Raw genomic sequence first — 140,934 nt, 5'->3', positions numbered from 1 at the left:
AGCTGGGTAGGAATTGATCCGAGTCGCCGTCTCTCCCGGATAGTGAAAACTTGACTAGGCAGCGGCAACGTAGAGACACTTAATTGAACTTGATGGTTATAATGATGATGATGATGTTACAACATTATACCAGATATGGTTACTAATGTTTGGAGTTTAATCAAGTGGTTGCTCTAGTACAGGTGCTAATCTAGATGATAGGTTAATATTGATAATTTGTTGCTTAACTAATAATTTAAATTATGCTCTTGTATCATTAAAGCTTTTATGCAAAATGGTTGTCAAGCGGGATCCACTGATAAAGCCTTGCATACTCCTTGGTGTCATTTATTTTTGGTTTATGACGGGTAAGTCTAGCTGAGTACATTCTCGTACTCAGGGTTTATTCCCTCTTGTTGCAGATGATGTGCTTTATAACGGCTACTGCAAGTATTGTCTCCACCCTGTGGGGGATGAAGACTAGATCATGAGCATGATCTCCTATGTTATCTTATCATGGTGCTTTTGCTGGATATGACTATGGAACTGGTTTGTATTTGAACTAAGTGTGTGTGTGATGGTCTCAAACTACTTTGCTTCTGCTATTTGTGAACTCGTGTTGTAATAACTATGTGAACTCCGATGTATGAGGTACTTGTGAACTACTTGTGAAATGGATGTAACATGTGGCTTGTTATGTTGAATCACTACGATCTTGGTTGGATGCAAGTTGGTTTGAAATCCTTCGTGGTTCCAGTTGACTACCGGGTTTATATGGGTTCAAGTATGACGGTTTGATCACTCCGGTGATTGCTTTCGTACTTGTGCTCTTATAAATTGGTTGGTTCTGTTACAAGCATCACATGAGCAAGGAAGAGAAGGCTCAATCAAAGAGAAAATGCTACTCATGCCGAAAAAGGGGACACATGGCACATTTATGTCCCCTAGGTAACACTCCTAAGCCTATTTCAATTGATGATGATTCTATGCTTATGAAGGATGATAATGGTACCTCTATGGTTGCTATTGCAAAACATCCCGCTACTCATACTAAGGGTTTGCCTAAGTATGTTGCTCCTAACTTGAGAGGACCCAAACTTGTTTGGGTACCATCAAAAAGTGGATGATTGTTTGTAGGTACCATTGGCATTAGAGGCTTGGTTCAAATGGTATTCATCTTGTTGATTATGTAGTTGAGCTAAGTATTGATAAGTGATGATCATTATCCCAATGCCATGACAAATTGAGTGAAGTCCAAGTGCTATCAACAAACAAGTGCTATAATTCAAGTTGTTGGTGATTCATTGGATATATTTGATGGCTTGCAAATAATTAAGTTGAAGCTTGCTAGTTGGATGATCATGAGCTAACCAAGGTATATCTCTTGTTGATCATTTTATTTGGGTGCATATGAGTTGATTGAATTGGATAAATATGCAATGTTGCTTGTTATAAGATGTTTGAATGGATAAAATGATTAGTAGTCAAGTTTGGATTGATTTGTGTTGGATAAGTTCATAAGATGACATTTAGTAAGTGGATTGAATGGATTTATATCTTGTAAAAGTATTCAAATAAGTTAGTTTCAAGTTTGATTCACATTTGATGAAGTATAGCTCAAGTGATTGAAATCTATTCTATATTGCAAAATCTGAGCTAGCTGTGATCTTGGCCATGTTTGAGTGATCAAAACTTATCGGATTGGCATAAAATTTGGTATATATGCTCTAGCCTTATGGTATAAGATTATGTACAAATTTCATGAGAATTAGATAAGAGATGCTTCGGTTTTGGAGTGGATCTTGTCAGCTATAGTGCAGCAGTTTTCAGCATGTAACAGTGGTAGAAGAATTAAAATCTGGTAGCAATCTAGAAGTCAAATGAAGCTCAAATTTTTGCAGCTGCTATATAACTTAGTTATGCACACCTCCACCAAATTTAGTGGTATTTGGATTTGTACTTTGGGAGATATACATTTTTCTTTAAAGAGTACAAAATCTGCCAGAAAAGTGATAAATGTTGGATTGATCTAGAGTCACTTTGATTGAAAGGTCCTCAAATTGGAAACATGTTTATAAGTAATTGAGGCACCTAAGTTTGGTTTTGAGATGATATAGAAGCATGACAATCAAAGAGTACAAGGCCATTTGATTATGGAAGTGTACTTTGCACACATTTGGTACTCAAATTGGAAGATCAAGATCAAACTCAAGATGAAGATGAAGTTTAAGTTTTAGTGACTATTGGAAATCATTTGATGGAAAGAAAAGGACTTAAACAAGTAGAAAGAAATAGACTTAAAGAAGGAATCAAGGTTACTCATCAAATTAAGTCCATCACTTGGGTCAATCAACAAATTCATTTCAAGTGAGTATCAAGAATGGTTCTTGAAGAGAGGTCACTCTCCCTAGTGTAGGGGATTGCCGCCTATGTGTAGGTAAACTAAGTGTGGTACTTGGAAGGCTAACATGGAGGTGGTGATCCGAGGGACATTTGAGATGCTTAGTTGAAGAAATCAAAAGGATTGATCAAGAAAAGCAAGCAACACACAAAAGAGAGCTAATCATGATATTTAAAGTGGTACTCTCACATTGATGCTCTCATGCAAGCATTGATCAAAAGATGAAGCAAGCCAACCACAACAAGAAAGTGCACTTGATCATAAGTGGTATTCATTTCATATGGGTGAAGAATGGAATTCAAAATGGTATCTATTGGTCTTCACCGAGCTTATAATTGGACTTCACATTGCTATTGGAGTAATGAATTGGAATCTATGTGACTATCCTCTATTCCAATGTAGCAAAGGTATCATTGTAATGTGCACGATCATTTCATCCCTTACTAGTATGCGATTAGTTCATATAGTACATGCTTCATAGGATCATGCATAACAAATGAAAGTTTTAAATTCATAGCCTACCACTATTGCTTGAATGATTAATTGATCTAGTGGTTAGTATATGAATTTGTTCATGAGCTAAGTAAACCCAAGTACTTGATTTAATTTGGATTGCCAACAAGTGACAAGTACAACATTGGCGAGATAACCCTTGCAAGAGGTGTGAAGAAGCTTGTCATTGGTTCAAACCGGACTTGGAAGCTTAGGCAAATCAATTTAGTTCAAGTCAACCATAGAAGCTCATGATAGTGATAAGAGTACAAGCACAAGACAACAATGCAAATGGATATCTAGTTTGTTTGTTTCAAGTGGTATCTAGACTCAAGTATTTCATCAAGAATTCACAAGTGATGTCTAGATCAACTCACAAGTGATATCCTATAAATGGTACTCATGAAGATAGCAAATGTTCAATAAATGGTCAAAATTGACAAATCCAACAAGTGGTTTCATGCTAGAAAATTCTTTCAAGTGGTATCACATCTACACGTGGTATCAATCATGCAAGACGATGGTTCCACAAGTGATCCTCAACTTTAAGTGATCATCAAATGAAGAATGCATCCCTCACTTCCAAGAGTTCAAGTTTAGAAAATGGATGACCCATGCTATGACATAGGGGGAGGTGTACCACAAATTGGTATCAAGATCAAAGATCCTATGTGTGGTATCTCAAGAAGCTCTACAAGTGGTATCTACAAGTGGTGTCATTCCAACAATCAAGTGATGTCCATAAAAAATGCAAGATTCAAGCTTCAACCATCTACCCCAAATGCAAACCATTGCATCAATAAGAAGCACACCTTTTATAGAAATTGATGACAAAGGGGGAGAGATTGTACAAAGATGTGAAAGCTTTGGGAGAGAAGTACAAAGATATGAAAGCTTTGGGAGAGAAGTACAAAGATATGAAAGCTTTGGGAGAGATTGAGATAAAGAAGTAGAGGTTGGACATGGACATGGACAAAGAGGGAGCAACATTGAAGAAAAGAGATGGATCAAAATTCTTGGACAAGAGAAGAACACAAGTAGGGGGAGCAAGCTCATGAACTTTGAATAGTTGCATTTTATATGTGCATAGTCATGTGCTTGCTTGCATTGCATAAGCTTTTAAATTCAATTTGCATGCTTGTGTGGTGTATGCTAGTTGTAGAAGTTGATTGATGAAATAAAAACTAGCATGCATAGGATGATAGCTAGACACTTGGTATGTTTTTCAAGTAATGCTAGTACCTTGCTTTTAATGTTGATCTCATGAGGTATCTAGTGATTTTATTTCCATGTGATGTCTAGCTACTCATGGTGCTAAGGATGGTGTTATAAGTGCAACTTCAATTGGTATCACATTTCAAAGGTTTACTCTATACACCGTAGCATCTTTTAGTAGTATTTACTCTCCCACAATTCCAATCTATGCATATGTGCGAGCTTCAAACCAAACACTCTATGTAAGGGTAGCTAATACTACCATTTCAGGTTTGTGGTACTTGTCCAAAATCATTTACACATGGTAAAATTGCTTGGGCAAGCAACATGAATCCAAAAGAGCTTAATTTCCATATCTTTGTAGAGTTGTCATCAATTACCAAAAAGAGGGAGATTGAAAGGTCCTTGTGTGATTTTGGTAATTGAGTGACAACCTAGGTGGACTAACTGTGTTTATATGAGATACATAGGTGATTAGTCCACAGGTACATGTGTGTGAACAACATATGCCATGAAGGTGAAAATGGCGTGGAGATGTTGCAAAGCTCACACATGTGATGATGAAGGAGCTCATTGCACATGAGACATGACATTGAGTCATGTGATCAAGGTGGAGAAGATCAAGACATGACTTGGCTTGATGGACCGGTTGCAAGCGTGAAGGGCAAGTTGGAGGCTTTGGAGCGATGGACCACGTGGCGGTGAAGCTTGAGCAAGACTTGGCGCCGATGGACGACGGCAACGGTGAAAAGCAAGTGAAGTCAAGATTGATGAACTAATATGATCACATGATGATATGAAGTGGATCATATCATTGTTGATCATGTTGGTGCATGTGTTGCATCGACATTGGAGGAGATGGAATGGAAAGCGCAAGGCAAAGGTATAACCTAGGGCATTTCATTTCACCGGTCATAGGTATGTAGAGAAGTTGATGACCGGGTTTAGGATAGATGGTTGTACTATCAAGAGGGGCAAACTTGTTTTGCATATCGATCATCTAGTGCCAGTCGAGTGATCTAACTTTGTATCGTCGCTAGGATCGAGTGGCGTGGCAAGTTGAGTGGCTAATCCTTTGGAAAATGTTTGTGAAAAGCTAACACACATACACATGGTGGTGTACACTTGGTGGTGTTGGCACATTTGCAAAGGAGAAGGAGTTGGAGTTGAAATAGATCAACTCGGTGAAGAAACAGAGGTAAAAAGAGGTCACTGTGAGTGACTGGACGCTGGCCTCGGCAGGACCGGCGCATTCAGTCAGTGGCAGCAGTGAGCGCATGGTCTCGGTCTTTTGATCGAACGCTGGTGCGAAGAGTGACCGGACGCTCAAGACCTGCATCCGGTCAGTACTGACGTACACTGACGTGGTGGCGTGAGGAACAGTAGTGACGCATGGCACTCGGAGAATGACTGGACTTAGGTGCTGCGCCCGGTCATGCAGGAGTGGACGCGTCCGGTCGCAAAACAGAGGCTCGTGGAGCTCTCTGGAAACAACCGGACTCTGGTTGGTCTGCGTCCGGTCGTGCAGCAGCGGACGCATCCGGTCATGAATGGAACCTCTCTAGAAATGTCCGGACTCGGTAGAGGTGCGTCTGGTCTTGGCACTATGCTACGCCCAATCATCACTTGACCGTTAGCGCGTGGCAGCTGACCATTGAGATCAAACGACTAAGGTTGAACGGAGGCGACATGTGGCGTGCATCCGTTGACCAGACACTGGACCGGGTGCATCCGGTCGATCTGACCGGAGCATCCGGTCACCCTGATCTGTGCCCAGTGAAGGGGTACAATGGCTCTATTTTCGTGGGGGCTATAAATAGAAGGTGGTCTTGGCCATGGCTAGAGCTGAGCAGCTTGGGGGACTTTGCGTCCATGCTTGAGAGTGCTTAGGAGCCCTCCATCTCACATATGCTTGATAGTGATCATCCGATTATGTGAGAGAGTGATTCTAGTGTGATTGCATCATGAGGTTGCATCGAGTGGCACTAGGTGGTCATCTTGCAAGCCGGTGGTGCTTGTTACTCTTGGAGGTTGCCACCTCCTAGATGACTTGGTGGTGGTCTCTGTCGAAGCCCACAAGAAGCTTGTGTGGTGCTCCGGAGAAGAGCTTTGTGAGGGGCATTGTGCTCGCCCCCGTGGGAGCCGCGAAGAGCAACTCTAGTTGAGCATGTCATTGAGCTACCCTCACTTTCGGGGTAGGTTCTTGCGGTGCCCGATGTGCGGGCTTGGCAGGTGATGCCAATTAGCCGCCAAACCACCAAGTGAGCGGTCGACACAACAGGGACGTAGCGTGTTGGCAAGCATGTGAACCTCGGGAGGAAATCACCGTGTCAACATTGTTCTTCCCATTGGTTTGTGTTCCCCTTACACAAGCTTGTAATTATTTTCATATACACTGTGCTTGTGTAGTTGCTCTTGTGATGAGTTAGCTTGTGTAGCTCACTAGTTACCTTCTTGCTTGTGTAGCATAGAAGTAGCTCCCTTGCGTGGCTAATTTGGTTTGTGTAACCTTATTAGTCACATTGCTTAGTTTGTGTAGCTAAGTATTTGTGCTCTCTAATTTGGCATTGGTTGCCTTGTTATTGAGCATTGCTAGTGAGCTTAGTTGGCTTTGTGCTTTTGCTTACTAGCATGTGTAGGAGCTCCCCCGTTGCTTGAAATACTAGTGGCATAGGTTTGTGTGACCTTGCTCCTAGAATTGGATAGGTGAACTCTAGCTAGCCCGGCACCTTTGTCGCCTAACTAGGATCTTTATAAGGTGCTTGTGAACTTTGATAGAAGGGTGTAGTCTTGGCTAGACCGAATTGTTTTAATTCCGTATTTGTTTCGATTAGCCAACGTGATTAAATTTAGTAATGACTATTCACCCCCCTCTAGTCGGCATCTCGACCTTACACTGAGCCTCGGTCTTGAGCTCGGTCCGACGGTCCTGTGGCTGACTTTTTGAGCAACGGCTCTTTAGCCCTTGTGAGTTATAAATAGAGGTGGGTGCTCGGCCGTTGTAGGGTCGAGATGGCAGACTAGAGGGGGATGAATAGTCCTTTCTAAAATTAAACGCGCTAGCTAACCGAAACAAATGTGGAATTAAAACTATTGGTCTAACCAAGACTACACCCCTCTATCTAAGTTCACAAGCACCTTATAAAGATCCTAATTAGGCAACAAAGGTGTTGGGCTAGCTAGAGCTCACCTAATCAATTCTAGAGCAAGGTCACACAAACCTATGCAACTAGTACTTTAAGCACGGGGGAGCTCCTACACAATCTAGTAAGCAAAAGAACAAAGCTCCTAAGCTCACTAGCAATGCTCAATAACAAGGCTACACAATCCAAATTAGAGAGCGCAAATCACTTAGCTACACAAACTAAGCAATTTAACTAACAAGGTTACTAAAACCAAATTAGCTACACAAGCAAGAAGGTAACTAGCAAACTACACAAGTCAACTAATTACAAGAGCAACTAAATAAGCACAAAGTATATGAAAGTAATTACAAGCTTGTGTAAGGGGATTGCAAACCAATAGGAAGACAAGGATGACACAGTGATTTTTATCCCGAGGTTTATGTGCTTGCCAACACGCTAGTCCCCGTTGTATCGACCGTTCACTTGGTGGTTCGGTGGCTAATTGGCACCATACCAAGCCCACACGTTGGGCGCCACAAGAACCCCACGAACCAAGTGAGGGTAGCTCAATGACACGCTCTACTAGATTTACTCTTTGTGGCTCCCGCGGGGTGAGTACAATACCCCTCACAATCTCTACTCTGGAGCACCGCACAATCTTCTTTGTGTGCTACGACGAAGACCACCACCAAGCCATCTAGGAGGTGGAAACCTCCAAGAGTAACAAGCACCATCGGCTTGCAACACAAATGAGTTAGAGGCTCTCCTAGCACTCCCCAAGCATGGACACTAAGTCCCAAGGGTGCCAAGCATGTGCTAAGGCTGGCCACACATTCCTTTTATAGCCCCAAGGGCAAAAATAGCCGTTACCCCCTTCATCCTGATTTCTACACATTGACCAGACTCGCTGACCAGACTCACCCTAGAGTCTGGTCCGGAGTCCAGTCACTAAGATGCAGCCACATAGCCTCGCTGTTCAAAGATGACCATTGCTCGCCAACGGCTAGTTCCTGCGCACGCATACTCCTGACCGAAAGCGCCTAGGTCCAGCGGCCGGACGCGCCGAGGCCGAGTCCGGTCACCAACGCGCCTCTGCACAACTGACCGGACTCCCCTTTCTCCTATGACCGAACTCGACTCTCCCAGGGTCTAGTCACTTCTAGAGATGTTCTAGAGAGCTCTTTTGATGACCGAACTACCAGACTCACTGACACTGACCGGACACATCTGGCTGTAGAGTCCGGTCACAGACCTTTCATCGCTAAAACGGCTATAACTCTTAGCTCCGAAGTCCAATTTCGATGATATTGGATATTTTGGAAATCTTACTCAGAGGGCTACACATCCCACTTGCATATTTGATCCAAAGCATAATGGATAAATGCAGAATTCCAATCCATGAACCATCCTATAGTTCAGAGTACACCGAAAAACCTTTTTCTCTTGTCCAAGTTTATCCAATTCAACCCCAACAACTTCTACTTTGCAAATGTGCCAACACCACCAAGTATACACCACCATGTGCAAGTGTGTTAACATTTCACAAACATTTTTTCAAAGGATTGGTCACTCAATTCATCACGCCACTCGATCCTAGTAACGATGCAAAGTTAGATCACTCGAGTGGCACTAGATGACCGATATGCAAACAAGTTTGCCCCTCTTGATAGTACGGCCATCTATCCTAAACCTAGTCATAAACTTCTCTACACACCTATGACTAGTGAAATGAAATGACCTACAAATATACCTTTGCCTTGCGCATTCCATTCCATCTCCTTTGATATTGATGCAACACATGCACCAACCTTGATCAACAATTGATATGATACACTTCATATCATCACATGACCATATTGGTTCATTGATCTTGACCTTAATGGCTTTTCACCGTTGCCTCGGTCCATCGGTGCCAAGTCCTCGACTTGCCCTTCACTCTTGCAACCGGTCTATCAAGCCAAGCCTTGTCTTGATCTTCTCCACCTTAGTCACATGAGTCCATATCATGTCTCATATGCAGTGAGTTCCTTCATCACATGTGTGAGCCTTGCAACATATCCAAGCCATTTCTACCTCCATGGCATGTGTTGCTCACACAAGTGTTCCTATGGACTAATCACCTATGTATTTCACTTAAACACATATTGGTCCACCTAGGTTGTCACTCAATTACCAAAACCAAACAAGGACCTATCAGCCATGGCTAAGGTTGAGCACCTTGGGGATGTGTTGCCCTTGTGTGTGCTTAACTTTGAGCCCTCTAACTCATTTGTGATCGATATGATTCATCTCCGATAGTGAGTGTGCGATTCCTAGTGCATTGCACTGCGAGGTTGCATCGAGTGGCACTAGGAGATCGAGTTGCAAGCCGGTGGTGCTTGTTACTCTTGGAGGTTGCCACCACCTAGATGGCTTGGTGGCGTGTCTCCGTCGTGAAGCCCGCAAGAAGCTTGTGCGGTGCTCCGGAGAAGTGATTGTGAGGGGTTTTGTGCTCGCCCCGCGGGAGCCGCGAAGAGAAACTCTATAGTAGAGCGAGATGCGAAGGACGACAAGTGGTTCGGCCGTGTCAAAGTGCTAGAGGTTGTGGTAAGCACTCCACGTGGGAGAGTGTGATTTGCAGGTCACCACTAGCAAGAGGACCGGCGGCAACCTTGGAGCTTGTCTCAATAGGGATTAAGTGGTTGGCAAACCACCAAACCTCAGGATAAAAATCACCGTGTCAATATTGTTCATCCCGTTGGTTTGCAATCTCCATACACAAGCTTGTATTTATTCATTGATTTATATTGTGCTAGTGTTGTTGGTCTTGTAACCAGTTTAGCTTGAGTTGCTTGCTAGTTGCCTTCTTTGCTTCTGTAGCTTAGAACTAGCTCCCTTGCGTAACTAGTTGGCTTGAGTAGCCTTGCTAGTTACATTGCCTAGCTTGTGTAGCTAAGTAATTTGAGCTCTCTAATTTGACTTGTGTAGCCTTATTTTTGAGCATTGCTAGTGAGCTTACGCTTTGTGCTTTAGCATGCTAGCATGTGTAGGAGCTCCCCGGTTGTTTGAGTACTAGTTGCATAGGTTTATGTGACCTTGCTAACTAAAATTGTTTAGATGAGCTCTAGCCAGCCCAACACCTTAATTAGTTTCTTAAATTAGGATCTTTGTAAGGTGCTTGAGAATATAGACAGAGGGGGTATAGTCTTGGCTAGGCAATAGTTTTAATTTCCCATTTGTTTCGATTAGCCATCGTAATTAATTTTTAGAAAGGACTATTCACCCACCCTCTAATCCTCCATCTCGACCCTACAGCGGTCGAGGATGATGGTGACACATGTTGAGATCGTGGAGGAGGCGTAGCGAATACGCTTTTCCAGGGGGTTTGGTTGTTTGGGCCTCAAAACCATCGACGGATGGTTTTCCATGTTTGGGCCTCAAAACCCAGTTGGAGATCGGGATGGTTTTGGAGATGGCACGTGACGTCATCACGAAGCTTGCGTCGAGGTGAAGCAAAGGCATGAAGAGTTTGTGGCCGTCGGATGCACTGATCTCAAGTTGGACCATTTTGCCCCTGGGTTAAGTAGTCTAGCCAAAATCTCTAAGGGCTTGTTTGGAATATGTAATAGCTTTATAAATACTCTCAGCCATCTCTCCATCTCTCAATTAATGTCTTAAGATCTAGTTTTCTAGACTAGTTTCCCTAAGTCTGTCTATTGAGATCAGCAGTGTAGAGGATGATACTCTGTTGTGTAATCTTTCCTCTATAAAGAATCAGACCTAGTTGACCTTCAGAAATAAATAAATCATTCTTCGAAAGATCTAAATCTGAGTTCTTGCAGTGTTGGTTTTGAGTTTTCCTTCTTCGGCTCCCTTCCCTTCTTCATTTCTTTAGATTTTGTGTTCTGGCACTTTTGGAGATGGTTTGAGGTGTTGGATTCGTGCAAGGACCTAAGATGAACTAATCTGCCAAAGGAACTGTCCAGATTCATCTCGAGCACAAAGATCCACCTTTGGGAAGGATTTCTAGGAAAAAAACCGTTCTGGACTTTGCTTTTGGGATCGTTTGAGTTTGTTTGAGTTCTGAGCGTTAATGCTCTGAAGATATCCTCTCAACACCCCTAAGAACCCCCTGCAAAGTTTTAGATCGACCGGAGTTGATTTGAACCCTCAGCGAATTTTTCTTGAAAAATTCAGCAGCAGCTCGCGCATACCACACTGTCTAGTGTTAATATCGGACTGGTCTGGTCTCCAAACTTTGGAATTTTGATCTAAAATTTGGTGGGTTGCTTCCTCCAGGTGTTGAGAGGCTACGGTTAAAATTTCATAATTTTTGGACACCGTTTGATAGGGTTTTCACCTTTTATCTCAAAGTGACGCGTGCTGTCAGGTTCGTACCGGACAGGTCCGATATGCACACTGGACCGGTCCGATTTGAACTGTAAAATCAGGATTTTCGCTAATTCTTGCTCGATTTGCTTCCTCACCTTCTTCATTGCATTCTCTGAGGCTTCTTGAGTGCATCTGGTCACCTGTTGGCCTGAGTGAGCTCATTTTGGAGAATTTTGGTTTACGAGCACTTTGGGGTTGATTTGAGACAGTGGCTAAGTTTCTCGCATGAGCGGAGAAATTTTATTTGGCTCCAATTCACCCCATCTGGTCGACTACTCGGTCCTTCATCTTTTCTAAGGCGCTGTAAATCTTGATTTACGCATGCGTTGCAACGGAGGGGGACTGTTTGCCCACCTCCGAAAATCATTTTTGGCGATGTGCACAAACTGTGACTGTAGTAGTGTTTTGTTCCATTTCTTCACTAGTCATTGAGCCAGTGCACTTCTTTTTCTTGCATCCCTGGGATCTTTTATAAATTGTCTAACATATCTTTAATATATATGTTCGTCCTAGGCTTGTGTTGTCATATTAATCGCTGAAACTAAAAGATATAATCATGGGCACATGATCCTTATAACTTTCTCCATCAATATAATGACATAAACTTAGCTTCAATAGTTGACAAAGTAACTATATGCTACAAGTTTTCCCTCTAGGTAACACAAGAACCAAAAAAGCTAAAACACATAGCCGATGAGTGTCTCTCGTCAAGATCCAAAGCACAAACAAAATCAGAATAACCAACAACTTGACCAGAATTTTCTTTCTTTTGTGTCTTAGCTTGAGGATACCTTAAGATCCATTGTACTGCTTTCCAATGTTATTTTCCTGACTTTTATATTAAACGACTCACAACACTAACTACAGATGCAAAAAAATAGGAGACATCAAACTGTCAGCAACACACATAGAGAGGGGATGGGGGGTGGGAGAGTTGTTGGTCTTCTGCCTAGCTGGTAGGTTGGGCTAGGGGCCCAGGATGCAAGGAAGCAGGAGGGGCACAGTGGAAGGTGGGCTCAAGCACTAGTGTTATTAGTGTGATTGTAACTTTAAACCTACCTTTATGTTGGTTATCTTAGGATTATGTTATTAGTGTGTTAAATTTGTATTGTGTTTCTCTTTCGTATGCCGTTATCCATATAGTTGTGTTGGTTCAAAAGAACATCTGTGGTGCCAACTTGTGTGCAGAGGCACGCCCAATCACTAGTGTCTCAAGATCATTTTTTAGCATGCGTGGGAGCACTAGAAAATAAATGAAGAAAGAATACTTACAAGAACTTTTTTTTTTTGCCTATGCACGTTTTAATTAAATGAAAAAAAATACAACACATGATCTTAGTAAAACTAGACTTACCAAGACCGCGATCCTTGCATACGAAATTCAACGCTGCTATTCGTAAAAGAGAGATAAGTCAACATCGTTGACTATTTGGAGCTGCATTTCTTGGGCAGGAAGATAAATGTTAATAAAGAATAGAAAAGAAATCTCATTGATAATTGATTTTTGACTATAAGCTACCAAGTGGATCATACACCCTCCAACCCCCATTAAAAAAGGGTGTATCTCACTTTCTGAGGAGTAACCAATGTATAAATATATATAAAAACATCAATATTTATGATAATGAATAAATATTATTAGGTTAATCATGTAATTTATTTTTATAGTAAATTTGTTTATATTAGAGATATAAATATTACTACTATTTTTTATAAATCTAAAAGAATTAAAATCAATTGGCTTTTTCAAAAAGCGAGATGTGTGTGCACCGCTCTTTTTGGACGGAGGAGAGTACCAACATGACAGTGACAACATGATTAAAAATCAGAGTAGATGTACCCGAAACTGTAAACTAAACTTGACACGCTCCGAGCGTTCAGTCGTCTCCATGACCACAGGCAGCTTCCACGAAACCTGTTGCTGGGAGTTGATGATCACCTCCATAAAGTGATCACCTCCACGGCGAGAACGAAGGCGATCTAGACGAAGCCCCAGCTGGCAGCAAGCAAGGCATATGGCGGGCGGCATCGTGAAGGTGTACGGCTCGGCGGTGTCACCGTACGTGGCGACGGTGCTGGTGTGCCTGGAGGAGGCCGGCGCCGCGTACGAGCTCATCCCCGTCGACATGGCGGCGCGCGAGAACAAGGCGCCGCACCACCTCGCCCGTAACGTACGTACACCGAAACGGAATCATCTCTCTCGCTCATCAAATCATCACCTTTCAAATCTATTTGTTCATCCTCTCTAGCAAATCATATGCAATCCATCTCGCAGCCGTTCGGCAAGATCCCTGCCTTCCAGGACGGAGAACTCATGCTATTTGGTACTCTCCCTCCTCTGTCCACGAGAAATGCAATTCTACATTTAAACCAAGTCAATTTTTTTTAAAACAAATTTGAATTTGAATAAATTTATATAAAGTAGTATATGTACATTTAAACCTAGAACTATTTTGTCTTTTTGCTAGAATCACGTGCGATTTCAAGGCACGTGCTCCGAAAGTACAAGAGCGGCGGCGGCGGCGGCGACCTGCTGAGGGAAGGCGACCCCGAGGCGGCCGCCATGGTGGACGTATGGCTGGAGGTGGAGGCGCACCAGTACGAACCAGCCATTGTGGAGATCGTGCGGCACTGCGTGATCCTGCCGATGATCGGCGCCGGCGGCGCGCGCGACCAGCGCGTGGTCGACGAGAGCGCCGGGAAGCTGCGGGCGGTGCTGGCGGCGTACGAGGCGCGGCTGCGCGAGCACGAGTACCTGGCCGGCGGGGACGCCGGCGTCAGCCTCGCCGACCTTGCGCACTTCGGGTTCACGCACTACCTCATGGCCACCGAGTACGCCGCACTGGTGGAGGAGCGCCCCGCCGTCAGCGCGTGGTGGCGGAGGATCGCGGCTAGGCCGGCGGCCAGGAAGGTCGCCGCGCTCATGTCGTGGCCACCACCGCCTAATTGAGCCCGTGTATGACCGACAAGTGGGCCCATATTTTCAGACACAAATCATTGTAAACCGGACACTTGTTCGGCCTCTCCCTGTTTCATGCAAACTCCTCGCCGTCTTATTTCTTCTCCGTGCAAATTCATCCATTTCTCTCTTAATCTTAATACAAGATTGCAACTTTGACAAGAAAACAAACAAATCAAAGCAACTCAGAGAATAAGGATAGATGAAGAAGGCACCATCCTCTCCTCTGGCCATCGTCACCATGGCGGTGGTGGCCGTCGCGTGGGCCTCCTCCACCGGCCTACGCGCGGCGGAGGCGACAATCGAGAGCACGTGCGCGGCGGCCGCGGCGCGGGACCGGCGCGTGGACACGCTGTTCTGCGCGCAGCAGTTTCTGACGTACCACGGCGCGGCGGAGGCGGACCTGTGGGGGCTGGCGCGGACGGCGGCGCTGATCGGCGTCAGCCTCGGCGACGACGCCGTGTTCGACGTCCACGAGGGCACGATCCATGACCCGCCGGCCGGCGGCGCCATGGGGAAGGCGGCCATGGGCGAGTGCGCGCAGGCCTACGACGCCGTGGGCATGGCCTTCGCCGAGGCCGCCGACGAGCTCGGCGCGCGGCTGTTCGAGCGCGCCCAGGAGAGGTTCGACCGCGTGGCGCCGCTCGTGCGCCGGTGTGACGCCGCGCTCGCGGTGGCCGGTGCCAGGACGCCGCCCGTGCTAGCGAGGTATGGTGCCAACTGCCAGCAGATGGCCGTCATCGGTGCCGCCATCACCAACCTCATCAAGTGATCCAACACCTCCCGTGTCCGTGGCTCTGTACCTTTTCTAGTAGCTGCTAGTTTTGCTTCTCTTGACTAGTTAGAACTTAGAAGTCGATTATTAACGCATTGCTCTTTTGGAACCTGAATAAAGAAAGGGTGCATGTCCATCGATTTTCACCCATAAATATTTGTCCATATACCATGTCGATTGAGCTTGTTTGGCTGCTTGTAGAAACAATTGCAGCTTGCTGTTTGTACAGTGATTTTGTGAGAGACATGACAGCTGCTGTTGCTGCAAAAAAACGGCTACGGCAACTTATGCAGAAAACAGGAGAAGACAGAAACATATGGGGGCATATATATACCATATCATCATTGCACCAATGCAATGGAATTTCATTCAAAATGACTTTTTTTCTCTTTGTTCGTTCGGCAAGTCTCTTGCCAACTTTTTGCAACGGAGATTTACAATTTTGTGGACCATCACCGCCCCAGATCCTTTTTCTTTCTGAAATTGTGTGGTGCGGGCATCCGACGCCGCACGTCCTGTGTCTGCGCGCTACCAGCCTGGCCTGCTCCCCTCTACCTTCCTTCACAGGTTTTCCAAAAAAACAGCAGCATTTCCCAACTCGCATAGCCATCGCGGTGTTCCCCATCGCTCGCCTGCTGCTCGCCTTCTCCAGCGCGGTTGCCGCTAGCTGCGGCCTTCTCCAGCGCGGGGGCGCCTCGCCGTTGTCGCCTTCCTCTGCGGGTGCCGTTCGCCGGGGGCGCCGCTGCTCGCCAGGGGCTGCGCAGCCCCACCATTCCACTGCCATCCTCCTTCACCGTGACCTAGCGTCGGATCTCGATGTGCAGTGCTCCGCCCGTCCGTATGACAGGTTTTGCTAAAAGCGCATGTTGCAAGCGTATGTTTCGAGTATTTCAGATATTTTAGATGTATGTTACAAGTGTTTTGTATGAATGTTGCAAAGTAAATCGGGATGTTGCATATCTTGCAATGGTTGTACACGTTTGTTGTAAACTTCTGTTCCCAATGTTTCATCTATTTTTCAGACGTATTTTGCAATTGCAAGTGTGTTTATCTAGATGTTGTATATGTTTCACACATATGTTGAAAGTATTTTATCTGGATGTTGCCTATGTTTTTAGGTGTTTTTGCAAGTGCTTCAGACACATGTCTTAAGTGTTTCACCTGTCTCCAGACGTATGTTGCAAGTATTGCGTCTGGATGTTTCAAAAGTAGATCAGGTGTCCCACCTGCTGCAGCCACCTGTTCCTGCTGAGGCGCCGCCGTGGGTCACCGTGCGGGTGCCTGAGGCAAGCAGACGCCTCCGCGGCGCGCATCTGCAGACGGGGTGAGGCGGGCACGCTCCTGTCTGTTTCGGCGCTGCGGGGTTACCGGGACCGGCAGGGCGCGCTTCTGTTACGTGAAGACGGGACTGGAGGGGACGCAATGGATGCGCTCGAACGGGAGGAGTGTCCGAAGACCTCGTGCGGCTAGACGTCCGGACGCTGGCCCTTTCATTTTTCTTTTGATTACCTCTAACAACATCCAGCACAACGTCATTTTGTACCTACGACGGCAGTGGTGGGGTGTGAGTTGAATTGTCTACGGCGTGTGCTGATGTCCTATTCCAGTTCGTGTTTGTTGGTTGTTTTCGTTTTTATTGGTTTGTTTGCTTCAGTTGTGTTGTCGCTGGACCCTTTGACGTCTTCGTGTTTCGTTGTATTATTATTCAGTTTGAATTTCTTCTTTTAATATAACCGATAGCTCTTCGTTTCCTTGCGGACATATTTTTTACAAGAAAATGAACAGATTGAACTCATTCTGACACAAGACACAACACAAGAAGCCCCATTCGCTTGGGCTTATTTGGCTGTCTGAAAGTACCGTTGGTTGATTTGCAGCCTGTTCATTTGGTCGTATTTAGCTTATAAGATATGGCTTATCAACCAACGATCACGCTAAACCCGTTAATAGTATTTTCAGTCATGGCTTATAAGCCAAACCAGCCTAAATGAACAGGGCGTTGATGTGAGAGAAAAATATTATTCGTTGGCTAAAAAAATACGACTTATAAGCTAAACAAGTTCAAGTGAACATGATAGTCCATGAAAAGTCATCCCGCTTTAACACACACGTTAGTTGCAGAGCGTCAACATTGCGGACTTGAAGTTCATGTTCGCTAAAGTACAAAATTATCCCGGATTAGGTACCTAGGATGTTGTGTTAGGTAATTAACGAGATAAAGTGCGCTCCTTGGATGCATCCACGCACAATCAGAATGCAGCACAGCCATGCAAAGAGGTGCAGGGACGAAGCCAGAAAAAAATTAGGAGCGGCTGAATAAAAGAATAGAGATTTTTTTTTTATTTTCTCTTAACTTTAGCCCCTCCTACCTAATATATATATATATGCATAAAATTTTAAGGGGGCCTTAGGGGGCCTCTACGTGCCTAGGATCGATAGGGAGGGCTAGAGCCCCCCCCCCCCCCCACCCAGCCTCACCGCTGCCTCCGTCGCTGACGAGGTGGCGCCCGCCGCCGCGCGTTTCATTCTAGTCAGTTATTGAGCGACGACGACGGCACAGAATCAGAAGCCCATGCCGTCCATGAACCCGTCGTCGTACGCCGCGTCCACCTCAGCATCGGCGATCATGCCCTGTTCGCTTGGGCTTGTTTAGCTGATAAGCCATGGCTGAGAGTACTGTTGGCTAATTTGGTGAGAGAGAAAAATATTGTTCGTTGGCTGAAAAAGTACGGCTTATAAGCCAAACAAGCCAAGCGAACAGGGTGCATGTCGCTGATCATCAACCCGCCGAGGAGCCCGAGCCCGAGCCCCGCCGTCGTGCCCATCCCTGCTCCGCCGCCTGATCTCCCGGCCGGTGTGACGCCGTGACCCCGTACCTGTACGGCGTGGCATCGTAGTCGTACGCCACCGTAGGGAGCACGACCGTACGGCTGGTGGTACGGCGGGTACTTGTCGACGAAATTTGGTCGGCAGTCTACCGAGGAGTATACCTACGGTAGTAGATGAATCAGTGGAGGTGCCGTGATACGAACCAGATGGTAACAGAGACACAATACTCATGTGGAGCTTGGACATGCACCTGGTATTGAACAAGGCTTGCTTTATTTGTGCAGGTCCAAAACGAGCACCTTCATCGTAAGGTTCGTCATCACCTATGAAGTTCTTAGTTTGGTTATGTGTACACATATTTGAATGTTCTCGGTGGGAGCATGCTAGTTAGCATCAAGTCATGTTTTCACTGTGTTTTGACTTTTGAATTGAATGGCTTGACAACATTATATTCTATTAGGACTTATACAAGGACGGCGGGAGTATATGCACAGCTCGTTTTAAAAAAATCCCATTAAGGGGGAACCCCTCCTGTTTTATGCAGAAAAAAAGCAAGGCTCATATTGCTCATGAAGTACCAGCGCCTGAGGGTGTCTACCCATCGTCCCCTTCCTCGTACATCAACCTTGGGGGAATCGACGGAGTCATCCATCTGCGTATTTTCGTAGCTAAGACAATTACTCTGTTATATATAGTACAATCTTATAGCCTGAGTATTTTATCTATATGTGCACGAGCAAGCTCCCACCGAGAGTAACACAACCACATCAGATAGGCCACCTAGGCGCCAGGCTAGGCAAGGGCGGAGCAAGTTGCGCACCTATAAATAGTTTATCACCGAGTTGGATCCGGTCAGAGAACCCGTGGTGCCATTTGGTGTCATGGCGCCTTACAAGACAGCCATCGGGGTGTTAGTGAAGGACAACATACCCATAAAATACAGGTACCGGAAACAACTAAGCAGCGAATGGGCGGTTCCATCCAATCTGAAGAATCTTTGCTGGGAGAAGCCGAAGGACCTGTTTGTTTTTCGTGATGGGTTTGATGAAGAGGTGGTAAAGGATCGGTGAAAGCTCTAGTTTGGTTTTGGTTAATTGATGAAACCCTAAGTGCTAACCTAGTTTATCAAGATGATTATGAGATAGGTAGCACTACTCCGAGTGATGAAGCAATGGCGAAGATCATGACAATGGTGATGGTCAAATGCTTAAACTTGGAAAAGAAGAAAGAGAAAAACAAAAGGCTCAAGGCAAAGGTATAAAATGTAGGAGCCATTTTGTTTTAGTGATCAAGACACTTAGTGAGTGTGATCACATTTAAGATAGATAGCCGTACTATTAAGAGGAGTGAAACTCGTATCGAAATGCGGTTATCAAAGTGCCACTAGATGCTCTAACTCATTGCATATGCATTTAGGATCTAGTGGAGTGCTAACACCCTTAAAAATGTTTGTGAAAATATGCTAACACTTGTGCACAAGGTGATACACTTGGTGGTGTTGGCACATCTACAAAGGGGGTGGTGTTTGCAGGGTTGAGATGGGTCGAGATGGGTATTCGGCGCTTTCGAGAAAATGAAATGCCTATTTTCTATTGCGCCGGATGCAAATTCTTGTGGTTGGCACATTGGATCAAGGGTGAAGAAGTTAGAAGTGAAAATGAGTTGATCGCGAAGACGTTGGCGTCGGTCAACTGACCGGACGCTGGTTTCTACGTCCGGTCAAACTGACGGGTCTGCACAGTACCGAGGGTATTGCACCGGACGCTGGTCTGTGTCCGGTCAAGGTGGACCGGACGCGTCCGGTCGAAAAAATATGCCTCGGGAGCTTACTGGAAACGACCGGACGCTGGGGCTTCAGCGTCCGGTCAGCTTCGTAGCCGTTGAAATCTGACGAATAGCGTTTGAAGCTGGTGACGCGTGGCGTCCATCGGGCGACCGGACGCTGAGGGACAGCGTCCGGTCAGTATGACCGGAGCGTCCGGTCAGAGCGCGTTTTGCCCAGTGAAGGGGTATAACGGCTCTATTTGATTGGGGCTCTATTTATAGCCCCATGGCCGGCTCAAGGGTGCACTTTTGCACATTTTCATTGACATAACAACCTTGTGAGCTTAGCCAAAGTCCTCCCACTCATCTCCATCATTGATCCATCATCTTTGTGAGATTGGGAGAGAATCCAAGTGCATTGCTTGAGTGATTGCATATAGTGGCACTTGGTATTCGTGTTGCGCTGCGGATTTCGCTTGTTTCTCTTGGTGGTTGCCACCACCTAGACGGTTGGAGCAGCGGTGGAGGATCGGCACGAGTTGGTGATTGTTCGTGGCCATCTCCGATGATTGTGAGGGGAGTTGTACCTTCCCCGGCGGAGCGCCGAAAGGTAACTCTAGTAAATTGCTCGTGTCATTGAGTTACCTCACTTGTGGGTCGGTTCTTGCGGTGTCCAATCGTGTGGACGAGATTTGTGAAACACCTCTTAGCCGCCGAACCACCAAGTGTTGGTCGACACAATGGGGACGTAGCGTGTTGGCAAACACGTGAACCTCAGGAGAAAATCGATTGTCTCTTGTCTTTGGCATTCTCCCGGTGATTGGCTATATATTCATCTTGTGATTGGTTCATCCCCTACACGTTGGTATAATTACCTTACTCACTTATTTACATTCTTGCAAACTAGTTGACACAAGCTCTTTAGTGTAATTAGAATTGAGAGCTTGCTTTAGTATTTATATTCATCTAGTTGAGCTCTTTAGAGTAGCAAGGTTGAGAGCTCTTAGTGAGTAATTACATAGCAAGTTTATGTGCCTAAGTAATCATTGCAACTAGAATTGTTGAATAGGTGGCTTGCAACCCTTGTAGAGCTAGAGCAAGTTTGCTTACGCTATTTGTTATACTAATCAAATTGCTCTAGTTGATTTGTAGATTTTTAAATAGGCTATTCACCCCCCCTCTAGCCATATTAGGACCTTTCAATCGGGCATTCTTTATCATGGGCAACTCATTCAAGTATTTAAGTACTACCTGAACTCCTAATATGTAAGGAAGGGCATCGAGCCAGAATGGAGTGAATACCCACATCAGCAAGAGTATTGGAGTGATTTCGTGAGTGGGATGAATTTGATGCACATGCATCCTCATCTATGATCTCTCCTTCGGCTCAGAGGTTGGCCCCTGAAGCCCTCCAGTCAATTGATAACCTAGCGACCTACTTAGACTGTGCAACAAAGCTTGTCTTATCTGTGTTTCACTTTTTTCTTGTGTTGTAGACAATAGTGTCATCTTTAGTGGAGCTGACCAATTTAGAGATATCTGGGCTACAAGAAGATCTTGGCGGTTGGGTTCTGGAGACCATCACCTTATCTAATCAAGGTGCTACAGTTCCTAACCTTGGAATGTCGGTTTTATTTTGGACGTCTGTTTGTGTTTTGAAAACTATATATTCGTTGTGGTTGGATTTGGACGTTATGTCCCTGTGGTTGAAAACATGTATGTTGCTGTTGTTTTGTATGGATATTTGTGCTAGTGGTGTTCTAAAAAATATATATGTTGCTGGCGATGCGTAAGCCATGAAATTTTGGTATTATTGGTGCTATAATGTATTGCGAACAATAATGATACACAGTGGTAATGCCGGCGGTAATGGACAAAACATTACTGCCGGAACAAACACAATGGCGGCAGTGATGCTTCCCCTCATTAACGTAGGAGGGGACACCAGCCGCGTGGGATGACACCTACATCACCACCGGATGGTACGTCGGACCGGCGTTGGTGTTCGCGCCATCACAGACGGATGGTGCGCTGGCTCGGCGTCAATAGGTCCATCATCACCGCCGGTTGGTACGCTGGCCTGGCGATGATAGGTACACCATCACCGCCGGATGGCGCGCTGGCCCGGCGTCGATGGTTGCATCATCACCGCCGGATGGTACGCCGGCCCGGCTTCGATGGTTGCATCATCACCGCCGGATGGTACACCGGGACGGTGTTGATGGTTACATCACCACCATCGGTTCGTACGCCGTGCCGGCGTCGATGGAAGCATCATCATCGCCGGATGGTACGCCGGACCGAAGTCAAAGGACGCATTCTCACTGCCGGATTATACGCCGGACCGGCGGTGGTAAGACACAGTCACCGCCGTATGATACGCCAGACCGACGGTGATAAAATGCCGTCATCGCGGGGGCGCAACCGGGGGAGATAAAGGTCGCCAATCACCGCCGACATACGCCAACAAGGCCCAAAACCGTCGGTAATGGGGGTTCTGGGGCCGGCAGTGTTTTGCTCTCTGTACTCCTTTAGCTGTCCACTCGATGACTCCCCTCTCTGCTTTCTAGCTGCCTGAAGTGCTCGGTCATGTAAATTATGGTAGGCTGATTTCACCGAAAAAACTCCTTTCTTGTCAAAATGCCAAGCAATTACATCTTCTCGGCATCAGCTTCCCAAAAAATGTCTCTGATCAATTCACTGACTCGGGTAACCAAAGTTTGGCTCCTCGGGGTAATCGGCTGTCTCGTGACACCCCTCGGAATCCAAGGATCGAGCCAAATATTGATAGAAGTTCCAGTCACCAACTCGCCAAATTAATCTTCTTTTAAAGCTTTGATTCCCCGTAAAATACTCCTCCACGCATATGAGATTCCACGCAAAAATAATAAAAATTACGAACAATGGCCCTCCTTCCTCCGATCCCCTAGTCACCCTCCTCCGGAGCCCAAACCCAAACCCAGGCCCAGACTGATCAACCCTGCATCCAAATCTAGGTTTTCGATTCCCCTCCACAGGATGTCCGACCCCGCTGCCGGAGGCGGCGGCGCGTGGGCGAACGGCGGCCCCCGCTTCGGCGACATGGTCTGGGCCAAGGTGAAGTCCCACCCGTGGTGGCCGGGCCACATCTACAGCGTCAGCCTCACCGACGACGAGGAGGTACACCGCGGCTACCGCGACGGGCTCGTCCTCGTCGCCTTCTTCGGCGACTCGAGCTACGGGTGGTTCGAGCCCAGCGAGCTCGTCCCCTTCGAGGACCACTTCACCGAGAAGGCGGCCCAGGGCGGCAGCTCCCGCAGCAGCTTCGCCGCCGCCGTGGCCGAGGCCGTCGACGAGGTAGCCCGCCGCAGCGCGCTGGCGCTGCTCTGCCCGTGCAACAACCCCGACGCCTTCCGCCCCCACCCCATCGACGGCAACTTCTTCCTGGTCGATGTCCCGGCATTCGACACCGACGCCGACTACCACCGCGACCAGATTCGTGCCGCGCGGCAGCGATTCGTGCCGCGGAAGGCGCTCGACTACTTGCTGGACGCCGCCGTGACTCAGCAGGACGCGGCAGAAAAAGCCGCGCGCACCGTGCCTGGGATGGAGATGGCCGGACTGTTCACGGCGTACCGCCGCGCAGTGTTTTCGCCGATAGACAACACCTACGCTCAAGCGTTCGGGGTGGATCCCGAGCTGGCCCTTGCTGCCGAGCAGAAAGCCGCGGCAGAGCGAGCTCAACGAGGTATCAACACTCACGTGCCCAATTCTAGCTGTACTATTGACTGCGCTGTTGTTCTTGTTGCTGTGTACTTGAAATTGATGGCTAAACAATGTTACTAGTGCCGTTATAGATCAAGCAACAATTATTTTGATGTGAATAGCGGAGTGGATCTGATTCAAATAGTTTCTATTTCTCTCATGTTGAACTGCTTGTTGCATGAAGGATGTTGCATCTTTTTAACAGGGAGAGTGATTATTAAATTCGGGGTGATACTAGTCATGCAGAAATTTGTTGATTAAATGGTAACTTGTACTGCTTCACGGGATTCAATCCAACCTAGTAAAATATGAGACATGCATATCCACAGATCTCGATCTGTATTTGTTCTAGAAATTGGATGCCTGTATGATATTATATCATATAGTGTCTATATGATACTATCCTAATTTGTATGTGAGTTAGGTTCTAGCTGTGTCCTAGAAAAAAATCATCCATGATCTTGTGGGCATGAAGTGTATGAAGCTGTGACTAATTTGCATCATGTAGTTTTAAAGCTGTGACTAGTTAGCATCATGGTGTTATTGGAATCTTGAGATGTTTTACTTCTATGTCCATACACTGCATGTCTAGGAAGTTTTGTTCTGTAGTATATTTAGTTCTTTTGCATTACAACAAGTCAACGACAATTATCATATATTTGAAATCTGTGGTTCCTTCCTATTCTAGTTTTTGTTGTTGCACTTCAGTTTTCTGTTCATTCCATCCATTGAAGTCAGATCATATTAAATTGTGGGTTCACATATAAAAGCTGCATGTTTGATCAAATTGTTAATTTTGCTTGTCAAGGAGGATGCACCTAGATTAGACAAATTGATTCTTATGCATATAGTCAGTACAGAGCAATGAAATTCATGTTTTGTAAAAGAACTGCAATAAAGTGTGAAACTGATTCTGAATGAACACCCATGTGACTGATTAAATATGGTTGGTGACTCATTGAGATGTGATGATTGATAACTTGGGGGTATTCCTTTCCTGATCATAACATCTTCTGTTCTGGATGCATCATTTGCCTGTTCATCATGGGCAGGAGGCATCGAGGTAAGCTGGTTGAGTCCACATGTACATGGTGAAGGAAGGCACTGCGCTCCACATTGCTCTATTGTGGTGCTTAGTAGCTTTTTTATTTATAAGCATGTATATATATACATATATATACAATATGTCGAATAGATATGTTAATCTGAGCATTCAGAGTAACTGATTTGATTAGACTGTGCTGGTTAAGTAAAATCCTAACATTTGCAAACGAGGTATCACTTCACAGGCTTTAAGTGAAAGTCCCCGGGGAGAGAGTTTTGCCAAAGTAAAGCAAGTCCTATCAGACTTGCATCCTACGTTGAGACTAAACCCATTACAACTGCGAGAGCCCACCCTCAGCAAGCATATTGCTATAGATGCCATGAGTAACTTGGTGTGCCCAGTCCCGCACATGCCATCTTGGCATAATCTTCCTTTGACCTCTCCTTGATCTTCCATTATGTTACCACACTGTGCGGTTTTGTACATGGCCGGTCATTGTAGTGTTGTTGGAGCGAGAATACTTGCCTCTGAAACCAGAAACAATTGCACACCCATACCCACAACTCCAGCCTGTTTGGTGTGAGGACCCATTGACAATTGGCTTGCTGTTAACGAAGTGTATTGCTTGTGCCTTCCAGGGATCTAACATTGACATGGAAGATTCCGATGACACTGATTGACCAAGTTTCTGAGCTGCATGAGTTGAGCTTGAGCCTGTTGGACTAGCTACTGGCGTGCGTGCCCCGATGGTGCGATGAGAGGCTCTCTGAGCCATATCTTACAGTGTCAGCGTTGTGTTGACGAAGCCACGCTGGGGGAAAAGACTGATTGATGGCCATATATATTATACGCTGGGGAAGGACTGTAGGTTTAGCCTAACTTAATTGCTCTTGGGACCTGCTTTGCACAGGACCTGGAGCAGATAACAGGCTCCTTTTTGCAAGCCTATAGATTATACACAGGCAAGCACTAGATTATTTAGAAGGAAACACTAATCCTTGAGCTTAGCCCCGTGGTGGCATCGGAAACAGGAAGCATGATATAGGAGTATTCCCCTCGATGCTGGTGGTCAGCGTAGTAGCTTTTCTGTTCCTTGCCTCCTGCTGCTAGCCGGGCCAGCCACCATGGAGCCAGCCTGTTCGGTTGGCTGGTTCATATTGTTGCGGGTTCATGAAGAAGTACTACTGGCTGATTTGTGTGAGAGAAAAATACTGTTTCGGCTGAAAATTTAGGATCGTTTACGACAAGCCACAGCTAAACGAACGCCCAGGAGAGCAGCGTGGTTCAGCCCGTTCTGGCCTGGGACCAAACCAAACCAACCATCCCAAATATTAGTAGCTGCTCCCTCTCATAAAAAAATTAGGAGTTGTTGCAATTTCAATTCTATTTTTATATAAAAATATTATATATAAATAAATAGACAAAGAATAGGAGGAAGAAAAAGTCATGGCACCTGATTCATGAATAGAAGTCGTCTTAGTGAGGGGTGGCTGTGACCGTATGTGAGGTGCCTAATCCATGCATCAGAGGCGTGTCTGGTGCTGGTGCTGGTGCTGGTGCATGTGCACGTTTCTTCACTGGAATGGAAGACGAAGCTAGTGCCAGGGCAAGGCAGTTTTTCCTTTGCCAGAGGCGAAAGCAACGGCGCAGGCAGCGAGCCATCCGCATCCACCACCACGCCTAGCCTCTCGGCTAGAGTGCCACGGCCTGCGGGCTGCTGGCTGCCGCCACGTCTACAGAGATTAGCGTCGCCGAGCGCATATGCCAGCCGCTAGCTTCTCCTTCACACAAGGAAATTAACGTTTCCCAAGCAATTACGGCTAAACTAAACTTGGCTTTGGAGCCTTTGATTGATGCATGTCCTGGCCATCACTGGTCGATTCGGTCCTCGCGTGTATAACAAAAGCCGACTTCGAATCCATCACTAGTAGTAAGATCTAGGAGTGGCCATGTTGCCGTCTAGCCACTCCGACAGCAAGTCTGAACCATCACACACCCACACACACTTAACGCTAAAAAAAGTCATTGTGTTTACAAGAAATACTTGGGCATAATTACTTTCTTTATACTGTCGTGGCATTATTTTATTTCATCATTGTACATAGAAATTAGTAGTTTTTTTTTATCATTTATGAAGCATTCACGTTTGGACTGGTAGTAGCCACCACTCGGTCTTTCCGCCTTCCGTTGACTGCAATGTTGTGTGTACCTGCTCTGTTTTCCTGCTGCTGAGCTGACTGAGATAGTGGGACTGACTGACTGACATGGCCCACATGGATGCCTTGCAGCGCGGCCGCTCAAAGGGGGACTCAGGAAGACGGCGGCGGAGCAGGCCACGCCGACGGGCGGCGGCCGCAGGAGGGGCGGCGCGGGCGGGGCCGCCGCGAGGCTCATGGAGAAGATCGTCCCGGGCGCGTCCGCCATGAAGGCCAAGTCCAGCAGCAAGAAGGACCAGTACCTGCTCAAGCGCCGGGTCGCGCCCGAGGCCTCCTCCGCCCACCACCGCCAGCCGCAGCTCCCGGACGCGCCACCGCCCGCGCCTGTGCCCGTGCCGGACGACGGGCCGCCTGGCTTCCCGGCCAGCGGCGACCCGCCCACGCCGCCGCTGCCTGGGAGCTCCATCGCGGACGAGGATTTCATAATGCTGCAGAGACGCGCCCCGCTCGTCGAGGTCCCTCCTCCCGCCGCCCACCAGGCCCAGCCGACTGAGGGGCCCACCGCAGCCGCGCCCAAGAAGGCGACCAAGCCCAAGAAGCCCCGCAAGCGCGAGCGGGAGGAAGGCGCCGATGCCGATGTCGATGCCAGCCCCGACGCAGTGGACGCCGCCGGCGAGCCCAAGAAGAGGAAGAAAAAGAAGAAGCTTCCCGACCTGGACGGCGCCGGCAAGGCCGCCGCAGTGGTTCAGGACCCCAACGGGCTTGACGTGACGCAGGTACTATCAGACATCCGGAACCTCCCGCTGGCTCCCTTCCATGGCGCCGACCGCCGCATCTCTGACACCGCTCGCTCCTTCGTCCTCGCGTTCCGCTCAAAATACTACAAGAAGAGCTACGAGAACGACCCACCGGAGGAGTCGAAGAAGATGAACCTGGATAAGCCTACTGCCGCCGCGGCCGCTGACGGCCAGTCGCCCAAGAAGAAGAAGCCGGCTGCACCGAGGCCTGGCGCAGGCAATAATGACCCCACCAAAGCCGGCGTGAAGCGCGGGCCATCGGACCGCCAGGGGGAGCTGGCCGTGAAGAAGAAAGCCAAGCTCGAGAAGATCAAGACACTGTCCAGTGAGAAGAAGGCCGCCGGTCTGGAGCAGAAAGACACAGCGGCGGCGCAGCAGCAGGCAGCACGGGCTGCAGGCGGCAAGGACGGCAAGGCCGAGATGGGTAGTGGTGCGGCTGCCAAGAAGAAGGAGCCGGCGCCGGCACCCAGGGTCCGTACCCCGTCGCCGACGGCGCTGATGATGAAGTTCCCGCTGAAGAGCACGCTGCCGTCGGTGGCGTCGCTCAAGGCGCGGTTCGCGCGGTTCGGCCCGCTGGACGTGGACGGCATCCGCGTGTACTGGAAGTCCCACATGTGCCGCGTCATCTACAGGTTCAAGGCCGACGCGGAGGCCGCGCTCAGGTACGCCAAGGCCAACGCCATGTTCGGGCAGGTGGACACGCAGTACCACCTCCGCGAGGTCGAGTCAGGGGCCGGCCGCGACCCGCCGCTGGCGGCGCCGGCGCCGGAAGCGCCGCCCCCGCAGCAGCAGCAGCGCTCCGAGCTGCGGCTCATGGAGACGGCATCGTTTAGGCCCGGAAGCTCCGGGAACGGCGCCCCGCTGCCCATGTCCAGGGCCGCCGGGGCCGTGATGGCGCGTCCGGCCGTGGGGCAGCAGCAGCAGCCCAAGTCGATCCTGAAGAAGAGCACCGATGAAGGAAACTCTGGGACCACAAGGGAGGTCTCCCGTGTGAAGTTCATGCTGGACGGCGCGGACGGCGGCAAGCTCGAGCCGCCCGCGCCGCCGGCGAGCGTTGGCGGCAATGGCGCGGACAGCGGCGTCAAGGCTGCCAAATCCGTGGGGTTCGCTTCTTCCCAGCCTCTGCAGCCACCCCAGCGCGCGCTGCTGCAGCAGCAGCAGGCTCCACGCGCCGCCGTCACGCAGCAGCTCCCGCCCCCGCCGCCTCTGTCGCTGCAGCAACATCTCCCGTACCACCAGCCTCGCGTCGCCGACGGGCCTCCACTGGTGTCTCCCCAAGGTCAGCTGCTGGCATACCCGCCACCTCGCGTCCACGGCGAGGGCCCCTCCGCGCTCCCTGGGCAACCGCTGCCGTACCAGCCTCGCCCCACCGGCTTCCCTGGTGGACAGCAGCAGCAGCAGGTGGGGTACCCGCCTCGCTCCGGCGACAGCCCGCCGCTCCTCGCCGGACAGCAGCAGCAGCAGCAGTTCCCGCCTCGCCCCAGCAACGCGAACGCCGCCGAGGAGGTCCCGGCGTGGAAGAGGGGGGAGAAGGAGTTCAAGGAGGAGGCGTGGAGGCTGATGACGGGGATCGCCAAGATGGTGGAGCCGCTGACCGACAAGAACGGCTTCTTCCCCTACCACCTGTTCCGAGCACAGTGAGCATGCGTGGCGTCCGTCCGGCCTCGGTGGGGTCGCGGCAGCTGGATGGTCATGGTCAGCTGCCGCGTTGTATCCGTCGGGCCCCTGGGCCAGTAGCAACCGGGGCTTCGCCGGAGAGGGACAGAGAGATTGAAAGGCTGGCAGGTGCCTGTTCTGTTCCTGTGGTAGTTTATTTATGACTGTGGTTTATCCGTTTATGCGAGTGTGTGTATGCACTCCGTCGTCTATACAATGGGATGTTGTAGTGCTTGTTTTGTTTTAAATCCCTCCTCATTTTGCAGTTAATAACTGTAGGTTTTATTATTTCCGCAATCGCAAACTCTTATTCGCGATCGGTCAAGCGCTTGTGCAACCGCGCAACACCGCTTCTCCAGCCGTCCATTGCCACACCTTCCCTGGAGTTAGAGGGTGCTTCCTCCCTGACTTTTTGGCACTAGGTGTATTACCCTAAATTTTATAAAATTACTACGTTTTTCTTTGATTTTCAATAATTTTGTGTCTTAGTAGAAATTAGGCGTAGAATTGGTAGTCTTTGGTGGGGTTTCTTGCCGGGGTGTTAAATTTAGCACACAACCCAACCCCCAATATAAGAACAAAAAGACCATCCCCACAACAAAGACCGTCTCATCCAAACCACTCGTTTAATTGACCCTAAAGCTATTACAGTAGACTAACCCAACCATTTGTTGGTAATGAGGAGCAAAGAGCCAATGGTCGCGGTGTGTGGAGGCGGCAGTTAGGCAGGTGTGGCTCGTTGGCGGCGACGGGTTAGTAGAGGGCGGGTTCGACTGGCAGGCGGTGTGGCAAGGCAGCGCATCGTCGATAGCCACGGTCGGTGGTGGACGAGGTGGTATGCTCTTGTGACCGTGCGACCTGTCGAGCGATAACTCTACCCTTTCACAAACTAGGAAGGGTACTGGGGTAGCACTCAAAACTCATTCAGGGAAGAAATAAGAGAGTATAGTCTTCTTCTCTTAGGTCGGGTCTTTTTCCCCACTACATATGGATTAGGAAGCGAAGCAAAATAATTTATCCCTCAATCCACAGACAAAGCCCGGAGATGACTGAATCCAAGCGTAAAGTATGTATAGAGTGTTCTTGTGTCTTCCTCCAATCCAAATGTTCTGACATGGTGATCGCCATTACCAGTTTTAGTTGTAGCACGAGTCGCTACGTACGTGAGACCTTCTAACATTTCAATCATAATAACCCTTGCTCTGTCACTTTCATCACCAGCCACGTGCCAGTGACACTGATAACCTAAGTTAGAGGAATTGATTGTCACCACCACACCCTTGCAAGTTTGGCATAGGGATTTAAGGATTTTAACAAGCTCTCTCTCGCCACATCCCACATTGAGGTCCTTTTTTGAATTCCACAAAATGTTTTTTTTTGTTTTTGAAAAGAAAACTCTTAGTGGAGACTATGTTTCGGAACACATGATGCCTTTTTGAATTCCTTTGTTTTGGAACACATGATGCCTTTGTTTTTTAATTCCACAAAATGCCTTTTTTCACAACAAACAAGTGCCTCATCTGTGCCAAACCAATCAAATGGTCGGCATCTTATTCTTTTAGTAGCGGAAAATGATGGAATGCTACTAGTATCCGTGTTCACATTTCTTCAACTACAATAATACTATAATAGGCACATTTAATAAATATGTAAATATACAAACTAACAATATCCTATAATAAATCTGCCACTGAAGCAAACAAAAATCCATATACTCCATTGAGGTCCCGTTTTGGAACGCATGATTGAAGAAATACAAGAACAGAAGAAAGAAAAAAACATGAATATAATAAGAATACATATGCAAAACTGAATTTTGTTGGGATAAATGTTTGGATAAACTGTAGTCAAAACACATGAAACAAACAATGAGGTTAGACTAGATGTTTTTTCCTTGGTTTTTCTCTGAAATCAAACATAAAGGAAATTCTCCTATGTTCTTCCGGCAAGGGGATTTCTACGAAAAATGAAGGATACTACAATCACTCAATCTATAGGAGGGACTTGGGTTATAATTTTTTTTCCCCTCGATCCAAAGGGGACTAGGATTGTAAGATGCCTAGAAAGACAAGGTAGATATTTGTTGATTTCAACTCCAAATTATTGGGTCCAGCGAAAGAAAGCTAATAGCACTAGTATTATAAGGGCACGTACAAAGACAGGAACCAAAGAAAACACACATAGCACAAAACTCTACAATCTCTTGCATCTCCTTCTAGTTCCAGATGAACGTCGTTGCTTCTCCGTTGGCGAGCGCGGGCGCGAAGACTGCTCGAGGGCTTATCCATCGTCAGCTCAGATGCAAGACAAGGCAATGCGTGTGCTCAAGCGCCCGACCATGGCGGCGCAGGTGAGCTCTAGCACCCGGCCACGGTGGCTCAGGGCAAGCTCTAGCCCCATCCATGGAGGGTGAGCTCCCAGCGGCCCTGGAGGAGCTCCTCCATCGAAGGAGCGCGGGTGTGGCGGCATTGGGAGGGGCGTTGTTGTTCTGTCCTCTACTTGATGGAAAGGCCCTCTACTAGAGGAAGAAGAAGATCGTACGAGTGGCTGACAACGTGGGCTCCATGATGACAGTTGGGCCCCATGATGACCAGCTCTACTAACAATGTTGAAAAGGCCATGCATCCCAATCTATTCAATCCCTTGCACCAAACAACAAAAATTGGAACTAACTCTATCCCTGGAACGAAACACAAATGGGTCCAGCCCAACCACAAAAACTGGGACAGGTCTAATCCAACTCATATCATCCCGAAATCAAACATATGCTAAAAATTTCTTAGTGCCTCTTTAGGGTGGATTATATATGCCCTAACTAGGGCTATAACAAATTTAGAGCATATAGTTCGACCTTGGTTTACGAAATTATAATCAAGGAATTCTATGACGGTTCGTTTGAGCTATTTTTCAGCCATGAAACAGTGTTTTCCTCTCACAACATTTCAGCATAAGCATCAGCATAAACCAAATTTCAGCATAAGCGAACTCAAACAGCGCTAAAAGAATCCAATTATGGATGTGCCGTTCAACATGAGGGACAAGAGTAGTATTACAAGGTTGTCATTTTCACAACCACCAATTGCCTCATCTGTACCAAACCAATCAAATGGTCGGCGTCTTATATAGTACCGAAAAATGGTGGAATGATAATAGAGTGTTCACATTGACTATTCTTCAACTAGCAATAATAGACTCATTTAAATATGTAAATATACAAGCACACATTAACCTTAAATAAATCTGCTGGTCAAGAAACAAAATGCCACATACTCCATTAATATTGTAAATTGGCTAGAAAGACAAGGACGGTAGTAGATATTTGTTGATTTCAACTTCAAATTACGAACAATAATATTATTATAACTAGTTAGAACAAATTTAGAGTGCATATGACGACCTTGGCTTACAAAATCATAATCAAGGAATTTTGTGACAATATTTTCTCAAACAGCTAAAAGAATCCAATATATGGATATGCCACTCAACACGAGTAACAAGAGTAGTATTACAAAAGGTAGTCATTTTCACGCACTTACAACACCATTGATTAATTGTCACATTAAAACAACTCAAATAACAACCGAAATAAAACATTTCAAGGCCATACTCAACGAACAAATAACACTAGTAATTGTGTTTTAGTGTCGTTAACGACTATAGTATATTAGCAAGTTTTAAGCCGCCGGAGATGATTTTGGCGCCGCCGCCTTGACGGCTTCTTCGAACCGGAGCTCCTTGGCCTGGAACTTCTGCTTGGCATACACGTCCATGTAGTCGCCAAACACGTACTTGGGGTACGCCTCGCCGCCGCTGGTTGCCACAGCCGCCGGCGAGATGGTGGCCTCGTTGGCCGGGTTGTAGAAGGAGGCGATGGAGCGGCGGTTGCCGTCGCGCATGGGCAGCACGCGGTGCCACGCGCTGCGGTAGCGGCCGTTACTGAGCACCTCGATCTGGTCGCCGGTGTTGACGACGATGGCACCCGCGAGCGGCTGCACGTCGGTCCACTGGCCGTCCTTGAGCACCTCCAGGCCGCCGACCTTGTCGTCCTGGAACAGGAGGATGACGCCGCCGGCGTCGGTGTGCGCGCGCAGGCCCGTGATGAGGTCCGAGCGCAGGCACGGCGGGTAGTGGCTGACTTTGGTGCCGAAGAAGGGCTCGTGCTGGCCGTCACCGGAAAAGGCGGCCTTGACGGTGCCCCTGTCGAGGCCGAGGTTCTCGTCCATGGCCTCCATGACGCGCTCGGCCAGCTTCCGCAGCTCGGCGCGGTACTCGCGCATGGTCTCCTTGAACGCCGGCGGGTCGGACGGCCACTGGCAGCCGTCGTGGATGTAGAAGATGTCCTCCCAGTCCAGGTCGTCCACGGGCGCCACCTCCTCCCCGCGCCGCTCCGCGTCGACGAGCGCCTCCAGCGTGCGCACCGGCTCCGACGCCCTGAACCCGGCCTCCCGGAGGCGGTAGCACTCGGAGCACACCTTCTTGACGCGCTCCAGAAGCTCCAGCGGGATGCCGTGGTTCACGAGCTGGAAGAACCCCCACTCCTCGCAGCCATTGGCGATCTGCGCCAGCGTCTCCGCCCTCTCGGCGCCGTCCAGCTTGGAGAAGTCGATCACGGGAACCACCATGGCTGATGAATGAAATGAGCAGAAGAGAAAAGAAGACGACGACTATATATGTTTATGTTCTCGATCTCTGTCCGGATCGGATCGAGAAAGCCTGCTCTGAAGTAGATCTTTAGGTGTTGCAACAACTATATATACCTTCAATTCAGTGAATGCTGGTTTGCATGCAGATCGTTGATCGGATGGCTTGAGCTCGGAGGCCATGGCTGTGGTTTTATAGGGTACCAAGTGTGCAAGTTTGAGCATGACTTATCTCTTGTCTGTCGTCTGGTAGGAGTACGACTAGACTCTCCCTATAGGCAAATATAAATATATATGACCTGACTTGGAAAATGTTGCTCTATAGATGCAGAACTCAGTTTTCTCTGTATTGATACGGTAGATGTTTTTTTTTTCTTCAGAAAAACAACGGACAAGAAAATTGCCAGACATGTATCCATAAAGGACTAGGAGGAGGTCAGGAAAACTACTCCTACAGGGAATTTCCCATTGACATCCATATTTATAATCTCAGTCATCCATTTCTCTTGTGTGATATTCATAAAATTGATGTTTTTTTTTCTCATCTACCCCTCGGAGCGAATCACAAGCAAATGAACGGGTATGGCAAATCTAGTGTGCATATGCAAATCTGAGAAAATCCATGTCCTTCGTTAGCAAACACCATTGTCATTATTTTGAAAATATCCTCTTTCTACTACGAGAACACCATATCCCTCAGAAAAAAAAAATCGTCACCTATTCTCGGATTGTGGATTGCAAGAAAATTACTCCATCTATTCTAAATTATAAAATATTTTGATTTTTTTAGATACATTATTTTTACTATGCATCTAAGCATAATGTATATTTAAGTGCATAGCAAAAGCCACGAATCTTGAAAAAACAAAACGTCTTATAATTTGGAACGGAGGGAGTAGTTCATTCCTCTTTCAATCCAACAAGATTGTACCTATAATGCATATATCCATCACCCAGTTGTCCACGTTATTCCAATGTCTATATTGCTTCTTCACTCGATAAATAAATATGTCATCCAAATGCCGGTGCATTTTCCCGTGCTTTCTCATACTCCCGTATATTATTGCATCATCCAAGTGGAAAGAAGAATAATGCATATCGATGGTCCTTAATAAACTTGTCAAAAGATATTACCTAGGTTTTTTATCTACTAAAACTTTCTAAAAAATTCATATCCAGATCTCTAAACTTTTTCAGTTTAGTGCTAAGGCTCCTCATACTCTGTCCCTTATCTCTTCTCTTTGTCCTTCTCAGATCTGAGACAAGGATTTCCTAGAAGGCCTGTATCTCTCTCTCGCATTTAATTAGGGTGGGTCTCATGACTCGATTGTGTGAAGGTGAGTGAATGAGAAATGAGAGAGCGCGCTCAGCATTATCAATAAAAACGGATATATACAAACATAAAATAGATATTTTTCCTTTATTGATTAGGTTCCAACACGGATAATGTCCGAGATATGAATAGATAGTTGGATACTAGCATTCATCAACATAACCATATTAGATATTCATCTTTGATTATCCAAATTCAGATATAAGGTAGGTTGTTCCAGTTAACCTATTCCAGTCGATCTTACACTCCCAATGACTTGGGCATGCTACATGCAGGTGCGGGCCTACCTTTATTTAAGAGTATTCAGTTGAATACTCATTATTTTTTCAATAAATTTTATACATATAGTGTATACATGTATATGTATAAGAAAAAAATTAAAATAGAGCTAAAATAATAGGATAGTCATGAATTGAGCCAAAACAATAGCCTTCTTCTGGTCTCCCATCCATCCTGTTAGCCCAACAATGCAAATGGTCCAACTGCTCCAACTCCCCATCCGTAGTCCGCTCGGCATACCCCTTGGTGTGTGCGCGACTCCCATCCTCTTAGCGTGACGGCGCATCACTACTTTAGCAGTTTATCCACGTATCCCAATCTCTCCTTCTAACTCCTATTCTTGGATTCCAAATCCTAGGTCTGCCCGAGGCAGTGGCGGATCAGCAGCTCTTCGCTTGGCTAGCCTAGGCGGCTGCCAGGCCAAGCGCCTCCGAACAATGGCTAGTGGTTGTGTAGCTTGTTACGGGGCAACACTTTAGTGGTGAGGGCTACCATCATGGTTGCACCGAACGAAGTTATCGGCGACAGCTCTACGCAGTAGTGCGGCACCGGGCCATACCACCGAGAAGTCCAGAGCATGTGATGCTTGCTTAAATATATTCTTGATAGGAATGTTGACATCAGTCAAGCTTCGGTTTGATTCAAATAGATTGACATATATGAGTCAACATTAATATGGTCAAGTCAATTCATGATTCCTTATATCCTTTTCATTTTGGCTTGACACCCCTAACACTTACTTCAATATCTATCTTCTTACTTCGAGCTTGATCAAATTAATGCATAGTGATTTTCTAAATCTTTATCCATACAAGCAAAACAATGTAGAGACCATCTTATATCCATTATACATTGTCTCCTTTGTCATTTGACCTTTGCTTGGCATTTCCTCACTCATGCATTCTTGACTCATTCTTCAATACTTGATCAAAGCCAATCCACTGTCAAACTCTTCTTGTTCACACAAAGCAAGCCACCTATATGAGACCGTTTCATGTTTTTCAACTCATGTCTCATTAGCCATTTGTTAAACATGCTTGCTTTACGTGATGTCATGATATCCCATAACATAGAAGCCATTTCATCAACTCCATTCGCATTGTTGTCTTCTGATTGAACTAAATTATTTCCATAATCTTCTAACACAACAATACATAACTTTGGCCTTCATTTGAACACAATGTGGGATACCATCAAGTTTGCATTTTTGTTGAACCTTTGATACACTTCTCATTATACAATTTTCAAGTTTATGCTTACTCAATTTCCTATTCACGCTTAATAAACTTGTTATACCTTTAATGGTGTTGTCATTCAATCCACCAAACCCACTAAAGGACCAGATGCACTTTCAGACAATCTCCGCCAGATAGGACATAGAAAATTTGCCCTTGGGGGCATATGCCCCCATGTGCATGCACCATTGGATGTACCTTGCACATGGGGGCATGCGCTCAAGGGTAAAAACAACTTTGCCCAAGAGGCACCCCATCCACGTGAAGTGTGGAACTATGGACTTCATATTTGGTGATGCGGCCACAGTGTTCCAGAGCTGCAAGATCCTCACGCGACTACCCCAGCGTGGTCAAGCAAACACTATCACAGCTCAAGGCCGGGATGCTGCTAACAAGACAGTGGGGTTTGTTTCCCAGTTCTACACGTTGGCCACGGACAACGATCTTCTTCATGCAAACTTCATAGTCAACACATATCTTAGAAGGCCCTAGAGGAAATATTCTAGAGTCATTTTCATGTAGTCATTCATGTCTAATGTTGTTCATCCCAATGGTTGGCTGCCATGGAGTGGGACTATGACGCCCTTGGACACATTGTAATATGCCGAGTTCAATAACTATGGCCCTGGCGCTCACATCAGTGGCCGGGTGCACTGGCCAGACGTCCACTGCATGCTAGGTCAGTGGCAGAACCAGCAACTTTAATTAAGGGGGCCGAACAAACATGATGATACCTCATAAGTGTAATAAATATATACATAAGTGTGTCTCAACAATTTTTTCAATGCTTTTACATATGTAGTTAGTATTCATAACAAAAAAACCACAATATTATGATAAAAGATGAGTAAAAATGGGCAAAATGTATTGTGCATTGAAATATTTATGAGGGTATTAAAAATTATAGTTTAGGGAGTGGGGGGACGACCCCTACTAGCCCTTGGTTCCACCACTGTGTGCTAGGTGCAGCTGAAGCTACCAATTTCACCATGAAGAATTTCATCAATAGAAATAATTGGCTACCTCGCACTAGAGTATCCTTCACTCCATGCCTTTAGCCATTTAGCTTGTTTGATCACCCTATCATAGTCAAGTTGACAAGTCAATGAACACAAGAATCAAGTCATGCCATGTAATGTCATGTGGTGTTCTTGCCACATTTGTGTGTGTGTGTGTGTGAGGATCGATGTACTCAACCTTAGTTAGTAACTCATAATATGTTCTTTGCCAAGTATCGTTGTAACTATCCATAGCATCTACACGTGGAAGCATCTCCAATGGAAGCATCGGCCAACGTGGCTGCCCCTGCCACGCATGCCAAAACAGTTCTATGATGATCAGTTTTTCATCACAGTTCAAACCACTTCTATGATGAGTTGCTCAAATTCGTCATGCATGTACCAATGTGACTCGTCGCTTTTGACGAACGAATTTTAGTCATAAATTTGTCATACAACTGAAATTATGACGAATTTCACATCTTCAGTGACAAAAGTTGTTCGTCATGTATGTGCAGATTTCAACTAGTGCACTGAGCGGCAAACAATATAATATGAGCAATCAAGCATGTCCCAATCTAATACTCTTAGTTTCTTATCAATTTAAATTCCAATTGTGAACCAATATTCAATTTCCTTTACATTTACTGATATTTGATTCGTATTTGATTTTTAGTGTCAATCTCAAACATGAAGAGGAAGACAGTAGAATATTCTGATATGTTGAATCTAGGTCTTTATGTTAATCAATTCCAAAGTAAGATCAGTACTATGAATATCAGTATATTTTGGCAGCCAGAAACTTTTCACTTTTAAAAAAAACTAGAAATTATCAATCTTAAAAAATTATAAAATGATAAATATTTGTTGTTTACAATTCCCCCTTTGGGTGGCTTGTGTGGAACATCGGCGCCAGACCTCCTCACACAACCCCCTTCTCGCAGAAGCATGCACGAGACACCATTGGTCCCAAGAGGGCGGCAGCAGGGCTTCTTCCTTTTCTCCCTCACTACTTTGGTGGGTGGGAGGGGGGGACGGTGGATCTGGTGGCCTAGTTGCTGGATCCTACGTCCCTCATACCGGATCTACAAGAGCTTGGTGGCTTCAAGCTAGTTTTGGTGGGCTCATGAGCAGCGACCCATGCAGTGGCATGGAGACTACATGTGCGGGGTTGTGGTGGCAGTGTGTGCTATGCCATGACGGCGCGGAGGTAGCTCAATGTGAGTGTGTGGGTGTAGGATGTGCGTGAGGTGGCGAGGGCACGGTGGCTACGTGTGTGCAAACATAGCACATTGATTGCAGTGGCACTTAGGCATGGTTGTCACGGGAGTTGCTGCGATGTGGCCATGCGCAAGTGTTAATGTGACACGAAGTTCACATATGAGGAAGCATGATGGTGTGCCAAGGCGAGGATATGGTGGTGTGGTGTTCCCTCCAGTTTTGGCATGGAGCATGGTGATGTTGGGGTGAAGGCCAACAACGTGCGAGAGGTTTTAGGTAGAGTGGTGGCGGCAAGGTGGCGTGTCAGTGATGGTGGTGTGGCCTTTCAAGAGTGGCGCAGTGACACAATGACGTGGTGACTACATGGTGGCACATAGTCCCACGTGTGGTAGTGGTGGCTCCACATTGATGGTGGCAAACTCTCTAGTTGTCATAATTTGTCTTGAGGAGGATGAAGGAGTTGGCGTGGACTCGAGGTGTAAGTGTCATCAGTGGGGGAAGGCAACCAAGATGAGAGCATATGTGCAGTGATTGGGACCATGGCTTCTATGTAGCAATTGTTGGGCAACGATATGGTAGGGCCATACGCCATCGGTGTCTGCAAAGTTGGCAAGGAGGGCGGGGTGAGAGAGGTGGACAAGTAGAAATTCTTTGTCAAGGTATATGTGTGGTTTGGCAATGGGCGGTTCCGCATTGTGGTTGGCCGTCCGTACATAAGGAGGCATTCTAATGGCAAATGGAGACCCGCATGACATTTGTGCTATCCTAGTTGAAGTGGCAGGTGGTTATTTACTTTGGTGTAGGTGAACGAATCTCGAAGGGCCTGGACAACATGTCAGTGGTAAGAGGCAGCCGCTCACATCTCGACTTGGCAGCATGCAGCGAGCCATGTCATAGCTCGCTCTACATGGAAGGGGCTAATCTGGTGTGGGACAACATCGATAGGCAGCGCAAACGGAATCGATGATGTGGCAACTACTTCCTCCATCCTAAATTATAAGTCATTCCAACTTTTTTTGGAGAGTCAAAGCATCTTAAGTTTGACCAAATTTATATAATAAAATAATAACATTTATGATATCAAATAAGTATAATTAGATTTTTCGTTAACTATATTTTTGTAGTAATACCTATTTGATGTCATAAATCTTTGTAATTCTCTCTATAATTTTGGTCAAACTTAAGATGTTTTGACTCTCCAAGACAATATTTTCCTAAACGCTAAATGCTAAACAATCGGTCACCTACCGTTTAGCCATTATTCGGGCTAAATAGTCCATTAAACGGGCTAAACGGCCAATTAAACGGAAACGGCGTACCACCTTGTTGCATTTACCCAATGTTTAAACGGGCTAAACGGCCATTTAGGCGAACAGTGCTCCAAGAAAGTTGGAATGGCTTATAATTTGAAATGGAGAGAGTATATGGCTTGCAGTGGTCTGCAACGACTAGTCCTACATGACAGTGGCTGATTAGGTGTGAGACATCACCGGTAACGACGACGCAAGGCAATACTTATGCAAATAAACTTTTAGAGAAACTTGTCGAAGGATAACTTAAACAACAAGAAAGGCACATTGTCTATATATTTTGTACTTAACTTATTCTAAAAATGAAGTTCTCAAAAATATAGTTGGACAAATTTTTGCTTATATCATATAGTGAAGCAAATGGATAGGATGAGTGTTAGGAAATGCACTTTCTACCTCAGGGCTTACCCAACCATCAAAGGATACTCCATTCCGTCAGGGAAATAATTATTTTGAAGGTTGTAGTAATAATAACTGACAATGGTTTGCAAAAGTTATGATATAAGTCGGTGGCAAACTCACTGTTTGAATGTACTTATATGAATAATACACATCTTTTTGTATTTATAGATTATAGATCAAGTAATTATCCAATCCAATATATAACGGCCCCATTCGCTGGTCTGAAACTTGACTGAAAAACACTGTTCCGGCTGGTTTGTTGTGAGAGAAAAACATTATTCGGCTGGTTTTGATGAACAGTAACTTGAGAGGGGTTACAGCCGGCTGGCTGGTCTCGGTCAGACCAGCGAATGAGCCCAACACGTGAAATTACAGGGTCAAAATTAACAGTAGGTACTTTATTTCCTAGACCAATAAATAAATAAATTTCCGTTTGTTCCATGCTTGCATACATGGAGCTAAATGCCAAATATATAAACAGTACCAACCACGTTACGTGGAACAAAGATTTGCCCAGGAATTTCATATGATGCATGTTGGACGCACGATGCTGACTGCTGACCGTTGATCAAGTACCGGCAAACCATGACGTACGGCAGATGCATGCATATATGCATGCTCTGAATTGCTGATGCATTCATGTTTTGCTCAAGAACAATGTGTGGAATAGTGTTTCGCGTGCCTCAAACTGTTGTCGTCGTCTCTGCAGAAAGACTAGAATTCGGTTCGTCCTTGTGTTGCTTCTAAATTAACGGCGTGTTCGCTGGCTGGTTTAGACTGGCGGATGCTGGTTTGTTGTGAGAGAAAAATATTATTGGCTGATTGAATAAACCTGGCTGAAACCAACAAGCGAACCCTCCGTCTTTTATTTGCATTTGCATATCGTACGTACGTCCCCTCTCTCTCTCTCCCCATGATCTTTCGCATCCAAATCCATCCACGTCGCATGCCTTATTAACCCGTTTTCATTGCTTGTTCTTCGATCTGCAGGTGCCACGTGGTCGCCGCTGGCTAATTCCTGGGACTGTACTATACATACATCAATGACCAGTGTAGTCATAAACTAACAGTGACAACTAGCTAACATCCACATGATTTCGTTATACATATATATGTACAGGGAGGTATTGGATTAGCTCACATATATGTCTTATGGTCAGATGACTTGCTCAAAGGTCAAAGCACAGGTGCATGCATATGCATCTTCGTTGGTCCACATTATGACTTCATGCATGGAGAGAGGAGAGAAGAACAGGCAGAGAATCCCAAGTGCACACCTCAAGAAGATAGATTATTTAATGTAGAGGACTAACCCTTGAACAAATATACTATGAAAAAAGAGTAGTGGTCAGAATTATACTTTTGTCAAATATCTAGATGACTTATTTGTGACCAGAAGAGTAATAATTAATCCTCCCTAATCACTACCTAATTCAACAGGACCATCTACGCAGAAAACTTTATATGATTGAGACATTTGCCAGCCTTTTAATTTCCCTGGTCCTGGTCCTAGCTACTAGTTGGCATTTACAAAACACAGCACAAATTGCTGTGCAGGTTAGCCTTCTCTAGAGCACGTGATGTGACGACCTGATGGTGATTTCCAGCAGGGAGGAAAATGCAAATTGCAGCGTGGAGAAGATGGCCGCCATGGTCAAGCTACACTCTAATCAAGGCCAAGCTGAGAAACACAAATTTTGCAGCGTGGAGGAGATGGCACAAATTAGAGATATGTTATTAGATGTATAAATTCAGAAACACATTAATAATATCATTAGATGTACTATTAAGGCCAAACTACACCTAAAGGAGCCAACAAGGAGAAGTAATCCTTAGGTACAGGCGTTGTTAACTAAAGAAAAAATATTACTTTATCCATGAAAACTGCATCTCATTTTTCTCAAGAGTTAACCGCAAAAATCTAGTATTTCAAATACGGTCTTCTTTGGCTGCACCTCTAATTTATCCACATCAATCCACGTATAATTAGGCCTCGTTCGGTTATCGAGGAACGATGCTCTGAAATGATTCCTAGCCGGAATGGTTCACTAATTTGTATAACCTTCGTTAGCTGGAATGGTTCCTAGGTCATTTCACTCTGACCGAACGAGGCCTTAGGTGGTTTGGAATGGATTAGGGTGATTGAAATGCAGCCAAACAAGCTCTAAGATGTTGTTACATTTCCGGCTGGGATGGAAACAAATTAGACGCTTTGGTACCCTCCGGATCACAAGGCCGACCAATAATTCTTATGGTTCCAATTAGCTGCAGCTAGCTGTAGATGGATTATTTGGCGCAGCTGCAGAAAAAACACAGGAGGAAAGACCGAAAGAAACACTTATAATCCACAGTGAGGTTTATGACTCTGGATTGAGTGCCGGCCGGAGACAGGTCCAGATTCGCAGGGAGGGCATGTGATGCATGAGGAATCCAATTCTGGCCTTGCAACAACCTCTCTCGCGCGCGCGGTTTTGCCCACATTTTTCTTGCAAGAAGAAAAGAAGCCAATGCAAAGAACATCAAGAAACCCACCAGGACTATTCCTATTCGTTTGGGGATATAACACGCAAAGAAGACCGTATTTGAAATAAGAGTCCATGGAATTCTTTCTCGGTGACGGTTTGCAAATTCCATGGACTCTTATTGCATTGAGAACCAGCTAGCGAACCTTCTGAGAGGCTATGTTTATTGTTTATGGCCACGATTTAGTGATGGAAATTAGTCCATGTTTTTTCCAAGGAAGATGACCCAAGATATCGGGACTATGGTCCGAGAATTCAGTGTTGAGGTCTAGGTTAGGTTTAAGAATTAAGATATTCTGATATTATATTATAACAGTTGATATGAAGAACGGAATATGGAAGATGCCAAGACAATTAGGCAATAAATAAGGCGACAGTGACACCACCGGCACTGAACAAGAAGAAACTAGGGTTGACAGCGTGGAAGATTTTGGAAATTAGATTGCACAGATGAATGGCCCAAAAAATTGATTTTTTTGAAGCATATGTTATATAATGTATAAAAACACTCAAGCATGGGCTAGACAGACACTAACATAAAAATGATATCCAACAAGTTGCATTATTGTTGGTTTATAATGTGTCGATCGATTCTCATATAAAATATATGTTATTCTCTTCTTTCCAAATTATAAGTTGTTTTGCTATTTTATATATATATAGTTTTAAACTTTTTATTATATCTAGACATAGCGTGTACGTATCTAGCTATATAACAAAAACTATGTACAAAAACTCAAAGGACTTATAATTTGAAACGGATGGAGTATAAAAGATGTTGTTTACTTGTTTTGCTACGTGGAGAATGTCCTGCTCCACAAAGAAGGGATTGAGACTCAAAGAAATCATTAGGTCTAAGTTTCAGCTAAATCATAAAGAGACCTTAATTATCCAAAGTTGCCAACATGCCTTTTGTTGTGAGATTATTTTTCAAAAAAAAAGTTTTGTTCATTTAATAATTAACAATGTTTGTCCAAATAGTAGTTAGCTCATTTAAATACCATATATATAAATGCTACACGATGATACATTGTTTCTGTTTAATTAGTGCTATATCCTACATGATTAAACATTCTTTTTTTAACTATTTCACCCCCAATAAATGGCTAAACAAGAGATGATTGAGAAAACAAGCCAATGCAATGAGAACACCAAGAAAAGAAACCCACCACCAGGACTATTCCTATTCGTTCGTTCAGATATATAACACGCAAACAAAGTATTCTCGGCAAAGGTTTGCAAATTCCATGCATGCATGGACTCTTATTGAGAGGTAGCTAGCGAACCTTCTGAGAGGCCATGCATGTTTAATTACGGCCACATTTTGTGATGGAAATTAGGCACGAGATCGAATTGAAGGTTTTCCAAGGAAGATGACCCAAGGCATCAGGAATATGATCCGAGAATTCACTTGTGGTCAATTAGGCAAGTATGAATAACAGAATATGGAAGATGCTTCACCAAAACGTCAGGAAGATGCCACACATTTAGGCAAATAAGGCGACAGTGACACACCACAGGACACCGAAGAAGAAACTAGCTAGGGTTGAAGGTGTGGATGATCTTGAACATTGGATTGCACGGATGAATAATGCAATGGCTGAAAATCCAAATTTTTTAGCATAAATAAAAGTATAACACACTCAAGCCTGGGCTAGACAGACCCTAACACACAGTGCCGGTCCCAGGATTTTAACGGCCCTTTGACGATCTCGTCGTAACGGCCCCTCTTAACCATGTATAAAATTTTATAATATATAGGCACTAATTTTATTTGCAAAACGAAAGCAAATTCAATAACATAATTTTAATTTAACATGTCTTATAATTATCGAGGAACAATGTAGATTAAGCAATATATTTGTAGATGTATGATAATTATCGAGGAACAATGTAGATTAAAAAAGCAATATATTCGTTTTCTTTTCTCACCCATGACAAATATCTCTTAGGTAACATTCTAAAATTCTAACACCTAAATTAGAAAAATAATATGACTATATGGGTACAAAGTACTAGAAGTCTAGAATACTATACAAATAATTAATTTGGATTAAAAATAAAAAGGAAAAAAATACCTTGGGCCTAAACAACTTATCGGTGATTACAATTCGTAAGAAGCCAAGAATCAAGATGTCGTCATCGTGGAGCCCTACCTGGTCGCCGTCCTCGTGCGACGTGTCCGTGTCTCCGGTAGTCTAGCTCTTCGCGCAACGCGGCTCACTAGCTCTGCGTGTGTAAGGCGCACGTCGCGAACTCACGATTAGAGTGTGCTGTGTGCAGCGTGACTCATCGCCTGCTTTCTACCCGAGGGCCGTGGGGAAAGGAAACTAGAAAAGAAATGACGATGTTTGTCTTTTTGGGCCACCTGGCCAGTTCTATGTCTCTCTTCTCATTAGTTTGCTAATGTCTAATGGACTATAGGACCTGGGGGTTTGTATATTTGGACTTGGGCCTCTCCTCTAATTGGGCCCTCGGCCGTCGCACCTCGTGCCCCACCCCTAGGGTCGGCACTGATAACACAAGAGAGTGATATCCAACAAGTTTCATTATTGTTGGTTTCTAATAATGCAAGGATCGATGCTCGTATTAAATACACCCCCCCTCTCCCCCCTTCTTCTAAATTGTAAGTCATTTTGAGTTTTTTTAGATACTATAATGTACTCTAGATATACACTAGGTCGATATATATGGTAAAAACTATGTATCTAAAAAGGTCAAAATAACTTATTTAGAATGAGGGAGCATCTAATATAAAGGATGATGTTTACTTGTTTTTGGTACATAGCATGTCCATAAAGAAAGGATTGAGATTCAAAGAAATCATTAGGTTCAAGCTTCAGCTAAACCATAAAGAGGCCTTAATTATCCTAAGTTGCCAACATGCACTTAGTTGTGAGATGAAGTGGGAGATTACTTTTTTTTAAAATGTTTCGTTCATTTAACAACAATGTTTGCCTAAGTGCTCGTTTAACCTATTTAAATGTTACACGGTGATACGTTTAATCATTGCTTTATTCTATACAAAGCAGCCCTTATTTGAAGGTTCCACCATACTAATGGCTAAACAGAGGATTAGCGTTAAAAGCCCTTATACCGCTTAATAAAGAGATATTACTCCAACAGATAAGCTTGAAGATATATGTAGTAGCGCTTATTAGACCGCTTAATAAAGAGATATTATTCCAACAAATAAGCTTGGAGATAGATGTAGTAGATTTTGCAACGTGATCTGCTTTTTGTTTCTCTGATTATCTTTTGTGTGTTGTCATCATCTTCCCTGCTGGCTAGTTAATTAGCTCTTTGCATTGCCAGCCCTCTCCCTCTGTGAACGAACTCACGAAGTAGGACAGGAACCATCGTTCATGCCTGTCTTGACCGAGTCAAAGCTTTGCTGGCAATGATTGAATGCTTGATGTTACTGTAGCTCGTCCCCTTGACAGGGACATCCTCTGCCATATCCGGAATTTGGAATTAGGGTCGCAAAGAACAAGTTGCCACCACAGGCATCCAGCGGCTCTGCCGATGCCCAAGAAGCTTCATCACACCTTAGCTAGAGGTAGCCATGGCAGGACAGGTAATGCTTGTGTTGACCGAATTGAAGCTTCCTCCTCATCCATGGCAGTAGGTTGAGGCGTTGAGCTTGCTCACTATATATACGGCGCCATCCATGCCGAGCTCTCCATCTCAAGTCATCAGCTCCAAGCTAGCTAGCCTTCACTCAAGCATCACAAAACCCTACTAGATAGTGCTCCCTACAACACCTGCGTACATACAACACTTCACAGCAATCTATCTACTCGATCGTCGTCTTCAATTCCCAAGCCATAATTAACAATGGTGGTTCCCGTGATCGACTTCTCCAAGCTGGACGGCGCCGAGAGGGCGGAGACGCTGGCGCAGATCGCCAATGGCTGCGAGGAGTGGGGGTTCTTCCAGCTCGTGAACCACGGCATCCCGCTGGAGCTTCTGGAGCGCGTCAAGAAGGTGTGCTCCGAGTGCTACCGCCTCCGGGAGGCCGGGTTCAGGGCGTCGGAGCCGGTGCGCACGCTGGAGGCGCTCGTCGACGCGGAGCGGCGCGGGGAGGAGGTGGCGCCCGTGGACGACCTGGACTGGGAGGACATCTTCTACATCCACGACGGCTGCCAGTGGCCGTCCGACCCACCGGCGTTCAAGGAGACCATGCGCGAGTACCGCGCCGAGCTGCGGAAGCTGGCCGAGCGCGTCATGGAGGCCATGGACGAGAACCTCGGCCTCGACAGGGGCACCGTCAAGGCCGCCTTTTCCGGTGACGGCCAGCACGAGCCCTTCTTCGGCACCAAGGTCAGCCACTACCCGCCGTGCCCGCGCCCGGACCTCATCACGGGCCTGCGCGCGCACACCGACGCCGGCGGCGTCATCCTCCTGTTCCAGGACGACAAGGTCGGCGGCCTGGAGGTGCTCAAGGACGGCCAGTGGACCGACGTGCAGCCGCTCGCGGGCGCCATCGTCGTCAACACGGGCGACCAGATCGAGGTGCTCAGCAACGGCCGGTACCGCAGCGCCTGGCACCGCGTGCTGCCCATGCGCGACGGCAACCGCCGCTCCATCGCCTCCTTCTACAACCCGGCCAACGAGGCCACCATCTCGCCGGCGGCGGTGGCCACCAGCGGCGGCGAGGCGTACCCCAAGTACGTGTTCGAGGACTACATGGACGTGTATGCCAAGCAGAAGTTCCAGGCCAAGGAGCCCAGGTTTGAAGCCGTCAAGGCGGCAGCGCCAAAGTCATCTCCAGCGGCATAAATTAAAAAAAGGGACCAATTATATATTATAAATAATTATAATTTATTTGTTGGATATAACAGCGGGAGAAATAATAATATATAAGTATAATAAGTACGGGTTAGCGTTTCAGGTTTTTCACTGTGTTTAACTTTAGTGGCATGGTATGATGCTATATTGTTGTAGCAATAAGTTTGTCAAGCTTTAATCCAATAGAAAAGATATAAGGTTTGTTAAGTCTTTGGTGTAGAGTTTATTAAGCACATGCACATCCAAGTATTGGGTTTTTTCATGTACTTAATTAATGTGATAGTGATTATATGTAAAAGTGTTGTACCATCATTGTTCAAATGCAATAAAGAGTTGTTTGGTAAGACTCCATGTGCACTGTTCCTTCGTCGGATTATCCAAGAGGCCGTAGCATCAAAATGTGACTCCTTGTCCTTACGCATAAAATGGATCCAGCTCCTCTATTCAGCACCCAGATAGAAGCGCTTCTCCTTGAATGCGTGTTTAGTGCGACTCTTTCGACTCCGGTGTCGAAATCGCCAGCAGAGACGGATGGAGTCGGAGCGGCACCAACAGGGCCAAAATGTGATCCCCTCTATCCACGTCAATCTATATCTACTTATTTCATTGGTAGTTGTCATCATACATCCGTGGAAAAATGTGTGGTGGAAACCACTTTTTCCGTGCAAACATGAAAATCAACTCGGTATAATTTTAAGCTTAGCACATCCATAATGCATCCACAATTCCACGTATGTAGTCATATGTCAAAGTTGGGATGCAAACTCAACGTAGAAAAGTTCATACTAAAATGACGAATATCATGTGCACTAGAAGACAAAATTCTAGTGGTTTAGTCTTTTAATTCACATGTACCTAAAATTCACCATTTTCGTATAAATTTATCAGAAGTGAGTTTGCATCCTAGCTTTCTTTACATATGAGTAGTGATGGAAATATATCTTTTAAGTTGGTTTCGACATTTTCAGAGAAGATGTAGCTTTCAGCTCATATTTCCCCGGATCTTCAGCCATCTATCAATCTTAGATATCTGCATATGGAGAAGGAAGAAGAAGCGTCATTCATTTTTCTAGTGCATTCATACTAAGAGAGGTATCTCTTTGCCGTTACATACGAGAGGATGACTGGATGAGCAGCGAGGTTACTTTTAGGTCCAGTTTAGTTTGCAAAAAATTTTGCAAAATTTTTCACATTCCTCGTCACATCGAATCTTTAGACGCATGCATGAAGCATTAAATATAAATAAAAAATAAAACTAATTACGCAGTTTAGACGAAATCCACGAGACGAATCTTTTAAGCCTAATTAGACTATGATTGGACACTATTTGCCAAATAACAACGAAAACGCTACAGTAGCCATTTTGTAAAATTTTTTGCATCTAAACAAGGCCTTAGAGTGGAGTGGAGTAGCTTCTGAGCGATGATGGCATGGGCCAGCATGTCAACTCTTCATGGACCACCATTTGTGCATGTCCAACTCATTCCGTGTGGCGACGGCGACACTGCATTTGCCACTTGCAGCGACAAGACAAGAGCACACAAGGCGCTGCAGGGCAGCCACTCACTTGCCCACACATCTCAGGGCTTATTTACTTGCGAAATTTTTGGCGAAATGGTATTGTAGCACTTTCGTTGTTATTTAATAATTAGTGTCCAATCATAATCTAATTAGGCTTAAAAGATTCGTCTCGTGAATTTCGTCTAAACTGTGTAATTAGTTTTTTTTATATTTAATGCTTCATGCATGCGTCTAAAGATTTGATGTGATGAAGAATCTTAAAAAATTTTACAAAATTTTGGGAACTAAACACTACCTCACTCTCCCTCTCGTGGATGCTGCTAGCGGAAAAAAGGCCTGCATTTGGGTCCACTTTGATGAGCACTTCGTGTTGCAAAGGCAAACACCAAATGCATGTCAAGCAAGAGTACAAGGGCCGTCTGGTAGAGCTTCATCTGATTCTGATTCTATGAGAGAAGTGATTTTATGTCTAAAAGTAAATTTCTTTTATTTTTTATTAGCATAAACTCTCAAAAATACAATAGAGAATCACTTCACAGAATCAGGAGAAACTATTTTTTCAGCTCCTAGCCTTTTAGTTCATTTCAGAGAATCACTTCACAGAATCAACAGAGAATCACTTCTCTCTGAAAACTGCTTGGCAGAGCTCTAACTGGATTCGGCAGAGAATCAGCTCTGGGAGCACTAGCAAAGAGGGCCTTTGTAGTACAACATAAACCATACGCATATTTGTTTACAAGACCAATAATGTGTCATGGGCATGCCTGTGGGTATGTGAGTTGGAGCTTGTCGAGGGTGTTTCTAGGAATGTGCCTCGCGCCTCTCCCTTGTTTTTTTTTTTTCCTTTTTATTTTCTCCTATTTAAATGTAATAACTCGTAGCTCTCCAACGTGGTTCGAGGAAAAAGAACAAGCATGGATAGATAACGACAGGTCGCAATGTACGTTGCTTGCATTTACGACACACTAGAGGGAATTCTCTTTCACTGCAGGTATTTGTTAATCGTATTACATATGTGGACTTGAAACATAAAGTGCATCCCCAAAGAATCATGTACTAGTCAACTACTAGCAAGTAGGAGTAAATCTCAGTTGAGGAACTAGGGTCACATGAATAATCTTGTCAATAAATAAATAAAATAAATGAAGGGACCATCTGTATATCCGCTCAAATATTATCATCCTCAAATATGCCCATGTCACTTTTATAGCCGTTGCATTAATTAAAATTTAAAACTCAAGAATCCAGATCCATCTGTCTCTCATTATATTGTTTCCATACTGAAAAAGTGCGGCAAAGATGACAAGGTTTTATTCGATTTTCTAGGACATTTATTTATTTACCAGTAATGTAACATTTAATTCTGTACTGGGATAACTTTTTATTGGGCTAAGATAAAAACAAATTTGGCATGTTTATGCTAATAACTAATAAGGAAAGTATGGTGGACGAATAAATACCATTGCTCAAAAAATAAATGTAGTTTGAGCATCTCTATTGTCCCCTCTTGAAAAAAAAAGTTTGTTCCCTCCCAAATGCAATATATCAGCTATCGGAAGGACTAGTGTCTAATCAAAAGAATCAATACCTTCTCCTTTCTTTATTTATTAAAAAATCGACCTCATCTTCTTCTATCACAAAAGATAGAATCAGTGATAATTCTGTCTCACAAAAATTCGGCATATTTCAACATCAAACATAGTCTCATAAAAACAATTAGTCTCAAAAACCAAGTAATTTACCCCCTCTCTGTTCGTCAAAAAATACAATTCTAGCATGTGTATACCAAGTCAAATCATTTTAAAATTCACTGAATTTACATAAAAATATACCAATGTTTATGATACCAAATAAATGTTATCAGATACGTGACGAAGTATAGTATACATATATTGTCTTGTAAATATTGATATTCTTCTATTTTCTATAATTATAGTCAAACTTTTAAAAAAATAAAAATAGAATAGAACTAGAATTGATCTTTTTCGGATGGAAGTAGAATCTCGCGGATCAGATAGGACCAGGTAAACCTAGCCTGTGTTGTAAACTGTAAATAAAAGCTAGCTAATAGAGCTATGGGGACCAATAATGGTGCCGTTCGCTTCGCTGAAAAAACAAGCCGAAATATTGTTCTGGATGATTTGTTATGAGAGAAAAGCACTGTTCTGGCTGAAAAAACAATCTGAAAAAAAACGGATTATAAGATAAACGAACAGGGCCATGCATGGCAAGATGCATCGATGTGGTGGCTGCTGCCAGTCTACCACTGGACACTGGTTCGTTGCACGAAAATTCAGCAAGCGTAAAAGTAGCAAACAATAGCTTGTGAAATTGCACGGTAATTCGTCCTCGTCCTTCCGCTATTCCGCTGGGCTTTGGCCGGTGAGTTCTCGGCGACCATGGCCGTGGTCGCAGAGGAGCACACCAGGCAACTAGCCATGCAGGTCAGCATGCATGCAGACGGGTGCCGGCTTTCTCGCAATTTCGCCAAAAAAAAAAGAAGATGGGTGCATCGATCGATCGAATATGTATGATTAATCCTCAGATCCGAATATTTAGGATGAGTACATTTGAATGCAGGGATTGATTTGCACTCGAACTAATTTCACCGGCATTTGGTTTTAGATTCGCTAGAATCGTGCACGTGTTTTAGGGGAGAGGAGAGGATCAGTAGCGAGCACATACATCTGTCACGCGAAACAAAGGCAGGGCCGCCGCCCCCTGTGCAGTGGTCCACTCTGAGCAGGCTTTTCTCCGGCTACGTACATGGCGGCGGAGGGCGCCGCCGGCGGCCGGGGAGGACGAGCCGCGCGGTACCCGCCTCTGTCGGCGCTCGTTGTCTCCGCCATCGCCGCCTCCTCCGCCGTCATCGTCCTCGCCGTCCTCCACTCGGTACGGCGGCTGACAAGATTATTACATTTCGACGTTGACCGGGACCAATAAGTGTTTCTTGCGTTGCCGTGGTGGCTGACGGCGGTGGCCGGCGGGCGGTTTGTTTCTTTCTTTCGTGTGCGCAGGCGTACGACGAAGCGGTGTCGCGGACGCGGACGCTGCTGGGCCACAACCTTGAGCCGACGCCGTGGCACCCGTTCCCGCACGCCAAAGGCCGGCCACCGGCGCGCGCCGCGTTTCGCTGCGCGCCCTCCATCGCCTGCCTGCCGCCGCTCTCGCGGACTCGTCCTCCGCCGGAGCCCGAGCCAGCCAACGCATCGTCGTCGTCGTCGTCGGGGCGGCGTCAGTGCCCGGCCTACTTCGCGGCGATCCACCGGGACCTGGTGCCGTGGCGCGGGGCGGGGCGGGGCGTGACGCGCGCACTCCTCGACGCGGCGCGGCGGCGCGTCCATGCGCGTCACCATCACGGGCGGCGGGACGCGGCTGCACGTGGACCTCTACTACGCGTGCGTGCAGAGCCGCGCGCTCTTCACGGTGTGGAGCCTGCTGCAGCTGATGCGGCGGTACCCCGGGCGCGTCCCCGACGTCGACCTCACGTTCGACTGCATGGACCGCCCCGCCGTCAACCGCACCGAGCACGGCGACGGCGACCCTGCCTCCCAACCGCCGCCGCCGCTCTTCCGCTACTGCACCACCAGGGATCACTTCGACATCCCCTTCCCTGATTGGTACTTCTGGGGCTGGTGAGGCCCTCCACTGCGTACTAGCAGTGCCTGAAATTTTTTTCGATACACATCATCGAAACTAGCATCATCAAGCCACAGTGTGCTAGCATCGCTCTTGGTCCCACAAACGAAAAAAGCATCTATATAAAATACTACATCAATCCATCTGATGTACGGAGTAATAGGCAAAAGCATCCAGCTTTGATTATTTAATTCACAAGGCAGAAATTGGCAGCGGAGCAACTACTTGAACCGCTCCAGAAATTCCAGGCACTGGCATCGGCTGCTGCGGTGTATAGAGCGGTGCTCAGATTTTCTCTCTCTTCTTTTGGCACTACTTAAGCTATACACTGCAGAGGGCCTAAGAGATGCATCATTGGCATATTTATATATATGCCTTCTATCCACTGTCAAGATTTTTTTTAATTAATGAATCAAGTGTCAAGAAGATTGATAGCGATGGTCGATGGACATATATAATGCAGGCCGGAGACGAACATCGAGCCATGGAACAGGGAGTTCAAGAGCATCAAATCCGGCGCTCGGGCGACGAGATGGGCGGACAGGGTGCCGACGGCGTACTGGAACGGGAACCCGGACGTGGCGTCGCCGCTGCGGGTGGCGCTGCTGGGGTGCAACGACACGGCGCTCTGGCGCGCCGAGATCATGCGGCAGAACTGGTCCGACGAGGCCAAGTCCGGGTACCAGCACTCGAGGCTCTCGTCGCAGTGCACGCACCGGTACAAGATCTACGCGGAAGGGTTCGCGTGGTCGGTCAGCCTCAAGTACATCCTGTCGTGCGGCTCCATGGCGCTGCTGATAGAGCCGCGGTACCAGGACTTCTTCAGCCGGGGCCTGGAGCCCCGGCTGAACTACTGGCCGGTGACGGCGGCGCCGCCGCCGGGCATGTGCGAGTCCATCAGAGACGCCGTCGACTGGGGCAACGCGAACCCGGGCGAGGCCGAGCGCGTCGGCCGGCGCGGGCAGCGGCTCGTGCAGGACCTCCGCATGCACGCCGTCTACAACTACATGCTGCACCTGCTCACCGAGTACGCAAGGCTCATGGACTTCCGGCCCGTGGCGCCGCCGTCGCCCGACGCGCAGGAGGCCTGCGAGGCGTCGCTGCTCTGCCTCGCCGACGACAAGCAGCGCAGGTTCCTCGAGGCGTCCAGGGCGGAGCCCGCGGTGGGCGACCCGTGCGTGCTGCCGCCGCCGCCGCCGGCGTGATCGAGCGCTTGAGCAGCTAGGTGGAATGCTGAAACAGCAGCTCGTGTAGGAGTTGCGTCTCTAGTGGACTACCTCTCGGCTCTCTAGGATTTATTTATATAGAAAGACTCAAAAAGAAGACAGAGCAGAACGAATTGAAGTTAGGACAGTTGCAGGATTGAATGATGATTGTAGGGACACAAGTTCGTGCAAAAGCATGTCCAGATTTGAGGCCAGTTGCAATTCCCTTGAATTTTTTTGTTTCCCAAGCCCTCTGAACTTACTGGTTGTATTGTGTATGGGGTTGTATTTGGCATTGGAACAAATCAATTTTCTTTATTTAGCACTAAAATTTTTTAACTTTCTTATTTGGCATCGAGTTAAAAATTTCTTCTGTAAATGACACTACCGTCCATTTAGTACATCCATCCGTCAGTTGACTGCGTTTCTCTCATGTTTCTTTCGGAAGTACCAAAATGCCCCCTCTATACTCGTGGGACGAGTCCTTCCACATCTACTGCACGCACGACGCCAGCAACATCATCTTCACCGTCAAGGCCGACGACACCATCGGCGCCACGCTCATCGGCCGCGCATACCTTCAACCAGCCCAACTTCCCCAGCGCGTCCATCAGCAAGGGCGGGCCGAGGGAGCCGTGGCACGACATCCACTGCCGCGTCGAGGGGCCCGCGGCGTGGGACGTGCTGGAGAACTTCGAGCAGAGGTGGAAGAAGCAGGGCAAGGGCGACAACATGCCGGTGGCGCTGAACAAGGCGTGGGCGGAGCGCGAGGCGGCCCCGCACGGCGACGCCGAGTCGTGGAACGTGCAAGTGTTCCGGTCCATCGACGACGGCGCGGCGGCGGGGTTCCCGGACGCCCCGCGGGAGGCCGCGGCGCTGGGGCTGGTGAGTGGCAATGACCACGTGATCGAGCGCAGCATCCAGGACGCGTACATCCACGCCATCCGGTGGGCGCGGGACTTCATCTACATCGAGAACCAATACTTCCTGGGGAGCTCCTACGCGTGGCTGCAGAACGACGGCGTGACGGTGGAGGACATCAACGCGCTGCACCTTATCCCCAAGGAGCTCTCGCTCAAGATCGTCAGCAAGATCCAGGCCGGCGAGCGGTTCGGCATGTACGTGGTGGCGCCCCTGTGGCCCGAGGGCGTGCTGGAGAGCGGCTCCATGCAGGCCATCCTGGACTGGCAGCGCCGCACCATGGAGATGATGTACACGGACGTCACGCTGGCCATTCGCACCAAGGGGCTCCAGGCCGACCCCAGGGACTACCTCACCTTCTTTTGCCTCGGCAACGGCGAGGCGCCAAGCCCCGGCGAGTACATGCCGCCGGAGCACCCGGACCACAACACCGATTACGAGAGGGCGCAGCAGGCCAGGCGCTTCATGATCTATGTCCACGCCAAGACCATGATAGGTACAGTGACTTATTCTACACCTACAGGCTACAGATTCATCTAGTCTAGAATTACAAAACAAACCAATATGATCATGATGGTTTCTGTCTGACCGGTGGTCGTTTGCATGCAGTGGATGACGAGTACATCACCGTGGGCTCGGCGAACATCAACCAGCGCTTCATGGACGGCGGCCGCGACACCGAGATCGCGATGGGCGCGTACCAGCCGGGCTACCTAGCGACCAGGAACCAGCAGGCGAAGCAGCAGCAGCACGACATCGGGGGAGCAGCAGCAGCAGCAGCACGTCGGGCGAGCTCCGCGAAGACCGCGTGCTCCGCGCACCGCGCGCCCAGGCCGCGAGCTCCCCGGCTGCATGCTCCCCGCGACGCCAAGGATGCGAACTCCGCGCGTTGCCCGGGCCGCGTGCTCCGCCGGCCGAGCCATGCACGGTGTGCTCTGCTCTTGAGCCATGATGTTACGATGACGACGTATACTCTGCTTTTTTTTTAGAAAACTAAAAGATAAATACCTTGAAAATATAAGTTACGTATTTCAACCCGCAGCCATCCTAAGCCGTGCATCCTTGATCTATGGCTGAGATGAAAAGAAGAGTGAGGGCATAATCTGTACCTGCTATTACCAATTTGAAATTTATTAATTATTTATTTGCGGTCTTCAATTATCAAAAATCCACATTTTAGTTCAAAGTATATTTATGATATTTATGATTTTCTTATTTGACAACCTGTCTATTTATTTTTTTCCTATTTAGCACCATGGGCTTTTACTACAATCAAGGGCATTTATATTATTTTGCTAGCCACTTGACATCGTTAGCGGTCTAAATGGACGGCAATACCATTTACGAAAGAAAATTTCAACTCGATGCTAGATAAGGAAGTTCAAATTTTCTAGTGCCAAATATGAAAGATCGATTTGTTTTAGTGCCAAATACATAATTCTCTCATCGTGGGGATCTTGGCGTCTGGTTTTCCCACTACGTCGTCTTATAGCAAAGGATTATGAATAACACTTAGGGCCCCATTCAAACATGGGCTAATAGGTGGGTTGATCTTTTAGTCTAGCCTCTTACTAGTTGTTGTTAGGGTACTTTCAACCCAGAAACTAGATTGTTCCTATGTCCATTTATTAGTATGTCAACTAAGCAAGATGCAAATATGGCAATGTAGATGGTTCCTATGTTGATTAATTAGTACCAACTAAACAAAATGCTAATGTGCATTGTAGTTAATAAAGATAGAGAAGGAAATCATTTCTTATATAGAAAAAACTATGTCTACACGAGAACTAAAATACGAATAGATGTGATTGGTCAATGCTTACATAAGAATTAAGGTACAAATAGAATCAAGATACAAATAAATGTGATTGGTCAATGCTTACGTAAGAATCAAGCTACGATTGATGGATGCTAAGAGAAAGAAAACATTTAATGGACAAAATTAACTTTAACCAAACTATTGGAGAAAATAATTTCTATATATAATGTCTATTTCACTCAGTAAATATGAAACCATCTCGTAGTTTCTAGAGCGTGACTACCTTAGCCAAGAGAGAGGACATTTGATTGGACAAATTTTAATTTTTAAAGAAACTATTCATTATTAGGAAAATATGGTTTCTATGTATATAATGTCTAATTGACTCAGTAAGTAACCATCTCATGGTTTCTAGTGTGACTAACTCGGCAAGTATAAAACCGTTTCTAATGTTAGTTTCTAGAGTGACTAACTCGGCAAGTATAAAACCATCCCATATCCCATAGTTTCTAATGTGACTGCCGTTAGTCAACTAGCTGCCCCGGCTCATAACTAGCAACTAGCTGAACTATCTATCTAATCCGGTTTAATTTTTTGCCCCGGCTAATAACTAGCCCTATCTATCCAAACAGCGCTTTAATAATCCACAAAGGCCAGTGGCCAGCAAGGGCAGTTCCAGAAATCCTGGCGCCGCTCTGCCTTCCACATAAACCAACAGTTGACAACGAAGCCAGAATACGCGCATCTACCTAGAAAACAAAAGCAGGTGCATACAGACCCAAACCGATACTGCAAATTCCCATAGTATCCACCATTTCATATAGCAAAACAACTCCAAGCATCATCTCATCTCAGTTAACTGAAACAGTGATACAGATATATAGATAAAGCATTGGCATAGAAGGCACGGACAAGTACAAGTTCCTCTCATATTCCTCATATCATCATATCTAATGTAGGTCAACACGATTATCCTATTTAACGACCAATTTACAAAATGTGAGCAGCCCGTGCTGTGGCAGGACCCATAAGCACGCAAATCACCAAAACGCGCTGCAAATCATGGTAAAGTTGTTGACGCACCACGACCTTGCAGGAGATGGCCACCCCCGTGGTATCGCACTAGTCTGGGAGCTGTTTTGGACTTTGCCACTAACCACCAATCAGGCAAGGTATTTGTACATATTCGCGTTGTCCTTGTCGCGCTCCAAGTAGTCCCTTGTGATGAGATCCTCGATCCTCTTCTTTATGGCTTTGAAGTCAGGCTGTATCACACAGGCCCAAGTAAGAAAATGGACAGAATACAACACAAGTAGCAAAACCAATTTTCTTCGTATATGATTATCCTAGATTACGCAGACACGGACGAGTTAACAGTTATCTTTGTAGATTGAACCTAACAACCTATCCCTTGGTTTGGGACATGTGACAGTTTAACATTCATATGTAAGAGCAACCATAACATCATATCAAATTCAATCCAAAAGGGTACGTAATTACTTCTGATGCAACAACAGATACCCAACGTACCATGGGCAGAAAATTGTAACTGAATTACTGATACGCTTAATGCAAGAACTAAATAAAAATTGTAACTGACAGCAGAAAATAAGTTCAGTCGTGCGGGTATTGTAACAGGGACTAAGCTACGAAGAACTTCTTGATTAGGAGATATACTGTCAGTACCTTAAACATGCGGCTCAGCTGCTCAACACATTCAGCAACCAGCTGTTGATGACCCATAACTTTGCGGCTCTTCATAATGCGCACAATTGATGCATCAATTGCATACCTCCTGTCTTTGTCAACATCTTCAACAACCTTTTTCTTCTCATCAACAGGAGGGAGTGGAATCTGGAAAGAGTGAACGAAATGAAATGTTAGCATAACAGCAACTAAACTCTAAGTCTTACGAAACAGCAAAAGAACAGTGAAAACGGGAAATACCTTAATTCTTCTCATTCTGTCAGTAAATTTTGAATTGAACTCAAAAACATCATTTGGCGAGATTGATCTATTTGCCGGTTCCTTGGTAAGGATATTGTATTTCGCACAAGAAAGCGAATGGAGCAAGCGCACTACATCATCATCTGACAGGTTTAATTGTGTTACAATCTCAGAATAACTAAGCCTGTCAGATCCATTGAACAGCAGTAGCAATGCAGCCTGTCAAAACAAGACACGTGTTAAAAAAACATGAGACAGGTTAATATAGCACCATTTATTGTGATACAGAAATGATCCAAGATTACCTGATATGTCGTAACAATGAGCTCAATAGGTTTAGTATCAAACTTAGCATTGATGTTGCAGGTTCCCAAGGAATAAATCCATGTCAGCTTCCTGTGCTTTGTTCTTGTTTGATAGAACTCCTTGAAAACCTCTACACATTTCACCTAGATGCAGACATATATAAAGTCATTTCAAAGAACATAAACATGTACCTAACATGCTTTTTTGAAATGAGCTAACATGCTCCATGATACAAGTGCAGTGGTTGGTGCCCTTGAAGTGATCGAACAGTTAACTTACCATCTCAGCAGGAAGGTTTATGTCAAAAGTTTTGTAGCTTGGCCAGAATCCCGTTGTCAAAACAGTAACAGCCAAGTCTATCCCAGGATTCAACTCTGGACGTCCAGCTACAAACTCTTCAAACTTAGTCTGGTGATCTCTAGCGACAGTAAGGTCCGTAACCATGCCCTCCATTTTTGAAGTAAACTGCCCCCCGCACTGTTGCTTGAGCTTTGTCAGAATACTTCTCTCATGCTCGTCATTAGCACTTTTGTCAAAAAGTAATCTTCTTGCAAGTTTCTTCCTGTAAGCCGGTTCACATATTAAAAAACTTAACCAAGTTGCAAAGGGCACTATTTCCTTACACACTTTGACAAAAAAGCATTTTCTTTAAATTACACAAGCATTAATAATACCATGTAGGATAACAAGCACTCACCTATAGAACTCGGCAAATAAGTCTTTATCACTGATGTATGCCAGCAATCTCACCACCTGGAAACCAGTCACAATCATTAAAGCTCTGGCACATAATTTATCAATAACAGCAAAAGAAAAAAAAATATGTACCTTTTCAAGAGCATCTTCAATGGCTTCATCACTGAGCTTCTCACTGCAACCTTTCTTCAGAATATTGTCGCAGAAGGTAGCCAACAACTCAGCACTCGAACTGCCAGAGACACCTTTGTTACAGAAGACCTCAAAGGCCTCTTTAAGTGCCTGTGGTAAGAATTATATGAGAATGAGACACCATTTGCAATATTATGGCTACAGCAGAATGAAAATGAGATATTTCAGCTGAAGACCTTATGGAAGAGTGTATGTCCCTGGAAACATTGTGTCACATAAGCTACATATTTGTCATGCAGCTCGATGATTTTCCACACGAAGACCTAAAAAACAAGAATAAATGTTAGCTAACATAACACACAACAAAAGCAGAGTGCGATCAAGATACACACCTGTTCCTGCATGCCAACCATATCCTTCTTCTCTGGCTGTAAAAGCAATGAATTGTAAAAATAATAATTTAGGGAAGATAAATCAGAAAATTAATCAAATCAAATATAGCAAGAAGAATCAAACAGCTAGGTGGCAGAATATCAAGCATACAAAAGTGGTAATGTAAAGAAAAGGACTGGGAAATGGGAACTACTTAGCAACCTGACAATAGAGGTTAGATGAAGGTTGTTACAAACTATTAATGTGGAGGTTTTGCTGTTTATATATATGAATCAAAAAGTGCATAAAGGTAACATAAATAATTTAACAGCTAAAGAAACACTGCACCTTCTTATTACTAGCAGAATCTTCTGCTTGCTTTACCAAGGCTGTGCCTTCATTTGTAACATGCTGCGGACAAATATAACTCAATCAGAACTGAATATCATGGTTCAAAGGAATAAAATGAGTGAGCTAAAAAAGAAAAGAGGCACCCTGCAAGGGAAATTATTACCGTTTTGAACATGTTAGATATAGGCTCCAGACCGCGGGTGATTTTGGAGAAGAGCCTGTACATCCTAGAAAGATCCTCAACCTGCAGTAATAGAGGGATGCAGTAAATATTCAATACTGTTAGGAAGACATTCATTAGATAATAATAATAATAATAATAAGGTTTTCAATCCAACCTTATCATCACGAAGCAAAGCAGAACATCCAGAATGCTCCTTCTCCAACAGCGGGGTTGCATACTGAGCAAGCAATTCATTTTGCACTTTCTGTCGAAATTCAAGATTACAACAATGTAAGGGTCATACGGGAAAATATGTCGAGCACTATTCAAGAAAGACATAGCAACATTCTGAATTCAAAACTGAAATATTTGCTGCAAATAAAATATTAATTGAAGAAATACTGCAAAACTGGAAAAGGAAAGATTTTGCACATACCTCCAACAACTTTTGTTCGCTGCTAATATGCAAATAGTGACCTACTCGCTCCTTCTCCCGCTTCAAACACTCCTCAGCCTTTTCAAAGAAGCATCAGCCATTAAGAAATAGCCACACGTAAATACAGATAGAAAGAGACAGAAACCTTCTCAACTCTAGGTACCTTAATCATGTAATCTGGGCATGAGTCCTCAAGAATCCAGCTTTGAGCCTTGACAGAGTAGTACTCTGTAGTATCCTTGAGCAAGAAATCTTCAAAGTCATTCTCATAACACTCCATTTGACCCAACCCAATTTCGACAAAAATATCCAAGACATTCTTCAACAGAGCCCGGTCAATCTGTTCACCCTCACGTTCTTTGTCTATCTGTTAAAAGAAAAAATATCAGTTCTCAAATAGATGAAGCTTAGGGATGTATGCAATCAGACAATTGGCCACTAATGCGCACAAAAGTTTTAAGATTTCCCACATGGAAGAGAGAATAGCAGTTTATTTGGTACTTACTATATTTCAATATATTCCAACATGTATAACTTAGAAGAAAAAAATATGGTCAAAAACATATGTTGGAGATCATATTAATGTCCAAACATCAAGCAAATAAAGAATGGAACTAGTATATGTTAACCAACCATTTTATACTACCATTAATTCACAAAGAGATGCAAGGTCTCACCAGAGCAATCACTGCGTCTTTAACTTGTCCTTTAATCTCTTGATAGATCTGTTACCACAGTTTAATTGATTAGGGCATAAGCACTGAAAAAGCATGAGTGAAAAAGAAGCTGGAAATTAAGTAACTGTTGTTTTACCAACTCTCGGAAGCAAGTAAGGCCAACATCTTTAAGTGGGGTAAGTGACCTCCTTGATATGAAGTACCGGTCAAGGTAATGAAAGAAACGTGAGAGCCAGCGAACCATGACTTTATGGTTTGACCACCTTTGCACTAGCTCCCTCAGCATAAACTCATCATGTTTCTCCCTTAACGAAGGTAGTACCTGCATGAAATTATAATTTAGTGAGAAAGCTCTCAGAAGTGAATGTACAAATACAGTGAAGAGCATAATAACATAGTTAGATTAAAGCGTCATACAAAATCAGGGCATGACTCATGGGTTCAACCTCAGTCATAAAAACAACTACAGCTAAAGGGAGGTATACAAGTTTCTTTTACAAATCAAATATGCTCGTCAAACAATAAATTAGCAAGCTACAGAAAAGCTCCTGCAAATTGAAACTAGCATCCATGGGTACTTAATTATGCAAACCATTATTTATCTTCCTGCCATAGATAGCATCGGTTAGTGTCTAATTCCTGTCCATTAAAAGGTGCTGCAAGAATACAAAAAGGTACTCTCTACATGATCTATAAGAAATGAGCTGCAGTGTACAAAGAATGGGCACAGAATTGATTGTGAAGTAGCTGGGCCAATTGTTCCACCAAATCAAGATGCTTATTACAATTAAACTAAAGAGATTTAACTTATCCTGTAGAAAAAAGAGATGGACGAAAGGGGAAAAGAAAGCTACCACTGCAATATTTGCAGCATAAAGAAAGTTTTGATTACTCCATTTACAAATTACAATCAAACAGATCAGCACAATTCTATATATATTATTATAATGGTTGACCATCTATGACAAACAACTCTCAATTTCCCCCAAAAAAAAGTCAAAATACAGAATGAATGAAACACTCCTGGTTTGCTGTCTACCCTTGAGTGAAATTACAATCAAACAGAAACTACAAGTTCCAACAAAAAGCAAATGGAAACAGCCACAGTGATATCACAAGACATCTAATGAATCTACTGGAGCCAACAGAACACCAGGCCCAAGTGTACAAGTAAATGGGCACAGAATTGTTACAAAGGCACATAAAGTAGCTGGACCAATTGTTTCACCTAATCAAGATGATTACAATCATTTTAAAGAGATTTTATTATCCTGTACAAATCAAGAGATGGACAAAAGAAGGGGAAGAGAGCGCTACCACTGCAATATTTGCAGCATAAAAAAGTTTTGGTTAGTTCATTTACAAAGTACAATCAAACAGATCAGGCCAATTCTATATAGTATAAGGGTTCGACCATCTATGACAAACAACTCTCATTTTTTTCCCAGAAAAGAATGTCCATCTACAGAGTGAATGAACCTGACTAGTCATCGGCAAGCATTGTATTATTTAGAAGAAAACCAAAAGGAAACGAGAACATCCCCATATACACCAAGGCCGTTCTCGTCCCAACCTATCAACCAAACAAGCGCTAATCCACCAAAGCTAAAAAAACCATCCAAACTGCCTTATTATACTCAGGGTAGGAAATCTAACCCTAATACCACGCCGCAGATACAAAACAATCTAGGTCGAAGACAGACATTCACATGAGCAAGAGGGATATGAACAGGCGGCTCACCATGGAGGTGATGTACTCCTCGAACGACTCCCGATACTTGTCGTAAAGCTGCTGCGAGTAGTCGTGTGGCGGCTTCTGCGTGCACATGTTGTATATCGTCCTGCGACAAGGGAACCAAAACCCTAGATCAGAACCGGATCGAAACGGATCGAGTTGGGAAACCCTAGCGGCCGCCGCCGCGAAGGCGACGGCGGCGAGGAGGAGGAGGAGGGAGGGGGGAGGGAGACGTACGTGTAAAGCATCATGTAGTCCTCGGAGCTGAACTGCGGCTCGGGCTTGCCCTCGAGGATGTTCTTCAGCTTGGTGATGCCCTTCTGCATGAACGCCCATCCCTCCTCCAGATCGATTGTCCTACGCTCCTGCCCCGCCATCGCCGCAGGCGGAGGTTGCGGTGCCGACGCGCGGAGATGCAAACCCTAGCGCCGCCGCTGGGGGTTTGGTGGTGCGCCTGGGGAGGATGGCGGGGGTCCTCTAGAGGCGAGCGCGAGAGGCGGAACGGGGGGAGGAGGAGAGAGGCGAGCGCGTGGGCGTAAAGAGAGAGGGCTGGGCTGATCCGTTCTGTTGTATACCGCCGCGGCTGACCGCCTTCCAGGCGGCCGGCGGCCCCCTCCTCGTTGGGGAGATCCCGTGTGATTCAGACTCCGTCCCCGTCGTCCGATCGCGAGGTGGACGGCCCAGATGACGACCCTTGCGCTAGATGTGGATCATTGTATGAAATCAAATCAAACTACTACTTCAATCCGGGTTCCTAATAAATAGGGTTAGCTGTTTAGTAATTTATTTATTTATTTATTTTAGCTAGTTCTGGATTTATTTATAAGTTAAACTATGCTGCACTTGACCATAGCACCAACTAAATATATTAGTAAAATTCATTTTTGAATAGTAATTGATCTAATAATAATAATAACACCCTGTTCTTCGACACTACTTTAGCCGTACTTTTCCGCGAACGAACAATATTTTCCTCTCGCAACAAATCAGCATAAGCCAAATTTCAACGAAACGAACAGGGCCTACAGAAAATTCATCTTAATAAAAAATTAGTTAGGCTTAGCATTGTCTTATATAGGACCAACCTAAAACTAGCTATGTTTTGGAATGATGAAGTACTATATATTATGTTTAAAGTTCCTCTAAAATGTTATCTTATTATCATATAACAAAATATTAGCGGTTTAGTTGCACACAAGCATGAAAAAGATATCAGTAGAACATGTAAATAATGCATGGTCGAGCATGGGTGCGCCACATCACCGGAGCCTTCACCGTGCCGGTGATCGCCGGATTCATGACGGTCTGGCGATTACTGCAGGACGTGCAGCTTGTGCCGGGTTCGCCGGACATCTTTTGCTGGAGGTTCACGACGGACAGAACCTACTCGTCGGCATCGGCCTATGGGGCCATGTTCCTCGGGTCCTCGAGACCACTGGGCGCAAAGAAAATATGGAAGACGGCGGCGGCGGCGTGGGTGCGATTCTTCTTCTGGCTGGTCATGCACGGCAGGTGCTGGACGGCGGAGCGACGTCATCGGCATGGACTTCATGATTCGAATGCATGCATCATCTGTGATCAGATGCCGGAAACAATGGACCACCTCATTCTTGGTTGTCCCTTCAGCAAGGAAGTTTGGAGCATTCTGCTGGCTAAGCTTCAGCTGCAGGAAGTCCTGATCGTTCAGGAGGAGAGAGTGTTGGAATGGTGGCTGAGAACTAGGAAGCTGCTGCACAAGCAATTGCGCAAGGGCTTCGATTCCCTCTTCTTCCTCGTCGGGTGGAGCATTCGGAAGGAACGGAATGCTAGGACTTTCAATGGCACTTCCGCTGCACCAAGTCGTTTGGCGCTGTTAATTCAGGAGGAGGCGAATGAGTGGTGCCTAGCGGGATACAGGCATCTGCTACCGCTGCTGGCGCTTATGTGATGTTGTCGTACTCCCTAGGTCGCAGCGTATTTTCCCTGTAATCACAATCGCGTGGTGCCCAGTGGCCGTGTGGCTTCAGTAATCCTTTGATTACTGCTGCGGAACATTTGTATTTTAAGTTTTCCTACCCCTGCTTAATGAATGTCGTGCAAAGAGCACGTTCGACTTTTTTTTTGTAAATAATGCATGCAAATAATAGTTGATCCTCAACGTGTAAGAACTAAGAAAATCCTTTTGCGGCGAGCGCTGCTGTTGACGACCAAAATTGACTGAGGCATGAAAGGTACTTTGTTGTGGTGATGTTTCTGGCAATAAAACACTCATCAAAATATATTGGAACCTCGCATTGAAGCCTAGGAGGCAAAAAAGGACAAGGAAGACTAGCGCCCGGTCAGCAGAACCGGCCAAACCGATTTCTCTGCTCAGCCAACTAGCCAGGCTTGCGCAGCCCTGACAAAAACGGCCCCTGCGTGCCCTACTGAAGCCAGCCTCCTCTAGCCCGACGAAACCTTTCCCTGTTCGAGTCCTCATCGATTACTTTTCAAATCGCCTTTTGACCTATTTTGGCGTAGAAAACGTGAAGATTACGATTTAGACTTAGCTTCCTATTGAGATAAGACCACCTTCTTTATATATTAGAAGATCATGGTTGATTAAGAAATCCAACATTCAATCGACTTTTTACATCTACTATAACCTTTTTTGCCTTTTTTTTCCAATCTCTTGTTGTTCGTTGTAACTCTCCGCGAGATCCCACGGCGTTTTAGGTGGCCTTACCGACCTTATGACAACCTCAGGTGTGTATTTCCCCAACGAGTCCTCCTGGGAGGTGTTGCCGAGTCCTTGTGGTGAAGGACGGGCTCTAAATCGGTCTAACCGATCTCTAGATAGGTTTCGCTAATCTTAGTGTTTGCTTGCTGCATGTGATAGGTCGTAATTTTACTAGTCTTATCTTACCCTAATATTTAAGCCACAGAGAGTTTCTTGGTTTCGGTCCGTTTTCAATTTTTGGTTTCTTTTCGAATGTCTCAGACGTTGACTAATATGAATCCAGGTGCAATGCCCTCAGGAGATATGTGTGACAGCTTGTGTGGCCTTGAGCCCTATTTGAATGACAGATTTGCTCGTTTACTGCAAAGGCCTAAGGCGCATGTGTATTGCTAGCTTGCTGCAAAAATTACAAATAAGTTGCAATGAAATTAGACAATTTTATATTTTACTTAAACGAAGGAATAATATATTATAAAATAATGTTAGTGGATGGCAATGAAATTAGACTATTTATAATTTACTTAAATGAAGGAATAATATGCTCACGATACTTGTGAAAAAATTGGCATGTTTGGGTCATGACATTAAGCGTGATGTTCGCAACGTTCTGTTTCTAGCCAATTATGAATATTACATGAGTTTTCATGAAACATGAATAATTAGAATATGATTCAAGTTTAATCCAACCACATAACTCCCCAATGCGTTAAAATCACATCTCTACTTTTATACGTGCGCCTTACAAGGGGAACGTAAAATACGACCATGGTAAGAACCATTAGGCCTCTGTAGCTGTGTAGCAATGCCTCATCATTGTTCTATGTTAAGAATCATTAGGCCTCTATCACCACTTGCCATCGTTTTGTGATATAGAAGCACCACACAAAAACACGAAATCATATTACAAAATAAAAGTTATTTAACTGGGATTATTTGAACAAAAAAGAATATAACAAAGTCCACTACAACAGATAAGGTATAATTTCCTTTCCCCCAATTCAAGGCAGCAGATGTTTTTCTTTGTCATGATCAATGACAATGCAATTTATATTGCATTGAAACACATAAGGGATCAAGCAGTAGCATCACATGGAGAACACGAAAATTCGGTTAAGAAATCACACCTCCATGCGCTAGATAGATAGATGACAAGTATGACAACGTCACACACAGAACATGCACTAAGGTCGAAGAAATCAAGTATTCACCTTCGACTTGCACTATCATAGTATCATCCCATCTCCTAATCTAACTATGATCTGTTGGCTTATTCTTTGAACTTGTTATTTTAGTTATTAATCAGCATGTAGCTGATTTATGTGACTAAATTGAATGAATAAGCACTGAACTATGTATGTTAGATAGAGAGTAGAGAGTAGAGACTGCCATACTTGGTAAAATATTAGCAGATGTCCTCCCTGCATGCAGCATGCGTGCATGTCCTCAGTCCCTTAACAGAAAGAGAAGGAAGAAAACTGAATGCGTGCGTGCATCATCAGTGCATGTCCTCCCTGCATGCAAGGTGATTGTGAATTTCCTTTCCGGTAAATAAGCAGAAGGAAAAGGAATATCTGCGTGGAGAGAAACCAGGAGATGATGGAGTTTTGCCAGCAGAATGCTCCAGACCTCCCTGCTGTAAACACAACCCAAGACGATGTGGTCCATAGTCTCTGGCAGTTGGTCGCAGTTAACACAATTACTGGAGTCCTGAAGGCCATGACGAAACCGTCGTTCCGCGGTCCAACACCTCCTGTGCGTCACCAACCAGAAGAAGAAGCGAACCCTTGGCGGCGTCGAGGTCTTCCAAACCTCCCTTGCTCCAAGTGGTCTCGATGCTCCAATGAACATCGCCCCATAAGCAGAAGCCGAAGAGTAGCCTCCATCCGGCGTGAACCGCCACCGTAACACATTAGGTGTTCCCAGTGAGAGCTGAACTCGCTGCCACACAAGCATGAACTCATTGATGACCTAAACCGTGTATGCTCCGACGATGTGGCGCACCCAGGCATTACCCGGGAGTGCATCGCTGACAAGCGCCCTCCGTCATCTTGCAGATACCACCTGATAGAGCGCAGGTGCCAACGACTGAATGCTTGTGCCATCAATCCAGTTGTCCGTCCAGAAGAAAGTTGATTCTCCGGACCCAAGGATGGACACTGTTGCTGCCTTGAAAACTGCAGTAACCATCTTCTCTTTGTTCTTATGCAGGCAGGTCTAGTTCTGGTTCTGATCAACCCGACATTTCCACTCCCAGCGAGCCCTCAGTGCGACCCCGGCGTGTCGTAGATCAATCACGCCCAGCCCACCAAGTTCACGTGGTTTTCCAGGCCACCTTGCACTTTCCTGCAGTAACCGTCTGCTCACCACACCAAATGAAAGCGCGTCGCCGCTTATCAATTTGCTCGATCGCCCACTGCGAGAGACACAGCGCTATAGACATGTGTATTGGGATTGCCGAGAGCGTGGCCCTGACCAATGCCGTCCTTCCAGCCATGTTCAGCAATCTTCCCTTCCACTGCGGTATCCTAGAAGCGACCGAGTCCACCGATCTTTGTTCATCTCCCTTTCTTAGCTTGAAGATTGATAGAGGAATCCCCAGGTAGCGACATGGGAAGGTCTTGACCTTGCACGACAAAGTATCACACACTAGTTCTAACTCCTGCTCAAAGCAACTGATTGGAGTAGCTACGCTCTTATCCAAGTTGGAGAACAGACCAGATGCCAGGCCAAAGAGCTCCACCGCCCCTTTCAGGACCAGCAGATCATCCAATCTGGGGGTGACAACCATGACGACGTCGTCAGCGTACAAGCTGACCCTGAACGGCAGCGCTGCGACACCCAAGGGTGAAAGGAAACCCTGAGCATCTAACCAGCAGACAAGATGGTTGAGGACCTCCATGACAAGCACGAAAAGCATTGGTGATAACGGATCTCCCTGACGCAACCCCCTATCATGACATATTCTTCTCCTCGGCCTACCATTGGACAGTATGCTGGAGATCTAATCCCTGCAATGTTGGCTGAAACCCAAGTGCGCCAACACCTCGAGCAAGAAGCTCCATGCGACGGAGTCAAAAGCCTTGGCAATATCAATCTTGAGAAGGACACAAGGAACGCGCTTGTCATGGATCGCCTTGCAAGACAGGCGCACCGTTTGGAAGTTGTCGTGTATGCAGCGGCCTCTGATGAAAGCCGTTTGGTTTGGCCGAACCAAGCTATCCAGCACCGTTCCCAGTCTTCTTGCTAGGCATTTTGTGATCAGCTTGCCAAAACTATGAATGATACTAATGGGGCGATAGTCTCTGATCTCCTCAGGCTGCTCATTCTTCCTCAGCAGGATCATGTAAGCATCGTTAAGCAAGTTGAGGCTTCTAGTGTCGCGAGCCCAAAACGCGTTGCCAGGCCTTCTTGTAGAAGCTGCCTGTGAATCCATCGGGCCCTGGCGCCTTGTCGTTCGGCATTTCGGAGATCACCGCCCAAATCTCGGCCTCAGTAAAGTACACCTCCAGGTTGGAAAGGTCCACCGAGGGCAGCCCAATAAGACCAAGGTCGAATCTCCGAGAGCGAACAAAGATGGTGCCCAGGACTTGGTCATAGTATTGGTACAAAGCGTCAGCCATTGCCTCCTCACTAACAATCTCAGTGCCTTGGACATGGAGAGACCGAATAAAGTTTTTGCGCTTTCTGTGGCAAGCCATGAGGTGGAAGAACTTGGTGTTTGCATCGCCCTCGGCTAGAAACAGCAATCTTGAGCGTTGTCTGGCCATCGTGCGCAACAAGGATGCCAAACCGAGCACACGGACTTTCAGCGACTTACGCAGTTGCGACTCAGGCACTGTAAGCGACCTGGATTCCTGAGCCACTTCCATACGTAAGATTACCTCCCGGGCCAAGGCTAACTGCATCCGCACACTGCCGATCTTCTTATCGCTCCAGTTCCTCAGCGCCCTTGCCACATTCCTGAGTTTGTAGTCCTGGACACGGAATTGTTTATGGTTGCAGTTCCTTTATTTGTGATGAGGGGTGATTAAATTAGTTGACTGTCGACATGGCATTAGTTGGTATTGTTAGACTTAATTCTGTATGGTACACAATAATCAATTTGTGCTGCTGCTACAAAAACTCACCTTTTTAAAGAACTGATTTTCAAGCAATTAACAATGGGTGGACACCTAGGTGATACTAATTTCATATCTGCTAGAGTGATGTGTGTACACATGTTACATTGCTTGTTTCTGAATTACAAAGCATTACAGTAACTTCTTGGCCAAAAAAGGCATTACAGTAACATATATGATCCATTTTCCTACCTCTACATGGAAGAATACTTTTTGATAAACATAAACTTAAAAAACACACCAACTGGATTTGTTCTCCCCTACCACAGTTGAGATGCATTGCATGATCACCGAACACCCCCATCCACTCTCTCTCTCTCTCAACATCTGCACATCTCCCTTTTCCATAGTGGCCACAGCTGAGATATGTTCTGCGTGATGGTTGAACCATCTCATGGTGGTCATGTCATCTTTGTGCTTTTGTTTATCATCAAGATCTGGCTGAGATAATTTCAAGAGTTTGAGGACAAGTCGGCTGCCATTAACCGCACCACTGGTGTTGGAAAACAACTGAGAGATATGCTGAAGGTCTGGTGCCGCTGTTTGAACAAGCTATTGGTCGGAAGCCTCGAATATAAAGAAATAATCGAAGCAGATAAGGAGCTGGTAATTAATCCGTGCAGGCTCCAGTAGTTTCAATTGCATTTGTACACATTGATAATATTCATCACCATTTTCACTGTGGTCTTTGCAGGGGATAACGTGCTTGTATGATGATCTTGTGATGGAGATGATGTGGGGAATGAAGAATCTCATGCGCAGTTTAGTGCCTCAAGAACAAAAGGTGCTGACCAAGGAGGAGCGCCTCCCAATGAGTAAAGGGCTGGAAATGATCCTGCGCCAGCATAACTTTGATGTCAAGCCAGAGACGGTGAGTTTTATCACAGCCTGTCTTTAGTTACCTTTTACCTGATGTGTCAAGTACTGATCTTTTTCTGTTGTAATTAAACAGAAGACTCACAGTTCTTTATTTTTTTTAACAAAACGGCACGAGATTATACTCAATTTCATTGAAAAGAGGAGAAGAAACAAGCCCCTAGGGGTGGAAAGAAGACTCACAGTTCTTATAGATATACATTTAGTTATTCATTTTATTGCCTATTCATTTTAGTTTTTGAGGATAGTTTTTATAAACAAGCAAATAATTATGTCTTGTTTATGGCACTGGGATAAAATATCTGTCTTGTTATTTACAAACCTGTTATGTTATCTGAAAAAGGTTGGGTCATGCCTTTGATCAAAGCCCCTTTGTATTCATCCAGGTCAACGATGATATAGTGGAAACAGCTTGCTTCTTCTATGACTGTGACTTGGTTGTAAAGAAGCATTCCAGGAGCCTTCACATGTCAGATTCAGACCTTATGGAGATATCTGGGTTCAACAGCCAGGACTATGAAGATTGCAACTGCTATGAAGAAGATAGCTTACCCAGACGAAAAAGTTGAGCACCCTCCTGAGGTGAGCCATAATACTACTTTTGCAAGTGTGTTTTCATTCATCATGCAGTCGCTATGCGTATATATGTCATATATACGAATCTCATATACTTGCCAGGTCTGAGGTTTTGTGTATCTATGTTTCTATCAGATGTTCTCAAAAGATGAGCTATCGAAGATACAGAAAGATGCAAGTAAATATAACGATAAGATCATCAAGCACAATGTCGGCATGTCGCTAAAGTCTTCGAAGAATTGGTGCGTGCCAAAAGATGTAAGGAGATTAAGCTGACGCTCATGCGGCACTTGGTTCGTGAAGCTACCTTGATGGTTGGGGAAACTGCAAACAAGAGGCTCAATCAAGCTGATGACTGAGGTCTGAGGGTTCTACAATCTACAAACAAGATGTGATGATGTAAGACTTTGTTTGGATGGAGATAATAATGGAGTAAAAACATGAATTAAGGTTTTAATTAAACGTATTGTCTACGAGACACAGAGTTATTAATTCTTTGTTATTTTGAGTACCATTGTTGATATTGTGATGGAAGCATGCAGGTCCCACATGAATTGGTGCATTTGAACCCTGCTCTCAGGATGCCTTTGGATTTCATTTTATATCCATGGTGGTCCTAACCATCTGTGCACACAAGACTTGTCGTCAGCTAAGCATCACGCCTCCTTCTCCCACACCCTTAGGGCAGCTCTGTGCGATAAGGAGGTGCGGATTGATTGAGGACACGCCTCACGGTGTATATAGAACAAAAAAAAAGTGCCCTATGCAAGAATATTAAAGACATCAGTTTTGATCCTTTTCCTACTACATCTTCATCTGAGTTAAAACTGATCAACTTCCCCTTAGACCTGACATTACACACGATAAATGTGTTGTGATGATTACCAGCTAGGCAAAGTTTTTTGAAAACCGTATGCATGGCAATCTTAGCAAAATTATGGATATCCTAATAAAAGGGAGAAAAGGAGATATGAAATTCCTATTTTTCCTAAGATGATTATGTTAGCTGATCGGCCCGGTTGCTAGCCAATTTTAATATGGGATGTTTAGGCCAATCATTCGGCTTTTTCAACAGACATATGATACGAGTAATGTATAGCTAACCAACCCAAATTGGCCAATTCAGTGATTGAAACCAATATGACCAATTTAGGGAGGTTTGGTACTACTTTACTGATAGCTATCTTTGCGTATCTATACTATAGTATAAAGAGCGTGCAACCTCAGATCTCCGATCTCTCTCACAAACCACGGTTACCGGCACAGCCAACTGCTGGATAAACAGTAACGGGGTTTTAATAAACAGTACAGGGTCCGCAGATAAACAGTAACGGGTTTTTAATAAACAGTAGCGGGTTTACAAACACTGCTTTACCGGATTTTATGAACAGTGACGGGTTACTATGAACAGTGTTTAACCCATTAACGAAGAACAACAGCCTATTTTCTTTTTTTTTACGCCTCAATACAAATCTTTTTTTCTCCACTATTGCCCGCGCATAGCGCGGGGTTCCCTGCTAGTTCATTAGGTTCTACTACACGAACCGATCCCAATTCAGTAGCACTGCATGTCTATTTTGCTCATGGTATTGTCAAATCCTCCTAAGACACATTTCCGGAGCCAACGAGCTAATTTATATTCAAATACTTCGCAAATCGACATGGCCCCGTGGATTAAGTTTTAAGCCAATTTAAGGAAGAACATTATAAATCTTTAGTGGAAAGTTTGGGGTACATTTTAAAGCAACCGAGAGTTATACTAAGACATATTCTTCATATTTTGATTACACGAAGGCTCCCGATAGTAGAAAAGTATGACTTTATAAATTCAATGGTGAAGGTAATAAAACCACAAGGGAGCACATTACCATGTTCCTTGATCAATTGGGTGAAGTTAGTACCATGGAACATATAAGAATTCATAATTTTCCGTTATCTCTTGCTGGTATTGCTTTTCCGTTACAACCTTGTTCTTCTACTGGTTCTTTGAACACAATTAGATAAAAGCTTTTATGAACATTTTCCAATGGAACCAGTGAGTTTAAATTGTCTACTTTGGTATCGGTTAAGCAAGGGTGTGACGGGCCTGTCGTTGATTTCATTAAAGGTTTAGAGATATTAAAAACTGATGTTTTAATTTGATAATTTATAAAATGATTTTGTTGATTTGTTTTTTGTTGGCTTACACACACATATTAAATAAAACGTTAGAGCACATTTGAGTTTCTCACTATTAATTAGTTGTTAAAAAAAGCTTCAGCTATTGAAAATCGAAGTAACTTCGGAGAATATCTTAAATCCCATCAATCTAATATGGGCGTGGCTAGCGCTCGGACGTCTGGACGCCCGCGCAACTCGCCCCCATCCACCTTCGCCCCGACCCTGTCCGCCTTCGCCCCACCCCACGCGCGCACTTCGTCCCGTCTCTGCACCCGCCGGTAGCCCCTGACCCCTCCTCTCTCTCCGCGTGGGCAACACTCAGGGGGCGGGATGAGCAACTGAGGACGAGCACACCTCCGCGCGCCCCCGCCGCAGCACCACCATCCACCGGCCCCTCGACGCGCTGTGCGCCTAGTCCGCTCGCCCCCGGCCGTACAACATAAAACACTTGCAACATAAAAAACATTTAAATGCAACATACATCCGAAAGTAGATGAAACATTTAGAACACGCACTTGAAACATGTGTGTGAAACACAAGAAACATCTAGATTTGCAACTTGCAATATGAAACCACTTGCTGCGATATAAGACTGAAACAACTAAAACATTTGGAACATACTGTTGCAACATATGTGTGAAACATATGCAACATCTAGATAAAAAAATGATTGCAATAGACATATGGAAAACAGATGAAACATTTTAAACAAACGCTTGCAACATATGCAACATTCCTCGATCTACTTTTACAACATCAAGATGAAATAATTGCAACATAAATCTAAAACGTCTGAAACACTTGAAACATACATATGCAACATATGGGAGGGAAGGCCAGGCCCGTCGTTTCCGGCCATCGGGGTGGGAGCCGGCGATGAGTCGTGGCGCATGAGCACCACCACACCGGGCACGCTCGTGGGTGCTCTTGGCTCGGCCAGGGAAGACCGGAGGCGCCACGACACGTGTGCCCCAGCGGCCATGGCGTGGCCAACGGCACACCCAACGGTGATGGGCGATGGACGAACGGAGAGGGAGCGAGCGACGTAGGTGACTGCCACGTAGGTGAGCGCCGCAGGGAGCGAGGGTGCGTGGTGCGGCTGGAGATGGGGGGAGGGCACGGTGTGGCAGCCCAACGAGCGTACACTGGGGAAGGGTGAACGGATGAGCAGCCAAGCCGAGCGATGCAGGTGGCTGCCACGCGGGTGAGCGGCGCAGGGAGTGAGGGCGCGCGGCGATGGGGAAAGGAAACGACACGGTAGCCTGACGACCGCGCGCTGGAGAAGGGGGCGGACGGATGAGCAGCCACGCTGCTTTGAGGCCGGATGGATAAGCACGAGGAGTGGGATGTGGGCTCGGGAGGGACAAGCGGATAAACACAACGGAATGTGGATTTGTTTTTAGTTTGGGCCGCTCCTGAGGAGCCGTGACCAGACACAGTCACGGACAGACACCCTGAAGTATTTCCGTTCTAATATACATGCTCTTGAGTATTGTTTGGATAACTCACACGATGAAACTTCAATTGTTTTACTGCTGAATTTATTTGGCTAGCACAAACTAAATAAGTTTCTTGTTTTTCCTCCAAGTCAATTCCATCTTTTGCCATCACTTGGTAAGTTGAAGCGTCATACATGTTATAAATGGTATCCTATACTTTTATAAAGCAAAACCTCACTAGCAATTTATCTTGATATATAAGGTGTCCACCTCAGCAGTCCACTATCACTTGTAATTAAAGTTCACTGGCACAAGCAATTATAATATCCACGTCAGCGAGACACATCATCCACTAACATACATTTAGTTGTCCACATCAGCGTGTCACGCTATTCACTAACATTGGTTTATAATAGTTAATCTCTTCGTAAGAATTGTATGAATAGTTACATTTCATTTCAAATCAGTAGTTCTTAAATTTCATTCCAAATCGGTAGTTCCCGCAGCAACGCGCGGGGTGTTCTTCTAGTATTTTTACTTCCCATGCAACTAATGATTATAATATCGTTCTGCAACAAGTCTAATCAATCTCTATTATAATGGACCAATCAAAACTATACTAGGTAACCCTAGAATAACGTCCCCCTGAGAGCCTCCAACCACTGTACATCCAGAGAAACGCACACGCAAAATCGTCTTCAAATTAAGGGCTAGAAAAATAACCAAACCCAATCCGATGGCTGCCGATGAAAGTTTGATGCAAGGCTTCAATCTCAGACCCCGCGCGCCTTCCACCCTCGCAGCATCAAATGCGCCGGTCAGGGTTCGAATACTTCGAACACGGAATAATCACGGAATAAAAAAACCACCGATCAGGAAGCTAGGGAGGACACAAACAGTGATCCCACCGGCGGCTATCTCGTCCTGTGGTCGGTCGCCTCCTCCAAGAGCAGGACACAAACAGTGATCTCGCCGCCGGCCGTCTCCAGGATCAGGTCGAGGTATCCCACCGGCCTCCTCCAGGATCAGGACACGAGCTCTGAACAGGACCAGCGCGAGGTCATCCCGTCGTCGGCCGTCTCCTCCCGGAACAGGACGCGAGCGCCAGTCGCCTCCTCCCGACGGCAACGCTCCATGCTCGATCTCCGCCGGACGTGATGAACCGCCGCGCTGATCGCAGGATACTAGCGTGAGGAAACCCTACTGCCTGGCCAAGGAAACGTCCTGTCTTTCTGTTTTGGTCGGTGTCTAGTACTCCCTCTGTCCCTAAATGTGTGTCGTTACGATTTTACGTGCCGATAATTTTGACTCGATTTATAGAAAATGCGTGCAACATTTCTATCTCGAAATAAATTTATTAAAAAAATAGATTTAAATATCTATCCAATGATACTAATTATGTATTAGAAATATTAATATTTTTAATATATATTTAGTCAAAGTTGTTTTTCGAAAAGCGAAAACGACATATATTGAGGGACGGAGGGAGTAATAACCAACAAATCCATCTGAAAAGGAACGATTCGCCACTGAATCAGTTTACTTTGAGTAGTCATATCAGTGTTTACTTTATCCGATATCCTTGGTTGGTAGAAGACTATTCCGACTTGAACATATCACCTTCCTTTGTTAGGGCTAGCCAAATTATGTCTTAATAGTCAGCTGAAGTCAGAGCTTAAAGTATTTTTTCTACTTACTTCGTTTTGGTCAACCATTGGTGTCTCTGCGTGCTCTAAATTACTTTATGTGTATTTTTGCACAGGTCACGTACTGCTGATGCTCCTCTCGAACGATTGAAAATCTTGCTTCCGCTGAATTGCCTGTTCAGATGAATTTTCCTAGGATCTTTTTAATGTCTCAAATCAGCAGTGTATGGTTGACTGAGCACTGCTATATATAACAAGTTAGCAACCTGTTTTGATCAGCCTGGCCTACAGTTAACAAACTATGTTACTGCTAAAAAAACTAGAAAAACATGTGCTCTGTCTGAATTCGGTTTCAGTGACTGTTTCTAGCACATCTTATAGCTTACACAAATAACATATGTTTCGTGCTTAATTTTGATGCAAGATACGCCAGCTTACACAAATAACATAATGTGAAGATCCTTGTTGGTACTTCACAATGTCTACGTCGAGAAATACACGTGATGCGTTAAGCGATATCACTAACATGGCAGGTATGCTTTTAATATGTATATATACAACACTTTCGAGGTGTCTTTCTGATTTCCTATATATGTCCAAACGCCCACTTTAGATGAGGCCTCGCGGAGTAGGGAGGAAAGAAACATGCATCAACGGATTCGTCGAGCTAAGATGTCCAGCGAACAAAGGAAAGAGATGAAGAGGAAACAACGTGAGTACCAGCGTGAGTACCGAGCACGGAAGAAGGCTGCATCCCAAAATAGTAGCACTTCCTGCGCTTTGATTGAAACAATGCTAATATCATCACCCACGGGTACCAAATCTCTTTGATACTTACATTTACACCAATAACCCTGATGATTTAATCCCATCCCATGCTCAACCATTGTGCAAGCGAAACATAGAAATGGCGCAAATGCAGACCGAGGTGAGGCCACAGACTTGCTACACAGTAATCATAGTCATGTTGGCATTGCTAACGCGACCATAACAGACATTGAACTATAGTAAAGATGAAAAGGTTCAAACATGGGTCAACAATTATTTAGACGCTGATATGGTAAGCTTGACCACAAGATCTTATATATGCTATTCTTTTGTTGATTGAAACATGTAGAAAAAAATTAGATAAAACTCTATTACTGCAGTGTTCCTTCCGATTAATATTGTGAAGTTTCACTGGTACCTAGCGGTTGTGAATGCTTCAGAAGGTGAGATACATGTTTTGGATTCTTTTGGAGAAAATATGTCAAACTAGCAAGATCTCAACTATACGGTATGGCTTAATGATTGATATATATATATATATATATATATATATATATATATATATATATATATATATATATATATATATATATATATATATATACATATATATACTATTTTTAAAAAAATCGTTAATATCTCTTTCTAAATCTTGGTGTTTGGGTCATAGCAGTTAATAGGAATAGATAGACTAATAAAAAGTTCAGCGGAGCATACACAGCTGAACCAAAAATATAGATAAAGGGTATCGAAGTGGCATCTTGACCAAAAATATATAAGATCATAAAAAAAGTGCAAACCGATGGGTAAAAAATCATCTAACTTGTCGTGTATATGCCATTGACGTACCAGCAACATCTATATCACTCATATTTTTATTTTTTTCAATATTGCACAGTGTAAGTTGTGGTTTATAGATGATTAATTTTATGGAGTATTGGACTAGAACTACTTTTATCTGACCATGTAACTCAGATAATTTCATAGGAATATTTCTAAATATAGTCATTTTTTGGGCTGGTTAATATATCAGGACATCCTCATATTTTCAAGACCCTATAAGTAACTTTAGGGTCAAGCTACCTGCGATCTTGTATAACTCCCCGTTAAACATAGCGAGAGGGTTACATAGTAGAGAATATCTAATTTACTGTCGGGGTACAATAACATGGACAAACAAGAAAGACCTATTGCCTGCAATTTGCGCAAACATCCATTTGATGGCCGATGCTGAACCTTTGGAGTAAGTCATTCTAAAGAAAATTATTTTGTTCTAATTTAGATATTTCCATTATCCGTGCTAGAATAAGCAATTTGTTCCTTGTCCATGTTTTTTAGCAAAAAGTGGGTCTGAAGCACACAACCATACCTAATTTCTTTAAGTCTCAGAAAAAATTAGAGATATTTTAGATGAGAATAGAGAGATGGATCATGATTGCTTTAATATGGCTGTTCGGATGGCTGCGTGGAACGAACCCTTGTTGTTCAAGAAACAAAAATACCACTTCATGTACCTCCAGTTTGCTATAAGTTGATCTAATTCTTAATCGTATAATTCATCAAATAATTATAATATCTATAATTGTATAATTAATCAATTTATAAATTTTGCAAATCAATCTTCCATAACTCAGTTTGGACGAGATCCGCGATGTTGTGATAAGCTAGACCACAAGAAACTAGCAAAAGTGCTTGAGTGCTGGCCTGACGGGAGTACAAAATTAAAGATTGTAGCAATATAAGATATGTTCTCTGTACTCCTTTATATTTTGTACTATATTTTATTTAGCATGTGTGTATGTTTTTAGATTCTACTGCCATATTATTGAGATGGACTATATACTTTATTCATAATAGACATGCAAAATAAAATTGAGCACATTATGGACCCACTCCTAGATGATGTATGTTACAAGGGTTATGATCAAAGCATGCCATATATAGCTATATTTCACACTATTACTAAAAGGTTCAGGCTCGCCATGAAACTGACAAATTCTAAGTGGAACGTCAATATTTATTACTGGAAGCGAGAATTCCCTACATGCGTTCCAAAAGTTCTAAAAAATAAAGACCGGTAATCACTTATAACATGTTTCATCTTTCTTATCACAAAATAGTTATTTGATTTATGTACAACAAATAAACAAATGCTTTTCTCCAGAAAATTTGGAGGCTTCCTTGTATACTATTTCATGAAGTCATGGGATGGTGTAAGATTGCCACAAATCAACACTGTAAGCATATATTCTCTAACTATATTCCGTACACTACATAGGAAATTAATAACTTCACTTATTATCTGCCATGCATAGCTATCAACTTCATTGAGGATGGGATTATTGTCGGACGTTCTAAAGAGCTGTGCAAACGAATGTTTTGACAGCTTTCGTGAAGATCTCCATGTCATGATTAAGGACTTAGACAGAATGTAACTTAGATGTTAATATGAGAAATAACTTTACTACGTTTTCTTATGCAAAAGTGTTTTCCGGATTGTATACATGCTCAAATATAATTGTGTAAAAGTTAAATTATGAAAAAAAACATTGGTTGTTTTCATGTGCATCTCTAAGATAAAACCGTGGCGTTAGCATGAGCATTATACTCATCGTTATAAATGACGATTAAGTCTATCATGATACAAATTGATAAATTGTCCTTTTCTGTTAGTACCTTTTGTGTTCCTTTTCTTTTTCCGTTCTTCTCAGGGAAATGTTGACGCAAAAATTTCGTGCTGATCTTGTATAGTCGCCGATCAACATCTTGTCCCACAGCCAAATGCTGATGCAAAAATCGTCGCGTTTCAAATTTCAAATCTCGATCTTGTATAGTCGCCGATCAACATCTTTTTGTCCTTCTCATTTTCCGTTTTCTCAGGGGGTCTCTGGTGCCGTCCGCCCACACGCGCCCACGGAGCAACCCGAGTGCTGCCAAACCGGACCGCGTCGGGCCACCCTGTTCCGCCCAGAGGCCCGTTTCACTCACTGCTCCACGCGCCCGCCCCGAGAGCACCCGATCCACCACCGCGGCCGGGATGAGCACCGCCTCCGGCGACGGCGCGGACGCCGGCGGCGACGGGGTCTCCTCTGCGGCGGCCGCTGCGTCGGCGCCCGCCGGGAGGCGGATCCCGCCCGCCTCGTCCATGCCGTGGGTCCGCAACCTCCGCCGCTTCGTCGGCACGGGCGCCGGCCTCGGATCCGAGGCCCTCATGGGTCAGTGCCTCTATTCGAGGTGGTGGTGGTTAGGTGCTAGGACTAGGGTTTACATCCGCCCCAGTTTGAAATGCGCGTGGTAGGAGGATGGGATCTGTGCACCATAGGATTTATGGTGATGTAATGCAGCCACACGGGTACCTGGAAAAGTTGGATGCTGATTTGCAGCTGTTGATTTTGGTGACGATTCATTGGGGGAAGAGAATGGTGCTCTCTGAAGAGGTAGTGACGTTTAGGGAGGCTATAGATTTTGGATGTGTGCTGTTTGAGTTTGCACCTATACTCAGTAATTCGATGATATGGGGATACCTGTAATCAGGACAGTGGGCTGAGTGCTAGTACTCTGTCACTGCACCTGTACGAAGAACTAGCACCCTTTTTCTTTTGTAGTTTATCACAATTAGTGAATTAAAGTAGTTTGGTAGTTCCTTGCTCACGGGTGCAGGAAAGTGATACAAAAAAACTAGCATGTTCTCTTTGGAAACAAGCTTAAAATAAAATGGTACATTAGACTCTGGTGGTTCTTTTGTTGTCAACATATACATTTCGCACTACACTCATGATTTGTTCTATACGCACAATTTGCAGAACTGGAGACTAAAAGGATATTGCTTGAGATTTTCAAGGAGCGCCAGCGGAAGAGTGCTGAAGCTGGATCCATCCCAAGTTTTTACAAGAAGGTGCATGATTCAGTTTGCTGACTGTTCTTGTCCTTTTATATTTGTACTCTTAAGATGAAACTTACAGCTTAACTAAAACACAACAGTTGGAGCTCTAGCTACCTCAATAGAGGGTAGAAATTTCTTTTGGGTTCCCTCAGTAATTACACTTGGTTCTATTTTGTAGAATCTAACACCTTAGTTGTGGATACTAAACTAGTCTCCATCTTGTGTCCAGAAACCTGAAGAAGGATCCATTAGCTCTAGAGTTCAGAGGTTGGCCAAGTACAGGTTTCTAAAGGTAACATCAGCTAGTGACATGCTAAGCTTTATTTCGTTGGTATTTTCCTTTTCATGATTTGTGCCTTATGGGAGCTTTTCAAAACCAATTACAGAAACAATCAGAGCTGCTGCTGAATGCTGATGATCTTGATGCCATGTGGGTTTGTCTCAGAGAAAATTGTGTTATTGACGACGCTACTGGTGCTGAAAAGGTATGATTCTTTTTTGATACAGGTATGTTGCATCGCATCCATTTGTAAACCCTTAGCTCTTGTTGCATGTTTGAATATCGGCATACTAGTTTTGTTCTGGCCTCACCAGCTCACCGCTAACAGCTACATGTGTGATCTCCATTTATGTTTGTTTAGCTGTTTATGTAGCACTGTTTTTATTATTATATCTCCCTTTCTTACTTCTTTCTGGAATACTGCAGATGAATTATGAAGATTTCTGCCATATTGCCACAGTCTGCACGGAGCAGATTGGTCAGAAATGCAAACGTTTCTTCAGCCCTTCAAACTTCATGAAGTTTGAGAAGGATGATTCTGGGAGGATTGCTATCCTACCATTTTATCTTTATGTTATGCGAACAGTGAGTTATTTTTATTCAAGAAAGAGTAGTTATTAGTTAAAATTGCTAGCTAGTTTTGTCCCACTTGCTTCATTTTTATCTAATAAATTGTGGGTTCGTTAAAACCCACATTGTCAGCGATTCCATTCTATATTCGGATCTGAAGAATTTTGCTCCATTACTTATTCTGTTTCGTAAGTTTGTCTAAATAACTGTCAGGCTAGACCTTAGAATCTAATTGCGCAAATTATGGTGCTATATACTGATCATTTGCTTACTGGTGCTTCTTCAGGTTTCTCTTACTCAAGCAAGAATTGATATGAGTGAGCTTGATGAGGATTCTGATGGTTTCCTTCAGCCTCATGTAAGGACACCCAGGACATGTCGATGATACTTTGCGCCTTAGAAGTGTTTTTTATGCCCTAATTGTTCTTGTAGGAAATGGATGCATGTATAAGAGGACTCACTCATTTATTTTCATAGGAAATGGAAGCATATATTAGAGGACTCATCCCCAATTTGGCACAATTGCGTGACATGCCCACTGCATTTGTTCAGATGTACTGCCGCATAGCTGCACGCAAGTTCTTTTTCTTCTGCGATCCACACAGACGGGGTATAAAAAAAAGAACTAGACTTATACAGTGGATTTATATCCAAAACAACATTCTGAGATTAATTGCCTATGCTGCATTATACTGTTTATGCTTGCAGGGAAAGCATGCATAAAGAAAGTGTTGCTGAGTAATTGTCTTCAGGAGCTAATGGAACTGCATCAGGTACTTTTTAAATATATTTTTGCACTGTTCAATGTGGTGAACTTGAGAATCTTGGTATTTCTATAGTGTAATGTTGCTGCATACTCGAGTTGCACAAGGTTTTGGGGATTTGTCCATTTTGATGATTATAATCACTTGTATTTTCAGGAGAGTGAGGAAGAGGTAACCGATACTGAGCAGGCAGAAAATTGGTTTTCCTTAACTTCAGCTCAGCGCATATGTGGTATGTCGGCTGGAATTCTCGTAAATAGTTGTTTTGCCCTGTGGATTTGAAATGTATCATCTACCTACCATTCTAATGTGGTGTATGGTCTGTGTTTGATTTTTACCTCATGCCTGTACAGACATGTTTCTTGCACTGGATAAGGATACGAATGGTACACTGAGCAAACAAGAGCTCAAGGAATATGCAGATGGCACATTGACTGAGATTTTCATTGAAAGAGGTTAAACTCTACCACTGACATTTTTATACTTATGTTGCTGTCCCAAAACTAGTGTCTCTAGGCATAGCTCATGAACTGTCTTTGAGAGTTTGTTCGTGAATACATAACAACAATGTGGTTGTGTTTTTCAGTTTTTGATGAGCATGTCCGCCGGAGCAAAGTTGGAGTTGTAAACAGTCGTGAGATGGACTTTGAAAGCTTTCTTGATTTTGTTTTGGCTCTAGAAAACAAAGATACCCCTGAAGGCTTGACATATTTATTTAGATGCCTTGATCTTAATGGAAGGGGATTCCTTACAACTGCAGATATCCATACTCTATTTAGGTATGTAATTATGTATGCACTAATTTACACTGTATTGTTAATTTGTTATTGGATTCTTATGGCTGTTTCTAGTCTGATGATAGATCTACTTGTTCATAGTCATGGACATGCGGATGCAGGCCCCCCACCTTTTTTTTTTCTTCTGATGGCCTCTTTAAAGTGTTTTAGCATACCATTTCAAACTTAAATTTGAAAATTGATACCCTTGTGATCAATCTATTTGGCTTGAAAGCAGTACCGAATGAACTTTGGTTTGACTTGCTCCATTGCGATGCTCTACTTTGTTATTTGTATTTTTGTGGAAATCTACCTGCCTAATAATAAAAGAGGGGAAAAAGGACTGACTCTTAAACTACATGAGGTTGGCTTGAAACTTACTTTCGTCGACTCAGTTGCATTACCTATTTCTGTTATTTCAAGCTGCCTAGAGGCAGCCTGTCATCATTATGGATTTACTTGTATAACAATAAAAAAAATATTGAAATTTGTGTTCAATAGTACTGTGAAGTACAAAGCTTTGGGTTCTGTTCAATTCTTATTTTGGGAAGCACCTGTACTCTGGAAGAAAAGAAAGGAGGCTGTTAGAGTTAACATTCCTACCTGATGCCATCTTCCTAGATTGAATCTGTCATTTTTTGTGCTTGCTGAACTTTTAGTCTGTTCTGCTGGCCTTAACAGGCAGTATATCAGTTGCTTCAATAGTTAATCTCTAGCCACCAGATACTGTTTTGTACTTCTGTTTTTCTCCTTTTGCACGCACAGCTACAAGGCATCCTCAATTTTATTCTCTTTTTAATTTAATTTTAGTCACCAGTAATTTAATTTTACTAACACCCTTTCCCAGACCCCGCACAGCGCGGGAGCTCTCTGCACTGGGTACGCCCTTTAGTCACCAGTTGCAAATTGCAATGTTGTTAGGCAACACGTGGGATGTGACTGACAAGTATTATCCCAGAAGGCTTGAACAGGGGCTGTTCGGTTGCTGTTTAGCTTTTATGCAATCTAACTAGCTAAATGTGTATTTACTAAATCCAGTAATATTTTACTGTGATTCGTTGATTAAAAATAGTTTCAACTAATAGCTGATACTAGAAAATGCTCAATACAACAAGTTAGTCAACTAAGATATTTGATCTCATTTTCTGATACTTTCTTATTTCTCAATAGTCTTCAAAATATGTTTTCAAGTAGTGCTCTAAATTCTTACAACACTATGCTAGCGGAGTCTTATGTATTGAACTTATCCTATGATGTGCCCCATGACATCAGTAATATGACCATTCATGTTTCTCATGCAACCCTTTCCATGTTTACAGAGACGTACACCAGAAATGGATTGAGGGCGGGAACTATGAGCTTTGCATAGAAGATGTGAGGGATGAAATCTGGGACATGGTGAAGCCCGCAGATCCTCTCAGGATCTCGCTGTCAGATCTTCTTTCTTGCAAGCAAGGCGGGACTATCGCCAGCATGCTTATAGATGTGCGTGGCTTCTGGGCCCATGACAACAGGGAGAACCTTCTCCAGGAAGAGGAAGAGCAAGTGGAAGAGGCATGAGTTCTGTTCTCCAGCTGCCAAGTAACCGTATCCGATGCCTCAAATCGCAACATTCTTGGAACTGCCTGTACCGCGGTATCAGTCACTGTAGCTTAGCTAGTGTATTAGATCTGTCGCCACCTGTTTTCCTGAAGCTTTTGTTGTGAGTGTGCCACATTGGTCTTTGGAACTTGTTGAGGCTAGCGTGGTTTGGCCATATTGACATCTGAACACTACAGCCTTGGCAGCCTGTATGTACATCTAGATTGCACGAAGCGCGCAATCCTGACTACGGCATTACGCCTGTAAGCCTATATGTAATACATTGTGTTCAGTTCGTACATGGCTTGTGGATTGTTACTTGATTGCCTGGTTTTTTGCCATTTTTGCTGCATCGCAGAAGCTTCTTCTCGATCAGTGGTGAAGCTCTAGCCTGTTAACCGTCTGTGATCTTGAAAGCTCGACTTCCATCCATTGTCCAATTTTTTTTGCTTGGTCATTATTGTTTCGTTGCTGCTTCCAAGTATGTTATTTTAATATTATTATTAAAACTAAAACTAAAATTGCTATGCTTCTCTCTGAGAAGGATTTTATACTCCGTTGTTCTGTGCGAGACGGGGAGAAATAGAAACAAGAAAACTGTTGGGCCTAAATTGGCCCAGAAATAGCACGAGTCCAGTTACTGTTCCATGGCTTTCAAATCCCCTCTCTCTACTCCCGTCCCTAGTAGTCCAGTCCACTGCGACTGTTGTGGCATCAGAACCCATCAAACACCAAAATCCCCCCGCATCAGCTCCGGTTTCAAATTCCCTCGGTAGAGCTCGCCGCCGGGGATGGAGGCGGCGCGGGAGTCCATGGCGGCGCTCCTCGACGCCGGCCTCTTCGGCCCCGCCCAAACGCTGGTACGTGTGCCGCGATCCCTTCCCTCCTTGCCCCCATCCTCCCTGCGCTCGAATCTCTAGGGTTTCGGGGTTCGCCGGGCGCGTCTGGGGCAGGCCTAGGCCTCTCGCCTGCGGCGTGTGCGAGCGGGGTTTGGGTTGCTGCATTGGGTGATGGAGCGAGGTTTCCGTCGCAGCAGTGATTACTCAGTTATTACTCTTCTCCTTCACTTGCAGGGGTGTTTCCTTGTGTCCTCGGCGGGTGCGGGCAACGATGCTGGTATGTCCATGAAGGTGGAAAGCCTGGTAAGCTCGAGCTTCCCTGAGCAGCAGCTCTGCAAGTGGTGCTAGTTTGGTCTAACTTGTTGCTATGATTCTGTCAACTCCACTTCCTCTCTCACTTCTAATGCCACATTGCGGAAACTAAATGGGTTGATTAGTTTCTTGACTGTCCATGCACGGATTAGTTTGTTGGCAGTTAATGCACGGATTGCCCTGCACAACTACATTTCGCGATGTCAGTTCTGTTGCTTACAGGGCCCAATTTGTTTTTTTTGGGAGCTGATGTGCTTGTTGACCTACCGCGCAGGTCCAGCATGGTGATGCTTTGTATGGAGAGAAAGAATTCCGCAGGGCACTGGTACGTTTCCAAAAAACTCATGATTGGCTTACAACAAGTTGCAGTTGCAGAAGTAAACACATTGATTGCTCATTTCTTTGTTTCTAATTTCCCGTTCTTCCATGGCAGAACGCGTACAAGCAAGCTATGCAATATAGTAGAAGTATCCCTAGGCAAGCAACAAGTAACGCCAGAAGTTCAGTATCTGCCACAGGCCGGTCACCTTCTCCAAATTCTTCAAATCTCTTATCATTCAATGAAAATGAGGTGTGAATGGCTGAACATGGCACTCTTGTGTTCTCATGTTGATATCTATTATTCTATTTACGTCACAGCTAGCAAGTATCGCATTCAGTTTTGCTGTGCTGTTGCAGGTGAAGTTTAAGATTGCTCTTTGCCATTCTGCTCTATGTGAGCACCGTGAAGCACTTCATGAGGTTACTTGTTTTTCGTTTTCTTATGTCTATTCTTCATTTTCAACCTTATTATCCTGTTTCAACTTTCAAGAATACAGATAATGTGATATATATGCTTTCTGCAGATGGAAGGTATTCCTTCAAAAGTGAGAACACTGAAAATGAATATGATGTTAGGGAAGCTTTATCGAATATCAAGAAATAGCCGTACAGCTGCTGTCTGTTATAAGGAGTGCTTGAGGTATAACATATCAAAGAAATTGCTTCCTTGGAGATTGTGTTCTCCAACTTCATTGGCATAAGTTGCCCATTTTGTTCTTCTATAGCAAGTTCTTTCTAAACTTGGTTACAGAAACAACTCAACTTTTCTATGCTCACAAGACTGTCTACATCTCCATACTTCTTTTTCAGGCAATGCCCTTATGTTTTCGAAGCTATCACAGCTTTGGCGGAAATGGGGCTTTCAGCAAAGGAATTTTCTTTATTATTTCCACAAGTAAGTGTATGTTTTGTTTTCTTATAAGCTGTAAATAGGAAGTTCTGAGGGCAGATAAGTTTTAACTTTGCATGGTAGAATTCAGGACTTCTCTGTGCTTCATTTTCAGATGTCCTGGTCGTCAATTTTATTGTTTGTTTGAGCTATCAGAATCTATTCATGCTCTACATGCCTGCCAGATTTGCAACAAAACTTGATAGGCTATTGTTTCCTCTAATCTATTGTACAACATTTGAGCTATCAGAGTCTATTCATGCTTTACATGCTTGCCAGATTTGCAACAAAAATTGATAGGCTATTGTTTCCTCTAATCTATACTACCAAAAAACCATCACTTTGCATTTTATACCAAAAGATGTTGATATTGTCAATCCTATGAGCAAGTTCTTACTTTTTCCATTGCTGAACGCTGAAATTTTCTTCTCATTTTGTACACATACCTTAGCATGATCTGACAATCACAGAACCATATCCTGTCAAACCTTTTATATTTTTTACCTATGCAGCAGCACGGATACGGATACGTGTATCGGTATCGGAAGGATACGGATACGTGGATACGGCAATTTCTCAGAAAACAGGATACGCGGATACGTTTTACTATTTTTTAATAAAATAAATAGTAATGCAAAATAAAATTGAGAAAGTGTAAAATTTGAGTAATCACTAATTATTAGTTTAGTACAAACAATCATATATGATACATCACTAGATCACCTTGTAGGTTTCTTAGTTTTCACAGGAGATAAGTCCAAGTATACTGGATGAATGCAGAAGTATAGAGTACATCAAGAATGAAAAGGGGGTGTACTCATGGGAGGTCGGCGCAAGCTAGCTTTGCTGAGTGCTGAATCATCCTGTTCCCTGTGATACTAACCTGGGGATTTCAGAAGATAATCTCCACAGGAGAAGGAGTCACTATATATAGATAGCCTCATGGCTATATATGGGCATATAGGCCTATTAGATAGGATCTTCACACTTAACACCCCCCTTCAAACTCAAGGTGGAAATGGAGGATCTGAAGCATTGAGTTTGAGCAAATGAAGCCGATGTTGCTCTCTAGTTTGCGCTTTAGTGAAGAAGTCAGCTAATTGCAGCTCGGATGGCACATATTGAAGAGCAATGGTATGCTGATTACAATGAGAGCGAGTGAAGAAAGCATCGACGCCAATATGCTTGGTAAGTTCATGCTTCACAGGATCATTGGCAATCTGTATAGCTCCTGTATTATCGCATAGAAGAGGTGTGGCAGCATCACAAGAAATTCCGAAATCAGTCAACAACCATCGAAGCCATACGATTTCTGCAGTAGTGGTGGCAAGTGCTCGAAGTTCTGCCTCTGCACTAGAACGAGATACAACAGCTTGTTTCTTGGACTTCCATGCAATAGGAGAGGATCCAAGAAGAATACAGTACCCTGTGATAGAGCAACGATCTGTTGGGTCACTCGCCCAAGTGGAGTCCGAGTAAGCATGAAGCTGAAGCGGACTGTCACGGGCATAGAATAAGCTGCGAGATGATGTCCCCCTCAAGTACCGCAAGACACGAAGTAAATGGCCAAAATGAACGGTCGTAGGAGCACTCACAAACTGACTCAAAATATGGACGGCATGGGCAATATCAGGTCGAGTAACAGTGAGATAAACAAGGCTGCCCACAATATGCCGATATCGAGATGGATCCTTAAGAGGAGTACCATCAGTGGGACGAAGCTGCAAATGAAGATCCATAGGTGTCGCAGCTGTCCGATGGTCAGTGATGCCTGAACGAGTAATAAGGTCTTGTATGTACTTGGACTGAGAAAGATAGCAACCCTTTGCAGACTGTTTGACCTCAATGCCTAGGAAATAACTGAGAGGACCTAAATCCGACATTTGAAATTGTGCACCAAGTTGCTGCTTGACATAAGAAATGTGGTCTGCATCGTCACCCGTAATCAATATATCATCAACATATAAAAGAAGCAAAGTACGTCCACGTGAGGAGAGGTGGATAAATAAGGCAGGGTCATAATCACTAGGTGAAAAACCAACAGCCCGAATGACAGAGACAAAGCGCTCAAACCAAGCACGAGGAGCCTGTTTAAGACCATATAAAGCGCGACGAAGACGACAAACATAACCTGGAGGGGCACTAACACCTGGAGGTGGTTGCATGTAAACTTCTTCATTTAAATCACCATGAAGAAAGGCATTTTTAACATCCATCTGAGAGATTGTCCAAGAAGAAGCAGCAGCCACTGCAATTAAAGTACGAACAGTAGTCATATGAGCAACAGGTGCAAATGTCTCATCATAATCTCGGCCCTGAGTTTGCTGAAAACCTCTAGCAACTAGACGGGCCTTATATCACTCAATAGAACCATCCGACTTGGTTTTAATCTTGAAGACCCACTTGGATGTAATAGGCACAGCTTGCGATGGTAATGGAACAATATCCCAGGTCCCTGTACGATCAAGTGCAGCAAGTTCCTCACACATAGCAAGTTGCCATTCTGGAATGCTAGAGGCCTCTCGATAAGTGGTTGGCTCTTCCACAACAGCAGTGACACGAGGAAAACCATATTTGTCAGGAGGCCCAATAGTAGCACGGTCTCGTAGATTATATCTCAGACCACCCTGTGATTCATCAGAAAAAGCACATGACTCATCAGAATTAACAGAACTATCAACATCGGGAGTAGCAGGACTGGCCGAAGAAGTGGCTGTGGGGATTTGGGGACGACGAGTGTAGTATTTATGGACAGGTGGTTTGTCAAAGGATGGGAGCTGCTGGACCGGAGGTTGACAAGACAAAGGTTCAGAAAGTGGGGGAGGATCGACATTGGTAAGTGGAGGGTCGACATGAGTAAGTGGAGGAGTTTCAAAAGTGTCAGGAGAAGATACAGAAGTGTTAGGTGGGCTGGAAGACACGGGTTGTGTAGGAGGGTCAACATCACTAAGTATAGGAGGAAGACACAGAAAGGATGTTGACTCTGTACAACTACGGGATGGTTGAGTAGAAGGGTTATAAAAGAAAGGACGATCCTCAACGAAAGTGACATCACGAGATATACGAATGTGGCGAGAGGAGGCGTCATAACAACGATAACCCTTATGCTCAGGACTGTACCCCAGAAAAACACACTCAACTGACTGAGCAGTCAACTTAGTCCGCTCACGAGGTGCAAGTAGGACATAGCAAGTGCAGCCAAAAACCCGAAGGTGGTCATAGTCAGGAGGAGTACCAAAAAGAACCTCACCAGGACACTGACCAGACAATTTTGATGATGGTTGTCTGTTGATGAGATAAATAGAAGTGGACACAGCTTCTCCCCAAAAATGAGAAGGAACAAAAGATGCAATAAGAAGTGTGCGGGCAGTCTCTATGATATGGCGGTGTTTCCGTTCAGCAACCCCATTTTGAGCATGCGCGCCAGGACAAGAAAGCTGAGCAAGAGTGCCTTCAGAGGTCAAAAATTGGCGAAAGGTGTGAGATAAATACTCTCCACCAGAATCTGAACGAAAAACTCGAATGGGGGTGGAAAATTGTGTGTGCACCATGCGAGCAAAATTTTGATAAGTAGAGCACAACTGAGAGCGATGTTTCATAAAGTAAATCCAAGTATATCGAGAATGATCATCAACAAAAATAACATAGTATTTATGACCACCTTTGGAAGCGAAAGGTGCAGGACCCCATACATCAGAATGAATAATATCAAAAGGTCTAGCTGAATGAGAAGTACTAGTAGAATATGGGAGCTGTAGCTGTTTTCCAAGCTTGCAACCCTTACACTGAAAACTAGACTCAATGGATGTAGGACCTAAACAACCCTTGTTTATTAAGGTGGATAAACGAGACCCGCATAAATGACCAAGGCGATGATGCCACTTGGCGAAAGATGAAGTCGATGGCGATGTACTTGATGAAGATGCAGCAACGGCGGCAGATGACACATGGGCAGTAGAGTGAGGAAGACGTAAAGTGTCGAGAACATAGAGGCTATGAGAACCTCTACGGCGATGGCCAGTCCCAAGTACAGCCCCGGTGCGACGATCCTGAATAAAACAAGATGAGTCATCGAATCCAACAAAACAATTGTGATCCGTTAATTGACCAACTGAAAGAAGATTCATGGACAACTGAGGTACAAACGAGACATTAGGTACAGAAAAATTAGAGGTGCAAAGAGAACCCTGATGAGTAATGTGGCAGGATGTACCGTCTGCTGTCTGAATAGAGGCATCATCTGCAATTGGCTTGCAGGCAACAAGCTGTGACTGATCTGATGACACATGAAAAGAGGCTCCTGAATCAAGCACCCAAGAAGAAGGAGCAGTAACAGGTGATGCAGCAGCAACAGACACAGATCCTGTAGGGGTGGAACCTGCAGGCACAGAGCCTGTAGGGGTGGAACCGGCGCCACGACCACTCTGCTTGGGATGGCGTGAGCGATAAGCAGTTAACTTCTCAGGATACCGAACAAAGCAATTTTCGGAACGGTGAGTAGTCTTCTTGCAATGAACACAAGGCGAAAAAGAGTTGCCCTTCACTGTATTGGTCTTGTGAGAGGCTGCCAGAACACTGTGAGGTACTGATACAGGAGACTGAGAATTAAGTCGTGTCTCCTCAGCAATCAAGGCGGACAACACATCAGAAATAGACGGAGTGGTGGAAGCATTTAACAACTGTTTACGACTGGACTCAAAATCAGGCCGCAAACCATGACAAAACTGATATATAAGGAATTTTTCAATGAACTTATTCTTCTTATCACAACAGCCTGAGCACCCTGCCTCACACTTAGGAACCATGGAAAGGAAAGGTCCCATCAGACGATCAAAAGCAGTATAATACTCCTCGATAGACATCTCATTCTGCTGAAGATCATGAAGTCCTTGCATTAGAGTAAGCAAAAGTGCACCACTGTTCTGAACATATCTCCCCTGCAAGTAGTCCCACATCTCCTTAGCAGATTGATGGTGCTCAAGGCTCATCATTAGTGAGGGTTTCATGCTGGTGACTATGGCACTCATGATTCGGCCATCATCCTTAGTCCAAGTCGTGACGGCAGCAGCACCAGAACCATCCTCCGACTTGTCAGTTGGAGGATCATCTGTCAGATGAGATGCAAGGCCATGTCCACGCAGTACAGTTTTGACAGAGAAAGCCCACTCTCGATAATTAGATGGACCATCAAGTTTCAGAGGAAAAACAATGGCATTTGACAGTAATTGCGACTGCGACATTGTGCAAGATAAGCAGTAGCAGATGACAAGCACCACTGAATAGAAAAACAGAGCAGACCACCGCCAACAGAGCAGACCAGCAACAGCAGCAGCAGAGGAAAAACAGAGCAGAGCAGAGAAACCTCTGATGGACGAGCAGAACCTCTGATGGACGAGCAGGGCACGAAGTCTAGACGGAGCCACTCGTGCGGCACGACAAGGACGGCCTGGCCTCCTCTGCTCGCACGGAAGACCGAGCGGACAAGGCACGACGAAGACGATCTGGCGACGAATCGCGCGGAAGACCGACTCGCGCGGATCGACGAGTCGCGCGAATTGACGCGCGGAGGAGGACCGCACGGACGGCGCGGAGAATTGGCGACGGACGGGACGACGGGCCGCGCGAACGTCGAGAAGGATCCGACGGGCCGCGCGAACGGCGCAGAGGATCGACGACGGGCCGCGCGAACGCGACAAGGATCCGACGGGCCGCGCGAATGGCGCGGATGTGCGGCGATGAGCCGAACAGACGAGGCGGACGCCGCCGCGAAGAGACAGGATGGATCCCAAGGTAAAGAAAAATTGGATCGTGGGTGAATTAGAGTAGCCTAATCCTAACCCTAATCCATGTCTCTGATACCATGATACTAACCTGGGGATTTCAGAAGATAATCTCCACAGGAGGAGTCACTATATATAGATAGCCTCATGGCTATATATGGGCATATAGGCCTATTAGATAGGATCTTCACACTTAACACCTTGCATCTCTCCCCTGCATCTTGGGAGCTAGCCACGTCCATAGCGGACTGGTGGGTGCCCAGGTCGATTGATGGATGGCACAAAGGGGGCGGACCGGCGGAGGCTCGGCGGCGGCAACCGGCGAGCAGGGGCGCATGTCCTGCGCGGGAGGCCGTGCGCGTGCACAGGATGCGGCGCGTGGGGACAGGGGCTCGTTGCCGACGACTGGTGAGCTGTGGTGCATCTCCTCCGCGAGAGGCAGCGCGAGGGGGCGGGGGTTTTTCTCGCCGGCAGCCAGCGAGCGGTGGCGCATCACCTGCGCGGGAGGCGGCGCGTGTGTGGAGCCGTACGAGGCGTCGCCGCGTCGGGCTAGGGCGTCACGACTCGGGACGTTGGCTTTTTCGTTGGGCTGGGCCGTATCCCACAGGCCGGATACGTATCAGGTCACGTACTCAATATTCCCGAAATTAAACAAAAATCGGATACTCGCAAGATACGTATCGAAGCCGTATCGGAGGCGTATCCGTATCGGATACGTATCCGATACGCGATACGGCATCTTCTTGACGTATCCGTGTTACATAGTTTTTTACATTTATTCTGTACATATAATCCATATGGACTGTTGTGTTTCATTTTTGTTTGAACACCACATACGACACATGTAAAGCTTTATAGAAACAATAATACGCATACATCAGTTTATTCAACAACCTTTTCTCTGTAAATTTTAGTCATTAGTCAGTTAAACTTCCTTGCAGGCACCAAATAGAGGAGGCAAGGTGCTGGGTGACTTTGTAGATGCACAACGTTGGTGGACTGTAAGTGAACAATGTTGAGGCATAAACATGCATAGCACTCGATGTTTAATCTTAAACATCCTTCTCTATCAAGTAACTAGATTCACAACATTGGTGGAGTGTAAGTGAACAATGTTGAGGCATAAACATTCATGCCACTCAATATTTAATCTTAAACAGCCTACTCCATCAAGTAACTAGATTCGTGGTTGCCATCTTATGTTTGATTTGCTATTAATTCTCATAAACCATTGGACTCCAAAACCACATTTTGCATATATAAATGCTAAACTCGGTTAAATTGAAACTGTATGCCAATGAAGTCATCACCTTTTTAGCTCCATGTTTTGATCACGTGTCTGATGCTTATTTTTGTGTGTTGGGGGTGGGAATGCATCTGTCCTCTTTCTGATTATGTAGATTGCATAATTTGCCACCAGTTCTGCAACTTATGTGCATGTTTATGTCTGCCTCGTTGCACCGTCATTGATGAAGTGTGATAGATATGTTTCTTTCAGAACAGTACTTGTTATTGCAATTTTAAATTTAGTTATGGTTTTCACGAAACTCTGTCAACTCATCCAGAGATGTCATCATACTGCATTGTTCTTTTTATAGATTGGTTCAGATTGATTATTCACTTAAATTATAATTTTCTTGACAGCGGTATGTTGAGGCGCAGTGTTGCATTGCTTCACATGATTATAAAGGTAACATAAGTGTCCTTATGAAACATTTTATCTGAGGATTCCAACATATAGTTGAATTTTGTTGAACTTTTGAAGTAATAATTCACATTCTCATTGCGAGCTTCCATTATTATTATTGTTAGATGATAAATGATCTAGAATCAGCATTGACTCTTGGCCACTGAATGTAACTTTGTAGTTGACACTTCCTAACTTTTACTTGTATCTGTTAAGCATAAACTCGTAGCTTTGAAAGTTTTTTTTTACAGGGATGTCATTTCTTTATATTTATCAGTAATGGATACTCCATCTGATCCAAAATGTAAAGTCATTTTAGGATTCATTTCGATCAAACTTGTTGGAGCTTGGCTTGTTGCGTAGAGGATAGGAATGGGAGGTGGAGGGCCTAGGCTTGAACGCTCGGTGACGGACTGGCGGCGCCGTGCTCGGCGCCGGGGTCTAGGGCTAGAACGCGAGAGCGAGAGAGCTGGAACGCCAAAGAGCGAGAGAGATTAAACTCAATCTCTGGCTAACTTTCATTAAACAAAGGTGTTCCATACTTATACTCCAAATCCTAACAACTTTCAGCTAATGCAAAGGGATAACAACCAAATGACTCAATACTCCTAAACACTCGGTTCTAGCAACTGAAACTTCTGGCGCGCCGTGATGATGGTGACCGTGCTCTGGCCCGCCTTGGCACGGTCCACTTCTCAGCCACGTCTCTTCTTCTTCCTCTTGTACACGTTGCCCACCATAACAAAACTTCTGTATCTTTGACCATCAACAGATAAAAAAATCATGTTCACTGAAAATGTATGGTTGATGTTATTAGATTCACCACAAAAAATACTTTCATAATGTGTATTCCTTTTTATTTGATGTAGATTATTGCGTTCACATAATAACTAGGCTTACTGTTGCTTGTTTTTATAGGTGGCCTTGACATATATCTAGAACTAATGCAACGGTTCCCCAATAATGTGCATATCTTGCTGGAAATTGCTAAGGTTTGTCTTTCTTCACTTCTCTAATCTCTATTATTGTCCTCCCTATGTGGAAGTTTTTATTAGAATTTGTATGGTCTAGAATATGCTAAGTCTAGATTGAAGAGTCCCATCATGTGAAGAGTCATGTAATCATGTGAAGAGTCATGTAATCTCTATTTAAACTGTTGCTCAATGAATGGATAGTGCTAAGCCAGTTACTATCATGGTATCAGCCTGATTACTGATCCTGACTTTTCTCCTACCTCGTGTCCCTCCTCCCTCCTCCCATCCTCCTCCATGGCAGATGACGATGCCCAGGCTGCTGCCGCCTTGGCTGCAGCAATCGTCGCTGCTCTCCCTCCTCCCAACCCCGGCCCGAGCTTGGCTTCGGCTCTCGCCACGATCAATGTCAAAACTCATATCCCCTTCGCCCTCGAACTCGATCCACCCAATTATTCCACCTGGCGTGAATTATTCCTCACTCTCGCCGGAAAATTTGGTGTGCTATCTCACATCGATGGCACCCCGGCACCCGAAGCTCCCGATGCTACATGGTTGGCGATTGATTGCTCAATCCGCTCTCTCATCTACTCGTCGTCGTCCCCCCGCGTGATGTGCCTCATCATGGAGAGCGGCGCCTCTGCCCACACCATATGGACCAAGGCGGCCAACCTCTTCCTCGACAACAAAGCATCTCGCGCCATGACTCTTGAAGCCAAGTTCCGCTCTCTGTCCCAGGGCGATTTGCCGGTACTTGAATATGCTCAACGGCTCAAAGACCTCGCTGATGGGCTCGCTGATTTGGATCAACTGGTCAGCGATCCTACCCTATTGCTCGCCCTCCTCCGCGGCGTCAACGAGCCCCTCCGCGGCATGGCCTCCATATTGAAGACGAAGACTCCGCTGCCCTCGTTCCTTGAGGCCCAGTCGCTCCTTGCTCTGGAGGAGTCCGAGCTCCCGGCGTCCACCTCGGCTACTGCCTTCACTGCGTCCAACGGTGTCCTCGTGACTCCTCGTGCTTCTGCGTCAGCACCTACTGCTGCTTTCGCTGCACCACCTGTGCCAACGGCATCTCGTCCCTCGTCTCGCCCTTGGGGGCGCGGCAAGGGGAAGGGCAGGGGCAACAACAACAGCTGGCGTGCTCCTCGTCCATGGGCCAACCCGTGGAGTGGCTCCTTCCAAATGTGGCCTATGCCTGGCCAGGGAATCTTGGGCGCTCGCCCGGGCTCTGGGATGTTTCAGCACCAACTCCGTCCTCCGCCGGCCCAGGCACATGTTGCTGCTGCTACCCGGCCAGGCTACCCCTATGGCGTCTACAATTACGGCGCCTACGGCACTCCTTCGGCTGCTGTTCCTGTTGATCCAACGGCGTCCTGGAACCAGGCTGCCTTGGCCAACGCCTTCAACACTATGACCCTGTAGCAACCAGACGCTACTTGGTTCATGGACTCCGGTGCGTCCTTGCATCTTTCATCATCATCTGGTAATCTCTCTTCCATCAATTCCTTCATTCCTTCCAACTCAAATATCATTGTTGGTAATGGTACCCGTTTACCCATCATGTGTTCTGGTAACACTTCGCTTCCTAACCCCATCCGCCCCCTACATCTTTCCAATGTCCTTGTTTCACCCCACCTCATAGCAAATCTTGTTTCAGTTCGTCAATTCACTAAAGATAATTCTTGTTCCGTTGAATTTGACCCCTTTGGTTTATCTGTGAAGGATCTCCACACCAGGACGGTGCTCCACCGATGTGATAGTTCCGGAGACCTTTACCCACTCATTTCGACGTCCACAACTCCCAGCGCCATCCTTGCAGCAATGGAGACGACTTGGCACCGGCGGTTGGGACATCCCGGCGTCCAAGTCCTTTCACGCTTGCGCTCCAATAAGTCAATTTCTGTTACTCCTAGTACTCATGACACTTCTTTGTGCCATGCATGTCAGCTGGGTCGTCATACTCGTTTGTCCTCCAATTCCTTGTCAAGGGCTTCCAAACCTTTCGAGTTAATTCACTGTGACTTGTGGACGTCTCCCATCATGAGCATATCCGGGTTTAAATGCTATCTTGTGTGTTTGGATGATTTCACTCATTATTTATGGACTTTTCCTCTCAAACTGAAATCTGAAACATTCACAACCTTACGCAATTTTCATAGCTATGTGCTTACTCATTTCAATTGCCATATACAATTTGTTCAAAGCGACAATGGTCGTGAATTCGACAACAATGCTGCTCTCTCATTCTTTCTTGAACAAGGCATTCATCTTCGCCTTTCTTGCCCCCAAACATCCCAACAGAACGACAAGGCCGAATGCGTTATTCGGTCCACCAACAATATCATGCGCACCTTGCTATTTCAAGCTTCTATGCCTCCTGCCTATTGGGTCGAATCCCTTCGCACCGCTACTCATCTTTTTAATCTACACCCCACCAAAACGCTTCACAATCGATTTCCCCATCAAATTCTATTTGGCACACCCCCCACTTATGATCACCTCCGCGTTTTCGGATGTCGTTGTTATCCTAATTTATCAGCCACCATGCCTCATAAACTTGCTCCGCGCTCTACCGAATGTGTTCTCCTTGGTTTCCCGGATAACCACAAAGGCTATCGTTGCCTTGACCTTTCTACAAATCGTATCATCATCTCTCGTCATGTAATCTTTGACGAAAACCAATTCCCTTTTGCACGTGACTCACCGGCACCTTTGAGTGTCTAATTTTTTGCATGACACAGATAATGCTCCAGAGGTGCCAGGCGTTTTCCCCATGGCGGCATCAGGTCCCACTAGTCCTTCAGCGGCCACATTGGCCACTAGTGCTGCCACTCCATCGACAGCAGTGCCCACCCCTGGCACTGGAAATTGGCAACAGCCAGGGCTGGGTACGGCGTCCACAGTAGCTGATGTGCATCACGGGCTGGAGTCCAGCGCCAGCAAGGTGCTTGCTCCTGTTGCTGGTTCGAGACGCCAACCAGGACCGAGCGCTGGTGCGCTCCCTGTTGCCGGTCCAGGACAACAGCCGGGACCGAGTGCCACTATTCCCGGTCCAGGCCTACGACTCGGGCACTCTGGCGATCAGGTGCTGCCATCTGTGGCCAGTGCCTCCTATCGGCCGCCGGTCACACAGGTGTACACGCGCCGGCAACCTCTTGTGGCACCAACGGCACCTTCTAGCTCCACAGCTGCAGCGGAGTCGCCCTCAGCAGCAACGGCACCATCAACAGCAGCGGCGCCGGCAGTCATACCGGCTGCTCTCCGCTCCTCACAAGCACCTATTTTTCCCATTCCTCCTATTACTAATCAGCATGCCATGCAAACCAGGGGCAAGTCCGGCATCAGTCAACCGTGACAACATTTCAACTTGTCTGCGGTTTCATCTATGGGCTCTACAGATATTAGCTCACTTCCAACTACATATCGAGGTGCCATCTCAGATCCAAATTGGAAGCGTGCTATGGAGGAAGAATATGGTGCTCTCCTTGCAAATCAGACATGTGATCTTGTACCACCACCACCACATGCTTTGCTAATATTGTCTCAGGCAAATGGCTCTATCGCCACAAGCTCAATGCTTATGGATCTCTGGCTCGGTACAAGGCTCGTTGGGTCGTACGTGGTTTCTCTCAGCAGCACGGTCTTGATTATGACGAAACATTCAGTCCGGTGGTCAAGCCTGCAACCATTCGTACGGTATTATCTCTTGCCATCTCCAGTGATTGGCCTATTCATCAGTTAGACGTTAAAAATGCATTCTTACATGGCACTCTCAATGAAACTGTCTACTGCCAACAACCTCCTGGGTTTGTTGATCCGGCACGGCCTAATTATGTGTGCAAGCTTAACAAAGCTCTCTATGCCCTCAAACAGGCTCCGCGAGCTTGGTACAGCCGATTCCAGGCATTCATCACCTCAATTGGTTTCCGGGCTTCTCACTGTGACAACTCATTGTTCATCGACACTAATGGGGCAGATGTGGCCTACCTATTGTTGTATGTGGACGACATCATATTGACAGTTTCCTCTCAACATCTTCTTCAACATATTATTGGCTCTCTACAGCAGGAATTTGCCATGACGGATCTTGGTAAACTTCATTACTTCTTGGGAGTTTCTGCTCAACGATCATCCACAGGTCTGTTTCTATCTCAAGCTAAATATGCTGCTGAAATTTTGGCTAAGGCAAACATGTCTTCATGTAATCCTTGTCAAACCCCGCTTGAGGTTCATTCCAAACTGTCCTCCCAAGATGGACCACCAGTTGCCAATCCAACTCTCTATCGCAGTCTTGCTGGTGCCTTGCAATACTTGACTCTTACACGGCCAGATATTGCTCATGCCGTTCAACAAGTTTTGTTAACCTACAAACTTAGGGCTGTCAAGTTCTCTCAGATTTTTCTTAGATCATATATCCCTTCAACTTTGATGTCAGTGTGCTTGTCAGTGTCTAGAGAACATGTGAAGTTAATTGTTCATTTCCAGCTTTATTTTGGTGGTTTTTATGACCTTTCTTCATGTGTTGATCCTGATTTTTGAGATTCTTGTTGGAAGGTTGAAGCCATCATAGGCAGGAATGATGAAGCAATAATGAACTTTGAGAAGGTAAATTGAAAATGTACAGAGCTAAACCCCCTGATTCGGAAATCGTGTGAACAAGTAACAAGGTTATATAATCATTTGCTATATTCACTGTTTTTTTCTTTCCTTTTTTTTTTGCAGGCCCGGTTGATTGATCCAAACATTATGACATATATGGATGAGTATGCAATTCTTCTAAAGTCAAAATCTGACTACATCAAACTGAATAAGTTGGTACATGATATGCTGCATATTGATCCTGCAAGACCAGAGACATGTGTTGCTCTTGCAGCAATGTGGGAAAGAAAGGATGAAAGAAAAGCTTTGACATATGCAGAAAAGGTAAATACCTTGTGGGTTTGATGGAAACTCACGCACCTTCCATCTAATGCTCCTTACGATGTCTTCCTTTTCAGAGCCTCCGAGTTGATGACAGGCATATAACTGGCTATATTATGAAGGTAATACTGCAAGATATTGTTTATGCAACTGGATTTACATTATTATGGTAATTCCTCTTGCATTACAATTTGCGAAGCACAAGGATGGTTGCTGCTTATTTTCTCTGGGAAGTTCATGTTTAGATTTTGTCTGCTACCATCTTTGCTTTTTAGGATCGCCATCTTCCATTGCTAGGGCATATCATGATTTTCCCTCATTGGTTTGTCATTGTTTGCCTACTGTTCTTTCAAGGGCAATTTGCATCTTTCATTGAATCGACCAGATTTGGCAGTGACAGACTTCAGAGGGGCTCAAGAATTGAGAGCTGATCTTCGTTCTTATCAAGGTTGGTAGGCTTGGCGCATCTGATATTCAAAATCTATTGTCATATTGTTAGTCTAAATAGAGGTATTCTCCAGGTTTGGTGCGTGCTTATCTAGCACTTTCTAAATGCAAAGAAGCATTATTCACTGCACGTGAGGCAATGAAGGTTATGCATCAGTCTGCAAAAGCTCTCAAGCTAGTTGGCGATGTTCATGCAATTAGTTCCAGTGGGAGGGAGAAGGTAATCTTATTTTGCCATGGGTCACTGATTCAAGGATTATATATTTTTTGGGGTTCTGGAAGCAATCATGCCGCTAGATAGCTAGTATGTTTAACCAGCTGAAGGTGGGCTGCTGTACTGCAGACAAAAAACTGCTGTCCTGCTGCAGGATAAGCCTGCAAAACTTATTAGCTAAGGGACACTACTAGCCTATCAAAAGTCTGTCCCCACTACACTTCTAGTCTAGTGTTCTCACTACAGCTTGACTCCTATTCAGCCTTTGAAAGTTGTCTGCAGTTGCAGACTTCTAGTCTAGTGTTCTCACCAAGCTGCAGCCTTGACTGAAGATTGGTCTGCATTTGCAGACTTCTGTGCAAGACCAGCAGCAGATTATTCAACAAAGGATCGTCTTAAGACAAGTATATGTGTTTTGTAACCTGCTTCTTTTCTCAATTAAGTTACTGTGACTATTGAAATTGACTTATATATATCTTTTCAAATGGACATGGGACCTAGTCGTCATGGGACCGACCAGGAGACTAATCACGATTAGTCGTCGACCAGGCCGATTAGTCGAGCCTAGTCGACCCCTGGTCGTCCTATATATCAGGACATATATACCTACTATATACATACCTATATATACTATATAGTATACACAATAAAGCAAGTATCAAGACTACATTAGTGTTTAGCTGGTGACTTACTTGTGGGAGTTGTTTTCTTCTCTTTTCTGCCATGTCCAGAGGTCCGTATTCCTATCCCAAACTCTATTTCTTTGCTGACTTGCTGCTGGAAGCCTAAAATACCAAAGAAGACCATAATTAGCAACACTAATGTAGTCTTGATCTTGACACAGCTCAACAGCAGCACTGCTGCATTAGCAAGCACTGATGCAGTAGCAAATAACTAGCATTTAGCAGTTAGCACATAGCAGACCATAGCAGCCACACAGCCAGCATATTACATAACCAAACAAGTTCAGTACACATAAGCTAAAGTGTTTAACACAGAGTCACAAACATTGACATTTAACAGTCCAACAAAAGTAGGCAACTAGCCTTCTAATTAAGCAAATCAACATTAAAATTGAAGCCTCCATCTCCATCTCCAGTTGGTCCATCTCCAGTTTCAGTTGGTGCAGATTCTTCATCCTCTATTGCTATTGCTGAATCTACATGCTGATCTTGGTCTTCATCATCAACTTCATCAATATCTTGAGTCACTGTGTTCCTTGGACGCTTCCTGTTCCTAGCATAAGTACGCCTCACAGGGGCAGCAACAGCAGCATGAGTAGCAGCAGCCCTAGGCAAGTTACGTCCCTCTAGACCCTGAGTTGCACCAATAGCCTCATCCACAACAGCCCAAGTCATAGCATCGCCACCACCTTCCTGAACTGGTTCTGGTTCACAATTTTCATTGACCCATTCATTTTCCCAGTGAAATTCATCAAGCAAGAGTGGATTTGCGTCTCTTTCCTTTGGAATTTGGAACCCAGCTCTCTAATTTTTTAAAATCTGTTTTTTCATCTTGCGGTTGTAACTGACATATACCAACTTATTTAACCTTTGGTGCTCTAATCGGTTTCTCTTTTTTGTATGGACCTACACAAAATATAATGCAGAATCACATATCAATATTACTACCATACTTAATTACTCAGCAGTAGTACACTAGCACTTACAGCAAAAAATTCACTCCAACTACGCTCGCATCCAGATGCAGCGCAACAAAGGCTAACAATCAAGCCCAGTAGCCCACATGTCCGCTCAGTTAAACAGGCCCAAAAACAGAGTAACCAAACTGGTCGTCCTTGTCCTAGTCTGACGACTAATCGCGATTTCTCGTCGACTAATCGGACGACCAGCTTTCTGGTCGAGCTAATCGAGTCGGACCTCCTAATCGAACACCATGATGGATAAGTCATGTGTGGCTGGTCTTTGTGGTGCTGGTTGTTGCTCACATGGTCCTTGTGACTGTTTTTCTGTTTTTAGGACAGCATCTTAGACTAGAGGACAGCATCTTAGAGGACAGCATCTTAGACTAGAGGACAGCATCTTAGCTAGGACAGCATATTAGCATCTTAGACTAGCATCTTAAACTAGCATCTTGGCATATGCTTGGCTGGCTAGCAGCCTATAAATATGTAACCCCAACCCCTCAGGTTGGTATGGCATTTGTGTGAGCTTGTGTGAGAAATAGACAAGAAAATTGCCCCAACTCCTTGTGCCATCCTCTCTCGATGAGAGTAAGAATTCTCCTACTACCAAGAGTGAGAATTCAGCGACTAACAAGTGGTATCAGAGCCGTATTATCCTGTAGCCTGAGCATCTCTTGCTCATCTTCTCTCCCAGCCCCACAACAGCCCCAGCCGTTGGCAGCAGCAGCTCCTCCGGCCGCTCCTGTTCACTCCTCTCCCAGCTCGTCTGAAGCAGCCCTCTCCCCACGCAGCAGCCCCCCGGTAGCGCGTCATGTCCGCAGGGCAGTCTCAGCGCTCGGTCGCCTCGAGCACGCGGCGTCGGCAGGAGGCCGAACTTGCCGCGGCAGAGGAACGCGAGCGAGCGGCGGCAGAGACCGCTGCGGCGGCGGCAAGGGCGTCGAGGCTGGCAGCAGCGGAGCTGGCAGCAGCCAGAGCGGAGGCGGAAGCAGCGGCGGCGGCGAATGCAGCGCGTGCGGCGACGGCGGAGGTCGAGGCTCTGCGCGGCAGCATCGGCAGCTCCATTTCCGCTGATGACACCGCCGACGCGGACCTCGAGCTGCTAGAGAGGGACGCAGCGCGAGCGCGGGCGGCGCAGTGGGCAGCCGCACACGTCCACGAGCGTGGCGGCAGCCCAGACAGGCGCGGACGCGCTGGCGGCGCTCCTGGAGGAGGCGCGCACGGCGGTGGCGCTCCTGGGGCAGCCGCGCACGCCCACGAGCGCGACGGCAGCCTAGACAGGCGCGGACGCGCCGGTGGCGCTCCTGGAGGAGGCGCGCACGGCGGCGGCGCTCCTGGAGGAGGCGCGCACGGCGGCGGCGCTCCTGGAGGAGGCGCGCACGGCAACGGTGGCGGACGGGTCGATGGAGAGCACGGCCTTCACAGGCAGTGTGGCTCTCTCTCCCCGGATCGGTACCGTGGTTACCACGGGCTCCAGGCTGTTGTCAGGGACGTCGGTCCCGGCGGTGGGTGGCCTACCCTCACCAAGACCAACTACGTCGAGTGGGCTGCGGTGATGAGGGTAAAGCTCCAGGTGCGGCACATGTGGGAGGCAGTCCGGTACGGCGACGTCGACTACGACCTAGATCGACGGGCGCTGGATGCTCTCATCGCTGCAGTCCCGCCCGAGATGCAGTTCTCGCTTACCAGCAAGCGGACTGCCAAGGAGGCTTGGGACGCCATCGCTGCGGCACGCATCGGCAGCGACCGCGCCTGCAAGTCCACGCTGCAGGCACTTCGCAAGGAGTGGGAGAACCTGGCCTTCAAGCCAGGTGAGGACGTTGATGACTTTGCTCTCCGTCTCAACACTCTGTTGCAGAAGATGGTGCAGTTCGGCGACGACACCTACGGCGAGGAGAGAGCTGTCGAAAAACTCTTCCGCTGCGTCCCCGAGAAGTACAAGCAGATGGCTCGCTCGATCGAGTCGCTGCTGGATCTCTCCACGATGTCGATCGAGGAGGCGATAGGTCGCCTCAAGGTCGTCGACAGTGATGAGCCACAGTCCCTCTCGGGGCCCATCACCACTGGCGGGAAGCTCCTTCTCACTCGGGAGCAGTGGCTTGCCAGCCAGGGTGACCGGAGGAAGGGGGAGCCTTCTTCCGCGACAGGCGGCCGCAAGCGTGGCAAGCCGCGCAAGGCGCGCAGAGACGCCCAGGCCGGGGCGCGAGGACGTGCCGAGGGCGATGCCCGCGGAGGCGCCCAGGGCGGCGCCGCCGGCAGGCACAAGCTGGCACGAGACGACACCTGCCGCAACTGCGGCCAGCTTGGCCATTGGGCCAAGGACTGTCGACAGCCACGACGCGGCCAGGCCCACGTCGTACAGGCGGAGGAGGAGGAGCCGGCTCTGTTCATGGCACATGCCAGCATCGAGCTACCTCCAGCGGCACCGGCCGCAGCGGCTCTCCTCCACCTCGACGAGCCAAAAGCACACGCCCTCCTCGGCGACAGCTCCGGCAACGACAAGACTGACGGGTGGTGCCTCGACACCGGCGCCACCCATCACATGACCGGTCGACGGGAGTTCTTCACCGAGCTTGACTCTAGCGTTCGAGGCTCCGTCAAGTTTGGGGATGCCTCCGGCGTGGAGATCAAGGGCGTCGGCTCCGTCATCTTCACCACCGTGTCTGGTGAGCACAGGCTGCTCACCGGAGTCTACTACATCCCCGCGTTGAGGAACTCCATCATCAGCTTGGGACAGCTGGATGAGAACGGTTCGCGCGTGGTGGTTGAGGACGGAGTCATGAGGATTTGGGATCGTCGTCGTCGCCTTCTTGCCAAGGTATCCAGAAGCGCAAATCGACTCTACGTCCTTAACGTGCAGGTGGCACAACCCCTCTGTCTCGCTGCTCGTCGGGACGACGAGGCGTGGCAGTGGCACGAGCGTTTCGGGCACCTTCACTTTGAGGCCCTGAAGCGGCTCAGTGCCACGGAGATGGTGCGAGGCCTGCCGTGCCTCGACCATGTGGAGCAGCTCTGCGACGTCTGCGTGTTGACGAAGCAGAGGCGACTCCCCTTTCCCCAGCGGGCGAGCTTTCGAGCCAAGGAGAGGCTCGAGCTCGTGCACGGGGACTTGTGTGGCCCGGTGACACCGGCCACACCGGGAGGACGACGCTACTTCCTGCTGCTCGTCGACGACCTCTCCCGCTACATGTGGGTGATGATCCTCGGCAGCAAGGGAGAGGCTGCGGACGCCATCAGACGCGCGCAGGCTGCTGCGGAGGCGGAGTGCGGCCGCAAGCTGCGCGTGCTGCGCACCGACAACGGCGGCGAATTCACGGCGGCTGAATTCGCGTCGTACTGCGCTGACGAGGGCATTCAGCGCCACTACTCCGCGCCGTACAGCCCGCAGCAGAACGGCGTCGTCGAGCGGCGCAACCAGACGGTTGTGGGGATGGCTCGGGCCCTCCTCAAGCAGAGGGGGATGCCGGCTGTCTTCTGGGGAGAGGCGGTGGTGACGGCCGTCTACATCCTCAACCGCTCGCCTACCAAGGCGCTCGACGGCAGGACGCCGTACGAGGCTTGGCATGGGCGCAAGCCGGCGGTCTCCCACTTGCGGGTCTTCGGCTGCCTCGCGTTCGCCAAGGAGCTTGGCCACATCAGCAAGCTCGACGACAGGAGCACTCCGGGAGTGTTCATCGGCTACGCGGAGGGCTCGAAGGCCTACCGCATCCTCGACCCGAAGACATAGCGTGTGCGCACGGCGTGCGACGTTGTGTTCGACGAAGGGCGAGGATGGGCGTGGGACAAGGCGGTGGACGATGGCTCGGCTCCGACGTACGACGACTTCACTGTCGAGTACGTCCACTTCGAGGGAGCTGGGGGAGTAGGCAGCTCTTCTTCGGCGAGCGCGTCTACCCCAGTCCCCGAGCCTCCACCGACCCCGGCGCCTGCTACTCCGACAGCTCCACGCTCTCCAGCCAGGACCTCGGCTGCGATGAGTTCTTCGCCGGCTTCACCACAGCCGGCAACGCCACGCACTCCAGCACCGACAGGCACCTCTCCGGGCACGACTACTCCAACACCAGCTCGTGTCGAGCACAGCCCGCTTGAGCTCGCTACTCCGCTCTCTCACGACGAGGAGCGCATCGACGCGTACCACGACGGCGAGCCGTTGCGGTACCGTACGATGGAGAACCTTCTCGGCGACCAGTTGGTGCCGGGACTGGTGCCTCACGACCTGGAGGACCTGGAGGCGCAGTTGCACCTTGCGTGTGACGACGGCGAGCCTCGGTCGTTCGCAGAGGCCGAGAGACACGCGGCATGGCGCGCCGCGATGCAGTTGGAGATGGATGCGGTTGAGAAGAACCGCACCTGGGAGCTTGCTGACCTTCCTCGTGGTCACCGCGCGATCACCCTTAAGTGGGTGTACAAGTTGAAGAGGGATGAAGCCGGCGCCATCGTCAAGCACAAGGCTCGCTTGGTGGCACGAGGTTTCGTGCAGCAGGAGGGGGTCGACTTCGACGACGCTTTTGCTCCCGTGGCACGGATGGAGTCCGTGCGACTCCTCCTTGCGCTAGCTGCCCAGGAGGGCTGGCGTGTTCACCACATGGACGTCAAGTCGGCGTTCCTTAACGGCGACTTGAAGGAGGAGGTCTACGTGCACCAGCCGCCGGGATTTGCGATCCCCGGCAAGGAGGGCAAGGTGCTCCGCCTGCGCAAGGCCCTCTATGGCCTGCGGCAGGCACCGAGGGCGTGGAATGCCAAGTTGGATTCCACGCTAAAGGGGATGGGCTTCGAGCAAAGCCCGCACGAGGCGGCCATCTACCGACGGGGCAATGGAGGAAATGCCCTGCTGGTGGGGGTCTACGTCGACGACTTGGTGATCACCGGCACCAAGGATGCGGAGGTGGCGGCATTCAAGGAAGAGATGAAGGCCACCTTCCAGATGAGTGACCTGGGGCCTCTCTCCTTCTACCTGGGAATCGAGGTGCACCAGGATGACTCCGGGATCACGCTTCGACAGACCGCCTACGCCAAGCGCGTCGTTGAGCTAGCTGGGCTCACCGACTGCAACCCAGCTCTCACTCCGATGGAGGAGAGGCTGAAGCTGAGCCGCGACAGCACGACGGAGGAGGTGGATGCTACACAGTACCGACGCCTTGTGGGGAGCCTTCGCTACCTCGCCCACACACGGCCGGACTTGGCATTCTCCGTCGGCTACGTTAGTCGGTTCATGCAGCGACCGACGACGGAGCACCAGCAGGCTGTGAAGAGGATCATCCGCTACGTTGCGGGGACTCTCGACCACGGCCTCTACTACCCGAGGTGTCCTGGGGCGGCACACTTCGTCGGGTACAGCGACAGCGACCACGCCGGCGACATCGACACTAGCAAGAGCACGAGCGGGATCCTCTTCTTCCTCGGCAAGTGCCTCGTTAGCTGGCAGTCGGTCAAGCAGCAGGTGGTGGCCCTGTCCAGCTGCGAGGCCGAGTACATAGCGGCCTCCACCGCTTCGACTCAGGCGCTCTGGCTCGCTCGACTGCTTGGTGATCTCCTCGGCAGAGACACTAGAGCGGTGGAGCTCAGGGTGGACAGCAAGTCCGCTCTGGCCCTGGCAAAGAACCCCGTGTTCCACGAACGCAGCAAGCACATCCGGGTGAGGTACCACTTCATCCGAGGCTGTTTGGAGGAAGGGAGCATCAAGGCGAACTACATCAACACCAAGGACCAGCTTGCGGACCTTCTCACCAAGCCCCTTGGGAGGATCAAGTTCCTTGAGCTCTGCTCCAGGACCGGGATGGTTCAACTCTCCCACAAGACGACGCACAAGACTTAGGGGGAGAATGATGGATAAGTCATGTGTGGCTGGTCTTTGTGGGGCTGGTTGTTGCTCACATGGTCCTTGTGGCTGTTTTTCTGTTTTTAGGACAGCATCTTAGACTAGAGGACAGCATCTTAGAGGACAGCATCTTAGACTAGAGGACAGCATCTTAGCTAGGACAGCATATTAGCATCTTAGACTAGCATCTTAGACTAGCATCTTGGCATATGCTTGGCTGGCTAGCAGCCTATAAATATGTAACCCCAACCCCTCAGGTTGGTATGGCATTTGTGTGAGCTTGTGTGAGAAATAGACAAGAAAATTGCCCCAACTCCTTGTGCCATCCTCTCTCGATGAGAGTAAGAATTCTCCTACTACCAAGAGTGAGAATTTAGCGACTAACACACCAGGGACCGATTAGGACGAGTAATCGTGATTAATCGGACGACTTGAAAACATTGGGACATCTTGTGATTCAACTTTGTACACTATTATTGAATGATACTACCTGTTGGTCGATTGTGCTGATATAGATATCATTGCATCACTTACAGGCAAGAAAGTTCTATGAATCAGCCATTCGTCTTGAACCTGGATTTCTTGGAGCTGCACTGGCCCTGGCTGATCTGCATGTTGTGGAAGGACGGAATAAGGAGGCTGTTATGCTACTGGAAAAATATCTAAGACAATGGGCAGATGATTCTCTACACATCAAGTTGGCTCAAGTACATGCGGCAACAAATATGCTTTCTGATGCACTTTCCCATTATCAATCTGCACTAAGGTGCGCATTTTCTTGGGTATTTAGTAGCAATTCTGCAGTAGCATTCATCATCTATTAACCTTTTCTTTGCTGTTGGTTTGAATCCTGAAGATGTGGTACATAAATAAAGTTTAGTATATGAATATGTAGGAGTAAATCTGATTATTGAGGTAAGGTTTTAGTGATAGTTCCTGGAGTTGGGTTTATGTACCATCAACAAAATGTAAATAAATAACTAAATTGTGGAAAGTTTTGTACTAATCATGTTTCTCCTTCAATTTTAAGTTGAAACTTGGCTCTTGATGTTAGTACCATGGTTTTTCTTCCAACCACGGCCTGAGATAGCTATGACAGGATTGGGTGGGTTAGCTCAATAATTTGTATTTTCAACTAATATTTTGATTATTCTGCGGATTTTGGAAGAATTGAACTATTCTGAATTGACAATCAGATAATTCCCTTCCATCCTTATCCTGCAAGGCCCAAACCCCGTGCTTACAGCTCAAAAGCTACCCAAGAAGCATCGGAGTTTTGTAATTGATGTATATGAAATAGCTTACTTTCTTTGTTCTGATAAGCTTTGTTCCTGTTTATTTTAATCCAACTTTGTGGTACAAATCAACTGGTCTGATATTGTCCCTGCGGTTACTGACTCCGTGCTTAGTATTCTGCCTTGTGCCTTCCTATTTCTTTGGTATTACCTTCTAGTTCATGAAAAGGGAACTCAATTGTGTTTCAGAATAAACCCACAAAATGAAGCTGCAAAGAATGGATTGGAGCGCTTGGAGAAACAAATGAAGGTTCGTGCAGTTCATAACTACTCCCTCCATTCCCTATGTATCTAGTTATACGTTATATCTAGATACATAGAAAAAACTGTATTTCGGAAAGCCAAAACGATTTATAATTTGGAACAGAGGGAGTACATCATACTTACTAGCTCACTAATTTTCAGCTCTTGTTTTGTTTCGGTCTACCTTATATACTCCCTTTGCTTTCCCAATCTTCCTCATTTACTCGTTTCTAAATATCCTACTGGTGCAAGATAACTAGCATTGCCTCATTGCCTGTACTTGTTTTTCATGTGCAGGGAGTGGACCCAGATGCTCCGGAAGAGGATGAAGAGAATGAGGAGGATGATATCGACGATCGGGATGAGTTTATTTGAAGCTAGAAGATGCTGGACGCTGGCGCTGATTGATCATGACCATCTTTGTATAGCGGTGGTAGCACTGGTGGTGTTACTTGTAACTGAATAGCAGGTGTTCTAGCGTTGCTGTGCTCAGAATCCAGGTGTTTGTTGGGGGAAATATGTCCATGAGCTTGTAAAATACCGATCGAAACGGTATATAACTTACTAAATTTTGCCTGTGATGTATGCTATTTCCTCTCAGTTTCGTTTAGTTAAAAGTCCAGAATGTACGGATAAGCGATATAGTCTGCAGAAGCTCACAGAAGTTCGAATGAACCTGCCTGTACACTTTTTGAATACTACAATAGGGATGACTGAACTGTGAACAAAATCTGCAGACAGTGTACACCGCAAGTACACACGACTAAATCTGCAAGTAATGAAAGGCTAATCAGGAACCAGTCAAAATACAATCGATGCTCGTGTGGTGTGGATGCTTTTATTAACAGAAGAGCAGGCAGTGGCCAAACAATATCCTTATTGATACTTTTGCAAAAAGGTGTCAAAATGTTTTCAGCTGAGTAGAATGGGCACACAACTGCACATATATGATGCATCATCAGATTTGGAACTGTTGCAGAATCCTACATGTCTGTGCCATCGCTACAGGAATGCATAAGCACCCTAGTTCTTCTTTGGGTATTCTCTTGCTCCAAATATGGTTGACCCAACTCTTACATTTGTGCTTCCCATTTCAATCTGCAGGCACATAAAAACAACGTATATCGTTACTAATGCAGCTATCAGCCTACCATGTCTCTTCTCCACTCACAGATCACAGTATTTCCCTTACTGCTTGCTCAAAATCAGCTGACATGCCCATAGACAGTTCGCACTGCCCTTCGGGTATTCCAAGCTCCTTGCACACCTCTTCCCGGCAGTTAGCCAGTGTCTATGAATTTAACAGACGTAATACACATTAGCGCACATATGCATGCCATATTGCCACTCCAACAAAACTTCTGTATCCCAGAATATATGTTACCATGAAATTCTCAGGAGTCGATGAGTAATCAAGCATCCCAATTGTCATCAAACCAGAGAACACAAGGTTCGGGCAGTTCAATTTGACATGCTTTGCTAGTTCGACACATCCTGAGGGATCTACTCCAAATTTCGCTGCAATAGAAAAATAGTATTCAGAACTACATATATATGTGCTGCATATCAACTATCAATGCTTAAAACTAAATGGAACACAGTTTCCTCATTCCGAAAATCCACTATAACCAAGCCCAAAGTGAGAACTTTCATGCTTCCAGTATCGTATTGAAAAAAGGAAACTAAAAACCAAGTTCACACTAGTATTGAGAAAGGAAACAAGAGTACTTACATTCTTCTCCACTAGTGTTGACTTGGACCAAAACCTTAAGGGGTTTTCTCCCCAAGTCAGCTACCACTCGATCAAGACGGCTAGCAATCTGAAAGAATGATTATTACATTTAATCTGGTTACAGATTCAAGATTGAAAAACTGAGATGACATCAAGTAACCCAAAGGCCTGTGACAAAGCTATTCGCCCTGTTCGCTTGGGCTTGATTGGCTTATAATGTTGGAGGTAACAGAGAAATAATCAGCCAGGGCAACTCTCCCAGGCGACTGCATTGCAATATATAGAGGATAAGTACTGCATTGATTACATACAGCTCACTAGAGCTTTAACTAGACAGAATAGCTGCCTGGGTACCCGCACAACTCTTGAGCTACCCAAGGACTTAATGACATAGATTAACTAAAAACTTAAATACACTAAATGTGCCTGGGAAGCAGGGCTTACAGCTACAGTTCTCCCCCTAAGACCTGCTTCAACCCTTCTTGATCTGCTTGATGCCAATTCTGCTTCTCATATCTTCAAGCTTGGCCTTGCCCAAAGCCTTAGTGAAAATGTCTGCCAATTGATCAGCTGTAGGGATGTACTCAGTCCTGATGTTGCCTTCTTCAATACAATCCCTGATAAAATATTGCTTAACTCTGATATGTTTGCTCCTGTCATGGAAGACAGGGTTCTTAGCAAGTGCAATTGCAGACTTGTTGTCAACCCTCAGTTCCACAGTCTCCACCTTTCTTCCCAACAAATCAGCCAACAATCTTGACAGCCACAGGGCTTGTGTTGCTGCTGAAGTCATAGCCACATATTCAGCCTCACAACTAGACAAAGCCACCACCCTCTGCTTGATAGATTGCCAGCTGACCAAGCTGTTGCCAAAAAAGAACAGACAACCTGTTGTGCTTTTGCTGGAGTCAATATCACCGGCTAGGTCTGAATCACAGTAGCCCACAAACCTAGCAGAATTTGGGGCTCTTTTGAACTGCAGACCATAGTCCAATGTTCCAGCCAAGTACCTCAGCACCCTCTTGACTGCTTGCTGGTGCTCAGTGGTTGGTTTCTCCAAGAATCTGCTCACATAGCCCACTGAGAAAGCCAAATCAGGCCTGGTATGAACCAGGTATCTCAAGCTTCCAACCAGCCTCCTATACTGAGTTGGATCCACCTCCTTGACAGTGCTATGCTTGCTGAGTTTCAGGCGCTCTTCCATTGGTGTAGCTGCTGGATTGCAATCAGACATGCCTCCCAGTTCTAGGATTTTCTTGGCATAGTGAGTCTGCCTCATGGTGGTCCCATTCTTGCCTTGCTGCACTTCAATGCCAAGGTAGAAACTGAGCAAACCCAAGTCACTCATCTCAAAGGTGGATTTCATCCTTTCCTTGAAAGCCTTTACTTCATCTTTGACTGCTCCAGTGATGATCAGATCATCAACATAGACCCCAACCAGCAACACTGGGCCCTCTGAACCTTTCCTGTAAATTGCTGCTTCATGTTTGCTCTGTTTGAACCCCATTTCCTTCAGAGTAGAGTCCAACTTAGCGTTCCACGCCCTGGGTGCCTGCTTCAGCCCATACAAAGCTTTGTGCAGGCGATATACCTTGCTTTCTTCCCCAGGAATAGCAAACCCAGGTGGCTGCTGGACATATACTTCTTCCTTGAGCTCTCCATTTAGAAAAGCTGACTTGACATCCATATGATGAACAGTCCATCCTTCCTGGGCAGCTAGAGCAAGCAGCAGTCTCACTGATTCTATGCGCGCAACAGGAGCGAACACATCCTCATAATCAACACCCTCTTGCTGCACAAACCCACGAGCAACAAGCCGAGCCTTGTGCTTGATCACATCTCCTTTCTCATCTTTCTTCAGCTTGTAGACCCATTTTAGAGAAATTGGCCGATGGCCAGCTCGGGGAGACACAAGCTCCCAGGTGCCATTGCGCTCAACAGCGCGCAGCTCCTCTTTCATTGCTGCCTGCCATGCAGGATCATCTTTTGCCTCTGCATAAGAAATGGGTTCCCCAGAGTGGGTGAGGTGGAGCTCTGCGAACAAGCGCTGCGCCGGCGGCGGAACTTCCTGTTCCCCGCCCAATATGCCATCTATGGTACGATAGCGCAGCTGCTCGTCGTTGTGATAAGTGTCCAGCCGTTCCTCATCATCTTCCAAGGGAGTCACGTGCTCCACTTGTGGGCTGGCTGGAGCTGGTGGTGGTGAAGGCGTTCTGGATGTCTCAGACACCTCTTCTCCTGCATCAAGCACCGATTCTGCTGCTGGGAAAGCTTCAGGTGAGGCAGAATGGGGCTGAGGAGATGAGTGTGACTGCACTGAACCTCCAGCTCCAGGGACTTCTTCCTCCCAAGGAAATTCCACCACAAAATCACTACCAGCTGCCCCAGACGTACCTGCTGCTGGTGATGTCCAATCCCAACCTCTTCCTTCATCAAAAACCACATCTCGGCTGACACGTACACGCTGAGATGCTGGATCAAAAACTCGATAGGCTTTGGCTCCTTCAGCATAGCCAATAAATACTCCAGCTTCACCACGATCATCAAGTTTCCTGAGCTGAGACAAACGGCGAGTATATGCCACACAACCAAACACCTTCAGATGGCCAACAGTGGGTGCTCGGCCATGCCATGCTTCATAGGGAGTGACATCACCTAGAGCCTTGGTTGGTGACCGATTCAGAATATGCACAGCAGTCATCACTGCCTCCCCCCAAAACTTGGCTGGCATCTGGCGCTGCTTGAGTAAGGCACGTGCCATGGCCACCACGGTTTGATTTCTACGCTCCACCACGCCATTCTGCTGTGGTGAATGAGGAGCACTGTAATGCCTTTTGACTCCTTCATTGGTACAATAAGCAGCAAATTCTGCAACAGTAAACTCTCCTCCATTATCTGTGCGCAGAACTTTCAGTTTACGCCCACTCTCCACCTCTGCAGCAGCCTTCACCTTCTTGATAGCATCTGCTGCAGCATCCTTAGATGACAGCAGCACTGCCCACATGAATCGTGTGGCATCATCTACAAGCAGCAGAATATAGCGATTACCTGCCGAAGTTGCTGGTGTAACTGGCCCACAGAGATCACCATGCACCAATTCAAGGTGATCCTGAGCACGATATGTTGCTGCAGCAGGAAATGATCGCCTCCTCTGTTTGGTGGTGACACAAGTGTCACACACTTGCTCAACATGATCGATCTTTAGCATCCCTCTTGCCATTTCCTCCTTGCCAAGCCTCCGTAGGGCCTCAAAATTCAGATGCCCAAAACGCTCATGCCATTGCCACGCCTCCTCATCCCTGCGCGCAGCAAGACACACTGGCTGTGCTGTCTTCATATGCAGTACATACAGCCGGTTCGCGCCACGCCTCACCTTGGCCAGTAGGCGACCGCTGCTGCGTTCCCAAATCCGCAGTACTCCATCATCAATCACCACCTTTGAGCCATTCTCATCAAGTTGACCGAGGCTCATGATCGAATTCTTCAACGCCGGAATGAAATAAACTCCATGAAGAACACGATGCTCACCAGTCTTTGCTTCAAAAACAATTGAGCCAACGCCCTTGATTTCCACCTTGAACGCGTCCCCGAACCGAACCGTGCCTCGAACGTCCGTGTTCAGGTCTGAAAACAGGTCACGCCGCCCAGTCATGTGGTGTGTTGCGCCTGAATCAAGGTACCAGCCGCCAGCCATCTCTTCATCATCTGCTCCCAGATAGGCACGCGCACGTGGCTCAAAGAACTCAACGCGCTGCGCTTTATAGTTGAGCTCCGGCGTGCTCTGTTCCATCTCAATGAAGCCGTGAGACAGAAACAGAGCTGCATCTTCCTCACACTCAGCAAACTGGGCACGCCCTTCATGTCCTCCTTGCTGCCCAGCTTGGTTACCGCCGCCACGGCCTCCTCCACGGTTTCCGCCGCCGCGTTCACCACGATTTCCTCCCCCGCCGCCGCGCTCTGTTCCATCACGGCGCGGCTGGGGACATTCACGCGCCCAATGCCCTTCCTGATGGCAGTTGAGGCACGTGTTGGGGCCAACACGGCCGGCGCCATTGCCTTCTCCACGTCTGCCGCCACGGCCAGCACCTCTGCCCCGTCCGCGTCCACCTCCGCGGCTGCGTCCTCCGCCACCGCCGCGCTGGTTCTTGAAACCAGAACCGCCAGCTTCTTCTGTGCCTTTCTTCTCCTTCCTCAAACGCGCACGCCACTGCTCCTCAGTGTACAGCAGCTTGCCGTTGATGGACACCGGCTCTGTCACAGCTTGCGCTTCACGGTCATCCACCGCCTTGAGCCTTCCTGTCACCTCTTCAAGCGTGAGCGCCTCGAAGTCGAGGAACTGCTCAATGGCGACGACGATCTGCGCGTACTTGGTCGGCACCGTGCGCAGAAACTTTTCCACGACACGCGCCTCATCGATGTCCCTGTCTCCATGAAGCACCAGCTGCTGGTGCAGAGTTGACAGCCGCAGGGCAAAATCCTCCACCGGCTCGCCAGGCTTGACGTCAATGTTCTCCCACTCCCGACGCAGTCGCTGCAACGTCGCTCGGCGGACCCTGTCCACACCGATACGAGTCGCAGCGATGGCATCCCATGCCTCTTTTGCCGTCGCCTTGTCGAGGAGCGGGAGCCCCAACTCCTTGGGCACAGCAGCGACGATCACCTCCAGAGCTCGCCTGTCGTCGCGAAACTGCACTGGGCCTCCTTCGACAGCTTCCCAGAGGTCGCGCGCCTGCATCCTGAGCTTCATCGTCTGGCTCCACTCATAATAATTTGTCTTGTCCAGCATTGGCCATGATGTGCCGCTGCCGGAATCGCGGTAGACCACCCTGCCTTGCGGCGACTCATAGCGACCGCCGCCACGACGCCTTCGGTCACGCAGTGGTGACTGCGAACGGCGCCTGTCCCGCGGCGGAGTCCGCGGCCGCCGGTTCCTCCGGTCCTCCTCTTCTTCTTCCTCCTCCTCCTCATCTCCCTTCCCTGCTGCTATCTCCGCCCGCAGCTCCTGCGCTGTCCTGGCCGCCGCCTCCGCGGCTGCTGCAGCCTGCTGTGCCGCCTCGACAGCCAGCGCCGCCGCCTCCTCTGCTGCCTTCAGGCGCGCAGCCCTGCCAGAGGGTCGCCCAGCTCGCCCTCAGTGGCTCCCTTGGTCTTCCTAGCCCGGCGCTCAGAGGAGGTTGACGTCATGGAGAAGATGAGAAGGTGAGAAGGTGTCTAACCTACTCTCTGATACCAATTGTTGGAGGTAACAGAGAAATAATCAGCCAGGGCAACTCTCCCAGGCGACTGCATTGCAATATATTGAGGGTAAGTACTGCATTGATTACATACAGCTCACTAGAGCTTTAACTAGACAGAATAGCTGCCTGGGTACCCGCACAACTCTTGAGCTACCCAAGGACTTAATGACATAGATTAACTAAAAACTTAAATACACTAAATGTGCCTGGGAAGCAGGGCTTACAGCTACATATAAGCCGTACTTTTTCAGCCAACGAACAGTATTTTTCTCTCACACCAAATCAACCAACGGTACTTTCAGCCATGGCTTATCAGTCAAACAAGCCCAAGCGAACCTAAGTGCAACAAAATCTTGTTGTACAGAAGAATGATAAATTTGAAGCCTATATAACCCCAAGTTGAATATACATAATGAACGGCTCTATCTTGTATAGCCAGAAAATAACAAGTTATACTCGATGCTGATAAGGATGAGTCTGTCAGTATAATGTTTTCCTACTTTTTGACTCAGCAAAGGAGACCCTTTACTAGAATGCAACCAAGTGAGTGACAGAGTGAGCTACTGATGTATGAGTCCTTCAAATGTAAGTGTTTCCTGAAACCAAGAAAATTAATTTATGGAATCACAAGATTAAACCGATCACATACCTTCTCATCATCGACACTCTCAACCATATCAAGGTTTGGCACTCCAGCTAAAAGTTAAAGGAATGAGAAAAGAAATATTAGCTCAAACCATGAACTAGATAAGGGCATAAGGCACAAGTGCCAAAATCTGTACAGAATCAAAATAAAGTAATAGGATACACCAACCAAGGCACTAGAACATATAGCAGTAGCAGGGTGTGACACAACAAACAAATATCTAGGTAATAGCAAAACCTAAGGAACAGGAAGCTAAGACCGGGAACTCTGCAAAAACAAGAAAAAAAAGGTGCCCCTCTCTTCTTTTTTACTTGTCATTTGATGATGTGACTGCCGTGATATTTTAAAACAATAACCGCATATATATGCAAAGAGTACAGTTTTTCACATGACACTAATATTAGTGGATTTTCCATACTTAAATAGTGTCGTATTTTTAATGAAGTCAATACCTTTGTATTTTGAACAAGTTCTCACATATAACTAGAAAAATAATGGTAAAAAACATTAGTAGGAGAGCATGCCAATGTATATACAGAAAAAATAACAGAAGTAGTACGAACCAAGTAGGGCTCTGGCTTTGTTGCTTTGCAGATTCCCAATGAAGTGCCACTCAATATCCTCAGGAAGCTACAATGAGAAAAACACTTGCTTAGACAGTTACATGATTGAAAAAGATTAGGTAAATGGCAGCAAGGACTAGAAAGCATGCCCTGCAAGGTGAAAGACTGAGCTATGCAAACTTAGACATTAGATCCATTAAAACTTCAGAAAATATCCCCAAAGGTGACAAAAATGGAAAACTTGTCAACTTTCAACGGTTACTGGATAACCATGGTCCAATCTTAGGTCCTAGATTGTCCTAGAATTTAAAAGGTGAAAAATGAAGATGATTGACTAACTGATGTCCTATTAACACCCCCATACCAGAAATTTTATACCTCCTAGCAGCTGGCATGGACCTACTTCTCATGTTAAATGGAGAGAGAAGTTAAAGATGAATTGATAACATTTCCACCACATTATCAATTACTGAAGATGCATTTAGAATATGAACAAAACTACTATACACTTTCCAGGATCAAACATAGCAGTTTGAATAGTACAGATAATATGTTCATTTCATAAGTTCAAATGTATTCTGACGTGGTGCCTATAGCAACCAAACTTGTGGCCCTTTCCAGCTTACCAACTATTCCACTTAATCTGCAATTGACTGTAAGGGAAGTCACTGACATCCATGCCATTTACGGCTGTGCAGCACAACTTGAAATGCTCCATCACTCTTTAGTGCTTTGAATTTGCAAAAATAATTCTTTAGTAAATCGAATTTCTTGCCCCCCCCCCCCCCCCCCCCCCCCCCCCCCCACACACACACACACACACACCCACACCCACACACCCACCCAAATAATAATCAATATTTGGCACCCATTTCTATTTAGATCTTCCCTTAGTCCCCAGACCAAAAAATTCGAAGCTTGTCACTCTCACGGCATGATCACCTAATCCGTAGACTAACGACGCAGTTACGAGGACTTAACGAGATGCTGTCTCTAATTTCAATGTTCTATCAGGTCATCAATTTCCGTGATATGAGACCAAAAGCAAGATTTTGTTGGAATGAGAAACCGGGTGACCAATTGAACCCAACCTGAGGCGCTTTGTCGATGAGCTCCTGGACATAGTTCTCGCCGAAGCAGCGGTGGCCCGCGTCGTAGACGCCCCGGATGACGGGCACCGGCTTGGTCTTGCTCACCGCCACCACGCGCACGGACCCCGGCGCGCGCCCCGCCTGCGCCGCCGCCTGCTGCGCGCGCGACAGCACCGAGCGGAGCGCCGCCGCCGCGCCCTCTGCCGCGGCCACGGACGCCATCTCCGCCGACGCCTCCGCCGACGAACCGCCCTCCGCCGCCGACGCCACCGCCGCCGTGAGGGGTTGGTGGTGGCCTGGTGTGAGCAGCCTCGAGCTCTGATTCTGTGACGGGCCCAGTTCGACCCTTCGAGGATCGGAGTGGAATGAATTTTCTCCTTTTTTTTTCTGTTTCTTTTTGGCTTCCTTTGTGTAGATTTTTTTTTTCGTAGTTCGAAAGGGTTTCTAGACGGTTCTTTATAAAAAAAAACTAGCTTCGCTTAGAGTGGCCGAGTGGGTATTATTACGGGAAAAAAGTTTCTAAACATTTCAAAACCGGTGTGATTTTACGAACGTGACGGTATTCTTTTTTTATTTATTTTCGCCGAATTTTGAAAAACCATAGTAAACCACAGAAAAATTATAAAATGGAAAGTTCAATTTTGTTGGACTCCACATGAGTAGATCTACACAGTGAACATATAATATGACATTCTTTAGTATAAAGTTTTTGCTGTAGCTTTAGATCTATGTTTTTCTGTAATTAAATGGAATAATTCATAGCTGCAGCTTCTATGGTCCAATTGTGGTGAAATTTTTATGGTGGACTAATTATTGTATGCTTGAATTATAGTAAAAAATTCATATTTATTGGATCATGTATAACTTAGTTATAGATAAAGCATAGATTTAACAAGCATAAACCTAAATAAACATATAACTAAGTTATACATGATCCATTGAATATGAAATTTTTACTACGGTTTAAGCATACATTAATTAGCCCACTATAAAAATTTCACCACAATTGGACCATAGAAGCTGCAGCTATGAATTATTCCAATTAATTACAGAAAAGCATAGATCTAAAGCTATAACAAAAATTTTGTACTAAAGCATACCATATTATATATTCACTGTGTAGATCTACTCAAGTGGAGCCCAAAAAAATTAGATTTTCTATTTTATAATTTTTTTATAATTTACTACGATTTTCAAAGATTCATTGGAAATAAATAAAAAAGGAAAAAAAAGACAAAACCACTGTCACTATAGCAAAACCACCATCTAAAATCGCTTAGGGGGTTATTTGATCGGTTTTAAAAAGTTCAGGGGGTAGAAAATCTGATTTTATAGTTTGAGAGGCGAAATAGTTCACCCTAAATAGTTAGGGGTTATGTAAACTTTTTCCTATTATTATGTTTGCTTACATGCATAATCTTTCTCACATGTAAACTAGATTTCTGAAATTGTTGCTGAATATTTAGTTGAAACTTGATTAGGTGCTTGGTTTGGCTGTATCGCATATAGTACTCCCTCCTCTCTAAATATCTGTCACCGTTGTTGTGTATGCCGCAAATTTGACTTAATTTGTAGAAAATACGTGTAATATTTGTATCTTTAAATAAATTTATTAAAAAACTAGATTCAAAGATCTTTCCAATGATACTGATTATATATCATAAATATTAATATTTTTTAATATATATTTAGTCAAAGCTGTTTCTCGGGAAGAAAAAACTACAGATATTTAGGGACGGAGAGAGTAGACGGCTGTGATATTTCATCTATTCAGTCCTTGAGGACACCTATACAATAGCATCTCCAAGAGTTCTCAGTAAAGCCTCTCAATATAGGATATTTAGCAAGAATAAAAAAAACTCATCTCCAATGGTTCTCGATTCCACCGCCCAATCTTTTCGTGCTTGGAAAAATAGACCGATCGTGCTGATATATCCGCGCATTAGAGTATCTCAAGTGTTTCCAAAAATTTCATCGCAAAATCATAGAGTTTTCCAACTTGCCAAAAAGTATTGGGAGAAATAAATAAGACCATCTGCAACTGTTTCCAATAATTCACTATAAAAATATAGAAGACAATTTTACATCCGGAATCCTATACTATTTCTAGATTATTCTGACCACTTTTATATATTGTTTCTCTTGTGCATTTGCATCAGGAATCCTTTCCCACTCTTTATTTTTCCACGTCCTTTCACCTTAGATTGGGAGACCCATAAACGCGTGGAAGACACGCGGATATATCCGCGTGTTCGGCGATTTTTCTCAAGTGTCAAAAGATTGGGAGGTGGGATTGAAAACTCTCGGAGATGGGTTTTTTATATTCTTGCCAAAAATATTAGATTGGGAGGCTTTATTGGGAACTCTTAGAGATGCTCTTATATCCACGCTCTACCATGCGCATATCCACCGGCCAATCTAAAGTTATTATTAGAAGGGCGTGGAAAAGAATAAAGAGTAGGAAATGATTCGTGATGCAAATATACTAGAGAGAAAGAATATATATAAGTGGTCAGGATAATTTAGAAATAGTATACCATTCCTAATGTAAATTGTCTTTAATACTTTAAGAGTGAATTATTGAAAATTGTTGAAGATGGTTTTATTTATTCCTTCCAATAATTTTTGGCGAGTTGGAAAACTCTATGGTTTTGAGAAAAAAAACTGTTGGGAACTCTTGGAGATACTCTAATAATGTTGGTGGATGCATTTGAAATATGTCGAGCTTGAATATAAAAAAACCTCATTTAAACAAAACAAGAAAACTCCCTACAAAGCAGCCCCGTAGGACAACTTGTGCATATGAGGCTCCTGGTTTGGTTACTGTGTAAGAGCTTGAATATAAAAAAACCTCATTTAAACAAAACAAGAAAACTCCCTACAAAGCAGCCCCGTAGGACAACTTGTGCATATGAGGCTCCTGGTTTGGTTACTGTGTAAGTTAGAGCCCTAGGTTATGTAGAATCAAGTTAGAGCCCTAGATTAAAGAACTTTTAGGGACCCATTCACCCCTTCCTCTCTTGGGTCATGTGTGCATATGATGCTCCAATTTTGGTTACTATGGAGAATCCGGTTAAAGCCCTAGGTTAGAAAACTTTTAGCAGCCTGGTCTTGCAAAAAAAAAAAAAAATTAGCGTCCCAATTCATCCTATCCTCTCTTGGGTCCTGTACTCGGACCTTTTCAAGGCCCTCCTTCCTTTCACATGTGCTCACAGTTCACCAATCATGTGCATATATGATGCTCCAAATAGCTTAGATCAGTGTACATGCTGAGTAGATCACACATTATCACCAACCCTCTTGCCTTTTTGTCGGTGTTTTGGATCACTGACTAGTAAATTTCTAGTTTGCGCGTCTAGCCCGGATGGTGTGCTCGGAGGACACAAGGATTATACTAGTTCGGGCAGAACGTCCCTATGTCCAGTCTGCTGCTGCTTGTGTTACCGGCACTGTCTATAGTAGGGGTTACAGATGGGCGAGAGAGAGAGAGCGGATCCCAGGTCTCTGGTGGAAGGATTGAAAAGTGCTAAGAGTTTGTTCAACTACTCAGCCATGTGCTCATGCCTCTGTCCCTCGTCCCCCCCGTGTTGTGTTGCGTTGTGTTCCCCCTTTTATAGAAGAAGGGGAAGATGTAGGTTACATCAGAAAAAGAGAAGAGAGAGAGAGAGAAAAAGGGAGAAAATCAAGGAGAAGAAGCCCTCTAGGATCGCCACGTCCTTCTTCTCCTTCATGCGGGTCCCACCGACGTTGTAGATGGTGACGGGGATGGCTCCACGTCGGGCTCCTGTTCACCACTAGTGCTATGCCTTGATGTCATCAGCTGGTCGTGGCGTTCCATCCCGTCCCAACGGACGGTGTGGTGAACCGATGTGCTTGTCAGCGGCCGTACGGGGATTAGGCAGCACAGCACTCACGCACCTGTCACTGTTGGCGATGCAAACTCCCGAGTGTAGCCTATCATGGCCACGGGTCACGTCAAGGCGTGCCCGCACCCCTTCTGGTGTTAGAGGCTTGACCTAGGCCCACACGCTTGGACCTGTAGTGATTGGGGGTGGTACGGACCCCGCCGAGCAAGGCGGAGCCCGCGCCCGAGGGGTCGGGCAAGATGGAGCCCGTGCCCGAGGGGTCAGGTGAGATAGAGCCCGTGCCCTTAGGGTCAGGCCAGACGGAGCCCGCGCCCGAGGGGTCAGGTGAGACGGGGCCCGTGCCCGAGGGGTCTGGCGAGGCAGAAATCGTCCCTTCAGGGTCGATCGAGACTAAAATACATCCTTGATTATCTTGGCGAGTTGTCGTCCGCGGTCCTTAGATCCCTTCTTCGGGTATCCCTAATACTGATACCCGATAATAGCCCCCGAGCCTGTGGAAGAGTAGGATACTCCTTTGTAGGCTTTTTTGGATGGAGGGACTCGAGGGCTTCAATCTTCTGCTGCCCGCGCGACGCCTTGGTGGGTTACGATCCCTTTCTATTGCGACTGGACTTCTTTCGAGGGCGTGTAGCTGTGGGATTTCTTTGGGGACCAGAGAGGATTTTCCTTAATTCTAGCCCCTCTTAGGACCCGATCGATCCACCATTGTCACGTGACCGCATATTCGGCCTCTTCGCGAGTCCAATTCCCCATGAGCCCCCGTGTGTTGCGAGGGTCCGCTTGATGGGTCGCCTCGTCTTGCAATCGTTCTCCCTCAAGCATTTTTTGACAAAACGGAGGGGTTGAGCCGTGCCATGTTTTCCTCGGTGGACAAACCATGGTGCTCGGTTAGCTATTAACGGGCTGGTTCGAGTGGGGCCCCAGCGTCCTGTTTGTGACCGACTCTAGATTCCTGACGGCCAGTCCATATAGCTCTTGGATCTGTTCGCCTGGTCCCAAGGGCTCGCTGCCTTTCTTCGGGGAAAAACCTTGGACAACGCGCTGGCCAGGACTCAAACATGGGCCGGGATGCCCATAGCACTCATGCGCTTGGGTATTGGCCGCTAGCTGGCCCATCCTTTTCCACCCTCACTCTAAAGGTGCCCTAGAGCGGTTGTGAACCCATCGGTGGGCCAACCTTCGAACTCATGGGCCGTAATGGGTCGTGGGAGCATTTTCAGCCTCGTATCCCTTTCTTACCTTTGTCAGTTCTCGGCTGTCTTTGCTTTCCATGGAGTTATGGAACCGCTCCGATGTCACCTATGCACGCATAGAGGGCCTCATCAAGTGCGGTCTTCTTTGCGGGAGGACCGACACGATGGTGTAGCTGGTTCCCAGCCACAAGGAGGTGCTGATGCTGCCCGATGGTTACATCGTCTCCTTCACGCCATTCCATGGGCACGGGCTCACGATCCCCCTCATATGTTCTTCTAGGGGCTGTTGCACCACTACCAGATCGAGCTACGGCACCTCAACCCTAACGGGATCCAACATGTCGCGGCCTTAATCGTGATGTGCGAGGGGTACCTAGGGATCGAGCCACACTTTGAGTTGTGGAGATACTTCTTCGCCATCTCCCTACATAGGAAGAAGGACAAAGGCAGGGAGTGTAACACCCTGGTGTTTGGCTTCCACTAAATTGCATTTCATTTCATAAACATGTGCATCATCTATCTCATCATGCCATTGTTACTGAAACATGCATATGCAACCTTTTCAACTGTGTGTGTTTCATACTTGATTGTTGTGAATAGTAATGGTGTAACATGTGAATGCAACATGAGTTTCTCATACCTTGAAACATGGGAACATGGTAGTAATGTGGCAAGTTAAAATTGCAACAAAAGTAATGAAACATGTGAAACATGGAATTGCAACATTTGAGTGAATTGATCGTTTTGTTGCTTCATCACATGTGATCATTAGAAATTTGTATAGCACTTGTGTAGAGTGGTTAATTAGGGTCTATTACACCTTAACTACACTTAGGGTAATTGTTGGGACATTGTTCATGTAGATCAAAATGACCAAAATGCCCTCAAGTGGAGGTTTGACTTTAAATTACCCTTGGAGTGCCACTGTTTGACTGATTCAAAAGACCAACTTAGAGACCTTGCATGGCTATGCACCCTTTACCAAAGTTGTAGCTAATTTATCAAGGAATAAAAGTTGTTTTATGATCATCTCAAGAAAATGGCTAGAACATGCTCAAACATGGCCCACAAGTCAGAATTCCATGCTGATTTCACACTTGGAAAAATTGCTAAGTCATAATCCAGTTTCAGTTTGATTGAGCCATCTTTGGCTTGATGTAACTTCTGATCCATGGCGAATTAGATGATGGTCCTTGAAAAGAAGTTGTAGATGGATGGTAGGCCTACATTTTTCATGTACACAGTTTTTGCAATGGATCAATCGTTTAGCCGTGTCGACATGTTGAAGTCGCGCTGTCAGTCATAGTCATCGAACTCTGAATCGAAATTTTAGAAAACCGTCAGAGTCACCATGGCCGACCGGCTTAGGAGATGAACACTACGTGGCGCGCATGCGCTGCCAATGCCTCCACGTCGCGCGTCCGAGCTCCAGAAGAAGGCCAGCGCCTGCCCGACGCACTCGCCTGCTCCATTTGCTTCTCCTTCGTCTCCACCGCGCGCAGCGCCGAGCCGCTGCAGCTCTGCCATTGCCGGCTGAGCTTCGCCATCGCCTAGCTCACGCGCCTTTGCAAAAACACATTGCCTAGTTCACCCAGAGCCTCGTCGTGATCTCCTCTACCACCTCCATCTCTCAGTCGGTTTGTTTGAGTCTTGGTAAGCGCGAATTCGTCATTTCTTCCACCGCCGCCATGGCGGGACCTTGCCGGAGTTGGCGCTCTGAAAGCTCTAGTTTGGTTTTGGTTAATTGATGAAACCCTAAGTGCTAACCTAGTTTATCAAGATGATTATGAGATAGGTAGCACTACTCCAAGTGATGAAGCAATGACGAAGATCATGACAATGGTGATAGCATGGTGATGATCAAATGCTTGAACTTGGAAAAGAAGAAAGAGAAAAACAAAAGGCTCAAGGCAAAAGTATAAAATGTAGGAGCCATTTTGTTTTAGTGATCAAGACACTTAGTGAGTATGATCACATTTAGGATAGATAGCCGTACTATTAAGAGGAGTGTAACTCGTATCGAAATGCGGTTATCAAAGTGCCACTAGATGCTCTAACTCATTGCATATGCATTTAGGATCTAGTGGAGTGCTAACACCCTTGAAAATATTTGTGAAAATATGCTAACACATGTGCACAAGGTGTTTGCAGGGTTGAGATGGGTTTGGGTCCCTCTCGGATTCGGCGCTTTTGGAAAAATGAAATGTCTATTTTCTATTGCGCCGGATGCAAAATTCTTGGTGGTTTGCACATTTGAGCAAGGGTGAAGAAGTTAGAGTTGAAATGGAGTTGGTCGAAATGATGCTGGCGTCGGTCTACTGACCGGACGCTGGGTCACTCAGCGACCGGACGCTGAAAGGCTACGTCCGGTCGAGCTATCAGATGGCACAGTGGGTAGGGTTGAGCACTGGATGCTGGTCTGCGTCCGGTCAAGGTGGACCGAACGTGTCCGGTCGAAAAAACATGCCTTGGGGAGCTTACTGGAAACGACCGGACGCTGGGGCTTCAGCGTCCGGTCAGTTTTGACCGGAGCGTCCGGTCAGCTTCGTAGCCGTTGAAATCTGACGAACAGCGTTTGAAGCTGGTGACGCGTGGCGTCCATCAGGTGACCGGACGCTGAGGGTCAGCGTCCGGTCGGTATGACCGGAGCGTCCGGTCAGAGCGTGTTTTGCCCAGTGAAGGGGTATAACGGCTCTATTTGATGGGGGCTCTATTTATAGCCCCATGGCCGGCTCAAGGGACAATCTCTTGCATATTTTCATTGACATAGCAACCTTGTGAGCTTAGCCAAAGTCCTCCCACTCATCTCCATCATTGATCCATCATCATTGTGAGATTGGGAGAGAATCCAAGTGCATTGCTTGAGTGATTGCATCTAGTGGCACTTGGTATTCGTGTTGCACTGTGGATTTCGCTTGTTTCTCTTGGTGGTTGCCACCACCTAGACGGTTGGAGCAGCGGTGAAGGATCGGCACGAGTTGGTGATTGTTCGTGGCCGCCTTCGGTGATTGTGAGGGGAGTTGTACCTTCCCCGGCGGAGCGCCGAAAGGTAACTCTAGTAAATTGCTTGTGTCATTGAGTTACCTCACTTGTGGGTCGGTTCTTGCGGTGTCCAATCGTGTGGACGAGGTTTGTGAAACACCTCTTAGCCGCCGAACCACTAAGTGTTGGTCGACACAACGGGGACGTAGCGTGTTGGCAAGCACGTGAACCTCGGGAGAAAATCGATTGTCTCTCTTCTTTGTCATTCTCCCGGTGATTGGCTATATATTCATCTTGTGATTGGTTCATCCCCTACACGTCGGTATAATCACTCTACTCACTCATTTACATTCTTGCAAACTAGTTGATACAAGCTCTTTAGTGTAATTAGAATTGAGAGCTTGCTTTATTATTTACATTCATCTAGTTGAGCTCTTTAGAGTAGCAAGGTTGAGAGCTCTTAGTGAGTAATTACATAGCTAGTTTGTGTGCCTAAGTATTCATTGCAACTAGAATTGTTGGATAGGTGGCTTGCAACCCTTGTAGAGCTAGAGCAAGTTTGCATTACGCTATTTGTCATACTAATCAAATTGCTCTAGTTGATTTGTAGATTTTTAAATAGGCTATTCACCCCCCCTCTAGCCATATTAGGACCTTTCACGCTCCATGTGGCCAACTATCATCGCGCCCCTTGCCGTCCCTTCTCTCCCTTGCGCTAGGTCCAGTGAATGCCACTGATGCTCGTAGGGTCACCCGTTAGAGCCGTAGCACCGTCGACTCGCCGGAGCCGGCCAAGCCATGGCCGTGCGCCGCCATGGCCATCGCCATTGCCTTTAGCCGTGGCAATAGCTTCAATAGATGGTTCCCCTAGGTGCGCTTGGGTGAGGTGAACGCCATAGCACCGCTGGCCTCGCCGGAGGAGTCACCGGCGACGAGCTTCGCTGCCGCCCTTTTCTTCCTCCCCTGTTTCTCTCGCTGACCCGTGGGACCCCGTTGTCAGTCGCTGAAGCAGGAGTTGCTAATGTTCTGTTATGAAAAATGGAGTTGCTAATTATCTCTTTTAATCATGAAGGAAATAGGGGTAATTATATCTTTTTCTATGTAGCTCCAAATGGCATGAAATTTTTATGGTGTACTGCTCATATCATGAATAGCTTGTAGTTAAATTTTCATACATTTTGGACATTGTATGTAGGAGTTAGAAAATTCCCTTGTTTGCATGGATGGATCTTGTGTGAATTTTCATAATTTTTCTATAGATCCAGTAAGGGTAAAATTTGGTGAGTGCTGTTCTTATGCTAGAATTATGCTAGGAAAAATGAGAAATCTATTGCTTGACACTTTTTAATAGGGTTTCCTAATTATGCTAAAAATAGACATGCCACCTGTTATTTTGGATACAACAAGTTCTGCTTGCCCAATGGTTTTGAAATTTTATGGTAGTCTATGTGAAGCATGAGATAGCTACTGTAATTTTTGTAGATTTTTCTGAACAGTTTTACTATATATTGCTTTAATCACCTAATTAACTAAATAAATTAGAAAAGGATATTAAATAATTTATTTAGAAGTTGGCACTATACTTTCTAGTGTTCCTCTAGTATGCACAACAAGTTGGTAAACTTGGTTTGGTCCAATTATGCTTTTGCATCATCACTAAATAATTAATTTAGTAAACCTGTCATTTCTGGACAGATTCTAGGTTTACTGGAATTCGATTTGGTTAACGTAAGAATCATGCTTTGATGTTTACAAATGATTTGTAGAGAATTTCATAAGCTTTCCAGAATGCCCTTTTGCATGTCATTTGAATTTATAGAACTCTGGTTATGATTGAATTAAGGAACTACCCGTGTGCATATGAAACTTTAACTGTTGTTTTAAGTATGCCTTTACTATTTCTAAGTTTGTGGTAATGTTCCTAGGTGTTAGGCCTTTAACTAAAGATGAGCATCTTTATCTTAGGTTATACAAGTTAGGTAAGTTGATCTCGTTCTTCAAGTTAAGTTAGATACACATTTTAAAGTGATTTGAATAGAGCTATTCTTAATCGGTAAACGAGTGTCCAGTGATGTTTTTGTTAAACACTTACTATGATTCATTCATCATGAGCATCATGTCATTCCTTATGCATCCATGATATTTATCTTGTGCATCGGCATGCAATAGGTGTACCGAAAGGTGTGACACTGCTGGAATTCGAGGAACCAAGCGAGCAGCAGCAGCCGACACCGGAGGTTCAGGAGGTGCAGCCTTCAGGAGAAGTGCCAGACGAGGTCGCCGTTGAGTGCCCGGATCACCGTCCGTGCAACTTTGTGAAAGGCAAGCCCCAGAGCATATTAAGCCTCCTAATTTCCGAAATGCAGTTAAAATATTATTGTTACATATATATATTGTTGCATTAAGTTTAGGTGTTGGATGCAAACACTTGCTGCATGGGTTATCCAATCCTTGTCCAGATATTGATACCCTGAATCCTATGTAGTTCAGGTTCGTGTAGTGCTTAGCCCTGCTTAAACATGGTAGAAGTCAGGTGATTTCCTGTCACCTGCGAGATATAGGAAGATACATATGGCACGGTTGGCTATATTTGCTATCGTGGAAAAGAACCAGTCTTAATTTAAAATGTAGACCGGACGGAGGCTTGCCGGTTTGCAGTGACTCCGTCTGTGTCGATTAAGGACTGAATCTTGGAGCCTTTCTTGTTCATGTTAAACACATGCCTCTCTCTTAGTTGGCCAGGTCTGGAGACCGACCACGAGGCCGAGTAGCTCACCTCAGGCCGGGAGTCGATAAGTATAAAGTGCACCTCAGAAGAGAGCCGTAGGCGTGAGTCCAAGGGCAGGTGATTTAAAAGTCCTGATCGTCCTGGTAGAAGGGTAATCCCTGAGAGTGCTGGCGCTGATCGAACCTACGAATTTGGTTCCTGAGTTGTCCCAAAGGTGACCCACGACTACCCTTGCAAAGTATGCTAGGGTGAGAGTTAGGAATACCCCCTCAGCTGAGTTGTAATTCGATTCGAGTCGCCATCTCTCCCGGTTAGTGAGAACTTGACGGGCTTATCTCCAAAGTAGATACACTAAATAACATCGAGAAGCCTTTTGATTTCTATTGTGATGCATGTGGCACCGGTTTGGGGTGTGTTCTTATACAGGAGGGCCGAGTCATTGCTTATGCTTCGCGCCAGCTTCGAAAACATGAAGTCAATTATCCTACCCATGACTTAGAGCTAGCCGCGGTTGTTCATGCCCTGAAGATTTGGAGACATTACTTGCTAGGTAATGTGTGCAACATCTATACGGACCATAAAAGTCTCAAGTACATCTTTACTCAACCCGAGTTGAACATGCGTCAACGACGATGGTTAGAATTAATCAAAGACTACAACCTTCAAGTGCACTACCATCCTAGCAAGGCAAATGTGGTTGCTGATGCCTTAAGCAGAAAGGCCCATTGCAATTCCTTAGTTAGTGAAGACTTTCATCTGGCACACCTCCTTCATCCTGTAGTACTCCACAATATCACTGTGGATTGCTCTCTTAGAAGTCGAATTATCGAACTCCAGAAGACTGATGTGGGTGTGTTTCATATCAAGCAGAAGATGAAAGATCAGGAGACCAAGCACTTTAGGGTCGATGACAAAGGAATTCTCTGGTTTAATGATAGGCTTGTAGTACCCAAAGACAAAGAACTTAGAAATCAAATTATGGCTGAAGCCCATTCTTCTAAATTGTCCATCCATCCTGGTAGCAGTAAAATGTATCAAGATCTCAGCTGTATTATTGGTGGACCAAGATGAAGAAAGAAATCGTAGCCTACGTGGCAAGGTGCGATAACTGTTGCAGAGTCAAGGCTATTCACATGAGACCCAGATTATTACAGCCACTCTCTATTCCTGGCTAGAAGTGGGAAGAAATTGTTATGGATTTCATTGTTGGATTACCCACTACCAAAAGGGGTTGTGATTCCATCTAGGTTATCGTAGATCGTCTAACCAAATCCGCTCACTTTATTCCGGTCAAGTCTACCTATCACCCTCACAATTATGCTGAGATTTACTTTCAACAAGTGGTACGTCTCCATGGAGTACCCAAATCCATTGTTTCAGATAGAGGACCGCAATTCACGGCTCGCTTTTGGGAGTGCTTACATCAGAATCTTGGCACTCATCTAATCTGCAGTTCTGCCTATCATCCGCAAACATCAGGACAGACTGAGCGTGTTAATCAAATTCTTAAAGACATGCTTAGAGCTTGTCTTATCTCTTGTAAAGGCTCTTGGGAGGACTGGTTGCCTCTCGCTGAATTCTCTTATAACAACAGTTATCAAGAGAGTATCAAAATGGCTCCTTTTGAAGCTCTTTATGGCCGCAAGTGTAGAACTCCTTTGAACTGGGTGGAACCCAGAGAAAGAAGATTCTATGGTATTGATTTTGTAAAAGAAGCCGAAGAGCAAGTCCGAACTATACAGAAGAATATGACTGCCGCTCAGGCTAGGCAAAAGAGCTACGCTAACAAGAGAAGAAAACCTATTGAGTTTGAAGTAGGTGACCATGTTTATCTGAAGGTATCCCCTATGAAAGGAGTAAAGCGTTTTGGAATCAAAAGGAAGCTTGAGCCTTGATATGTTGGACCTTACCGCATTATCAAGAAAAGTGGAAGAGTAGCCTATAAACTCGATCTACCACATGAAATGGGAGCTATATTCCTGGTATTCCATGTGTCCCAGCTGAAGAAGTGTCTTTGTATTCCTGAAGAAAGAGTAGCTATGAGGAAAATCAACTTGAAATCTGATCTTTCTTATGAGGAGAAGCCCGTGCAAGTTCTGGATACTCAAGAAAGAGTGACTCGTAGGCGAGTAGTTAAGTTGTACAAGGTAGTTTGGAGTAATCATAGTGATCGGGATGCAACATGGGAGCGGGAAGATTATTTAAAGGAAAATCATCCAACTTTCTATACTAAATGGTACGCTTTCCAAATCTCGGGATGAGATTTTTCTAAGGGGGGAGGGCTGTAACACCCTGATGTTTGGCTTCCACTAAATTGCATTTCATTTCATAAACATGTGCATCATCTATCTCATCATGCCATTGTTACTGAAACATGCATATGCAACATTTTCAACTGTGTGTGTTTCATACTTGATTGTTGTGAATAGTAATGGTGTAACATGTGAATGCAACATGAGTTTCTCATACCTTGAAACATGGGAACATGGTAGTAATGTGGCAAGTTAAAATTGCAACAAAAGTAATGAAACATGTGAAACATGGAATTGCAACATTTGAGTGAATTGATCGTTTTGTTGCTTCATCACATGTGATCATTAGAAATTTGTATAGCACTTGTGTAGAGTGGTTAATTAGGGTCTATTACACCTTAACTACACTTAGGGTAATTGTTGGGACATTGTTCATGTAGATCAAAATGACCAAAATGCCCTCAAGTGGAGGTTTGACTTTAAATTACCCTTGGAGTGCCACTGTTTGACTGATTCAAAAGACCAACTTAGAGACCTTGCATGGCTGTGCACCCTTTACCAAAGTTGTAGCTAATTTATCAAGGAATAAAAGTTGTTTTATGATCATCTCAAGAAAATGGCTAGAACATGCTCAAACATGGCCCACAAGTCAGAATTCCATGCTGATTTCACACTTGGAAAAATTGCTAAGTCATAATCCAGTTTCAGTTTGATTGAGCCATCTTTGGCTTGATGTAACTTCTGATCCATGGCGAATTAGATGATGGTCCTTGAAAAGAAGTTGTAGATGGATGGTAGGCCTACATTTTTCATGTACACAGTTTTTGCAATGGATCAATCGTTTAGCCGTGTCGACATGTTGAAGTCGCGCTGTCAGTCATAGTCATCGAACTCTGAATCGAAATTTTAGAAAACCGTCAGAGTCACCATGGCCGACCGGCTTAGGAGATGAACACTACGTGGCGCGCATGCGCTGCCAATGCCTCCACGTCGCGCGTCCGAGCTCCAGAAGAAGGCCAGCGCCTGCCCGACGCACTCGCCTGCTCCATTTGCTTCTCCTTCGTCTCCACCGCGCGCAGCGCCGAGCCGCTGCAGCTCTGCCATTGCCGGCTGAGCTTCGCCATCACCTAGCTCACGCGCCTTTGCAAAAACACATTGCCTAGTTCACCCAGAGCCTCGTCGTGATCTCCTCTACCACCTCCATCTCTCAGTCGGTTTGTTTGAGTCTTGGTAAGCGCGAATTCGTCATTTCTTCCACCGCCGCCATGGCGGGACCTTGCCGGAGTTGGCGCTCTGAAAGCTCTAGTTTGGTTTTGGTTAATTGATGAAACCCTAAGTGCTAACCTAGTTTATCAAGATGATTATGAGATAGGTAGCACTACTCCAAGTGATGAAGCAATGACGAAGATCATGACAATGGTGATAGCATGGTGATGATCAAATGCTTGAACTTGGAAAAGAAGAAAGAGAAAAACAAAAGGCTCAAGGCAAAAGTATAAAATGTAGGAGCCATTTTGTTTTAGTGATCAAGACACTTAGTGAGTATGATCACATTTAGGATAGATAGCCGTACTATTAAGAGGAGTGTAACTCGTATCGAAATGCGGTTATCAAAGTGCCACTAGATGCTCTAACTCATTGCATATGCATTTAGGATCTAGTGGAGTGCTAACACCCTTGAAAATATTTGTGAAAATATGCTAACACATGTGCACAAGGTGTTTGCAGGGTTGAGATGGGTTTGGGTCCCTCTCGGATTCGGCGCTTTTGGAAAAATGAAATGTCTATTTTCTATTGCGCCAGATGCAAAATTCTTGGTGGTTTGCACATTTGAGCAAGGGTGAAGAAGTTAGAGTTGAAATGGAGTTGGTCGAAATGATGCTGGCGTCGGTCTACTGACCGGACGCTGGGTCACTCAGCGACCGGACGCTGAAAGGCTACGTCCGGTCGAGCTATCAGATGGCACAGTGGGTAGGGTTGAGCACTGGATGCTGGTCTGCGTCCGGTCAAGGTGGACCGAACGTGTCCGGTCGAAAAAACATGCCTCGGGGAGCTTACTGGAAACGACCGGACGCTGGGGCTTCAGCGTCCGGTCAGTTTTGACCGGAGCGTCCGGTCAGCTTCGTAGCCGTTGAAATCTGACGAACAGCGTTTGAAGCTGGTGACGCGTGGCGTCCATTAGGCGACCGGACGCTGAGGGTAAGCGTCCGGTCGGTATGACCAGAGCGTCCGGTCAGAGCGTGTTTTGCCCAGTGAAGGGGTACAACGGCTCTATTTGATGGGGGCTCTATTTATAGCCCCATGGCCGGCTCAAGGGACAATCTCTTGCATATTTTCATTGACATAGCAACCTTGTGAGCTTAGCCAAAGTCCTCCCACTCATCTCCATCATTGATCCATCATCATTGTGAGATTGGGAGAGAATCCAAGTGCATTGCTTGAGTGATTGCATCTAGTGGCACTTGGTATTCGTGTTGCACTGTGGATTTCGCTTGTTTCTCTTGGTGGTTGCCACCACCTAGACGGTTGGAGCAGCGGTGAAGGATCGGCACGAGTTGGTGATTGTTCGTGGCCGCCTTCGGTGATTGTGAGGGGAGTTGTACCTTCCCCGGCGGAGCGCCGAAAGGTAACTCTAGTAAATTGCTTGTGTCATTGAGTTACCTCACTTGTGGGTCGGTTCTTGCGGTGTCCAATCGTGTGGACGAGGTTTGTGAAACACCTCTTAGCCGCCGAACCACCAAGTGTTGGTCGACACAACGGGGACGTAGCGTGTTGGCAAGCACGTGAACCTCGGGAGAAAATCGATTGTCTCTCTTCTTTGTCATTCTCCCGGTGATTGGCTATATATTCATCTTGTGATTGGTTCATCCCCTACACGTCGGTATAATCACTCTACTCACTCATTTACATTCTTGCAAACTAGTTGATACAAGCTCTTTAGTGTAATTAGAATTGAGAGCTTGCTTTATTATTTACATTCATCTAGTTGAGCTCTTTAGAGTAGCAAGGTTGAGAGCTCTTAGTGAGTAATTACATAGCTAGTTTGTGTGCCTAAGTATTCATTGCAACTAGAATTGTTGGATAGGTGGCTTGCAACCCTTGTAGAGCTAGAGCAAGTTTGCATTACGCTATTTGTCATACTAATCAAATTGCTCTAGTTGATTTGTAGATTTTTAAATAGGCTATTCACCCCCCCTCTAGCCATATTAGGACCTTTCACGCTCCATGTGGCCAACTATCATCGCGCCCCTTGCCGTCCCTTCTCTCCCTTGCGCTAGGTCCAGTGAATGCCACTGATGCTCGTAGGGTCACCCGTTAGAGCCGTAGCACCGTCGACTCACCGGAGCCGGCCAAGCCATGGCCGTGCGCCGCCATGGCCGTCGCCATTGCCTTTAGCCGTGGCAATAGCTTCAATAGATGGTTCCCCTAGGTGCACTTGGGTGAGGTGAACGCCATAGCACCGCTGGCCTCGCCGGAGGAGTCACCGGCGACGAGCTTCGCTGCCGCCCATTTCTTCCTCCCCTGTTTCTCTCGCTGACCCGTGGGACCCCGTTGTCAGTCGCTGAAGCAGGAGTTGCTAATGTTCTGTTATGAAAAATGGAGTTGCTAATTATCTCTTTTAATCATGAAGGAAATAGGGGTAATTATATCTTTTTCTATGTAGCTCCAAATGGCATGAAATTTTTATGGTGTACTGCTCATATCATGAATAGCTTGTAGTTAAATTTTCATACATTTTGGACATTGTATGTAGGAGTTAGAAAATTCCCTTGTTTGCATGGATGGATCTTGTGTGAATTTTCATAATTTTTCTATAGATCCAGTAAGGGTAAAATTTGGTGAGTGCTGTTCTTATGCTAGAATTATGCTAGGAAAAATGAGAAATCTATTGCTTGACACTTTTTAATAGGGTTTCCTAATTATGCTAAAAATAGACATGCCACCTGTTATTTTGGATACAACAAGTTCTGCTTGCCCAATGGTTTTGAAATTTTATGGTAGTCTATGTGAAGCATGAGATAGCTACTGTAATTTTTGTAGATTTTTCTGAACAGTTTTACTATATATTGCTTTAATCACCTAATTAACTAAATAAATTAGAAAAGGATATTAAATAATTTATTTAGAAGTTGGCACTATACTTTCTAGTGTTCCTCTAGTATGCACAACAAGTTGGTAAACTTGGTTTGGTCCAATTATGCTTTTGCATCATCACTAAATAATTAATTTAGTAAACCTGTCATTTCTGGACAGATTCTAGGTTTACTGGAATTCGATTTGGTTAACGTAAGAATCATGCTTTGATGTTTACAAATGATTTGTAGAGAATTTCATAAGCTTTCCAGAATGCCCTTTTGCATGTCATTTGAATTTATAGAACTCTGGTTATGATTGAATTAAGGAACTACCCGTGTGCATATGAAACTTTAACTGTTGTTTTAAGTATGCCTTTACTATTTCTAAGTTTGTGGTAATGTTCCTAGGTGTTAGGCCTTTAACTAAAGATGAGCATCTTTATCTTAGGTTATACAAGTTAGGTAAGTTGATCTCGTTCTTCAAGTTAAGTTAGATACACATTTTAAAGTGATTTGAATAGAGCTATTCTTAATCGGTAAACGAGTGTCCAGTGATGTTTTTGTTAAACACTTACTATGATTCATTCATCATGAGCATCATGTCATTCCTTATGCATCCATGATATTTATCTTGTGCATCGGCATGCAATAGGTGTACCGGAAGGTGTGACACTGCTGGAATTCGAGGAACCGAGCGAGCAGCAGCAGCCGACACCGGAGGTTCAGGAGGTGCAGCCTTCAGGAGAAGTGCCAGACGAGGTCGCCGTTGAGTGCCCGGATCACCGTCCGTGCAACTTTGTGAAAGGCAAGCCCCGGAGCATATTAAGCCTCCTAATTTCCGAAATGCAGTTAAAATATTATTGTTGCATATATATATTGTTGCATTAAGTTTAGGTGTTGGATGCAAACACTTGCTGCATGGGTTATCCAATCCTTGTCCAGATATTGATACCCTGAATCCTATGTAGTTCAGGTTCGTGTAGTGCTTAGCCCTGCTTAAACACGGTAGAAGTCAGGTGATTTCCTGTCACCTACGAGATATAGGAAGATACATATGGCACGGTTGGCTATATTTGCTATCGTGGAAAAGAACCAGTCTTAATTTGAAATGTAGACCGGACGGAGGCTTGCCGGTTTGCAGTGACTCCGTCTGTGTTGATTAAGGACTGAATCTTGGAGCCTTTCCTGTTCATGTTGAACACATGCCTCTCTCTTAGTTGGTCAGGTCTAGAGACCGACCATGAAGCCGAGTAGCTCACCTCAGGCCGGGAGTCGATAAGTATAAAGTGCGCCTCGGAAGGGAGCCGTAGGCGTGAGTCCAAGGGCAGGTGATTTAAAAGTCCTGATCGTCCTGGCAGAAGGGTAATCCCTGAGAGTGCTAGCACTGATCGAACCCGCAAATTTGGTTCCTGAGTTGTCCCAAAGGTGACCCACGGCTACCCCTGCAAAGTATGCCAGGGTGAGAGTTAGGAATACCCCCTCAGCTGAGTTGTAATTCGATTCGAGTCACCGTCTCTCCCGGTTAGTGAGAACTTGACAGGCTTATCTCCAAAGTAGATACACTAAATAACATAATGGTTCAGAAATGATGATATGATGATGACAACCTTATTATACCTGCTATGGTTAATATTGTTTGCTCCTAATAAGTGAGTGCTCTAGTACAGGTGCTAATCTAGTGGACAGGTAAATGATGATAAGCTTGATGCTAAGTTTAAATTAGTTACTATATTCATAAGCTCTTTTATGCAACTGTGTCCAGCTAGCCTACCTCATAAGCCTTGCATGACCCTTGGTGTCTTTTATTTCTAGTTTTGACAGGTAAGTCTAGCTGAGTACCTTCTCGTACTCAGGGTTTATCTCCCACCTGTTGTAGATGACCAGTTCTACTTTGGTTGCTGCAAGTACTGTCTTCTCCTAGCTGGGGATGAAGACTAGACCGTTGGACGCGGTCTCTCCTAGTTCTCGTACCTGATGATGCTTTTGTGGGACATGACTCAGATCTGGCAATGTATTTGAAACTATGAAGTTATGTACTAAACTATGTTGCTTCCGCAAATTTGAACTTGGTTTGTAATATTTTTATTCGAACTCTGATGGATGTAATCCGAATGCTACCTGTGAAATGTTGTAACGAATGATGTGTTGTGTTGAATCACTATGGTGTTGGTTTGTATGTTGAGAGTTGGTTGAAATCCTTCATGATTTTCGGACTACCAGGATTATGGGAGCTTAAGTACAGGAATTTGATCGCTTCGGTGATTGTTTTTGTACTTACATTCTTATGATTTGGTCGGTTCTGTTACAGGGAGATCCCGATGCCGATGGGATGCGTAGGCATCCACCTCTAGGGGTAGCAGGTGGCTGAATACATGCCCTGCTAGCTACCCAGATCCAACAAGGGGTGGCATGCGCATTGGTTCTACTTGAAGAATGACCTCGTCGCCCCCTTGTCGGACTTCACCGGGCGCTTGATCAAAGAGGCGCCACCAACATGGCTGTGGGGGCCACCCAACAATGAAAAGAAGACAATGCGTGACACCATCGAGGCCGTTGCATCCCTGAGCCACAACCTTTGTGGGGCTGGCGTCATTGGAGCATACCACGCGAGGAGGGTGGCGCCGCTGATGGTGTGCGCTCTCCCGTTGTTTGGGATGATGCCAGTTGTGGAACTTAAAGGGACAGTGCTTGTCTAGGGGCCACTTCGCAATAGCGAGATTGCACAGTGCATCAAGGAGGCGACGGATGAGTCCAACGCTGTGTTCCTAATCCTAGGACATCCCATGATGCGATCTGAGCTGGGCTTTATCAAGTTATCGGCGGATTTGGGCTTTCAGGCCTCTGTCGCGCTGCTGTTGGAGCACGCGGCCATGAGGGCGGTGAACCATGCCACAGATGAGCAGAGGAAGATGGATAAGGATGACGAGGAGAAGAAATGATGTGTGAAGGAGCGGGCGAAGCTGCAATGAGGGAAGTGGTGCCAAGGCTCGTCGGAGGAGGAAGAGGAGGAAGAAGAAGAGGAGGAGGAGGACAACGGCTCTGGGTTGCCCATCCTGTGGGATGATCTGGTTGGCAGGGTCGAGGACCCGCCTTCGCCATAGGCGGGGCCCTTCCCATGGCATTTCTTAGAGCAAGAGGGGGAGGACACACCCCCAGAGA

The 140,934-nt window shown here is 45.8% G+C and overlaps 13 protein-coding genes, 1 non-coding gene and 1 pseudogene across 17 annotated transcripts; 10 read left to right on the top strand and 5 right to left on the bottom strand.

The window, feature by feature from the left end:
- Positions 1–13,496: 13,496 nt before the first annotated feature.
- LOC136513793 (probable glutathione S-transferase GSTF1) lies at positions 13,497–14,646 on the top strand. The gene is made up of 3 exons (XM_066507763.1): positions 13,497–13,754; positions 13,859–13,907; positions 14,052–14,646. Exons 1-3 carry the CDS (start codon positions 13,599–13,601, stop codon positions 14,531–14,533), a joined length of 687 nt encoding a protein of 228 aa, XP_066363860.1. The 5' UTR covers positions 13,497–13,598; the 3' UTR covers positions 14,534–14,646.
- On the top strand, positions 14,595–15,458 carry LOC136513794 (pectinesterase inhibitor 8-like). Its single transcript, XM_066507765.1, has one exon. It carries the CDS (start codon positions 14,745–14,747, stop codon positions 15,312–15,314), a length of 570 nt encoding a protein of 189 aa, XP_066363862.1. The 5' UTR covers positions 14,595–14,744; the 3' UTR covers positions 15,315–15,458.
- Positions 15,459–22,795: 7,337 nt separating this feature from the next.
- LOC136511704 (PWWP domain-containing protein 1-like) lies at positions 22,796–29,542 on the top strand. Of its 3 annotated transcripts, none has more exons than XM_066505740.1 (3): positions 22,796–23,637; positions 26,988–29,053; positions 29,120–29,542. In XM_066505740.1, the coding sequence occupies exons 1-3, from the start codon at positions 22,929–22,931 to the stop codon at positions 29,291–29,293; spliced, it is 2,949 nt and encodes a 982-aa protein (XP_066361837.1). In that variant the 5' UTR covers positions 22,796–22,928; the 3' UTR covers positions 29,294–29,542. The 3 variants fall into 3 exon arrangements, with proteins under 3 accessions (XP_066361837.1, XP_066361838.1, XP_066361836.1); XM_066505741.1 differs by having other exon boundaries at positions 22,797–23,637; positions 26,988–27,631; positions 27,746–29,542; XM_066505739.1 differs by having other exon boundaries at positions 22,798–23,637; positions 26,988–29,542.
- A 3,253-nt stretch (positions 29,543–32,795) lies between these two features.
- On the bottom strand, positions 32,796–34,095 carry LOC136513639 (1-aminocyclopropane-1-carboxylate oxidase-like). The gene has a single exon (XM_066507608.1). The coding sequence runs from the start codon at positions 33,928–33,930 to the stop codon at positions 32,983–32,985; it is 948 nt and encodes a 315-aa protein (XP_066363705.1). The 5' UTR covers positions 33,931–34,095; the 3' UTR covers positions 32,796–32,982.
- A 12,430-nt stretch (positions 34,096–46,525) lies between these two features.
- Positions 46,526–48,383, top strand: LOC136513072 (1-aminocyclopropane-1-carboxylate oxidase-like). Its single transcript, XM_066507069.1, has one exon. It carries the CDS (start codon positions 47,086–47,088, stop codon positions 48,028–48,030), a length of 945 nt encoding a protein of 314 aa, XP_066363166.1. The 5' UTR covers positions 46,526–47,085; the 3' UTR covers positions 48,031–48,383.
- A 3,791-nt stretch (positions 48,384–52,174) lies between these two features.
- LOC136514040 (uncharacterized) lies at positions 52,175–54,657 on the top strand (annotated as a pseudogene).
- Positions 54,658–54,836: 179 nt separating this feature from the next.
- LOC136510205 (phospholipase D alpha 1-like) lies at positions 54,837–56,314 on the top strand. The gene is made up of 2 exons (XM_066504745.1): positions 54,837–55,821; positions 55,935–56,314. The coding sequence occupies exons 1-2, from the start codon at positions 54,837–54,839 to the stop codon at positions 56,312–56,314; spliced, it is 1,365 nt and encodes a 454-aa protein (XP_066360842.1).
- Positions 56,315–57,939: 1,625 nt separating this feature from the next.
- Positions 57,940–64,448, bottom strand: LOC136511423 (cullin-1-like). Its single transcript, XM_066505486.1, has 18 exons — positions 64,137–64,448; positions 63,906–64,005; positions 62,301–62,486; positions 62,165–62,212; positions 61,651–61,854; positions 61,488–61,565; positions 61,227–61,316; positions 61,052–61,132; positions 60,886–60,948; positions 60,558–60,593; positions 60,402–60,488; positions 60,166–60,315; positions 60,035–60,090; positions 59,617–59,899; positions 59,337–59,480; positions 59,032–59,250; positions 58,771–58,938; positions 57,940–58,349 (listed from the first exon to the last, which is right to left on the bottom strand). Exons 1-18 carry the CDS (start codon positions 64,274–64,276, stop codon positions 58,248–58,250), a joined length of 2,235 nt encoding a protein of 744 aa, XP_066361583.1. The 5' UTR covers positions 64,277–64,448; the 3' UTR covers positions 57,940–58,247.
- A 4,460-nt stretch (positions 64,449–68,908) lies between these two features.
- Positions 68,909–69,496, bottom strand: LOC136510204 (uncharacterized). Its single transcript, XM_066504744.1, has one exon. It carries the CDS (start codon positions 69,494–69,496, stop codon positions 68,909–68,911), a length of 588 nt encoding a protein of 195 aa, XP_066360841.1.
- An 11,595-nt stretch (positions 69,497–81,091) lies between these two features.
- On the top strand, positions 81,092–86,352 carry LOC136512268 (probable serine/threonine-protein phosphatase 2A regulatory subunit B'' subunit TON2). Its single transcript, XM_066506239.1, has 12 exons — positions 81,092–81,395; positions 81,984–82,075; positions 82,293–82,355; positions 82,450–82,548; positions 82,770–82,928; positions 83,200–83,271; positions 83,391–83,523; positions 83,622–83,686; positions 83,834–83,909; positions 84,031–84,132; positions 84,264–84,456; positions 85,773–86,352. Exons 1-12 carry the CDS (start codon positions 81,218–81,220, stop codon positions 86,011–86,013), a joined length of 1,473 nt encoding a protein of 490 aa, XP_066362336.1. The 5' UTR covers positions 81,092–81,217; the 3' UTR covers positions 86,014–86,352.
- LOC136514661 (small nucleolar RNA snoR104) lies at positions 85,028–85,147 on the top strand. Its single transcript, XR_010773803.1, has one exon. It is a non-coding gene; the product is annotated as a small nucleolar RNA snoR104 (small nucleolar RNA).
- Positions 86,353–86,738: 386 nt separating the features above from the next.
- On the top strand, positions 86,739–112,079 carry LOC136512584 (anaphase-promoting complex subunit 7-like). Of its 2 annotated transcripts, XM_066506547.1 has the most exons (19): positions 86,739–86,894; positions 87,108–87,176; positions 87,460–87,510; positions 87,619–87,756; positions 87,864–87,926; positions 88,031–88,146; positions 88,317–88,401; positions 95,117–95,176; positions 95,820–95,865; positions 96,781–96,854; positions 101,388–101,438; positions 101,556–101,756; positions 101,831–101,875; positions 102,108–102,201; positions 102,275–102,420; positions 102,765–102,818; positions 110,411–110,640; positions 111,359–111,419; positions 111,710–112,079. In XM_066506547.1, the coding sequence occupies exons 1-19, from the start codon at positions 86,826–86,828 to the stop codon at positions 111,785–111,787; spliced, it is 1,731 nt and encodes a 576-aa protein (XP_066362644.1). In that variant the 5' UTR covers positions 86,739–86,825; the 3' UTR covers positions 111,788–112,079. The 2 variants fall into 2 exon arrangements, with proteins under 2 accessions (XP_066362644.1, XP_066362645.1); XM_066506548.1 differs by lacking the exon at positions 102,765–102,818.
- On the bottom strand, positions 88,876–90,744 carry LOC136512585 (uncharacterized mitochondrial protein AtMg00810-like). Its single transcript, XM_066506549.1, has one exon. It carries the CDS (start codon positions 90,669–90,671, stop codon positions 89,403–89,405), a length of 1,269 nt encoding a protein of 422 aa, XP_066362646.1. The 5' UTR covers positions 90,672–90,744; the 3' UTR covers positions 88,876–89,402.
- On the top strand, positions 97,044–98,255 carry LOC136513477 (uncharacterized). The gene has a single exon (XM_066507478.1). The coding sequence runs from the start codon at positions 97,131–97,133 to the stop codon at positions 98,253–98,255; it is 1,125 nt and encodes a 374-aa protein (XP_066363575.1). The 5' UTR covers positions 97,044–97,130.
- Positions 112,080–112,219: 140 nt separating the features above from the next.
- On the bottom strand, positions 112,220–121,082 carry LOC136512586 (uncharacterized). The gene is made up of 7 exons (XM_066506550.1): positions 120,679–121,082; positions 119,588–119,654; positions 119,028–119,074; positions 113,145–113,232; positions 112,797–112,930; positions 112,605–112,703; positions 112,220–112,510 (listed from the first exon to the last, which is right to left on the bottom strand). The coding sequence occupies exons 1-7, from the start codon at positions 120,898–120,900 to the stop codon at positions 112,436–112,438; spliced, it is 732 nt and encodes a 243-aa protein (XP_066362647.1). The 5' UTR covers positions 120,901–121,082; the 3' UTR covers positions 112,220–112,435.
- Between the last annotated feature and the right edge of the window lie 19,852 nt (positions 121,083–140,934).

This window comes from Miscanthus floridulus, chromosome 16 (genome assembly GCF_019320115.1).
Source record: "Miscanthus floridulus cultivar M001 chromosome 16, ASM1932011v1, whole genome shotgun sequence".
NCBI classification, from domain to species: domain Eukaryota; kingdom Viridiplantae; phylum Streptophyta; class Magnoliopsida; order Poales; family Poaceae; genus Miscanthus; species Miscanthus floridulus.
This window is presented reverse-complemented; position numbering and strand designations above follow the sequence as displayed.

What these genes read in the sequence shown, in the direction of transcription:
- LOC136513793 (XM_066507763.1), top strand. Translation starts at nt 13,599, where the DNA reads ATGGCGGGCGGCATCGTGAAGGTGTACGGCTCGGCGGTGTCACCGTAC. An exon ending in CGCACCACCTCGCCCGTAAC is followed by an intron (nt 13,755 to 13,858) that starts GTACGTACACCG and finishes TCCATCTCGCAG; the next exon opens with CCGTTCGGCAAGATCCCTGC. An exon ending in CGGAGAACTCATGCTATTTG is followed by an intron (nt 13,908 to 14,051) that starts GTACTCTCCCTC and finishes TCTTTTTGCTAG; the next exon opens with AATCACGTGCGATTTCAAGG.
- LOC136513794 (XM_066507765.1), top strand. Translation starts at nt 14,745, where the DNA reads ATGAAGAAGGCACCATCCTCTCCTCTGGCCATCGTCACCATGGCGGTG.
- LOC136511704 (XM_066505739.1), top strand. Translation starts at nt 22,929, where the DNA reads ATGTCCGACCCCGCTGCCGGAGGCGGCGGCGCGTGGGCGAACGGCGGC. An exon ending in GGCAGAGCGAGCTCAACGAG is followed by an intron (nt 23,638 to 26,987) that starts GTATCAACACTC and finishes GATGCCTTGCAG; the next exon opens with CGCGGCCGCTCAAAGGGGGA.
- LOC136513639 (XM_066507608.1), bottom strand. Translation starts at nt 33,930, where the DNA reads ATGGTGGTTCCCGTGATCGACTTCTCCAAGCTGGACGGCGCCGAGAGG.
- LOC136513072 (XM_066507069.1), top strand. Translation starts at nt 47,086, where the DNA reads ATGGTGGTTCCCGTGATCGACTTCTCCAAGCTGGACGGCGCCGAGAGG.
- LOC136510205 (XM_066504745.1), top strand. Translation starts at nt 54,837, where the DNA reads ATGTTTCTTTCGGAAGTACCAAAATGCCCCCTCTATACTCGTGGGACG. An exon ending in CCACGCCAAGACCATGATAG is followed by an intron (nt 55,822 to 55,934) that starts GTACAGTGACTT and finishes GTTTGCATGCAG; the next exon opens with TGGATGACGAGTACATCACC.
- LOC136511423 (XM_066505486.1), bottom strand. Translation starts at nt 64,276, where the DNA reads ATGGCGGGGCAGGAGCGTAGGACAATCGATCTGGAGGAGGGATGGGCG. An exon ending in TTACTTGCTTCCGAGAGTTG is followed by an intron (nt 62,213 to 62,300) that starts GTAAAACAACAG and finishes CTGTGGTAACAG; the next exon opens with ATCTATCAAGAGATTAAAGG. An exon ending in TTATTTGCCGAGTTCTATAG is followed by an intron (nt 59,900 to 60,034) that starts GTGAGTGCTTGT and finishes ACCGGCTTACAG; the next exon opens with GAAGAAACTTGCAAGAAGAT.
- LOC136510204 (XM_066504744.1), bottom strand. Translation starts at nt 69,496, where the DNA reads ATGGAGGTCCTCAACCATCTTGTCTGCTGGTTAGATGCTCAGGGTTTC.
- LOC136512268 (XM_066506239.1), top strand. Translation starts at nt 81,218, where the DNA reads ATGAGCACCGCCTCCGGCGACGGCGCGGACGCCGGCGGCGACGGGGTC. An exon ending in CGGATCCGAGGCCCTCATGG is followed by an intron (nt 81,396 to 81,983) that starts GTCAGTGCCTCT and finishes CACAATTTGCAG; the next exon opens with AACTGGAGACTAAAAGGATA. An exon ending in GATATCCATACTCTATTTAG is followed by an intron (nt 84,457 to 85,772) that starts GTATGTAATTAT and finishes CCATGTTTACAG; the next exon opens with AGACGTACACCAGAAATGGA.
- LOC136512584 (XM_066506547.1), top strand. Translation starts at nt 86,826, where the DNA reads ATGGAGGCGGCGCGGGAGTCCATGGCGGCGCTCCTCGACGCCGGCCTC. An exon ending in TTTCTTTATTATTTCCACAA is followed by an intron (nt 88,402 to 95,116) that starts GTAAGTGTATGT and finishes ACTTCCTTGCAG; the next exon opens with GCACCAAATAGAGGAGGCAA. An exon ending in TGATCTTCGTTCTTATCAAG is followed by an intron (nt 102,202 to 102,274) that starts GTTGGTAGGCTT and finishes GGTATTCTCCAG; the next exon opens with GTTTGGTGCGTGCTTATCTA.
- LOC136512585 (XM_066506549.1), bottom strand. Translation starts at nt 90,671, where the DNA reads ATGACTACTGTTCGTACTTTAATTGCAGTGGCTGCTGCTTCTTCTTGG.
- LOC136513477 (XM_066507478.1), top strand. Translation starts at nt 97,131, where the DNA reads ATGGCAGATGACGATGCCCAGGCTGCTGCCGCCTTGGCTGCAGCAATC.
- LOC136512586 (XM_066506550.1), bottom strand. Translation starts at nt 120,900, where the DNA reads ATGGCGTCCGTGGCCGCGGCAGAGGGCGCGGCGGCGGCGCTCCGCTCG. An exon ending in TCATCGACAAAGCGCCTCAG is followed by an intron (nt 119,655 to 120,678) that starts GTTGGGTTCAAT and finishes TTCTCATTGTAG; the next exon opens with CTTCCTGAGGATATTGAGTG. An exon ending in CGACTCCTGAGAATTTCATG is followed by an intron (nt 112,704 to 112,796) that starts GTAACATATATT and finishes TTAAATTCATAG; the next exon opens with ACACTGGCTAACTGCCGGGA.